At 40.2% G+C, this 144,179-nt stretch overlaps 3 protein-coding genes across 4 annotated transcripts in view; 2 read left to right on the top strand and 1 right to left on the bottom strand.

Annotated features, from left to right (window-relative positions):
- LOC307249805 (uncharacterized protein) overlaps nucleotides 1-13,055 on the bottom strand; it is a 14,169-nt gene extending 1,114 nt beyond the window's left edge. The window contains exons 1-6 of one of the 2 annotated variants that reach the window (XR_013844848.1): nucleotides 13,022-13,055; nucleotides 8,732-9,319; nucleotides 8,265-8,379; nucleotides 467-633; nucleotides 219-333; nucleotides 30-101 (exon numbers count right to left, since the gene is read on the bottom strand). Coding sequence is in view for 1 of the 2 variants with exons in the window: in XM_080026656.1 (XP_079882782.1) it covers nucleotides 1,454-8,188 (6,735 nt within the window). In the remaining variant the exon portion in view is untranslated. Of the gene's footprint in view, nucleotides 1-29; nucleotides 102-218; nucleotides 334-466; nucleotides 8,239-8,264; nucleotides 8,380-8,731; nucleotides 9,320-13,021 lie in introns of those variants that run through there. The other variant, XM_080026656.1, reaches the window with a different exon arrangement.
- A 22,710-nt stretch (nucleotides 13,056-35,765) lies between these two features.
- LOC307248825 (A-type voltage-gated potassium channel KCND3-like) lies at nucleotides 35,766-104,397 on the top strand (the record flags this gene model as incomplete). The annotated part of the gene is made up of 6 exons (XM_080025340.1): nucleotides 35,766-36,868; nucleotides 92,324-92,486; nucleotides 97,232-97,333; nucleotides 102,185-102,277; nucleotides 103,446-103,708; nucleotides 104,130-104,397. The coding sequence occupies 6 exons, from the start codon at nucleotides 35,766-35,768 to the stop codon at nucleotides 104,395-104,397; spliced, it is 1,992 nt and encodes a 663-aa protein (XP_079881466.1).
- A 7,467-nt stretch (nucleotides 104,398-111,864) lies between these two features.
- On the top strand, nucleotides 111,865-124,915 carry inka2 (inka box actin regulator 2). The gene is made up of 2 exons (XM_080025453.1): nucleotides 111,865-112,234; nucleotides 122,054-124,915. The coding sequence occupies exons 1-2, from the start codon at nucleotides 112,163-112,165 to the stop codon at nucleotides 123,311-123,313; spliced, it is 1,332 nt and encodes a 443-aa protein (XP_079881579.1). The 5' UTR covers nucleotides 111,865-112,162; the 3' UTR covers nucleotides 123,314-124,915.
- The last annotated feature ends 19,264 nt before the right edge of the window (nucleotides 124,916-144,179 follow it).

The raw sequence follows: 144,179 nt of genomic DNA, 5'->3' as shown, positions 1-144,179 counted from the left end.
TAAAAAAGCATTAAATATAATCTACTTACGTTTTTGAAGCAGAGAGTTGAAGTGTCTTTTACTGCCTTGAGTTGACCTCTCCATGGTGCTGACGACTCAGCCTGGCACAGATCAAGTGAGAAAAAATCAGAAGCAATTGATCATTTCATGTTTTTCACATTGTGAGTGTCACTGATGGTTTGAGGTACAGGTACATTAGATAAAGAAAGTTTACTTACAAAATGCTTTGTTCCAGGTCAAGATGACCACTCGGGTTGATTGCCACTAGATTTTCCTGTTGCCCCAGTCTCACCATGTTTCCTCGATGCAGATCCATCACAACCGCCTCTCAGCCTGAAACCAAACCCAAATGTGCATTCTATGTTACTTACAATGAATACTGCGGACAGTGACAACAACCAAATCAGCATAGACATGCAGAGGATTTTAATACAACACTAATATAAAAAAATATGTAGTCACATACATGGCACTGTTCCAGAGAACTATGAAGGGCTTTGCAGACATCTGTGGTTGGTCTCTCTGCCTTGAGTAGATGTCTGTCAGGTCTGCTGTGAAGCCCAATGTTGGTGTTTCTAGAACTCTGGTGTAACTTCTGAGCTGAGGGGCCTCCCGAGTGACAACTGTGGGGCACTTATGTAGACAAATATACAGACAAAAAAGAAATGTATTAAATAGCAGTAATGTAGAGTGCAGCAGGAGCAATAATGAATCATTACAACTTCCCGCAATTACTGATAATGATCAAAGTTATGCCTTAGTTACCAGCACTTACTTGTAGTTTCCTGTCCACTTCTCAGGACTGCCATTATATTTTATATGTATAAATATATATGTATATATATATATATATATTGGGAGAATTGTTTATTCACAATTTAAAAGGGTCGACCATTTTTCAATACGTAGTAGTTGGATTATTTAAGCTTTGCCACCCACAATATAATTGAATATTTAGTCATCGGTTGCAAATGACGCTGGTTGGATATTGGTTGAATGAAGTTTAGGGGAAGAAGTATGAGTGAGAAGAAGCGATTTTAAATGTTGCATCATTTTTAATGAAATGTTGACGAATTTTGAAGTTAGGATTTATTTTGAAAATGTTGAATAAAAGCAGACGTGGTGAAGTTGTTGAAGATCTTAAAGTTTGAATGAAGTTTCTAGAATGAAGCATGTTGATATTTATCTTGAGTGAGATTGTCCCTCCATCCCACCCTCCCTCCCAGCCTGTAAAAGGCTGGAACAGCCGAAGCAGATTTTACAGCTTGGCTGACAAGGACAATCCCACCCACAAATGTATTAGTTTTTTTTTTATTTAGTATTTTTCTGGATTAAGTTTTGTTCAAGTAATATGTTATGTTAAGTAATAAGTCGATTTACAATCATCAATGCATTACACAATACTTAGTTTTGTTAAACTTAGCAATGGTTACCCAGGTTATATACTCTCAATTTACATTTCCAATATTTCTGAGGTAATCGTACAGTACACAGGATTGTGGTAACTGTAGTAAGTTTGGAGCAAGCCAGAATGCAGACAGCACTGTGGTCGAGAGATGTAAATGTGGTCCAAGAGTGTATTTTTGTCGGTGGTAGCGGCTGTGATAAGTTGCTCGTAACCTTTTGACTGAAACAGTTCAAGGATCGGCTTGCTTGCTCCGGACAACAGATTTTCATTAAAATCTCCGCAGACTATGATTGGATGATGATCCATAATTTCTAGCGAATCCAAGAGGCTTTGCAAGTTGGAAAGGAATGAGTGTATGCTGTAGCTTGGAGGCTTGTAAACAGCAGCGATCAGCGCATTGAATGGGGCTTCAAGCTTGACAACTGTAAACTCAATGTCAGTAGCATTGTGTACGTACTGCTTTTCACGGACTTGTATATGGTCTTTTACATAGATAGCGACTCCGCCACCATTTTTGCGAACCATGTCAGGAAAGTTTGTGTACGAGACATTTCGGTTGCGATTGAACATCTTGTACCCTTGTAAATGGAGACTTTGAGCGACAAATGATCCTTGTAAGTGAGTTTCTGTTAGACACAGGACATCAGCAAGGTGAAGTTCATGGTGACTCTTGATATCAGCGATGTGAGACGGAAGTCCTTCTGTGTTGTGGTGGATGACGGTGAGAATATCTGGCCTGTTTAATGTCGCTGTGACATTCAGTAGAGGCATTAAATGTTCAAATGAAGCTTCTGCCATGGCTGCAAGACCTATTTTGACTTGTGGATTAGCATATATTTTTGTCTCATCAAAATCTAGAATATGAAGTCCACTGAGGGAAGTAACTCTGCTGAGAGCAACATAGGCCATGCCTGGCTCAAAGATGCTTTTTAGTGAGACTGCGGCGGAGGACCTTGTCATGCCTTGAACCTTGTGTATTGTACAAGCAAACGCAAGTTTTAAAGGAAACTGCCTGCGGACCACTCCCTTTTGCTTCAGTTTTTCTTCATCTCTATCAATGTACACAATATTATCAGCTGCACTGATATTGCTGGGATTTCTTGCCACATCTAGTTCTAGTCCAAGTTTGTTGACGTGTGAAGCACTACCGCCATCACTGGTCACTATTTTCGCAATACATGCAAATGTTCCATTGCAGAGACCAGACTGCACGTTGATATTTCTTGTAAGCATGACACGAGCGCCTAAAGCAACTTTAATTGAGTCAGGTAACTCTTTATTGTCCCCTTTAAAAGGTGTAGCTTCTCTCGCCATTCTACCAGTTCTGGGATCTTTTCGATAGTCGTCTGCATCTATCTTTATGATGTCAGAGTGAAACCGCTCTAGTGATGTCGAATTATGTGCATCAACCTGTTTATTTGTAGCGAAGACGTGGAGTATGTCTTTTGGACAGTGTGCCGGATCAGCGACAGCCTGTGAAAGCAAAGCTTTGTCTTGGTTGGATAATGCCTCTTCCTTCTCTTTAACGCGGATGCGGTTCAGCATCTCAGCAAATGGGACGTCGTCTTTCTGACGCATAATCTCAGTCAACGTGATAATCTGAAATTGGTCGCGCCAGAGGTCGATCTGAGTTGGATCATAGACGCACAACGGTTTAGACTGTCGAACAGGAGGGAGCTGATTGAAATCACCCACGGCGAGGACACACATCCCACCGAAAGGTCTGTGATTTCCTTTGATTTGTTTCAATCTGGCATCGACATAGGCAAAGAGAGACTTTGAAACCATACTGATTTCATCAATTATGAGTATCTCTGCATTTGAAAGCTCTGCCCTGACTTCATCTAGTTTATTACCAAGACCATTGAACGGAGGCTTTAAACTTCTCGGCAGCTTTAGGAGACAATGCAATGTTGTGCCTGAAATGTTGAAAGCGGCGGTGCCAGTAAACGCGGTTAACAGGACGGTAGGTTTTGACATGTCCGATTCCTCTGCATTACGTGGAAGCCTAGACAATATTTTGGATGCTTCTGCGTGGATGCATTTGATAAGATGAGACTTGCCTGTTCCAGCACCACCGTTAATGAAATAGAAGAACGGTTCCACATTTAAACCACAGACGCGTTTTATGCTCCAGTCTCTGATGGCGTAGAAAACGGACGCTTGCTTTTGGTTTAAATTTTGATACATTTGCCGCAACATTGCGGGATCTATCTCAGGGGCTTCTCTCATGATGGCAACTTCTGGTCTGTTTTCTGTCCTCAGATTATAGTCCGGCACGTTCTCTTGCACGTTATCCTCATCAGCTGGTCTTGCTTCAAGTTCCTCAATGCATTCTAACCTTTGTAGTTCACATTCGGGAGCCAGATTACACCATTCGTTTATTATAACACCATTCTGTTCAAACTCTGCGATGGCACTATCAATGTCTTCCCTGTGTTTTTCATATTTTTCTCGGTTTCGTTTCACGACACAAGACACCATCTCAGGGCGCTCTGTACCTCGTATCCAAATGCCAGCACGTTCGTGGAAGGACTGGTTGGTGGGGTAGTGTATGGATTTTAGCTCCGTCTGTGCGCGATACGGGACGTAAAGCTTTAGTAATGTGCCGTGAAATTCCTCAGGATTCTTCTCCTGTGAGAAACAACGATATTTAATAACAGCGGGTTTACCGTTTGTTCTTCTCTGAACAAATCCCATCTCATTCAGTAGGGGCACTACGTTGGGACCTTTTGCCTGTTTGCCATAGACAATTCTACAAGTGGAAGCAAAATCGGCCAAGCACATTGCCTCAAAGTCTGGAGTTTCTGGTCTGCATTGGTACTTGTCAGGTAATCCGTTCATCCACAAATTAACAGAGTCTGGCGTTCTGTTCTCTAGGAAGGACATGGGGTAACTCATTTTTAGCGCGTTGTCATCAGTCTGTACAAATATGACCTGGCGTGAACACTGTTTCATGCGTAGACCACATGCACGGGCCACACACTCTTGAGCACTGACCTCTCTTTTCTTAGAGTACGCCTGCATTACCAGTTTCATCTCATCGCTCTCATTTACATTTTCATGACTTGAATTTTGAATCATTGATTTGAGGTATTCACTTAAACCGTGTTCAGCTTTGCTGATGTAGCTGCAGATGTACATGATACACGAGTAAGGGTTGAGAATGAACTGTATATCTAAATTAGCATCCCAGGCTTCAAGGAGGGCAGGATTGTATCCATTTACCCACGAGTCTTTTGGATCACGCTTTAGAACCACCTCACTTGCTTTGGCTTTAATACACAGGCATTCTATGTATTCCTCAACCGTGAGGTCACATGACGCCAACATCTGTTCTAAAGTCAGAGATGCGCTCTCAGCTACATCGTTTAACCGCTTTAGTGCGTTGAGCTTTCTTATTGCCACCAACTCTCTCTCATCTTCATCTTCCAATACTTTAGATCGTATTATCATGGTTTCTGGGGCTGGGATTTTAGGAAATCCAAAACGGCAGTTGGCATTGGAATATTTAACACATGTCTTTGAATGTGTTTTGCTGTGCATCTGAACTTCTGTAACTTTTTTGTGCAGTTCAGGTTGTGTGTTTGGATCAGGCAACTGAGCTGTGATGTATTTGGAAACGAAATCACAAACCGTCTGATCAGAGTCTTCTTCAAACACAGGAGCTCCTTCTACCCATACGAGACAGTGTATGTGTGGGCTTCCACGGTGCTGAAATTCCAATCTCAAAAACCAGTCCACCACTTTACCGATGGGTTGAGCGGGTGACAGTATCAAATCTCTGAACAGAGCCTCAACACGTTTGTCAAAAAGTCGCATAGAGGTCACCGGGTTTGATCTTAAGATGGACGCTTTCGCCTGCCAATCGAGTGCATCAAAATTCACTTGTTCGCCTTGTTGAGCTTTAATGGCTGTAATAACCTCTTTCCAGCGCATTTCAGCAGCAGAAAATGTAAGAAAGAATGTTGGCGTCCCCATCTGACGAATCATCGAGAATAAATCTTTGGTCGTCTTCTCCCAAAACGCGGGGGAGCCTCTGAGTGGTGTCATGAATCGGATTGCATCTTTGTTACGCACAAGTTTTTCAACCTCATGCTTGTTCTGCAACATTGCATTGGTTATTTTGCGACCATCTCGTGTAAAAGGTTTTGCTTTACGCAGCTGTATTGACATGCTGGAAGTGGCCTGATGTATTTCGCTTACAAACTGAGCGAAAAAGAGATAGTTTGTATCCCTAGCAAAACGGTTGTCTGCACAGCAAAGTCTAGTTTTGAAATAACTGCAGGGTGTTATTGTTTTGCGACGGTTTTCGTCTAGAGTGTTTTTACCAGTGGGAAACTGAACGGGAAAAGCCATTGCCTCTAGGTTAGGAGTTTTGAAAAAGCTTACTGGTTTGTTTCCCTCAGCGGGTGCAACCGAGTAGATTCCCTCACTAAAACTTAATATTTCATCTGTCAAATCAGTTGGTTGTAGACATGACTCGAGAGCAACGGCGCCATTAGGTTCATCACTCTCCTGTTCAATATTTTCAGACTGCTGCTGTGGTTGCTGACCATCAGACAACTGACTATTTGTATCCTGTTCATCGTTCTCAGAATCCATTTCTGCCTCAAAGAGTGCATCGTTCTCAAAGCTGTCAATTTCCATCATATCTTCAACATTATAGTCCGTATCATCCATGTTTTCCTCATCCGAGTCATTTGCTTCCTCATCAATTAATGGGTCACAAAGCTCTTCCTCATCTCGGATTGTTATGTCAGTATACTGCGGATGGACCTCTTTTAGTTTAAGCAAAGCCCTCACTAGTTTAGTCCATGTTACACTTTGGTAAAGTTGATGGCCGGTATAGCACAATTTCCTCTTAAGTTTAACTCTCATGACCTGAGACTCACTTCTTAGTCTCGGTAAGGCATTTACCGTTTCTTGTACTTCTGATGGGACGCAGACCAAGTTTCCACAAATCTGGCGCTGACCTCCCTTCGGGAGTGGGATAATTTTGGCGAATGTTATGCATTTGGAAATGAGATGCCTCTCCAAAATGTTTAAATCACAGAGTTCAGTGGGAATATCTGCTAGTTCTAGATTGTTAGCTATGGCAAGTGGTGGCATACTTCCAGTTTTAAGGTGCTCATGGCAAGTGTGACAGATCCACTCTTTTTTTCTTTCAGCTGGTACTGTGCATTGTTGAGCATTTTGACACTCATCAGTACAGACATGAACAAACTTCCCTGTCAGGCAGGTTTGAGCAACAAGTGGATTTGTATTGTACTTTGATCTATTGCAACATTTCACTTGATTTGGAAACAAAGATCGATGGCAGCACGTGCAGCCATGTATTGGGGCCTTTTTGATATTGGATCGAAAAACTTCTATAGCATCTCGCATCTGCATGTCTTCCATCGCATCTCTAATGAGACTGTCATCCATAGAATCTCTAATAGGACTGTCATCCCTTTGGTTTTGCCTTCTTTGCATGCGTCTGTATTTTTGTCTTATTCTCATCGCACAGTTCATGCGATGAGTCATTCCAAATGCACGATTGCTTTGGTATTTGTTTCTCATGCGTTGTCTCATTGTTTCTTTCTGTCTGGCTCTAAATGCAGGGTCCTTTGCATAACGAGTGGTTACATTAGACTTTTTAGTTTGTCTGAAACGAGCATCTAAGCGATAGCGGGTGCATGTGTATGACCTCTGCTTCTGCTTGAAGCTTTCACTTTGCCTGTAACGGTTGGTTATATACGACCTTTGCTTGTCCTTAAAGCTTTCGCTTTGCCTGTAACGGTTGGTTATATACGACCTTTGCTTCTGCTTAAAGCTTTCGCTTTGCCTGTAACGGTTGGTTATATACGACCTCTGCTTCTGCTTAAAGCTTTCGCTTTGCCTGTAACGATTGGTTATATACGACCTTCGCTTGTCCTTAAATCTTTCGTCTTGCCTGTAACGATTTGTTAAGTTATGCTTCTGCCTCTGCCGGAAGTCGGAGTCGTGTTGATAGCGAGAAGTTGTGTAGGACTTCTTTCTTTTTCTGTAAGAATTGTCATGGGATTTGCTCACTTCTTTAGCGTACCTTTCCCTCTCTTTCCTCTTTTTCTTTTGGAGGGGAGTTTCAGTGTTTTTGTCATGTTTTGCCTTTGCCTTCTCTGCAGCCATCATTCTTCTTTTATACTTTATCCTTGCATGTTTGGGAAGTTTAGATAGATTTGGTATAGCTCTGTGGTCCTTTTCTGGATTATCTAATGTATAACATTCTGAACCTGCATTGCTACACACATGTATTAATTCACTTGAATCTGATGTAACGTCTGCATAGGGGGTATAGGCTGTATCTGAGCATGATGGCAACAACATCTCAGTTTCAGGCTGTGTTACACTGGAAATAGTGTGAACGTTCTGCTCCCTCATGTGTGAAACTTCTGCATTTGCATCGACATGAGCCACATTTTCTTCTACAGAGATTTCCTCTACACTTTGAACAACCACATCTGATTGCATGTCAGCACAGGGTGTAGACTCTGTAACTGAGCTTGACGGCAAAGACATTTCAATGTCAGGCTGTGTAACACTGACCGTAGTGTTATCGATATGCCCCCTCGTGTGTAAAACAGCAGTGTCTGCATTAGAGTTTACGTGAACAACATTTTCATTCACAGAGGCTTCATCTACACTCTGAAAAAGCACAGGGATTAGTTCATAAGGAGCCTCTGGGCTGGTGCCTAACAAGGTAAAGATTGTGCAAAGTTTGGTTTGCAGATCTCTTAAATGGTTGAAAGTGAACATGACAGCTGTTCCAGTACTGTCTGGGCCAATGGGAAGGCCATCAGGTCGTCTTGTGTGTGGGTCAAAAAATCCATACCTTGCTTGCTGGTCTCGGAAAACAGCAATGAAGACATGGCTCATTACCAACAGAGCGAAGTTCACTCCAGATGTCAAGCACTGAAGTCCGTCTGAAAGGTTTAAGAAGTCGCCTTCTGCAGGAGTAGATGTAAACATTCCATACATTGAGTTACATTTTGTCATTATGTGATGCAGTCTGTAGCCACGTACAACCTCAGGAATTTCATCTCTATTCAAATGTCCATGAACTATCCTTCCATCTTTTATCAACTGTTCCACTGTTTCCACATACATTGAATAGCCACGATCTAAAACAAGATCAAGGTCTGCGCTTTTAAGGTGACTTAACTCGTGCAGGAAAGCTAAAAATGTTGCAGAGTTACAGGAGCACTGACTGTTGTTGGCATCATGATATGTATAATGGTTCTGGCTGCGGGATGCTAACTCACATGTCACATTAGCATTAGAAGGCTCAGAAACATTTACCTCTCTGTTGCTGTAAGGATCAGAATGTTCCACAGGTTCAGCTTGTTTTGAGGATAGAAACTCACTTAACTTCAGCCAGCGTACTTTTGAAGCTTGAGATTTCTTTCCTTTTTTTGGCATGGTCTCTGATTTCTCAAAGGTTCAAAGTTCTCAAAAGGTTTGCTTATCAAAGGTTTTTTCTGAAAACGTTTGAGAAAGGTTTTTTCTCAAAAGGTTTGAGAAAGGTTTGCGTCAAAAAGTTTTGCTTCAAAAAAGGTTTGCGTCAAAAAGATTTGCTTCAAAGGTTTTTTTCTGCAAACTGACTAGTCTCAGACTCAGTCAGAGGTGAATAAAAGAAGAGAGAAATCTGGATTTTGATACAAGGGTAGAGAGAGCAAGCAAGCTTTGGGGAGGTAGATCTGAATGTCCCCGGGAATACTGACTAGTACTTCTCAGTCAGAGCGTGACACAGGGAGAGAGAAGACAGATTTAGCAGAGAGTACAGACAGAGCAGAAAGCGACCGCTTGCCCAGACTGTGAATCTGCAACAAGAAGCGGTCAAAGGGGTTGGGGGTTGGGATGGTAGAGTCAGGGTACAAGACCAGGCGTCTGGAAAACAGAGAGTGGAAAACAATTATTAATTTGAAATACATTCTTCCTAGCAATTGCAGAAATAGTTGCCTAATTGCATGTAGGGCTGGCCATAATAGATCAAATATTCTATATTGTTTTGTTTTTACAATACAATTAGTCAGCAAATTATCTTTATTTCATTGAGCAGTAACAGTCTTTTCCCTATGTTAAGGAACGGTGCTGCGCCACTGTTAAACAGCATTTAGTTAATGAATAGAGCGGGTGGGTGCCACCACATAAACTGCTGAACAACAGGTGTTGGACTGAATACCTAGTAGGTCTATATGGCTGCCTATCATCCACGTCGCTCTCGGTTTCTCTGTTTGACAGCAGGGAGCGTATGTGAGAGAGACACACATACATTATCTGCAAACACACAGCCCGCTGCCAGTGACTTAACTCATTACACTCTTATCAAAAAGCTGTTCATGAAGAACAGGTACAAATCAAGTGTAAATTGGTCCTGCTTTTCACTGTGGTGGGACGTCTTGGTAACTTCCTACTATCAGTACACTAGCGTGTTAAATTAAATAATAAGCTAATACACATGGCTGGCTCAGCGCTGTCATTGCACTGCCAGCCCCTGTAGCAGTAGTGGACAGGTGGTGGGACACTGAAGCAGTGATGCAGACATCATGCTTTGTTTGTGTATTATCTATCTCCACTCTTATCATGCGACACAATGAATCAATAATGAAACTTTTATAAATTGATGTTTATGGATTTGTTGATACAGTCCTAATTTTGTCCATGAAGGAGCTTAGGTTAATAATACCCAGGGGGCAAAACACCCTTTTTTCAGAAAACAGACATGGATTGTTGTAAAAGGTTGTTCTCTATAAATAATATCTAGGACCCTCAAGGATTACAATCTGGTGAGCTACGTACTGGAAAGCAAGAGGGTTTATCTTAAACCATGAAATGTTGCCAGTTGATTACTGACAGAACAATTATTTTCTGTATTTTTTTCAGAAAGGTTCGAATAAATATGCACATTTGCAATATCCAACTCATTATGTGTATATTTGCATCTCTTTAAAAATCAATTATCTAGATGTTGGGTAAAGCCAGAGTATATTATGTGTAGTATATAAATTATAATAGCCATATGCATGCGCTCGTTGGATGCAATGAGGCCCAGTGTGAGGATGGAGTGTGAAGTAGCAGCAGGTAATACGTCCACAAACCCCCACATATATATGTGTGTGAGTGTGTGTGTGTGTGTGTGTGTGTGTGTACACCCCTCACATTTCTTTGCCCCTGATGAACTCCTCTGTTGTTTTTGCAGTTTTTTTTGGATCATTATCTTGCTGCATGATGAAGGATCTTCCAATCAGTTTGGTTGCATCTTTCTTTAAATTGGCAGACAAAATGTTCCTGTATACTTCTGAGTTCATTTTGCTGTTGCCATCATGTGTTACTGTGTTGTTGTCAAGATGCACCTTTACCAAAGTGATGGAAAGGCTAAAGTTTAGAGAAAGAAAGAATCTGCTCATAATCCCAAACATACAAGCTCATCTGTGAAACACGGTGGAGGCAATGTCATGGCTTGGGCTTGCATGGCTTCTTCTCGGATGGGCTCATTAATCTTCATTGATGATGTAACACATGATGGCAACAGCAAAATGAACTCTATGGTTGCGTTCCGAATCGCATACTTTCTACTATATAGTATGTAGAAAAAAGATTTAGGATGTCCCGATTCTTGTGGCCAGATTTAGGATGGTTAGAATACCCGGATGGTCTACTTCATGCGGCCAAGATTGTTAGTGTTGAAAAGTGCATCCTATTTGGGCGATTCTGACCCACAATCCAGTGCGCACGTGAAGTGACGTAACATCGACGAAGCCTATAGGTCCATGTTATGAAAACAAACGGGGATGCGACGGATATAAAAGCAAGAGGCAAGATCAAGGCGCAATGTTATGATGAAATAAGAGAGAAAAGTATGTCCCAATAGTATGTCTACTGCATCCTAACTAGATTCTTTTTATCGTCGGATGTAGTATGTAGAATAGAAAAAAGAAAGAGTATGCGATTCGGAACGCAACCTAAGTCTACAGAAACATTTTGTCTGCCAATTTAAGGAAAGATGCAACCAAACTGATTGGAAGATCCTCCATCATGCATCAAGATAATGATCCAAAACACAACAAAGGAGTTAATCAGGGGCAAGAAGTGGAAGGTTATAGACTGGCCATGTCAATCTCCAGACTTAAACCCTATAGAGCATGCATTTTACCTGCCAAAGAGGAGACTTAAGAGAGTAACCCCCTAACACAAACAGCAACTGAATGAGGCTGCATTGAAAGCCTGGAAAAGCATCACAAAAGAAGAATGTAAAAGTTTGGTGATGTCACTGGGTCACAGGCTTGATGCAGTTATTGCAAGCAATGGATTTGCGACAACATATTACGTTTTATTCACTTTAATTTATTTAAAGTCTATCTGTTCCTATACTTCTGCTCGCCTAAAAATGTGGTGTTCCTTTTCAAAAAATGCTATCTTCTAAGTTGTGTATCGGATCCAGATGTGAATACCTGGAAATGAAACCTGAAATGTTGATCTAGTCTCATATTCATCGTTTGGTGTCAAACCCAAATGTTTCCAGTCTACAGCAAAAATAAAGTAATTGGCCTCACCGTTCCAATACTATTGGAGGGGACTGTATGTGTATATTTGCATCTCTTTAAAAATCCATTATCTGGATGTTGGGTAAAGCCAGAGGTCAAATTTATATTATTTCGTTTTTACAATATGTCCAAAGTCATTACAGAACAGATTTTGGATACAGCCTTTTTTATATATAAATAGAGAAACACTATATACAGGTCATAACAATGCATTTTGATCATGTTTTTAAGAAGAAAATGTTTCATAAATAAGACAATGAACAACATATGAGCAAATCCTTCTGCAATAACCTTTGGTATAGTGCAAAGAATGATTATTGAAAGTTTAGTTGGATATCACAAAAAGCTATTTGCCTCAGTAACAATGAAAGGGATGCCTCTCCTATGATGGACAGACAGACAATGGGAGTCAGGACATTATCTCAACATTTTTTTTTCCAGTATTCCCAACTTCTAAAGAAGTTAACTAAACTTTCAATAATCATTCTTACTCTGATTTGTCAGACATTCTGTTCTTAAAAACACAAAAATAGATTTTAAGACCTAGTATAGTATTATTCAGTTTTTTAGAATAAAAAAGGCTGTATCCAAAATCTGTTCTGTATTGCCAGATTTTCATATTTATTCAAACATTTCTTAAAAAACAAAAATACAAAAAGTAATTGTTCTAATGTCAGTAATCCACTGGTAAAGTTTTGTGATATCTATACATTAAATATGTTACCCCATTCACCTGCAGTCTCTCGCCTTAAACCATGGCCCTGATTTGCTATTACCAGGTTGTCCACCCAGGTTGTGATCCTTGAATGCCCTACATATACTTTCTGGTGAAAAAACTTTTACAACATTCCATGTCTACAAACCTACTTTGCCCCCTGGGCATAATGCAAATTAGGGGTGCAAACTATTCACTTACGATATGTGTTTTTTGTACATCAATGTGTAAATGTTTGGTGATTATACAGAAGGGACTGAATAAAAGTAAAATTATCCAGTCAATGATGTATTATGTTGTCAATACCAGCACACATTCTCCTTTACTCACCAGTTAAGCACAATTATTCTCCTTGTTCTTTTCTAAAAGGAGATAAAAAAAAGATGTTAGACATGTCTTGACTCCTCATTCTATGAGTATGTGTGTACAGCTAGCAACATGACACAAACACTATAACTATCTGCTAGCCAAAGTTATTTTAAAAATACCCTGTATATAGGCCTAAACAAACCAATTACTGAAATTATTGTATTGGTATCCAAAACAGTGTTGTGCAACTCCAGTCAGGCATCCTGGGTCATCTTACAGACAGACAGACAGACAGACACACACACACACACACACAAGGAGCTTAGGTTATAATGCAGATTAGGTGTGCGAACTATTCACTAATCAGAAGTTTATTTTGGATATCAATGTTTTTTTTATACAGAAGGGACTGAATAAAAGTAAAATTATCCAGTCAATTATGTAGGCTACTCTGTTGTCAATACCAGCTCATATTCTACATTACTCACCAACAAAGCATGACACACACACTACAACTAGCTAGTTCACACACACACAAAATACATTATTCTACATGAGTATGCACGTCAAACAGCTAGCAACATGTCTCTCTCTCTCTGGACACAGCAATTATCAGCTAGACCAAGTGACGCACACACACACACGGAGCTTAGGTTATAATGCAGATTAGGTGTGCAAACTATTCACTAATCAGAAGTTTATTTTGGATATCAATGTTTTTTTTTATACAGAAGGGACTGAATAAAAGTAAAATTATCCAGTCAATTATGTAGGCTACTCTGTTGTCAATACCAGCACACACACACACACACACACACACACACACACACACACACACACACACACACACACACACACACAGCATTAAATCCCATTATTCTACATTACTATGCACGTTAAACAGCTAGCAACATGTCTCTCTCCCTCTCTCCAACACACACACACACGCGCGCAAAATACCCTCAGTTCTGTCCCGTTAAACAGCTCTGTCTCTCTCCAACTGACACACACACACACGCACACACACACACGCGCACACACGCACACACACACACACACACACACACACACACACACACACGCGACAAAGTACTATCTGCTAGAAGTTATATAAAAAATGCCCTGTGAAGGCCTACTGTACGCAAACAGAGTATTAGCATTATAGCATTAGCTTTAAAACCCACTGTCATGCTAACATATACCAAAAACAGCAAACAACATTTTTATTAGGGGGATATGAGGATTTACTGGTAGTATGCTACTCTAAACATACTGACAGCTTTAATTTTTGAATTTCCAGCTTAACTTTGGTGTCTTAGTGTTAGAGAGTGAACAAGAAGACGTTTCTTTTTTAGTTCGGGGGCTGACTTTGTTAATTTAGAAAGCTAAAGTTGACATTAGCGGCTAAATGTCCGTCGAGTGCTAACAATTATCAGGGGCTGTAAAGCCGTTGGCATGAAAACAACACAAGTTATGCTGCTGAGACGGTGTATTTCCTGCAATGTGTAACCCCCATAGTTATCAAGACAATAACTGATAAAACATTATTTTAAACAACTCAGCCTTCGTGTTTTATGGTGAAAGAGTTGGACGTTAATCACTCACCTCAGACCGAGCGAAGAACTCTAGCTTGGCAGCTGCACGTGCAGGATACTGATACGGGACGCATTCAAGGACCGTTGTCATTCCGAACATTAAACACAAGATTGTTTCTCAAGCCCAGTTCAGGCCAAAGATTAGCAGCTAACTCCATCCAGTAATGTACTGAACTGCATGGATAGGCTACAATAACGTTTTCACGCACATATCAATATGTATATATAGGTTAGATGCATTTATATGATTATTATAAACAGCTGTACAGTTTGTTTGGATCGCGCTCTCTCATCTCTCTCTCTCTCTCTCTCTCTCTCTCTCTAGGTGCGCGTGTGACAGCTCTCTGCACAGAGCCACATACTGCACTAAAAACAGACTGTAACTCGCTCAATTCTGAACCGATTTTCATGAAATTTTGTTTGTTATGAAGATAGAACAATGAATCATGATACTGATTACGTGTTGGAATTAAATTCAGTTACGGGGCCGCTGACCCACAGACTTTGTGTGTGTGTGTGCTCACGGGGAACTTTAGGAGGGGGCGGGGGTGAGGACGCTGACGTGCGTTGCCTAGGCGACTGCGGGCTTTCCAAGATGGCGGCCGTTTAACAAGAAACGTTTTGATACTCACACTAGCACAATGATAAGGCCATGATATAGTATTATTGTATTGATCACATTTGGTTTACGTTTATGTTCTGTTTCAGACACATTTTTATTTCAACTGCAACTCATGCAACCATTGAAAACACTGACATAAAAGTGTATATAATAGTATAAAGTGTTTTCAAAAGTATTTTATTAAAACATTTTCATACGAGACAAGTTAAATGTAAAACTCCACTTACCGGCAGTTGAAGTTGAAGTTCTTAGTTTGTAGACATCCAAAATTATTATCTCTCTTGTTGACTGTTTGCCTGCAGCATCCTTAGTTACTGCAGCAAATTAACAGAGATTGGCCCATCATTTCTAGCTAAAAATATTTGGGCTGTCAAACGATTGACATTTTTAATCAGATTAATCACAGGGTAGCAATGAAACGGCCCGTTTCATTGCGGACTGTTGGGTAAAAGAAAGGGCGATGTCCAACCCGAAAATAGCCTACTGGCAGCGCGACGCAACATTCAGCTCAGTAGTCCCCTCGGGAGACGTGTATGGTGCTGTCGGAGCTCACCAGCGCGCAGGGACTTATTTTCTCCCAATGTGAGATTCTCAGTTTGCATAACTTTTGCCAGCACTTCAAGATCGGATCATCAGTGCAGTTTTCATAGGCTTAGGTGGCGATTGATTCACCCCGTCAACTCATGCACTGAGTAACATGAAAGAAAACCAGAGCTAACCAGAACTAAGCATGCAGTTGCCTAGTGTTTGATATTAACATCATATTATGCAAATGTAATGTATCATACAGAAAAATGTGGAATACAATGTGTTGGTTGGTCTAGATAATAACCTAATGATTTAATCAGTTCATCTGGGAGGTAATCCGAAGTTAATTGATCACGTCACGTTCATGTCCATGCACAGTGTGTATTGAGTTTATTTATTTTTTTAAATGGGGCTGCCCTCAGTTGCCCATGCACTGTGTATAGTCTATACAGCCTTTTTCAGCCTTGTCTGTGGAAAAAAAAATAGCTGGACAACAGAGTTCTTCTGCTTCGTTCCTCTCACTGCATTTAGATGCATTCACTCTATTACAGAGAAATATGTCCCATAAAAGAAAAAGAGCACCAAGCCCAACCCAGAGGACCCTGCATAATATTTTATTTAAATTAATATTTTCATGGAAAATCCAAGTGTCTTTGTTCAATAGCTTCTAATTCACCCGACCTAGTGTCTCCAAATTATTTGTTCACACAATTCTTCAGATTGAGCCTCTTAATTTTCCTCTCAAAGTGCACCAGATTCATGCATTTCACTTAAAAAAGGTAAAAAAAATCTCCCGGGGGGGCATACAACGGGACCCTCCTAGAAGGGCCGCGATCTAGAACATACAAGTGTTTTTCTATTGTAGAGTCACCAGAAAGTGGGTAACAATGTATTTTACTATAAAAAAAATCCCCCCCAATTTCATCTGGGAATAGAAATCCTAAACTCTGTGTTTCTAAAGGCAGGCTAAGGTGTAAAATGTTTTTGCCTTTGCTGCACCTAATGCAGAAACAACAAAATTGTAAGCTAATCACGGTGTAAGCCATATGTTTAATGTACAAATGCTATGCTGCATATTCAAGAAGAGGCTAGGAGGGAATCATCACAGTATACCCACTACAAAAAGATAGACTACACCACTGGATGTAGGCTATATAGAATGGCATTTATTTGGTTAATCCATAGGTTTCACATTCCTGAATACAACTTGATTGCAGTCCGTTGTGTGTGTGTGTGTGTGTGTGTGTGTGTGTGTGTGTGTGTGTGTGTGTGTGTGTGTGTGTGTGTGTGTGTGTGTGTGTGTGTGTTCAGCAGTTGTTCTCTTGAAAGAGCACCATGTTGGTTCAAACACACGACGCATCTACAGATGATTGTGCTGTCAATCAACAGACAGGAAGTGATGTCACTCACACACACACACATACACACACACACACACACACACACTTCCATTTTCCGTTCACCACACACTATCACCTGACCCTAAATTGGAACCCTATCTCTTTTCCATATTTCAATGACGTCTTCTTTTATTTTGAGGGGTTGGGGAAACCAAATTTTATCATTAACTGGAGCAACATTAAAAAAATGTGTACGTAGCTGTCCAAGACACGGGAACGTTGCAGTACAATCGCTGATGCAGATAGTGAAGTGACATGTATATTTGTGCACAACAAAATCCCCAAAAGCGTTCACGAGATAATGCGTTCATAATAATCAAGGTCACAGTGACTTTGACATTTGACCTTTGACCTCTACAATCGTATGAGGTCATCAATGAGTCAGAATCAACATTTGTGCAAAATTTGAAGAAAAACCGTGGAAGCGTTCATGAGAATGCAGTCACAAAAGGCAACGTCACAGTGACCTTGAAATTTGACCTTTGACCTCTAAACTCTTGTGATGTCATCTCTGAGTCATAATCAACATCTGTGCAAAATTTTAAGAAAATCCGGTGAAGTCTAAAATTTGGTGTTGGAGCGGGGAATTGAACCCCCAACCCTGTGTTCAGCTCAATCAGGATACTACCATGTAATGCCCTGAAGGAGCTGAACATGTAGAATGTGGTATGAAGTTTATTGGATGAAAACTGACTGAGTAACTGCTACTTGAATTTTGTGTGTGTGTGTGTGTGTGTGTGTGTGTGTGTGTGTGTGTGTGTGTGTGTGTGTGTGTGTGTGTGTGTGTGTGTGTGTGTGTGTGTGTGTGTGTGTGTGTGTGTGTGTGTGTGTGTGTCTGTGTGGTGTGTGTGTCTCTGTGGTATGTGTAGGGTGTGTGTGTGTGTGTGTGTGTGCGCGTGCGTGCGTGCGTGTGTGTGTGTGTGTGTGTGTGTGAGTGTGTGTGTGCGTGTGTGTGCATGTGTGTGCGTGTGTGTGTGTGTGTGTGTGTGTATGTGTGTGTGTGTGTGTCTCTCCCTCCCTCTCTCTCTCTCTATGGATCCTAATGATTGGAGTTTGACCTACATATTAGCCAATGATGTCACAGACAGGTGCAGAGGTCTCTATAGTGATTGACAGCTAATCAGTGTCTCAATTGCAAACAGCTGTTATGCATGCAGTTAGTGATCTCTCCCCCTCAGGGATGAAACAGAGAGGCGTTTTCAAATGAACGCTAAGCCCGAACTTCTGCCTCTCACACGCAAACCGTTTGTCTGACAGAAAAAATGATCGCACCGTGAGAATGAAAAGATTCCAATTAATATTCACTGTGAAATTTGGGTCTGTATTGTAAACAATTTGGTTAGGCCAGCAAGTTGAAAATGGAGTTCATTTGACATCCGATCATGGAGTGTAGCTCCATCCACTCACTGTTTGATTTTGAGTTTGCGTGCCTTCAAACAAGGCTGTCTCATGAGAAAACTAAACATTTGTTGAAAAAATTGTTCATGAGCTATGAAAGAGGGAAGTCAGCTGAATATTTATATGTTAGAATCATGTTTCTAGGATGACGTATGAATGAGCAGATAGGTTTGGCGTCATGTCCAAACTCTTCGAGTTTGGATCCTTCCCCATTCATTTGCATGGAGAGACTTTTATGTTTAATAAACCTTTAATATCTCTGAAGTTATACATTTTATGAAAAAATATTGAATTATGAAAGTCTGCTGCTGTGCAAGACGAACAGGAAGAACTTTGAATGGAGTTTCTACGATGAAGTATGAATGAGTAGGAACGATCATAATTCTGCATGAAATATTAAAATTCATAAAAGTTGAATTTATTTGAAATTTTGCAGTGTAGCAAAAAATTCTGAATCATACAGATTAATGTCCTGAAATAGCTGAACAATTGAAGGTGTATATGAAGTTTGTGGGAATAAGTATGAATGAGTGGCTGGGATCTGAATATTTTTCATAAAACGTTGAATAAATATGAAATTATGAATTTTTTTGAAAATGTTGAAATGGTCCCAAGAAGCCCTTGAAAAGCTGAAAATGTTGATATGTGGAAGTTGTATGAAGGTTGAAGTATGTTGAAGTTATTGAACAACAAAGAAGTGGCGGAATAAAAATAATAATAATAAGAATAAATACGCAGAATATTAAAGCTGTGAATGCTTTCAGCATTCACACCAAATATCATCTGCAAAGGTCAACTGTGCTTGACCTTTGCGGGTTTCAGCGAAACATCCCAAACTGTTGGGTAACCTTGAATCTTCTTACACACATTCATGTTCTATTGTTCTTCACAAGATTGTCATCATTGTTGGTGGTCTAATGATTTTCATTTAGTGCTAACATTCAGTCAAAGTATACATTTTTCCAGTCAATGAGTTAACACAAACGGAAAAGCTAAGTTAGGATTCTGAATATTTTCACCATTATACTTGCTAAACATCAGTATTTTAGCATGCTAATGTTTAGCATTTAGCTTAAAACACAGCTGTATCCTCACAAAGCATGCTAGCGTGGCTGTAGACTATAGTCATGTTGCTTATTAAATATCTTATATCGATCATTATAATTGATGCAAATACAACATTTTGGAAAGTATGAGTTTTTTATTTGAATATTTCTTCCCTGTACCAAATCAATACTTTATTAATGTTTGTATGTTTCTTATAATGGCCCTAATATGTCATCATAGCTCACAACCTGTTTCCTGACTATATCATTCATTGAAAATATATAGGGGATTTCCTAAAACAGCCTGCCTCCCTCCCTGGATAATTTCACTGGCTGTCATGTCTCTGCTTAATTCTTTGATGTCTCTGAATGAATGAGTTGCAAATAATGATGCAAACCATTTTACAGCAAGTAGGTCAAGACAGGAGAGACCCAGTTGGGCTTTTACATCCTCTCGTTGTCACTATTCCAACTGTCAGTACAGCATTGTGTGCATGTGTAGCTGAGGGCGGTTGCCTTTACATTTATGAGGACATACATCTTACTCAAAGCAATGTAAATATTTATAAAAAGAAAACACTCCAACATAAGCTCCCATCAAAGCTGTTACAGGATGAAGTGTGTCCCATCTGAAACCATCCAGGCTGATGGTTTTGTCAGCCAGGAGTTCTATAATTGAAAATGTTCATTACTCTAAGTAATTTATTACTTTGTCATAAATCAGCATTGGAGTCCTTGGAACATTCACCGTGCTCATTAGAGTTTTAATTAAAACAATGAACTATGATAACGCTGCTATTTTTCTGAAGGGTGATATAATGGGGAAAGCTATCCCTTTCTATTTTGTACAGCACAAGGTATCCCCACACATTTGACAATAAACTACAATGAACACTGCGTCAGAATGCTGTCATACTCCATCACACATTTAATCCCTTAATTTTTTAGATGGCATATTTGACTTTGTCCTTCAAGTGGTGTGATAGAATCAATTAGAGCCCTTGTTGGTGATATGACAGCTTCATTGCATGTATTTATATTCAGTGAAGGCCACTGTGGTGAACATTCAGATCATTAGGGCCCGAGCACCGACCGGTGCGAAGCCCTATTGAAACCGCTAGGATTTTTATTCTTTTTATTATTATTATTCCGGAGTTTTTGGCACTTTTCACCCCCTTCCCGTCATGCATAACTTGAAAAACTTTGCGTACCCATCAGACCTGCAAACAATTGCAATGTATCAGTGGTTCAGGATTTGATCTCAAAAACGGCGCCCCCTATGGCCAAAAACTGTTTTTCAGGAAATGCATGCTCAAAAATTGGGCTAGAAGCCTGAAATTTTAGGACAACATGTAATGGCCCAAGGCACACATGAATGCAATTGTATGTCATTAGCCAAAATCAACAGGAAGTCGGCCATGTTGGATTTAGTGCCTAAAATTGCCCAAACCATAATTTCGCATTTCGACGAACTGGTCCCAGAGTTTTTACACCAGGAACGTCGAACCACTTCTCAAATACTCAAAACGCTTGCCCGATGGTAAATTGCGAAAAGATTTCTACAATTCCATAGTACCAGTGATCTATTGGGGGTCAAAGTTCGCGTAAATACGCACCTCACGAAACTTTAATTCATCATAACTCAGGCTGTGTTATACCTAGCTGCACCAAATTAATAACCCAAATGTATCTTTGCAGGCTCCACAAAAAAGCCTCTTGAAGCCCCGCCCCAAAATCAACAGGAATTTTTTTAAAGTGAAATATGTGAATTTCTGACTCAAAAATCCTCAAAAAGTTCAAAATTTTTTAACTCCTAGCAGGAACATATTTAGCAAAACGAAAACTCTAGGGACACTCACAAGACATGGAATATACACCAATAATTTTTTTGTTTGATTCCGAATAACTATGACGAGGTGGGAGCCGATATTCGCCAACATGGCGGCAAAAGTCAGAACTCCACATTACTCTGCAGGATTGCAGAGTAAAGTGCACACATAACAACTTTTTGTGCAAAAGAAAATATGATAGGGTATGTCCTCCGACATGGAAGATGATATACCCGAAAGCTTGTTTTAATCGGAACCACCGTCTTGCAGCACCGGCTCCACATTCGCCAACAAACATCAAAAACGAACCTCATGAACCCTTTGCTTGATCATAACTCAGGCTGTGTTATACTTAGAACCACACAATTTTATACAGCAATGTACAATCCCAGTACGAACAAAAAAGCCTCTTGATGCCCCGCCCCAAAATCAACAGGAAGACTTTTATCTTGAAGTATTCGCCAAAAAACATCAAAAACAGACCTCATGAAAACCCTTTCATTGATCATAACTCATGCTGTGTTACACCTAGATGCACAATATTTCATACAGAAATGTATAATCCCAGGACAAACAAAAAATCCTCTTGAAGCCCCGCCCCAAAATCAACAGGAAGACTTTTAAATTAAAATATTCGCCATTTTTTCAACTTTTCTCTACATGGACCTATAAAGAAAGGGCTGCACACTAGATGACAGTATTACATTAAGTAGGAAGAGATTGCCACCTGCTGGACAATATAAATACTGCATGTTGCTGCATTTACCTACACATCCTACAAACTTGGATCAAATCAAACTCAAAGCAGCTCAGGGAGGTCTAGAGACAGCCACCATGATAGCACTGGAAGCTGGTTCCATTGGCTGAAACGCCTTCGCCGTAGCTTGGCGTCTTCGCCACTAAACAGGAAGTCGCTGTAACTTCACTATTCTCCGTCTGATCATCTCAAAATTGTATATAGTTAATGAGACCCAAGGCCTGAGGATGCCCACACGCTAATATTCATATAAAGTGAGAGCGCCACCCGCTGGGCAAAGTAAATATTGCATGTTGGTTATTTAGCTATATGTCTGTCAAACTTTTATCAAATCAACCTCAAAGCAGCTCAGGGAGGTCTACAGACATCCACCATGATAAAAATGGAAGCTGGTTTCATTGGCTGAAAGGCCTTCGCCATAGCTTGGCGTCTTTTTCACTAAACAGGAAGTCGCTGTAACTTCACTATACTTTGTCTGATCATCTCACATTTCTTATGGTTAATGAGACCCAAGGCCTGAGGATGCCTGCACGCTAATATTCATACAAAGTGAGAGTGCCACCTGTCAAAACGCCTTCGCCGTAGCTTGGCGTCTTCGCCAGTAAACAGGAAGTAGCTGTAACTCCACTATACTCAGTCTGATCTTCTCAACATTTGATATACTTAATGAGACCCAAGGTCTGAGTAAGCCCACACAATAATATTAAGAAAAAGTGAGAGCGCCAACTGCTGGGCAAAGTAAATATTGCATGATAGTTATTTACCTTCAAGTCCTACACACTTGATCAAATCAACCTCAAAGCAGCTCAGGGAGGTCTAGAGACAACGATAACACGGGAAGCCGGTTCAATCGGCTCCATGGCCTTAGTAGTTTCTCGGCGTCGTCGTCATGAAGCAGGAAGTCGCTGTAATTTCGCTATGCACTGTCCCACGCGCTCCAAACTTCACCCGCCTGGTAAGAGCCCAGGCCCGAGGACTTCCTCACATCCGCATCGAGTGCGTAGCGGCAACTTCCACGCTTCCGGTGACAGGTATTACTGTGCCGCGCACTCCGAAGAAGAGGAGACCGTGGCGCGTTCTCTCACGCGGTCGCCCGGAGCGCCGAGGACGGCCGGGACGGCGAGCAGCACGGAGGTGCGAGGGCCCGGTCATCACTGCTTGCAGTTTTAATTTATTTATTGTTTCTCTTTGCTATATTGAATGCACGCTAACAAAAAATTCAGCAATAATCACATTAATGTGCAGTGATGTCACTGCTTTAATGTTGACTTTGGGCTACGTTAAACACCCTGTCACTTTGCACCTGCAGCTCACACTTTGTTTTTTTAACTGCCATAACGCTTCCCCTCTTATCATTTGGGTTTGTGTGTGTGTACATGCTAATTCCTCATTCTACCCCTCCCCCCTCCCCACCTGATTTGAAAGTGCTTTGTGTGTGCTGTTTATTTGCTCTGCTGCTTCACACGTAAGAGGTTCTCAGAGTCAAATTAATTTCTCTTTTAGTGGTTCAGGCCCGGTTCTAGACAGTCAGATTAGGGTGGGCCTTTAGAAGTTTTAGGTGGGCACACTGGGCAGAGAGACCGAAGATGCGAGCAGATGCGCAGAGCGCGCGCAGAGCAAAACGATTTTTTTTTGCAGAGCAAGCCGATTTTTTTTACCCTTGTAAGATCTCTGCGTCTGCTTTTTGGCACATTTACTGTGAATTGTGTAGAACACAATATGCAAATAAACTTTGAGTGTTGCTGTGTGGGAGATTTGATTCTTGCATGTTTTTTTTTTCAAAATGTTTATGAATAACGTACAATATTATATATAAAAAATATACATTATATACAACATAATGTATTTTTTTTTTAATCGCAGTATTTACTGTAGGCAGCCTGAGCTGATTGAAGAGAAAGCTTTGGGACTGGGCAACCTGGATGGTGGTAGTCCAGAGCTATATACTATACACACTATATAGATATATAGTCTTTCCACTATTGGCTCCGATGTCCAGCTGGGTGAAAATAGTAGCCAGCCGAGGTCACGTCCCTGCTAGGGGGGTCCGGGGGTATGCCCCCCCGGGAGATTTTTTTTACCTTTTTAAAGTGAAATGCATGAATCTAGTGCAGAGGAAAATTAAGAGGCTAAATCTGAGGAATTTTGTGTGAACAAATAATTTGGAGACACTGGGTCAGATGAATTAGAAGCTATTGAAGAAAGACACATGGATTTTCCATAAATGCAGGGTCCTCTGGTATGGGCTTGGTGCTCTTTTTCTTTTACGGGACATATTTTTCTGTAATATAATGAATTCATTTAAATGCAGTGGGAGGAACGAAGCAGAAGAACTCTGTTGTCCAGTTATCTTTTTTTCCACAGATGAGGCTGAAATAGGCTATAGACCAGGGGTGTCCAAACTACTGCCCGCGGGCCAACTGCGGACCGCGGCCCGCTTTTTATTGGCCCGCGGCCGATTTTAAAAATATAATGCAATATGGCCCTTTGAAAAAAAAAAAAAGTTAGTTAACCCACTTGTGCAGGGGTGTCAAAACTGATTGATTGGCCCTTGGCACATTTTAAAAATATAATGTAATATGGCCCTTTTAATTTTTAAATAATCTAAATGCACTCATTATATTACAGAGAAATATGTCCCATAAAAGAAAAAGAGCACCAAGGCCATCCCAGAGGACCCTGCATAATATTTTAATTTAAATTAATATTATTATGGAAAATCCATGTGTCCTTCTCCAATAGCTTCTAATTCATCTGACACAGTGTTTAAATTTTTTTTCATACAAAATTCTTCAGCTTTAGCCTCTTAATTTCCCTCTCAAAGTGCACCAGATTCATGCATTTCACTTTAAAAACTTAAAAAAATCTCCCGGGGGGGCATACCCCCGGACCCCCCTTGGAGGGGCGAGATCTCGGCTGGCTACTATTTTCACCAAGCTGGACATTTGACGTAAAAGCAGAAAACACTGGGTGTATTAATGGCATTTAACAAAAGGGGGGATGTATCTTTTTAATGTACAAGCAAAGTGTTGCCGTGAAGAAGGATTACAATTTACGAAGACACTATGAAACTAAACATCAGAGCAGCTACATGTCCTGATAAATGTGTTATTTTTGCAAAGTGGCCCGGCCCTTCGTAGATTTATCTGTATGTGGCCCTCAGTGAAAAAAGTTTGGACACCCCTGCTATAGACTATACACAGTGCATGGGCAACTGAGTGCAGCCCCATTTTCAAATATTTTTAAATAAACTCAATACACACTGTGCATGCCATGGACTTGAACGTGACATGATCAGTTAACCTCGGATTACCTCCCAAATGATCTGATTAAATTATTAAGCTATTAACTATCTACCAAAACATTGTATTCCTTTTATTGTATGATAATTTACATTTTCATAATATGATGTTGATATCAAACACACAAACTAAAAAAAAAATGGTGGGGCCCCCCTGGCAGTCGGGACCCTAAGCAACCGCTCATTTCGCTTATGCCTCGGGCTGGCTCTGCTGACCAGTGACCACTATAAGCGGGTGGGTAACTTGGAGGCAGGCTGTTCTGCCCACCCAATAATACGATTAGAAGCAATGCATGGTAATGGTATATTCTTTAGTATGAATTAATTGTCTGAATTTTATTTGACATTTTCTTGGACAGCAAATGAACAGGTCCGTCCGATAGTGGGTCTGGACTTCCACCTAAAAAAATAAATAAAAAATAAAAAATATATAGGGGAAGGTGGGGTGATTTGTGCATTTTGGAAGTTGCAAAACCCCTTGTTTCTAGAAAACCGTGGAAGAAATTGGAAATGTGACCACATATTTAAGAAGAGCTATCCATTTGACTCATCCTGTAAAGAAGGGAGACACAAGGAATAAGATATAAGCACATTTAAGCTCAAAAAACTGTGTTTTGCCTTTCAAAGTAACATTTCCATGATCAAGGTTTTTTGATTATTGTGTCTGAACAATTATAGACACGTTTGAAAACATTTGACACATGTGTTAGTGCTTTGGTATGCTACACTTTGAGTCTATATAGTTAGCACAATGTCAACCCTAAATTGCTGCATCATGCCTATTATCCAAAATTCTGGGGATGGGGTGATTTGTGCGCAAGGGCCTGGGTGAGTTATAAGTAAGTAAGTAAGTAAAATGTATTTATAAAAGCACATTTATGACAGTTTGCACTGTCCAAAGTGCTGTACATAGTGCATTCAGTAGGTAAACAATGAAGGTACAATAACAATAACCAAAATAAAAGACGTAAAGCCCATACATCCACATAAACACAGATAGTAGTGCAGAGGTAAGTAAGTAGTGCAGAGGTTAATGGGGAGGAAACACCAGGGTGTACATATGGGTTTTGAGCCTTGATTTAAAGGCAGAAATGTAGGGGGAATCACATTTGTCAGGTGGCAGTTGGTTCCACAAGCACGGAGCAACTAGTGCAAAGTACATTTCTGAGAGTTGTGCCAGTGGCATGGCTGTATACGCTGGTCACCAAAAGAAAGTGATTGTCTACAGTAGCTCAGAAGAGAGTGACATCTCAATTCCACTTAACGACACCACTGATGAGAGTTCAGATGGCCAGAAAGATGATGATGGTGACTTTGTCATTGTGACACAATGACGCACAAATCACCCCACGTAGTGGGGTGATTTGTGCGTCAAGACAACTTTTTTTCCGAAAGCTATATTTCTTAAACAGTTTATTCCAGATCCAAAGTTTTTATTGCCAGGGATGCACAACATCCTGAAATATATGTACATATTTGAGTTGGAGACATAACTGTCAAGGCCTCACTTTAAAATCACTTTGAGTAAAAAGTTGCACAAATCACCCCACCTTCCCCTATATATTTTTTATTTTTTATTTTTTGGATTGGGTGGGCTTAGTTTTAGTGGAGTCATAAGATGATGACTCAAACACAATCAATGCTGCTGGCAAGACTGATATGTTCCCCTTCTAAAGGTAGAGTCAGCTATTCTGGAGAACGTGTGTTGTCAAATCACTTTTTGTCAAAATCAGTGAATGTCTCCTCATGATCCGCGAATTGTCCGTACTGTGTGCGATGAAAAAATGTGTGTTGATAGACAACCTTCTCTGTAAGATTAAGGGCTGAGCGAGGTCTGTTGAGTCTAAAGCCTTAGTTTTCAGTATCACGAAAGGTGGCTCTCTTTCTACCTGGCTAGATCACCGTGGTAACAGAGGCTGCACGGCTAACCTGCCCAGACCAGTTTTTGTTCCAGAGTTTGAGCTTAAATTCGGCTCTTAGAGCGCGGCCCTTTAAGGAAACTACACATTTTGAAATCCTGCGGACCTGACTATATTGTCTGAGCGATACTTTTCACTGAGTAAACTAGTTTGATCAGTAAACTTATTGATCAGCAAGTTATTGATGCAGAAAATGTAAAATAGCCTAGACCTACTGTATGCAGCGCCACTCTATGCTCTCACCTCAAATGATTTTACCTGGCGATCTACACACACTGGCTCTTAATGAAGCGTTCTATAAAATCACAGGTTGCAACATTATTTCACTGTAGGCTTCTTTCTTTTCATCAATAGCGATTACAGTTGGGACGTGACAGGTGACAGCTGTCACAGTTCGGACATCGCTGCAGACTTGCAGATTAAGCTTCTCACAGTAGATTCATATTTGTCCGGAAAATACAGACTACAGGTTTTGTATCTAGGCTAATTATTTTAATGGTATTTATAAGATGAAAATAAAGGGCTATTAGCCTAAATCTAAATCAAAATTGTATTAATTTTGATGTGGACAGTGGCCCAAAACTAAAGTGATTTTCCACATAGGCTATGCTATTCATAAGGGGACAGTGTCAGACTTAAATCAGATTCTTAAGTGTAGGATTATCAACTAGGCTAAATGGTGTACTGTTTAAATCCGAGTTCAACCTTTAATTGCTTTATAATGTCACGTTACGCACTGCAAGAACAATCTGTAAAATAAATTAATCAATTCAGTAGCCCAATTTTCTGACAACATTCCACTCTTTCAAACTCTTCCTCTTGAGTGAAGTTAGCGACGCACTTTTTTTTTTTACTCAGCTGCTCGCAATCAGTCCGTTTGTGTAAAGTTAGCGGCACTATGGTTGCGTTCCGAATCGCATACTCTTTCTTTTTTCTATTCTACATACTACATCCGACGATAAAAATAATCTAGTTAGGATGCAGTAGGCATACTATTGGGACATACTTTACTCTCTTATTTCATCATAACATTGCGCCTTGATCTTGCCTCTTGCTTTTATATCCGTCGCATCCCCGTTTTTTTTTTTTTTTGCATCCCCGTTTGTTTTCATATGGAGGCTTCGTCGATGTTACGTCACTTCACGTGCGCACTGGATTGTGGGTCAGAATCGCCCAAATAGGATGCACTTTTCAACACTAACAGTCTTGGCCGCATGAAGTAGGACATCCGGGTACTTCCAACCATCCTAAATCTGGCCATAAGAATCGGGACATCCTAAATCTTTTTTCTACATACTATATAGTAGAAAGTATGCGATTCGGAACGCAACCAAGATCAGTCCAGTCTGTGCGGAAGCAGAGTCAAATGACGGGTCAAACGCCCCCTTTCATGGGGACGCGCACAGAGCCTGAAGCCGAAACCCTCGTTCAACATAAGAGGTTGATAACTTCCTTCGTGATACCGGTTAGTTCTGAGCGAGGGTATGTGTTATGTTGAACAAGATCAGAAAAAGAGAGCCGGGCTCTGTTGAGTTTGTTTCGTAGTATACCCCTCTGGTATGTTAACAAACGGTACGTATAAAAAGAAGAAAAAAGGAGGCCCACCGTAGCTAGCGACATGCCAGTTTACAGAGCTTAGGCTGTGTATTAACAGTTTTTTTTTTCAGAGCACATACAGTGGGGACAGGTAGTGGAGACACTGATTTTGACAAAAAGTTATTTGACAACAAGCATTCTCCATAATCGCTGACTCCACCTTTTAAGATACAAACTTGGGATTTTTCATAGGTTGCCCCTTGCTTTGTTATTGTCTTTTCGCCTTACAGACCCATCGCATCATCAGAGGAACCCTGCGGCTCATGTCCATCTCATTACCTTTACTTCCTTTTCATGATCCTCCAATGTGTCTTTTCTTCTTTAGATATCATTCTACCCATGATTGTGTAAGGAATTCTATGATTTAACAAAAAAAGGTTATCTGCCGCCATTGCCCATTGAAACTCTTCTGTATCTATCTTGAACTACAGTATTAAAGCATGAATGGGTAACAGATAGAGCCTGTAGAGTGATTCATAGCAGATAAAGAACATCAAACCCTCTATATTCACAGCATTAACGCTCATGTCATGAAAAAGATAAAATAGCCCGGGGCTCTGCAGAAATAATACAGTATTCTGAAGCCATTTGTAATCATTATGGGTCTCATTGTGGTCTCATAGAATGAAGTGTGAGATGATGCAGAGTAAATGATCAAACTATATTATTTTGGTTTTCATCTGAGCGTTACTCTAAAGGATTTTGAATATTGTTAAAATCGACTTTACATCCCCCCCCCCCATATGTTGCATTGCCTCTAACATTGTTGGACTCACAGAGTTTAAATGGAAAAACTAAATAAAAAATGGTAGATATCAATGCAGCAGAACCAGAGATGGTGTGGTATATTATGGTAATGGAGGCTAATGTTTCCTCAAGCCGCTGTAGCCTGAAGCAGAGAAGGGAATTAGGCTACGGAGGTCTTGTAAGCTTTATCATTCATTTTAATAAATATAAATAACTGGACGGGGGAAACATTTACACAGATATTGACATAAACAATCAGTGTTTAAATTATTTAAAGCCAGGGTAACACTATACAATAAGGGTACATTAATTAACTTTTATTTAATGCTAAGTTAATGCTATTATTGGTTACATAATGCATATTAAGCATTTACTTACTGTTAATACACAGTTATTAATGGTTACGTTTCTGCATATTAAGCACTAACTAAGCAGTAATTAACATGTAGTTAATGCTTTGTTAATGGTTATTTAGCATAAACTAATAATTAGCTAACCGTTAATTAATGTAGGTTATTTTAATGTGTTACCAAAGCGGGTTATACAAGTGTCTATCTATCATTCACAGTGGAAATAAACATGAATTGATCTAGCGACTTGAAACTTCAAAGCTGCACTTTGTCTGTGCACTGCTGCTTGAACTGATACCAATGAAAGTGGTCAGAGTGAAAGTGACAGATGTGTGTGAAATGCAAAATGTGTTACCTTATCCATTGTTAATAAACAAAATACATATAGATTAGTGCAATCAATTTAAAATGTTCCGTTTTGTTTTGAGTCAAACACAACATTAGCCTGCCGCTGTACACTCACAAAATGTTTTTTTCCCTCTGAAGATTATGCAGCACTCAATTGTAAACATAATTTATTAAGGTACTAATCATAAAATGTCAGTGCAGGCTACTGATGAAAGATGGCAATTCACAGCTGGAGTAGAGGTCTTGTTGTATTCAGCTTGACCAAGAGGAGTGAACAACTCATTCTTTAAAGAGCTTATTGTCAGCTCTGAAGGTGAAGCGCCTTGTTGAAGGTGAAGAAGAACCTTTATAAACCATCGACCTCATGGTTTGAAAAGGTTTTGAGCATGAATATGGTGCATTCAATGTACTCTTCTCAATCATTTCCACCTCCACACCTTAGACTCTCTGTGTATACTTTTAAATATCTGCAGATATTTTATTATCCCTGTGGACTGAATTCCACAGCTGAAGTGTACAGGGGAAAAAAAGTGTGTTCACAAGAGACCATGAAAATCACCAAGGCTAGAAATCCAGAAATATGCATGAATAAAATAACAGTTTCTGAAATGGCAACGGTGATCAAATATCTATAAAAGATCTTTGTTTAAAGATCTAATCCAACTCAAATGCCAAAATCAAAATGAGAAATGCGCCCACACATAAATGGGAGGAGTTGAATCTTGCATCGGTTTCTCATAGAGTTGGTCTGTGTTTTACGGGGCTATAATTCATCTAATTTGGCTTTCATCCAATCGGCAAGAGGCAGCCGCAGGTGTACGACAGCCAGATGAAGGACACCTTCAAATGTCAGCTGTTTCTTTAGCTCTGGTCCACAGAAATTGGAACTACTGGATGACCAACTATTACAGAAATGATACCAATTACTGTGTAGTATCGAAATAAATGTTTTACACAGATGCGTTATTATACATGTGTTTGTAAAGGTCAAGGCCAACTATGAAATGTAGCCTTACTAGTGCATATTAAGATGATGCAATATAAACCTTTGTTATTTTTACTATTTCCTTGCTTTATCAGTGCAAGCTAGAGCTAAATAAGTTAAAACAATTGGAACGACTGGAAAATCTATATCCACACAAGAATTGATTGAGAAGTGAGCACCAGCTGACATTTAGTTTTTCCTCCCTTGCTACTTGAGATAAAGCTGTGAAAAGCCCCTGATGCATTAGCAAGGATTTGAGAAAATATTCCTGAAAATAATTGCATTACTTCAAAAGAAGTGAAAAAATGGTGGCGTTATGTTTTGGTAGCAAAGCTAAACTAGCAAGCAACTCGCATATCAGTTTCCCCTCTGTTGAAGGCATGTTATTGTCTTTCTTGCATTTATTCTCCTAGGCTATCCTTTCTTTTTGAATATTTGAAAGCCTCTTCTGTCACCATCTTATGCAGAATACTGTGAAACATTGTGCTTAAGTGTTCTCTAAAGTTCAACTGTCTGCCACCCCCAGAGGTTTGAACATGTCACAAAAAAAGGAGTATGAGTGGGGAAAAAGGAATCCTCAGCACAGACAATGCAATATTGACATTTGGGAGACTGTTGATACATCAAAGAAAAAAATATAAATCTGCAGAAGACAGTGGTGCCAATGTCAGAAATTCAAGCTTTCATATTACTTTTAGATGTATGCGCTAGTATTTATTTTGTACGCTGGGAATGCAGTCATGTCGCTGAAGTATTTGAAATGATGTCTTCTGTTATTATTATTTTTAAAGATGTGGTGTGTGAGTGCTTTTATGCATCAGGTATATTCAGTGCTTAATGAAAATAAACTACTTTGAATAGAGAAAAACTAACCTCCAAAAGTTCTTTCACAGACAGTGATATAAAACCGCTGATGAAACAGCCTCATGGTGTGCGAAACCCTGCAACTTTAAACATGCTCCAACAAGACTCAATTCATGAATGTTTTACACAAAGTGCCAGAACTTCATCTGAACATCTACTGAAGTCCATCAATAGCCTGTCTGTCTTATTACCCATGCCACACAGTGTTACTCTCTCTCTCTCTGTCTCTCTCTCTCTGTCACTGTCTCTCTCTCTCTCCTCTAACGGCCACACACAAGGCCATCCATTCAAAGGCCCTTCTCATCCAGCCACAGCGGTCCCCTGAGGTGGCTATGTTCAGACATGCTGCCTCGGATTATAGTGTGAGATTGGAGGGAGAGCCAGCGGGCATAGTAACTTCATCCTCTCTGATGGCGTGGATGGCGAGGCTCTTTGAGTGCTTCCTTTGACGCCCACTTTTTGCTTTGCTCTGACATAGTTTTGATGGAGGACTTGTTTGAGAAAAATTATGGATGGAGCTTTTAGTCCGTTTTTTCTTGTCTGATAGCGATACACACGGACTTCGTGGCCAGTGGTTCGTATTATTATCACACATTATAAAATGTTATCTTACCCACTGCAAGCCTGCCTTGCTGCAGTTTAGCTCATACTGTGGAGAACATTTTGTTCCCAATACCGCTGTGTGGTAAAGTAATGGATTCCTTTGCAAGAAAAACAAACACATTAAAACTGAAAGACTGACACAGCTTTGAATTATTTTACTTCGTTATAAGTGGTGTCATGCACTTTTCAAAAGCATAGCCATCACTCCACTTTTCTGAGAAATCAATAATGAGAGCCCATGGATTCCCAACCATGCAAAGCAGCTGACTTCCTCAAAGCACTGAAAGCTCCTCTATATTTGAAGTGATTTGTACAGGTTTTTATTAAATTTTTCGTCAATATTTCACAGATTTCTTTTAGGAGGTTTTCCTTCTACTAATCTAGACTCTGAGGTTAATGGGTGCTGCATACTGTATATTGTAAAGATTTCTTTAGGATTATGCATCAACCAAGTTTGACATATACAATGGGCCTATGTCTTGCTTTATTATTACGCTTGATGGTGTTTTGTCCTCCCAAAGGAACCTTGGAGGCAACGCTGCCTGGAGCTGCCTGGAAGGCTCTAGTCTAACCCTAACGCTTATGTTGTCCCCCCAACAGTGTCTTCCAGGCAGCTGCCTTGAAGCCTCCTGAGGGAGGACAAAACAACAAACACCCTTTATTACCTTATCTTGACAGGGACTTACTGCTCTGAAATTGTGTTTTAAGACCAGATATCCTTCCGTTTTCTTCTTGTTGATTATTCTTAAATGAATGTGATCGAATGACAACACCTTTCTCCTCGGGGTGAGATTGTACTATTGTGGCTGCATATAAGACCATATTTTTTTCTGGATATTGCATTTGAGACGTCACAGTGCAGACGTTATTGGATTCACTGGTGCCTGCATTGTGGAGCGAGCCTGACACATTGAACATTGAGTATTGCTTTGCACTGAATCCCACCTCCATCAACAGCAAACAGTGCAACAGGTTAACAGCTTCAGTCTTAACCAACACACAGCACTATTATATTTGATGCCAGTAAAGACCTTCATGTTACCTATGGAGTAACAGACCTGTCTGACGGACTAGATAGGGGGTTAATGGGGGCCCAGCAAAACATTTTGCCCATGGGCCCCTCAAGAAGTTGGATCCGGTTATGTTAAATCCCTTCTGGAAAATAATGTATATGAGCCATAACTGTTTTACTATCATCTTGCAAGAAAAGGCATCTCCAAAGACAGCCATGCTGCAGCCTTCTGGTAATGAACATTATTTAAGTGTTTAATAGTGAGATTACGACATTGCAGTGACTGGGTTTTAAATCTTTCGTATCACTGTCTCTACCATATAGAGGTAGGCTATAGACTTACACAAGTCATTTTTGCATGAGTAAGCAATAATACTGCACCAAAATATTGAATGTGACAGTGTGTGAGTCCTTCACATTTGATTGTAAGGTGAGGCAGAGGGAAGGAGGGCTGATGAGAGACAGAGCTGCTGGCACAGTGAGAAAGACGCGCATTGTACTTTGCGCTGGAGCAAAGGAAGCGCGCTGCTCCCTCTCCATCACGTTTCACTTTCCGAACACAGACGGGGAGAAATCAAAGGAAAAGCCAGGATGTAAAATATATTCGGAGGACGTGCACAAATCCCCGCTACAGCCCGTTTCATTCTGAATCCCGTGGTCCCATAGTTCGGCTGAATAATCCCGCTTCGTCGGCGGTGCAGGCGGTTTGCAAACCCCACGCGGAGGAGGAGAGGTGCCGCTCGCTGCTTCATCCCGCCGGATGGACCCGAGCAATTCTTTGACTCACCTGTAACTAAGGATTCGCTCTCCACTAAACTCTTTTTCTCTTTGGAAGAGTTGGGATTTTGTTCCCCTCCTCCACTTTTATGGGTGAGTGTGTTTTCTTTTATGGGTTATTCATTTCACCCAATTTCTGAGGAAATGTTGAGATGCGTTTAATAAACAAATGGCTTATGTTAGTTGAACTACTGTTGAGGTAAGTCAGCTTAATGCATAAAAAAGTATCTTCCCACGTTGTGATTTATTCATTTATTTTCAGACAGAGGTAATGTAGCCTAGGCTACTTGTGATGATAAATTAACTGAGCAGGTGATGTGGTTTATTTCTTAAACATTTCAGTAATTGGTAATTTACCATTTAAAAAAAAAGGTGTAGTCCTTTTTATTTTTCCACTCGTAAATTTGGAGCAGTGGACTTTTATTTCCGATTCAACAGGTTTGAATCAATCTCTGGCGGTTAACGCTTCTCCCTCTGGGTCAGTTAATGATGCTGCTCAGGACAAATCGGTTTAATAAAGCTGTTGATGTTGGTAATTCAGATGATTAACTGCATGGTATTCGCTGTAGATCTAAATTGAGTTATATGTGGCTAATGAGTGTTGAAGTGCAAAACGGAAGGCACTTGATTCACAACTGCAACTCAACATATTTGTATCTGTTAAAAAGTATGCAACTTGTTACAGGCTTCAGAAATGACTATCACATACTCAATTTCATTCAAACCGGGTTTAAAATCTGAACAGAGCTGGACTGAGACCAGACATCACCTTCATTTGTGTGCTGCTTGTCTGATTGCCCTGGCACTTGAGCTGTAGTTGTTGCCATACATCAGCCCTTCCCTCGAAATTGGATGACATTTTGGGCAGGTTGTGCTGGATTTAGACTGAAAGCACAGGCGAGTGACTGGAAATCTAATTGAGGAAAACTCATTTAAAACTCAAAATATCACAAGCTTCTTGCTGCTTTCTTGAGTGCTTTCAGCTTTGTCTCTTTTTTTTGTTGGCATATATCCCTCAGATGTCGGTCTATTTTGAGAAAAGTGGACTGTGAAGGTGAGGAGGACCACACTGAAGACTCTGCTTCACGATGGCGACTGGAGTAGCAGCATGGCTCCCTTTTGCCAGGGCAGCAGCCATTGGCTGGATGCCCGTGGCCAACTGCCCCATGCCTGTTTCACCAGGAGACAACAGTAAGAGGCAGGACGAGCTGATTATCTTGAATGTCAGCGGCCGTCGTTTTCAGACCTGGAGAACTACTCTGGACCGCTACCCTGACACTCTGCTGGGCAGCTCTGAGAAAGACTTCTTTTACAACGAGGAAATCAAGGAATACTTCTTTGACCGGGACCCCGACGCCTTCAGGAGCATCCTCAACTTCTACCGGACGGGGAAGCTCCACTACCCGCGCCACGAGTGTATCTCGGCCTATGACGAGGAGCTGACCTTCTTCGGCATCATCCCCGAGATCATCGGGGACTGCTGCTACGAAGAGTACAAGGACCGGAAGAGGGAGAACCAGGAGCGTCTGCAGGACGACCAGGAGGAGAACAAGGACACCAAACCGCCCAACATGACCTGCAGGGAGGAGATGTGGCGGGCCTTTGAGAACCCTCACACCTCCACCATGGCGCTGGTCTTCTACTACGTCACCGGCTTCTTCATCGCCATCTCCGTCCTCACCAACGTGGTGGAGACGGTGCCCTGCGGCACCACGGCCAACCAGAAGGACATGCCGTGCGGCGAGCGCTACACGGTGGCCTTCTTCTGCATGGACACGGCCTGCGTCATGATCTTCACCGTGGAGTACCTGATGCGCCTGTTCGCCGCGCCCAGCCGCTACCTCTTCATGAGGTCGGTGATGAGCATCATCGACGTGGTGGCCATCTTGCCGTACTACATCAGCCTGGTGATGACGGACAACGACGACGTGAGCGGCGCCTTCGTCACGCTGCGGGTGTTCCGGGTGTTTCGCATCTTCAAGTTCTCCCGTCACTCCCAGGGCCTGAGGATCCTGGGCTACACGCTGAAGAGCTGTGCCTCGGAGCTGGGCTTCCTGCTCTTCTCCCTCACCATGGCCATCATCATCTTCGCCACGGTCATGTTCTACGCCGAGAAGGGATCCAGCTCCACCAAGTTCACCAGCATCCCCGCCTCCTTCTGGTACACTATTGTCACCATGACGACGCTGGGGTGAGTAACAAACATTATGCAGCACACACACCCACGTACGCAAACGGATACGAGTAAATACATTCGTTCACACCAAGCCCCAACCTCAGCGATTTTTACCAGCATCCAATAAGGAAGTGACCACAACTGTAGTAACCGGAAGTGCCACTGGGGGGTGGTGCCAAGACCGAGCAGTTTTTCTTTGACTCACTTGTTAGACAGGCCGTTTTCAAAGTCTTATTAAACCTATTTACAGCCTGGGCCACGAAACCATTTTAGTCTGTATGTTTAGGTCATATCTCCATGACAACACTGAGGGGGCTGAATTTTTTTGGACTGTTACGTGCAGATCTGTTCTCTGTTGCAGAGCTCCTGAAGCCTCTCCTTCAGCCCCTCCCTCACCTCGTTAACAGTCACCGAGGGGGCTAGTTTTTATTCTTTTGGAGGTTAAAATGTATTGGCGCGATCTCTTGAGTGACAGCTCTCCGCCCGTTGTCCCTCACTTTGCCTCGGAGGTATACGTCAGCTATCTCCCTCCCCCTCACAAAATGGCGACGCGCACAAACCAGGATTATTGGATGCCGTGTGAATAACTGAGGTCAGCCCGGATGCTACATCCATATTATTTACTATCTATGGTTCACACGTGCACAATGTAAGCCGCCATTATCTTGTTCACTGTACGATATTGTGTTTATAATTGTTACAAAAGTAAAACAATCATCATAGATACACATACAAATGCACTGGTGTGTATTTTCTTTTTTTTAAATAATTGAATAATTTATGGAAATCCCTTTGCCTTTCAAATGTGCAGTAGGAGCACTACAGCTTATTTGAAGCTGCCAGTTAGAGTGAGAGTGGGCAGTGTAACGTTTGTCTATCAACAAAAACACTCATGGCATTTTGTTTGCCTCACTGGGAGCTCACCAAAAAAGAATACAGCCGTTGATCGCATACCACTTGTCTGAGTTTTTGAAAGATCCCCAAGATGGTTTGCATGCTTCAGAGATAAATGTTTCCCTTTTGAATTTGAGCTTTTTGAGAAAATGTTGCACAACCTGTTGGTTAACCCAAAAAACAGGGCTGAAATATTATGTTTAAAAGGATACTGATGAACAGTTATGAGTGGTAATCAAAATAATAATAATATTTATGTCTTCCCAATTTTTCCATCGCTGCACCCTCGTGAAATTTCCACGGCATGGCTTAGGTTGTTTCACAGTGGAGAAAATATTTTTTTCTGTTCCCAAATTTCTGTATTTCTTTTCCGCTAAATAGGGCAGCACCAGCAACTCCATGTGTATGGTCTGGGCGTTCAGTGTGAGGAATTCATTTACACGCATTATAAAGCCAGATCTATCAGCTGCGTGCCTGCAGGCGAGGTGTCCCATGAGAGATCCTCTGTCACCCTTTATTATGATTCCGCTCTGCTCTTAATCTTTCACACAAGCTCACTGAGATTCTGCGCAGGGTGAACTTGAGAGTGTTCCTGATAGTTTGGCTGGGTGGACTACTCTATTATGTAGGCACAGTACAATAAAGAAAGAATATTTATGAGTTCCTAAAAAAATTGGCTTTTCTTCTCCGGTTCATATTGTACAAGACACTGTATTAGTGAATGCAGATGAAATCCTGTTTTATGAGTGGTACTAAATCAGATTTGACTTTGCTTCACCATCTTCATATTACCATTATCAATCTAACATAGTCACATATAAATACATTACCTCATCATGACTACGCATCTGCGCTCTCACTTCATGGACATATTCACTCGCTTCCTAAACAAATGTGCGAGCCACTGGCACTTGATTGGTCACTGGTTTAGTAAAAACACTACGGCTTTCAGTCAACAGGTGCCACAGGAATCAATAAAAACGGAAAGTTCCTCGTAGCTAAGATTTAAATGAAATCAAGCCTTGTTTCACTATAATTGGTTTTCGATTGTCTGTGCGATAAGTTGCAATCACAGGTAGAGAGCTAGCTGCAGTACTGAGTGATCTGCTCAGACTAAGAATACTGGACAGGGGAACATGTAGGCTGTCATACTGCACTTCATTTGACCTTTAACAAGAAACATAATGATGTCACCTTGATGAACTTACACTTACACTTTTACAAAATACATAGATGGAGAACAAATGAAATGTCAAGCGTGGCTCTACCACATATAAGGAATAAAAAGACCACCTGACCTTGCCCGTGCTACGTTGTGTGTGTGTGTGTGTGTGTGTGTGTGTGTGTGTGTGTGTGTGTGTGTGTGTGTGTGTGTGTGTGTGTGTGTGTGTGTGTGTGTGTGTGTGTGTGTGTGTGTGTGTGTGTGTCTGTGTGTCTGTCTGTGTGTGTCTGTGTGTCTGTGTGTGTGTGTGTGTGTGTTTAATGAGTGTTATAAGAGGATGCAAATCGTGATCCCTGAACAATGTCTTTGAGTGCAGAGCCATTATATTTGACACACAATAGGCGGCAGCAGGCTTTCTGCAGTTCTTACAATAGCAATCTTCTGCCTTTGCCAAGCACAGCCATTTACAATAAGAACAAATATCAGTTGAAGAATGTTGAAAGCTCTCCCAATCCTTTTTTTCTTTTTCAAATGTAAGATGTTTTTGTCTATACAGCCACAGAACTCTACTATTTGATTCTAGGCTTTGTTTTTTCTGCTGTCCAACATAAATATAATAAAAATATAACCTGCACAGTATGTAACCTTCTTTGATCAAAACAACCTTATAGGCTTAAAATAAATATGTAGCAGAAAATCAAACTCACGTACTGTACAGTTTCTGTCATGTACAACTCCACCAACGTACAAATAAGACAACTGTAAGTGGGTGAAAAGAGAATGTTTTAAAATGCCAGCCCTATTTCTGTATATTCCCCCTCATCCTCCAGTTTCTTTATTGTGCAGTTAGACAGGCTAAATTGTTCATAAATACATACAACTTCAAATAAACTGCAAGCAGCCTTTCACAAGGATCTGTCTTTGTCCTGCCTTGATGCTTGTCAATCTGTTTGCCTACTGAAGGGACATACTCAGTGTGTCAATGCACATCAAAAGCTATGTATCTTTGGTTGTATCTTTGTTGTCAGTTGAGCTCTTATTGGCTTTTCTGGTCCAATTTCTGAAAGTGAGCTCTTTCAGAAAATGTGGCACCAATCTTTTGCTGCCACTATTTCACTGTACAAAACTATGCATTGTCCATCCGTCACTCTAACCCCAACCCCCACTGATTCATCAACACATTTTAACATTACTTTAACGATTGCCTAAACCTTCTGAAAGGAGTATGCTACTATCGAAGTATTGTACTTTCATAGAGGCAGTAAGGTGGACTTTAAGTCCCCAGGCTTAGTTGAGATTCATTTCATTTCATTAATGCAATTCAATAAATAGCATTTTTGTTAGACCATCCCTAGAGTGTCCCAGCCTAAACCAACATAACTGGTGGCATCACTGGAGTAGTAATCTCAGCTGTTGAAAGGTTCCCTCCAGCGCCACAAAAGTAATTAATAATAATCAATGCTATTTATGGTAAGCTTTTTTTTCAGAAACAGCCATTCAATGCATTTACATTCAGTCATTTCTGCTTGTAGTGTTATTGTTTGTGGCGGAGTCTGCCATTTAAACGTGCTGAATATAAATTGCTTTCACACTCAAGGGATTCACAGTAAAATATGCAGCCTGTAATGCAGTGTTACAGTTTGTTATTTTATGTCATGAAAAACAGCCAGACTTTCCTTCAGCTGTAGCAGAGCGGTTTTTTGTTACTGCTAATGCAAACCAAAAATGTACTATTGCATGCTGCTTGGCATTGAAGCAATAAAGCTATAGTGCGTAACTTCTGTCACCCCCATTCTGAGTCAGTGCATCTAGACCGACAGTGTTGGTGAGGTAAGCCTTCGGTGATTGCACTTGGATTTTATACCTTATGCTGTAGGTCCAAGTTTTTCTTAGCGGTAGAATGAACAACTGAACCCTTTTAGCTAACTTCCTGTCAGTGACTGCAGTTAGCAGTCCCCTCCCTCGTCCCTACGTCACCACATTAATGCACTGCAGTCTTCAAGCAGCGAGTTCTCTTGCATCATCTCAGATCCGTAAGTGCGATAAAACATGATAAAAACCATCAAAACAGACATTGGGAAGGATTTTTACCTGCTCCGCCATTGTAGGTGTATAAACATTCACCCATCTGTCGCTCTGCACATGCACCGGCAGTAAGATGTGCTGGTTTGTAGCGGTCTCTCTTCTGATTGGATATTAGTTGTGGGAACCCAGAAAAGTGTATTTGCCTATTACATGCAGAGCTATATAAGTGATCACTGTATGAATATAGAGCGATTTAACACGTAAATTAACACAAATATATCGCTCACTTCACCTTTTAAATGGGCTCTTTTGAGGATTTTCAGCCATTTTATAACACCAGTTTGTAAACGCTGCCATACTGAAAAAGACAGAGAGAGATTTGTGGAGCTGATAGGCTAAATCAACTTTGGGTCAACTCGTTAAGCAATGGCTTGAATGTAACCGTCATCCATTTACATGAAAAAGTTACACATTATAGCTTTAAACTGGCCAAACATGGGTTGGCTTTTATGCATTCCCAAGAAATGCAATATATGTGTGAGTGTATTCGTCAACATGACCGATTATGAAAAATGAGACCTGGCTTTTGGGGCATTTTTTGATAGTCGACCAGGTTTCATTATAGCAGGTGGTAATGGAACAGGAAGGAGCAGCCTTAGTAAGGTGTTCCATTAAGAGTTACAGCTGACACGCTGCACTCCAAAAAGGAAGGTAGTTTGGCAAGCCGCCTCCATACAATGGGTGTGCTGTCCATAATTTGTGTCCAACTGCGGCCTCTGGAAACACAAAAACGTGACACATTACCTCTGGCTGAGCAATTTGTAAGCCTGAAATTTGAGGATTTTGATCAAATTTGGACACAATTCAGGAGACATGCTGCGTCAAGGAGAAAAGTTCTGAAGTTGGGAGCTTACTTTCATGCCTGCCCATATTTCAGAACGAATATATATATTCCTATGCACACATTCATATGCTGATTCACACACACACACACACACACACACACACACACACACACACACACACACACACACACACACACACACACACACACACACACACACACACACACACACACACACACACACCTAGTCATTGCCTTTGATCTTGTCTCGCCTCTTTAACTTGCCTCTACGTCTGCCTGAGCCTAGACAGTGCATTACAGTAGTTCTGGGTAATAGGCCGGAGTTGAGGGAGTAGAGGAGGGGGGAGAGAGACTGACTGGCTGTATGATCAGCTGCTTTCACTGGAATAAGGGGTGTTAAATCAAGCTCAGGTGGCTGATACAGGGATCTGGATTGATCTCAGCAAGGTCCGCTCCCTGCCGCTGCCTTCCGGCGATTGCCGCTGTTGGAAACGTCCGGATACTCTGCCACTGGTGACAGTGGGACGGCTTCAGAGAGATTGATGAGGAAGTGAGAAAGCCCTGCTTTCCGTTCTCTCTTTCTCTTCCAAATTATTTCTCTCTCTCACCCCTTTCCTCACCTCATCCCATTTGAGTCTCCCAGGGGAGCAGCTATTTTGGGAACCCAGGCCCTGTGTGTGTGTGTGTGTGTGTGTGTGTGTGTGTGTGTGTGTGTGTGTGTGTGTGTGTGTGTGTGTGTGTGTGTGTGTGTGTGTGTGTGTGTGTGTGTGTGTGTGTGTGTGTGTGTGTGTGTGTGTGTGTGTGTGTGTGTGTGTGTGTGTGTGTGTGTGTGTGTGTGTGTGTGTGTGTGTGTGTGAAAGGGAGTTATCTGTTGTAAGTATAATCTAATACACGGCACCATACAAACACAATGGATGAGAGCTGTCATTTCTACCTGACAGGTGCGCTGCAGGCAAAAGTTTTTTTTCGCTGGCACTCCACCAGCTCTCCCACACCTCTGGAAACATATTATTAACCCAATAATGAGAGAAATATTAATGAGGTGTGCATTGGAATGTGACTCCGGTGTTATAATTAGAGTGATTCTCCCAGTTGTGGAGTCCTGGTCCTGGACGGAGGCTTGTTCCGCGGCAGAAAGTGAGAGAAAGTGTTGTTATGCATGTAGGTCATGTTCCCATCTCTGCCTTAATCAGTGGCTATATATAATCGGCTTCTTTCTTCAGAGAGACTTTTAGCTCGCCTCCCCTCTGCGTCTCTCTTTTCAACATCTCTATTAGACCATGTGGACCGGGCCTAAGGGCCAGAGGCAGGAGGAGAGAGGTCGGAGGAGGCGTGATTTGGGTTTCTAAAGACACGTTGTGGTGCAGGGTTGGTTGAAACCAGACGGAGGAAAACTACAGAAAGCCAAACAAAACACATACTTTATTTGGCTGTTGCTTGAGTTGAGTTGAGTCCCACACTCAGAAACCACACTGTCATACATAAGCATGTGCAAAGCCGCCATTAATGATTATTGATGGGCCTTGCGATGACATTTTCAGTGAGTCCATTAAAGTCAGATTATACTTCCAATGTCTGTGTAGCCACATTATGTTAATTCTGTCATCTGGAATCTTATATTTGGACAACAGTTATAAAGAAGTGTTTCATTTTATTTGTAGGACCTCTTGAAATGAACCCTGTCGCAATCTGTTTTGGATTAATGTGGCCTATTTTAATTGTTAAATAATTTTTCAACAAAATGGCTGAAAGAAGTGAAAAATGCCCATTACAAGTTCCCTGAGCCTAAGGTGATGTAACATCAAATTGCTGGTTGTATTCAAAAAGCAGTCCAGAACCCAAAGGCATTTGGTTTAAAATAATAAGATACAGACAAAGCAACAAATAAAACTATTTCAGACCAACATGTACTGACATGAATTCAAATGCATATCTAAAGTCGGTGTACTCACTCACACACACACACACACACACACACACACACACACACACACACACACACACACACACACACACACACACACACACACACACACACACACACACTTACACACACACACTTTTTTCATCTTGTGCCGCAACATTGCAGTTGTTCAGTTGTATCTTTTGGAGACTGGCATCTTGCAACAGCTGATAAGGTGTGTTCGTCTGTTCTTTTCGATTTGACGTTTGCGCTCCTCATGAATATTTGAGAAGATGGAAATCGGGTTAATTGTCTAACTTGACCGCTGATCCCCACTGGCACTGGGGAAACAACAATAAGCAAGACTGGAGCAGTGAGTTTGGTGGCAATAAAGAAATCAATAATCTCCGGCCCTGGTTTTGATGAAAGGCATTCTTTAGTTAGTGCATTCTTAGCTCGGCATCCGGCTCCTTGTGTATGGATTAATTAACTCTGGCTAAAAAAACAAAGCCTCTGATGTCAGGATTTCATTAGTAGTCTGTTTGAGAATTTTCAAATTGTGCTACATATCTCGTGTGGTTTGTTGACTTGTTGATTTGCTTGATATGTAAATACCTCGATATTGTCCCAGTATTTGTGTGCTGGATGTATTTTGTTTACAGCAATGGAAACAGTGGGTAATTGCGAAAAGAGAAGTGAGGAGTTTGGATGGCCAATTATTTCTGAAATGGGCATACATTGTTTAGTTAATAATTCAGGATCTATGGTGCCATGCCGAAATGGTCCTGGGATGTAGAGCTGTGCCGTTTGTCAGTGGGAATGTTTTTTCACACAAATCATCAGAGGTTACATATTGTGGTGCTTTGTCTACGGCAGCCTGTTTTTCAGATAGAATTAATGAGCTATTTTGCTGCCTTGCTGAACCCCTGGGGTCAAAACGAGTGCAGCTTGTAGGAAATTAGAAATATTCATGCCTTTATCGGGCCAAGATGCTCTTGGAGCCAATTTCCCAACTCAAGGCTCCTTAATAGAAACCTTTTCTAATGATAGCTGTGGAATTTAATTTAGCTCCGACGCTGGTTCATATAACACCTAAACTCATTTGAAAAGAATGAAACTCGCAAAGGATAGTGGTGTCCGGAAAGCTTAATGCCCTTAATTGTCTCTTGCATTTCTCTCTCTCACTCACTTACTGGTTAGGTAAAATGACCAAAGCTATACCTTTTATGTATTGCGTGCTCACACAAACACACACATTACCCCTTCCATACACATATGTACACAACATATACTGTATGTTGACCTCTAGTTTCATGGCAGTCAAGCAGTGAAATTGGCTGATAAGACTGCTGCGTCGTTTGTTCATTCACACTGCATTTATCATAGCCTGCATAAGTAATGTTGTCAGCTTTGGGGTCAAGCAGCACGACATCTGCACTAAAATCCCTCGTCAAATCATCAAATCAGTTCCTTTCTCTGCATGAACCATAATGTAGACACAGGAGGAGCAATCACACAGACACAACACAGCCGTAGCTATGATCTGAGTATTACAATTATAATACAGTTTAGCTTCTTAGGCTGATACATTTTGTCAAATGAAATCAGTCTCCCCAATAGAGCAAATGTGGTATCATTCCCTTTGTATAGTCATCAAGAAGGTGTGTAGCAGAGGTGTTGACTTGCAATGATTAATTAAATACCACAAATGCATATAATGAGAGGAATACAAAAGAGTTTTCCAACATGAAGTCAAATCCCAAAGCATCTTAAGGAGGCGTTTTCTGTTATACAAAGTCCGCATGTGGACATATCGACGCCTGAAGGTTCCATCGTAACTGCTTGTCAGGTGGCCAAATGGCTTTGTACTGTTTTCTCAAAATCAAGCAATATACACAGAGCCTTATTATTGGCAGGTGTGCAGTAGTATCATTACATTTAGTTCCAGCAGAACGGGCTCTAAACACCATTACTGCTTCTGCAACATGCGTTTTGCACTAACTCATTTTCCAGTAGATCCTCTCCGAATGTTTTTCCTCACCCTCTAAAACAGTCCACACACCAACAGTTTAATAGCTAATGAAGTCTTGTTTTTTAATGGATTAATTATTCAATGCATTCATCTGAAAAATAAGCTATTTTGGCATCGCTGTACAATCCTTTATCTATCTTCAGAGTAATCCAGCTTCAAAAGACTGAACAGTATATCCTCTCATTCTCTGCCTTTATTTGATTTGGTCTTTTGTCTTTAATATTCTATTCTTTTCATCTTGTGAGATATGATGCATGTTTTTCATACTTAACTTGCGAGGATAATGAAGCACTGAGCAAACTACACACGGCGGAGTTAAAACACCAGCAGCGGTTCTCTCAACGTAGTCCGAACAATAAACACAACAGTCTTCAAATACTGGGGATAGTATTGAAAAACATGTATCTTTTCTTATTTTAGCCTATGAAATAACTTAATGGTCCTTATTAATTGTCATAATGTCATATTTATGTATTTTTTGCTGCCGGGTTGGATTTTGTCTAATGGCTCGCTTGCAGAAGTCGATAAATCTGGAGCTTTCACCGACTCTGATCTCTGTTCTTGCGTTCCACATCAAACACATACATAAGGCTGCCGGTTGTGTGTTTGACAGGGGATGCCACTTTATATGTAAGGAAGAATCAGTGAATTGATTTGAGGGGACCAAAAATTTACAAATGTTGCTCCATTTAAACATGTTGCTTTTTATATTGTTTAGTAACATAATGATAAGAACTGTTTGGTTTCATGCTTTACAAAAACCAGAATTTTTTTCTGAAATCGCCTGTTTGACCCTTTGAAATAGAGGTGGACGGCTGTTTGTGCTTGTGAGCAGATCGGCCTTGGAGCGGTGTATTTGTGTGTTTGTCTTTGTGTGTGTGTGCGTGCGTGTGCGTGTGTGTGTGTGTGTGTGTGTGCGTGGTTGAAAGTGGAACACTAAGGTCAAAGTTAAGTTAGATGATTTGGAAAAAAAGGTCAAAAAAACACTAATCATACAAGATCGGCTTAATTTTCTGATACGAAATACCTTGACAATGTTACAAAAAGATGAAATGGGAAGAGTGAGAGGAGACAATGCAAGAATAAAGAAAGGCAAGTGAGGAGCAATAGGTCGGCGACTAGGAAAAAGCACTTCATCAAATTAAAACTGAAAAGGGAAGCCAACAAGGAGGCAAGAAGTCACGATGCTATCTAGTACAGTGTCCAACGTGCTATCTCAAGATTTGTTTATCGGGGCATTAAGGACCACCTTGAATGACATGGCATGCTACTTACCTCGAATGAGCAGGGTATTTTTAGAGTCTTGGCCCCTTATCTCAATACACAGCTGGTAGGTTTGGCTCAAGAAGAACGGTAAAGAAAATGTTCAGGTAACCTTCAGTGTGCTGTGAATGAGGTAATGGGGATGGAAGTGTTACAGTTATCAACATGGGGAGGAGTTCAGCTTTACTTACAGTACAGTTTTAGAATATAGGAAGTGCTGTTTTTTGTCTAATCCAATAGCAAATTAAATGTAAGCGTATGTTTCACTGCCTGTGTGAAAGTGCGTGTTTCATCCATCTGCTGTAGCCTGAGGTGCATATGCTCCCCTGACATTATGAACAACACCTGCAAGTTTATTTAGCTTTTCCATTACAGTCTCAAATGCAGCTCTAGGGGAAATATATTCTCATGCCTCCCTTTTCACCTCGTGTTTAAAAATCAATTTCTATGCAGCCAGAGTTCAGCAAGTGTTAAAAAGAAATATATGTAAAGGTTTTTTCTCTCCCCCCCCCCCCATATCAGATGATATGGCTGTGTCTCATTCCAACGCTTCCGAAGCAGGAGATGTGTTCATCAACCGAATTGTTGTTGTTGTTGTTGTTGTTATAACAGTCATTATGAATATTAACTATGCATTAGAGTGGCATCATACAACAAATATGACTCTAATACCATTTATACCTCCGCTTGTTTTTCATTACGTCCGTGGTTTGATGAATGTGGAAAATGCTTTGTTGGGTCCAGCTGTGAACCAAAGAGCTTTCATTCTCATACCATCCACTCTGTTTTTTTAATGCACTTACACACCTCACCATTGGAGAAAATGAAATATATGACACGTCATTGGACTACAGAAAGCAGTATCTTTCTCTTCCCCAGGCTTGTAAAGAGAGTGATTTATATTCAAAATAGTATAGGAATAGTTAGATATAGAACGATATTATATACTGTATATCATTCACAAGAGGGACCTGGCTTCATTTATTGTTTAGCCCTTTTAATTTCAAGATCTTCAATGTTAAAATGGCATGATACTCTCCCATGTCTCTGTTGGAAAAGGATCCATATAATTTACTTATTATGTACATATTCAAATTATTTACATAAAGAGATAGGCTAGGCTACTCATCATGAAATATAGGCTACATTAAAAAAAGCATGGCGATATAATACCATCAAGTCCAAAACATGAAAATATGTTATTTTACATTTTAGGTCATATTGCCCACACAATACTCACATCACACAAACTGCACTCATTCTCAGGGTGAGTGTCTGTGAATGAAAACTGTGCTTTGAAAAGTTTGTGTGATGGAATTAAAACATTTAATGTGAGCTATTTGTTTGCTTCAGAGGAGTGTTTCATCTTGAGTGGCAAAGAACCTTCATGTTTTTTTGTTTTTTTTCTGACTGCAATCCCTTGAAACACGCCCTCAATGGAGCACCCAGAACACAGACCACACAGCATTGTTTAAAAGTAATTTTTTATAACTAATTCTTAAAAGTACAACCATTTAGATTTCATTTGAAAGAAACCAGCAGCAGTGCAAATACGTTTAATTTGTTTTACAATCAGCGGCTCATTTGTATTTTATCTCAATTGTCATTATCATTATCAAGAGGACCTAGCTTACTGTTAATGGCACTGGACAGGATATTTTAACAAATGGAAATCACTTTTAAATTCATTGGAGTATAAACTTCGGATAAAAAATATATAAATCCATGGTTTCCTACAAAAATTCTGTTATTACGGCTTTGTTAATCAGGCTCCATGTCTTTTTGTCGCCATTTCTGAAGCACTTTATAAACAAACGTATTAATTGCATTTGATTTGTATAGTGCAGACCTTGATGCGTGAATGCATAATGCCGGTAATTTAATTATTCTAACACTCTTATAATATTCGTTTAGTTTAGGCATTCGCTTACTGTTCTGGTCTAAGGGTTTGCTTAGACTGAGAGTGCAAAAAAATTCAAAGGATTCTGCCATTCTAACAGAGTCAAGGTCTCAATCAAAAGGCTCCATTCAGAGTTGTTATCCTCCATGGAAAAGGAAAGGCATGCAGCTCCGTTCCTGACCACTCCATGGTGACGTGACGTGAATCAACAGCTCTGGATGCCAATTATGTTGACATGTCAAGGCTATGCTGACCTCTGTGTCCTCGCAGCATACGAAGCCTCTGCTAGGGTTGCTATACTCACATGGTTACTTTCTACACCACTGCTTTTTCTGTTTGGAGCTCACTTGCCTGTGAAACGTGCTGAAAAAAGAAAAACAGCAGGAGAAGCAATCGCTCGTGAATAATTTTTTCAGTCAAGCCAACATTAGACTTAAAGTTTTTGTTCCTTTTTTTTCTTTTTTTTTAATTATTTCAATCAGCATAAATATGTAGAATTTCAGAGGACATCACGTTTTTCATAATACATTTTCCCCAGAATTGAATTTCTAAAAATGTGTTCTCCATACACAAATCAAACAAACCTCACAGGACTTCACAAATATCCCTTTAACAAAAAAAATCATTATATTTTCTCTTAGTCCATTTATTGTTTGCGTCACGTTTAGTCAGTGTTACCGCAAACATAAAATGTGGAAATATATGGAAATGCTATTTTCACAGAATGTACTAATTACTGTGCAAAACACATTGTTATTATTATCCTTCAACTTGAAATATGAATCACGGGTATTCACTGCCACTCAACATAATGGAAGTCTTTTACTGGATTTATTTTGTAAATTGCTCACGTCCAAGGATTTTGAATGCTGATTTTAAGAGTGGAATTCATTTCGGCTGAGCAGCCTGGTCAAGAAAAACTGTTTCTTTATAGTAAATAGCAATACTCCCCCTGTTGTAAGAGTTATTGATGAAATATATTCAAAATATTCATTGCACTTTTCACTATACTCTGCACAAACTGTTGACAGAGATGGATATTTATGAATCCAGTTTTGGTTCCTTATTGAAGGATGACCTGTGAGATTAATCTTAAAACATACCATATTAATGCTTAGTTGCCCAATTGTTGTTCAGCCCTTATCAAAAGAACCACAATCTATATTTCAATTACTTTTTATGGTTCCTTTGTTTTACGTTCACTGGTAATAAGGATTTGACTTGGTGTGTTGCCCCTACCTAGTGTTTACCTTTTCCTTTATGCACTAGCTCTGTACCATTGTCTAATTGGTCATATTATAAAATATAATATATTATAAAGAATATGTGTGTTGAAGCTTGAGCTATTCGTCATCCGACAAGAACTTCTGAAGAAGCACAGCGGCTGAGGTAAAACTGTCATGGTATGTGTGATGTAGGCTCCTTTTACTCATCCATCAGGTAATGACGTGAGTTTGTTGTTGGCCTTTTGGGTTTCCAGGGATATTAGAAAAGATTAATAAAGCTCCTCAGGGTGGGATGGATAGTTGTGACCAAATTCATCTGATGATCCAACTTTTGACAAGTATCGAATTGCATCTATGGAATCTACAGCCTTGCAACTTTATTATAACCATTCAGATAGTTTAAAGTGTCAAGCTGAAGAAAATGCAACCAGTGGGATATTAAATCTTCCAAAGCACGGACCACAGATGGACCCAAAGGCAAATCGTTACAGTAGCGTCGGGGGACTTCAGCACACATCAGAAATATTGTGTTTCGTCCTGAGCCACCTTCAGTTTTTGTGCTGTGCTGAATTCTCACGCTGGGTAACACTTGTTTATCAATGCCAAAAGCCAGGTTTAAAAAAAGGGAGGAATGAAATAGAGAACACAGAAAGCGGATGTGTTTGCACACCATTGTTGTTACACAGCACCATGGCGCTACCAGGCCTTTCAATAAGATTCAGCCCAGCTTACAGTTGAAATCTAAAAAATACTTTTCCAATGACAGCTGTTCACTTCGACATTCTTGTGGATTTTTTGTTGTTGTCCCTTAACCACAGCTAATGTTGTTGTTTTACATTCAAGTTGCCTATATCAGGGAGACATTTTTTGTGATCTACTGGGGGTTAACCTTTTTTCCCCAAAATTCTTCTCCGGTATTAACATAATGTAAGTGATGGTAATAGAAAATACAACGAAAATAAGAATTTTCACAGAAATTGAGACAGTCCTGTCAAAGCCATTAGAATATATAGCCGACAGGAGCTAATGACAAAAGCAAAACTGACAGAGTGTAGTGCTAATCAATTTCAGCCTTCACCCTCCATCTCTTTAGCAGTTCATAATAACTAACAGGTTGGGCGGGCAGCTTTGTTCTCCTATGAGCACCAGAAGAATCATGTACCATGACTGTCCAGTAATTGCAATATCAGAAGCCAACGATTTAAATACAAAAAGGTGTTCACACGTCACATGCCACTGATGGACTTCTGTTTGGCTGCAGAATGTGTGAAACGCTGCATGATAGCAATGAATTATTATACAATAAGAAGAAAACGATGTTAATCTCTGATAAATGAATGTTATATTTACTTTATATTATTGATATTTTATCATTTTTGCATGTTCTCTTTTAACTCAAGAAAAACAACACACATTATTCTAACAGAAAGTGTTGTCATTCTTTTTTATTCTTCGTTTTGCTTTTGTTTATATTATGCTCAAACAGAATTAAATACCACAGCAAGCCATTGATTTCATCAAGATAGTTGACATCTAATTACTTACATGTTCATTTTCCAGTATTTAGTATACCTCATCGATATTTACATCTTCGTATAAAGGCTGTGACCGAGGTTGTTTGGTTCAGGGTGCAGACAAAAAATAATGCCCTTTGGAAAGCTATTAACATTTCAATATTGAGGCAACTCACCTATGGAGCCTGATAATAATCCACTGATTCATAGCATTCCGACAAAAACAGTCTGGTTGCATTGGAAAAGATTCAAAATATCCAAACCAGAAAAATCTTTAGAACGAAAAAACATTAATAAAAATGATCACATCAATAAATACTCACAGGCTGCAAATACTTCAGAATGTTACCTTTTTAAAACCATTCATCTACTCTTACGGGTCCATGAAAGAATGCTTTCAATTTACTTTGGCCTTGGATTCCAGGTGACCCGGTTGAAATTACAAAGCATTCTCTTGCTTTTATCCTACCCCTCAAATAGACATTTTTCTCTTCTTCTGTCATCAGAAGTTCTGTTATTCTTCTTTTATTTACACATTGCGACTGTTAATTTAGGTTCACCACCGGTTTCTTTTCCCACACCCTATAGTCACATAAAACTTCATACATAGATTTAATTTTTTGCTTTCCCAATGATTTAGCTGTCTTTCAAAAGTTAAAACCTATCAATGAAAACAGGCTACACTATTAAGGTCACAGAATTATTTATTCCTGTGACGATTCATACTCATATTTAACAGGTATACAATTTAAACCTTGTATACCTGTGTCCCATCACAACATCTTTCAATATATCCCATGATGCATCGCTGCATAACGCATCATAGCAGTGAAACATACGTTTATTCATAAGTTTCATCAGAATGCATGAATGCGGCGTTGAATTAAGCGTTGAATTCAAAATCAGAGGAGAGATGTTATGATACCATATTAGTGTGAGGCTTTTTATTCTCAAGGCCATTCAATTATTACTGTAGGAAAGAACGGGGGAATCTGAGGCATCGGGTAATGTGAGCCACCCCCTGTATCTAGGCAACGGAAAACATTTGTGGTCATGTGAGATATATGTTTTCAAGCCCCTCTCATTTCCACTTGGCCCTGAAAGAGAGGACCTCATGGTGCTGTGGTAAGCATGTTTTGTTCACCAAAATAGGTATTTTGCATGTAAAAGTAAATTTTCTTGCTGTCAACTTAATCAACTGTTGTGCCAAAGCAAATGTATTCACGTAGAAAAACTTCTATGATACGTGTTGATGAACTACCAACATATGAAACCATGTGATGCTGATAACTGAAGATTAGCCTGAAATGCTAAGAGAGGTAGTTTTTCTCAAATTGTGGTGGTGGGGGAAAGTGAGCCACTGTCTCACTTTACCCCACCATAAGGCACAAGTTAAGTTTAGTCTTAAACATATTTTAATGTAATATTACATGACATATGTTTTATTTTAATGTCATACACATTGTAGAAAAGCCATCATGCCAAGGAAATACACCAGGAAGACGACTTGGGGCAACCACACAGAAAGAGCACCTTCTCATCTTTCCCTGTAACCTTCAGGGCTGGAATTTAGAGTAGGCCTAGTTATAGAGTATGACAGGCTGATGTTATAATCCAGTTGGGTCTTCTCCTGTGTTCTGAGTCCCAGGCTGTTCTCGCTGGTTCTGATTTTCCTATGCTTTGACCCCCAGACACTAGCTGGCTCTAAGGGTCCTGTGTTCTGACCCCCAGACTGTGTTCTAATCTAACTGGTTCTATTTTTCATTTGAATCTTATTAAAACCTTTTGAATTATAATATGTTGTATTTGATTTTGTATTTTGTTCAGAGTTACTTTCAAGTGTTTAGAAAATTAGCTTTGCTTAATTGACCAAACCCCATCATTCTTTTACTAGTCCGACATTAGTTCTGAAATGTGTGGCTAGCTTTCAGGATTCTTACTGTTACAATATGTGTTGTTATGGTAGTTTCAAAGTGGAAAAAGTAAGTGGATCAGTTTACCCCACAGCTGGGGTAAAGTGAGCCACATGACAACTTTTTTTAAAACAATCATATTTTCACTGCCCTTTGTCTTGAAAAAATTCTGCTAATGCCAATTTCTAGGAAACATCCTGAATTAATGGGAAATGTGTAAATTTGAGTGATAAATAATTTTAGCTCGCTTAGAGGGGAGCAAATGTAAAAAGTGGCTCAGATTACCCCATTCTCCCCTACTCATTATTTTAATTTAATTTTTTTTCATTTAACTTTTATTTATCCTCGAGAGACCAATTGAGGGGTGACCCTCATTTACAATGACGTCGAGTTCAAACAAATTCAAAGGAAAAACAACAATACATAAACGATATTCAATGCAAATTCATCAAATACACAACAACAGGTGAAGAGAAAAACAATTAAAACATGTACACAGTGGTGAGAGTGGCAGCAATTATAGTTCTGTGTACTCTTGATTTGCCTGTTTGCAAACCACTGTTGTTTCTGCGTTTCTCTAAGTGGCCCATAGCAAGGCACCAATGTCAGCAGCACTTTTGGCTTAATTAAATGGCACTTTTTTTCCTTAGAGGGTCAGAAATAAAGAGTGCACAGAGTCCCCTGCTGCTGTTCGTGACATGTTGTGTGTGCAAGCCAATTTTATGTCAATGTATTCCGAACATGCTAATTACGGTTTGTCCATTCTTTATATTACTCTGCATGAGATAGGATGGATTTCTTTTTCCACACAGCTGTAACCTCTACGACGCCTTACAATGATTAGAGAGGGCAGCAACTTAGTCATTCTTCCACATGAATAGGCCAAGTTATGCCATGAAGTCATGTGAACAACCTGTCTCAATATCATTTGCAGTGTATAAGCCCCACTGTTCACATATTGTAGCAGGAAGTCTGGGTGTCAAGCATCATTTAAAGAGCCCCACCTGTTGAGAAACGGTGACCTGTGAAGATTTCTTTTTCACGTTTCTGGAAATATCTCTCTCCTGCTCGTCCTGTTCTCCTCAGTGGCTTTGCTCCATCATCCTGGAACTCCTTGACATCCTTTTTATGAGGTTACATGAGAGCTTTCATTTACCTCTATATTTAGCTGATGCTATAATGACGAATCTGTCGGGCTGACAGAATTCCATTACACAAACACAGCGTTTTCGGCTGCACTAAAAAGGCTTCTGCAGCTGTGGTAAAGCTTAGATTGGGCCTCAAAAAAAAATCCCACCAGACCCTATCAGAGCCAACGTTCTGTCCAAGCCATGACCCATTAACTATATTCAGCTCGATTCAGACCCCAGGGTAAGGTTCCAGATAATCTGACCTCTAAACTGTGGGGACATTAAGTTCCTAATACTGATAAATAGGGAAACACTGGTTTGAGTAGCAATCTTTAAAGTATATTTAAAGGATATTTTGGTCCACAATCACTTCTTTATATTATAATAAAAGATTAAACTAATATAGCTCCTTTCATTTGTTAATTAATTTAAATCACTCCCCAGCTTATAAATCATTCCAGTTTTAAACAATGTTAAATCAACTTGGATGAAGCTATACAGTAGTACAAACTTATTTAACACATGACTTTGATTTTTTCTTCTTCATTATTTTTATTTTTTTGTAAGGCACTGGCACGGCACTGATATGTACCAGTGAAATGTTCTCACTGAGCCTGCAGCCTCACTCAATGGACCGCAAACTGAAGGTTATTAGAGATCTCGCAGGAAAGATATATATCGATACTAGGGCTGGGCGATATATCGAATATATGCGATGTTCTCCACGGGATGTATAAAATGACCCTATCGCGACCATCAAATGCAAATTGGCAGGTAATGTTTTTTTTTTAGCCGCCGCCGCCACCACCGGCAAACTCGCTGGTGTTCGCTTCTCTCGCTCTTTCCTGTGGCTCTCTGCCTCACAGACTCACATGCATTAGCAACTCACTCACTCCCCCCTCCCAACCAGAGTCTCCTGGGCGCGCACCTGTGACGTAGTCTGCAGTGCGCCCTGTGTGTGTTTACTTTTATCGCCATGTGAAAACAACGAGAGGGGGAGAAAAAAAGACGAGGGCTCTTGTGCTCTTATGACAGCCGAACGAGCGGGTGGAGGGGGGCGCGCATGATGGCGATGGTGGCAGTCGTTCATAGCATGGACCTTTTTTGTAGGTCTATGCGTATGAGAAGAAGGCTACACAGGCGAACGACCGGGGGAGGCGGGCGCACATGACAGCATTAGCGGCCGCTGTACAGAGCACAGCCTGCCCTGGTCCTTATGAGAGGAAGGCTAGTGGCTACACAGGCGAAAGAACGGGGGAGGTGGGCGCTTGACAGCATAAGTGGCCGCTGTACAGAGCCTGGTCCTTATGAGAGGAAGGCGAACGAGCGCCGGGGGGCGGATTACTCCGACTTCACGGAGGGTTTTTGGTCCAACGTCACACAGCCACAGCATCACATTTATTACGGGCAGCCTCTTATAATAGGTCCATGTCAGCACCAAGGGAGGTGCACACCGTTTATTAACTAAAAGTCTATGTAAAGTAGGCTACATTTGCGAGTATTTTTTATAAAATAAAACAGACTACTATTATGGAGCAAAACCTGTTCCGCATTTAAAGTGTGGCTGCTATCTTCAGGGGGTTAGTGGTGATAAACAATTAGTAAGTGGTTGTAATGAGTCATAATTAGTGTTCTCAGTTTACAGATTAACAGAAGATGGAAAAAACTATTTCCAAATAAAATAATGCTGGATCCATTGTATGGGAGTGGAAGGATGTGGAATAATCAATACAATGTGCGAACTCTTTGCCATGTGCAAGTTTCAAATTGTTCCAATAGAAAGCACTAAAGAATACAAACAATATGTTGTTTCATGTAGCCTAATGCATCGTTAGTGCAGACACATTTTACAGGGACTATTTAAATCATATTACTGGTGTGATGTTATGCAAAAAATTAATTAAATTGAGCATTTAGGATGTGCTCTAGAGGAAATTTGAAATATATCGAGATATATATCGTGTATCGAGATATAGTAAAAAAATATCGAGATATTGATTTTAGCCCATATCGCCCAGCCCTAATCGATACCAAACAGTCTTCCAATATCTAAAGGGCAGGAAATACTTCATTGAGGACAGAAGCGTAAACATTTTGGACAAAGGATATAAAGTGGGGGAAAGAGGCAAAAGAACTATAGAACAAGTGAGAAAACGAACCACACATGAACAAAGAACAGCCGTGCAGTAAAGGTGTTCACATGCACAGGATACATGTATGGCCTTCCTCTTCCTCTTAGTTAAAGCGGCTACGAGTAACATTTAAATATCTTTTAAACAGCCTCATGTTTTCTCTGATAATCATAAATTATCAAACAGCAAACGAGACCATCAGTGCAAAGAAAGACGTTTTTATATAGTTTTTATTACTGCTTTTGGTCTGGTCGCACACCCAGTCCGATTTTCGGTTCGCTCGTGCAGGCTCTATGGTCACATATCCGTATTGGTCGCAGATTTCAGTGTGGCGCTGCAACGCGATTTGAGAAGCCTATCCCTCCAGGTGAGGGAAGGAGAGCGGGAGCCTGGTTTGAGACAGTTATTTGTCATCATAATGACTGATAACGGGGCTGAACCATCAAAGAAAAAAAAGAGAATGCAATGAAGAAAAGCTAAAAGGGAGAGTGATAGGCTACGGGCGGGACGAGGGCGTTGCCAAGCAACGTGTATACAATTTCACGAGAGCGAAACTAGACTGCAGTGTTTACTCCAAATGAATGAGCGGTTGGTACTAACACAAAGTTTGCTTTGCTTCACCATCATCAGATAACCATTATCTGAAATAGTCATTATTTACATCAACAACACAAACACATTACCTCATCGTGATCCATACTAACTGCCGTCTCTCGTTCATTTGCTTTCTGTGAGGACACGTAATCTTTCAGCTCCGTGAGAGAGAGAGTAGTTAGGTGACGCTGCTGCATCAACTCATTGCAATCAGGTGTGTGTAGCACTGACTGGCATTAGTTGATGCAGTGTCAAAACCACTCTCACGGAGCCGAAAAGAGTCCTCACACTTTCAACACACGGACATGCACTATATTGCGCCCTTCTCAGTTCACACTCGCACGCCTGGCACGAGCTAGAAAACAGCTTTGCGACAGCGGGCGTCGTAAAAATACTACCGCTTTTGTCCAAAGGGGACGCCAACGTGCCATGTTACTCGTAGTGGCTTTAAACCGTCTCTGTTGTCTGCTCCTCTGTCTCTTTGGCCTTAGTTAACCATTCATGTTGTAGGTAATGACACTTATAGTAGCGAGGTAACAAGGTAAGCTAAGGCTAAATTTGCCATTCCCCCCAAGGTACTTTCATTCAGGGTATTGTACTTGCACCAAAGAGCAATGTTGCAAGGACATTGGTTTCATCTTGGTAGAACTCAGTAATTGCACTGCTTTCAAAGAGAAGAATGCTCTTGCTCTGATAATTTATTCTTTTCATTTGCATTTGTACAAATGCATCCATTACCAATGCCCTTCTGTTGAATCATGTAAACGGCTCTATGAACACTTTATTTTCCTTCGGTACTTTGACAAACTGTAAAGAAGCTGAGGGTGTTGCATATGTTAAGAAGTACCATAACTGTAGAGTAAGAACGAGTAAAGATCAATAGTGAATAACTATGCGACTTGACTTTATGTGCACATGCATATAATATCATGATGCAACTCTCTTCTGTGATTTCAATGCTGGCAGCAAAGACAGAATCTGTAATGCTGTTTCTGCCTTCAGTATGCAAACCATCTAAAAGGAAACATTGTTACGGTGACGACAGGCAGACAGGCAAGCAGGACCCAAATGCAGAAAGTTTCAAGTGAGGGTAATTTATTGTCCAAAAAACACAAAAACTCCAGAAACGCAAAAAGGCACAAAGGCAAGGCACATGGAGCACATGGAGCACATGGAGCACATGGAGCACATGGAACACATGGAACACATGGAACACATGGAACACATGGAACACATGGAACACATGGAACACATGGAACACATGGAACACACAGGGACAGACTCACCAACAGGCACAATGCTCGGACAGGGAGCAAAGAAACACTGGGAGTATATATACACACAAGACAGGGTAGACAACAAGGGACAGGTGAAACACATTAGGGAAGGGAGCAGTAATCAAACAAGAGGGAAGCTTGACAGGACATGGGGAGGAACAAGACAGATGTACCAAAATAAAACAGGAAACCCAGGTAACACCAAAACAAGACAAGACAAAGACAGACCATGACAAACATACTGTCATAGATGGATAATAGCATATTACTCGTAGAGCCGAGACTTTTTATATAATTTGATAACTAACGGAAAGGGGAAAATATCAATTAGAAATGCAAAGCATCAGACTTTTGTGTTGTTTATCCAAGTCATTTCTCACAATTGATTGGCGATATACAGTAACATGTTAATACGCCTGATAGCTATAGCTCTAATAAGGCTGTCGATATCAATGGTCGACAGTCTGAAATCAACAACCTATTGTTTCAAAGATTTGTAAAAAATTTTGAGTTGTTATTTCCCACCACTATCAGAGGCCATGTGCAGTGCTGGATTGGAACGTGTAAGGCATGGTAGCAGCAAGGAAGTGGGCAACAATGGTAAACCATACGAGCACAACAGACTAAGGGTGTATTCACACATGCCGTGTTTAGTTCGGTTGAAACGAACTCAGGTGCACTTCTGCCTTCGGTGCGCATCTTTCAGGCAGGTGTGAATACAGCAATCGCACTCGGGGGCGGACCAAACAAGCGGACCGAGACCTAGCTGAAGAGGTGGTCTCGATGCGCTTCAAAACGAACTCTGCTGCAGTTCGTTTGTGGTGTGAATTTGGCCGGACTCGATCCGACCCAATTGCAGGAAGCACTGCGCCTTTGATTTCTTTTCTTTTCTTTTTTTTCTTTAATCGCCATCAGCTTCACATTATGGGAAAGTGTTGTTGTCGCCGTTGTTAGGAAGATAAGTTGTGGTTTGACCGGGAGCCCCGAGCGAAAATATTACAGTTGATAATGACGCGTACACATGCTGATATCATATGTTCAGCGATCAGATGGAGAGGGGAGCGTCTCCCGCACAGTGCCAACAGGTTCACGCTGCGCTTTGCATGAAGTGTGTGTTTTTATTTTTCTTCCCAACGTGACCGTCAATACTGTCCCTGTGTCAGTTTGGAACTGAACTGCGCCGAACTGACACCCAGCTGATACACTGCTTAATCAGCTGAGTGTCAGCTTGAGCCTATTCTTCTCTCGAGCCGCGCGTCCAACAGCAAAAATACAGTAGGCTATACATTATGTTTCACATCGTAGGCTACAAGCCACATAACGTGGCATTGACATAGGGCTACATATTATAACCATATGAAACAACAATAATTAGATTTTCTTCTTCTTTATTTATAGGCTAGATGTAGGCCTTTTTATTATTTTTAACCCCGTATTATATATCAATGATATATTTCGCAGTTTTTACTTCGTTCTTCCTGCTTCTCTCCACCCCAGAATGTCTGTCCAATGAATGAATGACCTCAGATCACGTGTGGTTTTGCTTCGTAATGCTGGTTCACTTGCAAAAGGGGCAATATGAAAGTGGACCACACCAAACAAAAAAAATCTAAACTCTATTTGGTCTGGACCAAAGCAAGTGAACTAACGGACTTTCCATGTGTGAATACACCCTAAATGAAAAAGGACTAGTTGAAATAGCAAATGGTGATCCCAATAAGACCTCATCATTTGGGGTGTTATCTATGTTAACACTGTGTTAAAAAAAATATTTTGTTAGCAGCGAGTCGGACTAGAAGAACCAGGGCAGCTTCTCGAAAGTCAGAAATCACCATGGAGACAAACCGATTCAGTTTAAATTGTCTGCAGTGGCCTTTCCTCTTCTGTCATTGTCCCTTCAGTCGAAGCGACAGCACAATGCTTCATTCCCTTGAGCTGTCTCCAATGTGTTTCTCTGTCTTCAACACAATAGACAGGCTGTCTTGTTTGGTGCTCATCCTGGAAAACCTTGTGGCTGTGGGAGCTTGGCCTGAGACACAACACAATAAAATGCTCTTCATGATCCAATTCTTATCCAAAAAAATTGCACTTATCTAGTAAATCTCGCATCAAATTATTAATACAATCTTATGAGGTCTATATTTTGCTATATAAATATGGTCTGCTTCAGGGATAATCATTTTACCTTCTACTTGTTGTGGTTCCCGACTTGATCCTGTAAATGTATCAAGCCAATTATTTTGACAGCACCTCACCAAGCATGATCAGGTAAAACCAGGCTTCCTATCTCTGCACACCAGTTCACTGTTAATGACACCAGGAGGATACATTAAATGCTCCCCTCTGGGCAGTTTCCTCCTGTTGATAGACGTCCATTAGATATTTAGTTGGGATTTCTAGTAGGCCTGTTGCAAATTACTGTCAAGGGTGCAAAGTTTTGCCAACACAATTGTGCCGCCTGGAAGTTTTTACTAAGGCTGTAGATGTAAGTGAGCCCAGCAGCAGTTCATCCGGAGTGTAAAAAATAAATATGTATCTGCTACCGAACTGAAAAAGTGCTTGTTAAAACACTTTCCGTTTTGGAATAAATGCATGTATTTTTCGTGTAGGGAAAGTGGCAGTAAAGCCTAGTGTCAGCTCCACAAAAGGTAAGTGATCAATGTGGGAAATTAATAGGACAACATTATTGAATAGTTTCATTTAACTATATTTAAAATGTTTTCACATAACAAACCTAGTTGACCAGTTATACTAGATGCCTTAACCATATTGCGCTAGACCCAAATTATAGTCCAGGCCATTAAAGTCAGGAGAAACACAAGCAGGAGGACACTTATTGAAACAGAACACTGTTCAAGCTGCTCTCTAGTTGTGGGGTGCAAAACAAAGAGCTACTGTAAAGTACTTTTATTTTGCATCATTTCATTTGATGAAATATCCTTTTTGGCTGTTAGGAAAGTCTTTTTACTGTCTGATGTTATCTCACTATTTCTCGCTCTGTCTGCCTCTCTCATTTAATGTTTCCACCTGGCTGCTTAAACGACCGGCCATTGGTCAGGATAGATGAGTCCAGTGCAGCATAGTTGTATGATTTTTCATTCCCTCCTCCCATATCCCCCCCCCCCCTAAACAAGAACACCTTACAGTAAAGTACATGAGCCGTAAAATGAAAATTGAGCAGACGCTTTCATCCAAAATGACTCACAATAAGTGCACTCCACCATATGGGTGCATGGAACTCAAAGAATTGCAAGAATAATCCCGCTAAATGAGGTAAAGTGCATTTTACCTCATTTTAGTAAATGAAGACTATGTGGCCGTTAGTGCCTGAAGAAGGGATCAAAAATCCCTAATAAATACACATTTAGTTGTACTACTAAGATTCTTCTTGGTTGGGGTTTGCACCATCCAGGCAACTGCAGTACGGCCGCAGCATCTCTATTAACTTACAACCCGTAAGTTAATAGAGATGCTGCGGATGCTTTATGTCCCTCATTGTAGCGTCTCATTTGGCACAATAGAACCCACCTCTATTGTCTGCTGATTAAGTGGCCTTAACAAACCTCCAAGTGTTGGTAGATGGACCCATCTTGAATCTATGTTTCTAAAGACACCTCATTCACACACTGTTGAGTGTCAGCAACCGTAAATGAGAAACAGGTGGACTCCATTGTTAGAATGGTTGAGTGGTTGATGATAATGGCTCGGCCCTTTTTAGAGGTGAGCTACAGAATGACCACCACTCAAGCAAAATGAATGTTCCAGGCTTTTCAAATGAAGTCATTGAGCCCAACAACTCCAAATCTGCATAGCTCTTAGTTTGTCTGTCCCACTCCTTTCACTCCTAATTCTACCAAATACACCTCATGTATGCACTCCAACGGGTCATCTCTTAGAAAATATGCTTGAAGTGATGTTTCAGTTGTGCAACAGGCTCCCATAACAAACCGGTGAAGAGATGAAGCAGCTGATGTTCACACATTAACCCTGGAAAACTAACCTCGGGTAAATTTAACCCGCCCGCTTATGTTTTCATTGTGTTGCTCTTGTCTGAGTGGCCTGGGTCCTTCAGTACCTTCAAGCTGCTCAATGATGTGATAGATAGATAGATAGATAGATAGATAGATAGATAGATAGATAGATAGATAGATAGATAGATAGATAGATAGATAGATAGATAGATAGATAGATAGATAGATAGATAGATAGATAGATAGATAGATAGATAGATAGATAGATAGATAGATAGATAGATAGTGTGCTAGGGTAAAAGCAGACCTTTAGTCGTGCATGAAACGACAGACTACCAGTTTCACACCTCAGGCAAACAGCAGTGACGTTAAACTCCCAGGACTCCCATAGTCACAGCTGGAGATCACAGAGATCGTGGCAGGATATGTTTCCACACCGGACCATTGAGTATGTTTGTGCAGCGATCGGGCCGAGAGCCAGTACTCCCTTGAGCCTGAATATTTAACCTATGTCACGATACGCTTTTGTGATTCTTCTCGAGGGAAAACTTCAACTTAACAATGCCTGATGTCACTGTGTTAAAAAACAGCAATTTGGAGAAGGAGGAGGACTTTAATGATAATGATTATTTATGTCAACAACAGTGATGGATGTCCTCCCACATCCAGACAGGTGGCATCCTGCAGGCAGCTAGCAAAACCTCATCAATAACAAGTCCGCTCGCTAATATTCTGTTTTTCAGCCCAGGATGTCCACAGGGTGTTTAGAAAAAGGCGTCTCTATATAATGGATCGATGGATAGACGGATATAAACAACAGTCCTGCAATATATGAGTGTTTGTTATTCAAACCAACTTTTAAAATCATTTTAGAGGCTACAGTTGTCGATGTTGTTGCATTTTACTACCAAGTGATTCTGTTGTGTTTTGCATTTTTTCAATAAGAGAAACACCTGGCAATATATTCCAATACAAAGTTGAATTAGCACCTGTGTTGAACAAAAACATCAAGCATTGCATTACCCACGAACATTACGACCTTCATGAAGGCAGGTTTGCTGCAGGAAGTATTTAGTTTTAGCTAGGTGTAAATTGCCACCTCAGTATGTATAGTCACACACACTGTTTTATAATTAATAAATTAATTGCAAAGCCATCGAAGTAAGGTTCTTACAACACAACATAAACACAAACTAGGACCTCATCAACCCTTTTTAAAGTATCAACACTTTCAAGAAGCTCATGCCGAGATCACGCTGGGATCCTAAAGAGCACCAACACTGTTAATGGCAAAGGGGGAAATGAACTATGTGACCTTTATAGCAGGTCTGTTGTGTTGCATTTAAAGACAAACTATATGAGCTGAGACATTCAGGGCTAAGAGTGTGTCGGTGTGGTTGGTTGGTTGGGTGGTTTTATTTTGGAGTGAATTTGCTTTGATAAACTGTAGGTTTAAGTTCAAAATTGATTGAGGTTCTTTTAAGTTATGGTGTATATCAGTGTGTTTAGCATCGTGGTTCACAGTTTTGCATAGTCATCCCGTTCCAAACATAGGCCAACTTAAAAACCTGCTCAATTTAATTTCAAAAAGTGCAACGGGGGCTTTTAAACGTAATTATATCAAACAGGTTAAAATAAAGTGCAATCAAGGCTTACAACTAATTGCTGTAAAAGCACAACACCAGCAATCTGAACTAATTCAATCTTATTCAGGCCAAAACACTTTTTTTATTTCAGTCCGACAAGTTAATAGGCCACAAAATGACAACAACAGGGCAAAGACAACAGTTACTTTTTTAATAAGGTCTACCACTTTGACTGAATTGTTTATCCTGATGATCCATGTACAGTAGATTTAAGAAAAACCATTGAAATTATACAGAAACCAAATCTCTTTGTAGAGTGGGGAATTCAACAGGAGCTATATTGAGCAGTCCATAGCACCTGAACTTTACAGCGTGTGAGATAAAATGTATGCTGATTTAAATTTTAAGGGAGCTTGAAATAGAGTGGACAAGGTAGATACTGCATTTCTAAAATTAACTGTATGTTGTTGTGGTTATATTATAGGCTTAAATAATTTCTTCCTTATAAAAATATACAACCAGTGGGAAATTGCACTAATTGTGTCACCTGCATGTTGAGAACCAATGTGTTCTTTTTATGTGCAGTTGCTATGATGAAAATTATTTTGATACACAATGGATAGTGTAAATGGCATGAGTACTGCAGTGATATACTTCTCTTCCAAAAGTAAGATATCAAATAATAATACAAAATCCAATTTTGCCCCAAATATTATTCTAACATGGCTGTGCAGTTGCAGCTCATTAAAGCGCATCTTGAATTCCATATTTGGAATCTGCTAGATGCAGTTTTAAACAAACGTCCGCACTACAACAAAAGACACAAAAATAAGGTTCCATGCAGTGTTGGTAGAATAATAAACTAAGAGCCTCATTGGTATTAATTTAAGTGAAGCAGCAAGATGAGCCATCTGTTAAAGTGAATGTGAGGTTGACTTTGTGGTGGTGGAGTGTACATGCGCTATCATGGCGATAGCACAAGGCTTGGGGTCCCCTGGGCTGCAGGCAGAGGCTGAGCCAGATGAGAGCCTGATCACACTGTTCATTGGTCCTCATTGGACATCAATGAACTAGGAGCTCAATGTGGTCTGAGTTACAATGTGTAGTTGTTCGTGACTACTGAGACCAAATGCATCTACTCCTCATGTACCACACTTTATTCTATAACAGTCACACCAAACTTGACATTACATTAAAAATAAATTAGGTTTACAATCCTGTTTTTCTCATTCTTGTGGTTGATATAACAGAACAGCTGCACACGCTCCAGACAATAAAGGCAAGTGTAACCAATCCTTTGAAATAGGTTCACAAGGTTTGTGACTAAATTGAAAGTGCTTCTCGGTTTCAGATATGCGGTCTAATCTGATACAGAATATACTGTTCGCTGCATGCTGGTAGAAGTTATGAATGCCCAGTTTATGAATAATGAATAAGCCAAGCTGAGCTGCAAACTTAAAATAAGTGGTTTTTACCCCATGTGTGAGCAAACAGCAGGCTGCTCTGTAAATTGCCCAGCTTCTAAAGTCAAGTTCAAGTGAAAACTCTGCAATTATTATTCAAAAACAACCTTCTGCTTGACCCCTGAACAGTTTGGTCAACTGGGTTATGTTTTTATTTATCATAGAATAGAAATGCAGCAGCTGAATGATAAAGATGTAGTATAAATATTTGTAACAATTGAATCTGGACTACGGGGTCGAGTAAGGAATTGTTTAAATTAGGGCTTTCAGCGTTAACATGTTAATTGTGATTAATTGAAGTCAGAGCGTTAATAAATTTTTTTAATTGCACGCTGCTATTTGGTCCCTTCCACAAACCCCTTAATGTATTAAACACAGGGAAAATAAAGATATTGGAGAAAATGTCTGAAAGTTATCATTTTGACCACCAATCCCAAAGGAGCATGTCTTGAATTAAAAAAATAGAATGAATTATATTATACAAAAAGATGGGCAGGTGAAAAATATTATTTCCTTTATTCTGCCTCATCAGTACAGTGTGTCCGGAACATCATTTCTGTTTCACTGTGTATGCAGCAAAAAGATAAGCAATTTTTTTCTCTCTGACTGTGCATTCACAAGAGCCTTGACCTCAGTGCAACTCGTTGTAGCGTTGTTCACCTGCCCAATGGACAGAGAGGTGCAGCTAAGTGGCTGGATGCAATTTGTAGAATCTGCAGTGCTCCTGCGCGATCTGTGTGATTGCAGTAAACAAACGTCTCTGACGCATGGAAACCAAATACGCCCCCAGACAGCAAAACAAAGGTGATTTGTAAATTACAGGGCCTTGTTTTACCTGATTTGCACTCAGTAACCATGAGTGGTGTCAGAGGTTGTGTTATTCGATTTCGCAGCTAACAGCTTGTCTCTCTCAAAAGAGCGCAAGAGAACAAACCATAGGTTCAATTACAGTAGTTTTTCTTTGTATGGCATTGCCTTTGTTGAAACAACTCTAAGCCCTTTGTATTGTGTCTTGAGTCATTAAGAATCAATCTTAATGACTTTTTTTTTATTTTTGAGGGGGAAATATCTCACGAATTAAAGATCTGGACTGTTTTGTGGATTAATTCTAATTGGGGATCCAAATGCATTACATCTATAGCCCCATCATCAGGTCAAAACAGTTGAGTTGTACTACGCCCTTCCTTTTATTGACTGTACTGAAAAATATTTTTTTATTTGTGGAAATGGCAGAGAAACAGGTAGCTGGTCTCATTGTGCTTTTCTGCCGACTGTTAAAGGTGAAGGTCAGATATAAAGGGCACGGGGGCGAGGCCTCAAAGTCTTACTGGGACTAGGGGGAAGTTGGGCTGGACACTCCCCTGCTGAGGACCACAGCAGGTGGACAGCTCTGAATAGCACGGGACTCGCAGCCTCTATGAGATGAAAGCAGGGCAATGACGAAGACATGTGGAGTGAGGGGAGAGTATCAGACAAATTCAGACAAATTGATAATAATATATTTCTGACGATTGTGCTGCAATGTGCGCGATTTTTGTGATTTAGTTTTCAGATTTTTATTTCTCTGGCTATCGGGCAGGGCCATTCATACGCATGTGCAACCTTTTCCCATTTTACACTGCAATGCGTAGACATTTCAACTTGGTTTTTTCCTGGCAGTCATATCATATTGCTTGTTATTTTGCAATACCTCATCTCCTTATGCCTCCAGCTATGGTGAAGTGTATTTGATCAAATCTGGTCTTATACTGGATACTATACTATTTATTTTAGAGCTCTCTCTCTCTCTCTCTCTCTCTCTCTCCCCCTCCTGAAAGTGTCACTGTCTCAACTTGTCAGAGAGTTAGAACTGATCTCAAGAGATGAGAATCGACAACTTGTTCCCTGTCACATTTCAAACCTGGAGACTGGCAGTATGCCAACCAAAAAAAAAGCTTTTTTTCCCTTCTCCACAATAGTACTTCAGAACTACAGAGTGAGCCTGCAGGCTGTCTCCTAGAGGTGTGCACTATACAGAGTTGAAAGATTCACACTATAAAGCGTGTGGGTTTTCACTCTGTAATCTCAGCCCTGGTATGAGTACAGACGAGAGCATCAAGAGAGTGGCCAGCACTGCTATTCTTATGAGTGCTGTGACTATAAAAGGTGAGGTCAACAGTTGGAGCATTTCAAAGGCTCGGACATGAAAAGAGTGCCATTGCAGATGTCAGCATCAGATCTGTTAGAAAACATTTAGAATACAATGCAAAGCTTGCATTCAGTCGGTTTACATGTAAATTAAAAATTAATTTTGGAGCCATTTTGGAGCAACATGTAAACAACTGTATTAATATTAAAGTGCAATATTTAGCACTTTAGCATACATACCATGCATGTTAACATGGTAATGCTTTGTTTGTTAACAAGGGCGACTGTGACGGCGACAGTGGCTCAGGTGGTAGAGCGCGTTGGCCAATGATCGAAGGATTGGCGGTTCGATCCACCTGTGTCATGGTTGGTGTGTCCTTGGGCAAGACACTTCACCCACCTTGCCTCGTGCGAATGTCGATAGTTAGCCTGCTATCGGTGTATGAATGTGTCTGTGAATGGTAACGTGTAAATGGGAACAGGTCTTGCTTGCAAAATAATCTCCGGTCTCAATGGGATTTACCTGTATAAATGAAGGCTATAAGAACATAACAAATATTTAGCGCATTAGCAGTAAGAGGATATTAGAAAGATTGTAAATTGCGTGCACTTGGAGGAACTCCTAAAAGTAAAGTGATCAGGATGCAAAAAAAAACTAAGTGAAATAAAATATAAAGAGAGAGACCAGGTTGAGATTTTGTACGAATCACAAGAACACCAAAAGAAACCCAGAAGACTCAATTTACATTTTTGTTTTTCATTCACAATTGAGTCTTACGCATATGTCACGCATTGCTGAGTGAAAAGTAAAATAACTCAACAAAATAAACAGTGTTTTCCCACCAGAACACAATTCCTACATTATTACCCCTTTGGAAAATGTCACATGTAATCTATTCGTGGGCTGCCAGGTGGCTTGGGGAAGCTTTGCTGCCTAATTTTGAAAACCTATCACGGCTGAGCAGATGTTTGCCCTGGGAGACGGCTGAGTAAATATTGTTTGTTTAAAGGCCTTGTACATGGAGAGACATGCGCAAACAGAAAGCAATAGTCTTGGAATTACTGAAACATACGCCTTAAACTGACATTGTGACATTATCTTTGTCTGAGGTGCAGTTGTTGTGCTTCACATAAAGCTTACTAATGCCTTTATTACTGATGTTAAATGTCTGCTGCGAGCACTGCCAACTGGCCTCATCTGACAGCACAGGTTCAACTGAGTAAGTCAAGCTGCTGCTATTCAAATAGGCAACATGCCCTTTGTTATCCAGATGTACAAGACCGTCCATACTTCTCGCATACTGTATATCTATCGTTCCATCAATGTATTTTGGCCTTAATAGACACCATATCTAGAACAGAAATAATTAGTAATGGACAAGAGGTGTTTTTATTCTATCATTAAAATATAAGACCATTCAAACTGCCATCATGAAAACCATATCTTATAGTGTTAAGTTACAGATATTGATTTTTTGTTAATCAATTTGTAACCTGATATTCACTATAGTTAATGATTATGGCTCATGCTTCTGGAAAATCCAATTTGTGTTTTTCTTAGTTGCAGACCAAACCTATTCCAGTTATCAAACCTAATAAAGCTACACTACATGGATTGCAGGGTTAACATTACAAAGGAGAAGGGTTCAGTTTAAAGCAATCTTCTGTGGTGGAAACAAATATTAAAACACAATACTATTTAGCACCAAACCAAAGTCTCCAAATGTATCGCAATTTTGAATGAATACATTCCTTAAACTTTTTCAACAAAAACTGACCGTGAAAACCTTCATCAACGTAAGATACATTGCAGGGTTTTCATACCAGACTGCATTAATTTTTTGCATAATGGACCGGCAAATGAGTGTGTGCACAGCTCTCAATTAGGGAACACCCTTCCCTTTAAGCTAAAGGGCTGACACCCTTGGGTGTCATAGCAAACACCAATTAAAAGTATTAAAATCCTGTGTGGGCCAAGAGAACATCCTACACCCCGACGTGGGTATGGATGGTCCAGATATTTCCTGCATCTCATTTTCTTTTATCCTCACTAGCAAGCATAAGAATCACTTAAAGCTCCCATATTATACACTTTTCGGTTCTATTATACACCATATTATATGGTCTTAGTGGTCCCTAATACGTTTTTCTTCAATTGTTTGCTGAAAAAAACTTTCAGATCATTTATTTTACTATGCTGGTGTTCAGCTAATCTCACAATGGCCTATTTTTTTAAAAGAGCTGCAGCTCCCCTCGTAAATATACAGTCTTTGAGCTCCCCCCGCCCCCTGTCCGGAAGCGAAGCCAGATACGCCTTGTTTGTAAACAATGATGACGTATAGCCTGTTAGCACAGTTAGGTTTAGCCTACCCATGAGAAGAACCAAGTCTAGTGCTAGTAACGCACTTTGAACAGTTTGACATGACCTATCCTTGTCTACATGAAAGACTATGTTCATACAGATGCACTGACAGCCACATGTTAATGGAAACGGCATGTTCACAATAAAAATGCTGCAAAAGATGGTGGCTACTGCGAAGCTAGCTCGGGAGCTAGCTGCTAACAATACCACTAAAATCAGTGAAAAAAGTATCTTCAAAGCCAGACTTCTTCAGTATACATTCCAATCCTTTGTCCTATTAAAAACGAGGCATTTCCAGACTCGTGTGGGGAATAGAAATATGTTTTTATGAGCAAAAGCTGAATGCTTGTCCCAAAGCTAATAGCTATACACCAGTCAGGCAAAAATACCAATAAAAACATTTATTTCAGTTTCACTGTTTGAAAAAAAGCACAAGTAGCTTCCTATCCGTTGTGTTATTAAAAACGAGGCTGCTGTGGTTAAGATAAATTAGTGGATTATGCAACATTCATCATGTTTTGCCGTACTACAGGCATCTTGTCGCTTAGCAACAAGCAAACAACATGGGGGTGAAGGAATATTTTTCGAGAGGATCTCGGGGCCGTGGACCAATAAGAAATAAGGGGGTGGACTGCACAGTGGAAGCTTCTGGCTTTCCAGTTTTTGACGTCAGAAACGGGGAGAATTCTGACTGGAGTATATTGGGTGGAGAGGTGGAGGGTTTCAGAAAAGGGGAGAGTGAGAAAAGGAGAGAGCTTTATTTTTTTTGATACTTTGGCAGTCTGTAGGCACACCGTAGACCCATAATTATGTTCAAAAACATCGGAAAAGTGCATTTGCACAATATGGGAGCTTTAACTTGTTGGCTACGTGTCAATACCATCCATATGATTTAAACTATGGAAATGATAAACATAGTTCAAGCAGTGTGTCACAGCCCGGTTCAAGGGAATGACAATGAGGAAACCACACAAGAGATTAAGTTTAACCAGATAATAATTTATTTAAACAAAGTTTAACGCAAGTTACTGCGTTAAACTGTGCGTGAATGTCAGTAATCAGTAATGGGTGCTGTGTCTGTGTGAGTGAAGATTGTAATGTATGTGCAAAGCAAAACTAACTAACTAAGCAAAACCAAACCAAAACAAACCAAAGCAAAGCATACATCAAGGAAGGGAGAGACAAGTGGCTGATTCCTGCAGCTTATATAGCTGAGGAGATCAGCCAGCATGGGTGTTGGTGATTAGCAATCATCTCCTGGAAGCCTTCCAGTCAGGAGGTGCCAGGAGCTGTCACAAGTTGAAAAGCGAACGGTGCGAGTATGTATTATCCATGTATGTACTGTATGTATAGAGAAGCTAAATATTCATAGACATGAGTATACACAGAAAAATGTATGCAGACTATGAATATAATGAGGAGAGACATGGATACATTACTTCTTTATTTGGTTCTTAGGATTGAAGCTATGCAAATGATGGCTTTTTGACGCTATGTTTCTTATAGAATATGTTACTTTTATCAGACGACAAAAGGCTCTCAAAAGAGTGTCAGAATTGCAATGCCTTTATTTTGTTGGTACTGAATTTGCTACTGTAGCTTTTTTGTGTTCAGAAAGGATTATGCAAGGCGGGGGAGACTGTGTTCTTTTTTCTTCTTTTTGATTTTGGTTTGAGTTCTATCAGCCCGGAGGCACGGTTTACTGAACCAACAAGGGAAAACAAAGATGCTTAATTAGGAACATTGGAGGAGAAAAAGTCATCGCTGCTGTGAATGGGCTCTATGGATGTCTGTGGGCGAGGTATATATCTTTATTAAGCCCCAGTGATGAAAATAAAAGAATTTGTTCAACACTCATCAGACACAATTGTGTTATTATTCTGGCTAATGACATACATGCATTTGCCAGAATATATCATCCTCATTAAGCAGTCAAAGATACTGGTATCTTTGAACAACTTCTGCTTCTTTCTAATTCATTCATGGCCCCTGTGTTTATGACTCGTACTGTAGAAATTAATTGGACAGTCCTTTTATGTGCTGTTTGAAATGAATCCGTTTTCTATTATAAAAATGAGAAAGCAATGAAGTTCCCCTATTTCTTGAAAAGTTTGCTCAAGGCTGATGATGAAATTTCCAGCAACATTTTGTGATGTATTTCTGACCCCTGTGGATGAAATTTGCTTTGGATATATTTTGAATTTGTGCTCAATAAAAAGAGTTTGCCTTTTCTTCCCTTTTTTCTCATTACCTTTGTGGACCCAGAGGCCAGATGTTTTCTGTCGCCTTTTGGTTTCATTACATTTCGTTGGAACCGTTTTATAAATAAGAAATTTAAAAAGCAGGATTCTTTTCATAAAGCCACCATTGTTTGTGCTGTTCAAGCGTGATGTTCCTTTATCTTTGCGGACACATAGTTCTGTTCTCTCATTAGTGTTGTTCCTCATAAAGAAATAAACAACTTGTACTGGTAATTAGATGCTATCTTCTAGATTTTAATTAAGATACCTAAAGGGCCTTTTTTCTTTTATTTGCTGTTTTTTTTCTTTCGTTTTTGATAGAAGACGTAAAAAGATAAGTAAAGGCTGTTAGCACGTATTTCTTATCTGGATTCATGTGTTTCTCTTAAATCCTAACGTGTCCCTCTATCGTGTAATGATACATTCATTAAGGCTTAAAGGTCACTATGTAACTTTAGAAGTGCAAAAAGCTAAGATATATTCACATAACTGAATAAACAAACTCTCCTCACAGCAAAATTCGATCCCTTGAACACTGTTTTAAAGTTAGAAAGCTACTCGAAAAGTGACAGTTACAGCAGGGCCCACAGTTTTGTTTACAAACATATTCTAGTCTTACGTTTCATTCCAGGTGCCTCAAAATAATTTAGATTTGGTTTATGATGACATAATTATTCAATAGTAAGAATTACATGTATAGAAATATATGTTTTGTAAACTAACTGCAGGCTCTGCATTTGCAAAACAAAGCTGCATAGTGCCCCCTAATTTCAGCTCGGTCAGTCTAACCGCTGAAAAGTTGTCTCACAACAGAAGATGTTGTTTCATACCTTGCACATTTGCTTATTTTCTTTTAAGATACCCTCAAAAATCAATGATACAAACGTTTCTGGGAAACGGCCTCTCCCACTTGTTGGAAGAACAGTATCTGTTAGCCATGAAGGCTAAAAATTTTACAAATGTAAAGACGTTGCTTTTGCCAACAGTTGCCACTGTGAATGATACCCATGCTCCAGGATAAGTAGGAGGTCAATGACGCTCTACCTATTGCTTCACAAGTACATTTGCATCTATCTCTCTTCATGTGGACTCCTGAACTGGGATGTCACTCCACTGGAGTGATACAGCAGTAGCTCCTTGGGTCTCCTGAGCTTTTCTGGCAGCCTACTTTCTCCTGTAACCTATTTAAGAGGCTTTTTAAAAAGATCCCAAAGAAGGCATTTTCATTTCAGTACGCATGCCATGCTCCTATAATGAAGCCAGATTGAGAGACAGCTGATTGGAGGTTGGCGGTGAGGAGGGATACTCCGTTATGGAGAGCTGGGTTGGTAGTAGCTTTCTTCTATATATTAGGTAAAGCATTGGGCAGATGCTGCCTGGTTTTCGTAAAAGTGATCAATACAAGTACCATTATATAACCCTCTGAAACAAGCCTTCAACTAACACTGCTCACTGAACCAGATGTCTCATCTTCTGTAAAGCCCATTTCTATCACTTATTGTAATCTTGGCAGTTTAACAAGTTTTCCTATTGCAGCAAAGTGGATTTTAATCAGCCAACAATCTTCCTTGCCTTTCAATGGATAATGAAGGTTTTAGCTCCATTTTGGTTTGCTGTAAACATCACTTGATGTCCTTGGTTGTGCCAAGAATCCTGTCTTTCAGAGATGAAATGTATTTGAGCAGCTGTTTGGAGAGTCTTGTCCAGAAGGTTGGCTTTAATCCAGTAGACCAATCGGCACGCTTTTTATTCGCTTGTGATCAATCGCCTCCGGTTGACCATCTGTAGTGGATAACAGGTCCCTGTTCTCCGACTCACATCATTTTGTTTCCCGTTATAATGTTGACTGGAAAAAGAACGTTTCACTGGAAGTGTTGGTACAATTTTATTTTGTATTTTGTGCATTCCCTATCTGAGATTGGCGCTGAGTGGCGGCTGCAACCGGAGAAGCCTGAGAAGCTTGATAACTGGAAAAATGAAATTGCGGAAGAATCATCACAAAGTTGAGACCTTGACCTTGAGACAAAAAGGTGGTAAGGAATGGATGTTTTTCTGAAGATTTCATTTGCAGCCAGTGCTTATTGGAATGTTGTTGGTTTCAATCGTAGAGCGAAGATAATCAGTAACCCAGGGTTAGGGTTATAAGTCATTGAGCCCACATATGTTCTCCTAGAGTTATAAAGGATAACCCGACTGTACAGGAGCACATGCACAAAAAATCACTTGTGTGGAAGACAGACTCTTATACCAGCATAAATAAATTGGATAAATGCTTACTAACTATGACATAGAAACATCCGTTACTAAGGATAGCAATAGATGCCTCTGTTGTTTAATATTGTTGGCTTCTTGTAAATGCATGCTCAATCCTTCCACAAGTTTGGTCCCGACAAAAATGTCTCAAGATTATTATAAGGAATACAATGAAGTTTGGTGAAAATAACAATGATAATCACAAAAAAAATATGTCGATTGTTTGATTCTGCTGCCTACAGCCTCTCAGTCGTTTTCTTTTGTTAATTTAATTATATTCTCTGACCACCAGAGTAGGACAGTGTAGCAAATGTTTTCTCAATCATCCAGTCCCCATGCTTCTAATTAGGGGCAGTGGTGAACAAGTCAACATCGCTGAAGCCGTGCTTTGAAGCGTTTTACTTTCAACTTCCAAGCCTCACTAACTGGTTTGGGATGTCCCTTAATGGAGTCATCCATGCAAAAAAAACACATACTGTAAACAGACAGAGTTGACTGAGCCTCTGACACACTATATTTCTGGACCAGCACTAAACATTGTTTTGCACATTTGTTCCGTATTAATGTTTCTGGTTGTCATTAGCTTTCCCCTATAAAATGCAATTGCTGATGCAAATTCCTCAAAGTAATGTGTTAGACAGCTGGTTGGCATGATGTATCCAGCCGCCCTATGATGTCAATTCAATCTGGTTCCTGGGCAGTACAGTGTGAGAGTTTGTTATTGCCGGCTCAGTGACGAAGCTCAATCACAAAACTATCAGATTGGCCCATTAGTGAGGGAGCGACAGGACAGTACTTCCTGCTTATTAATCGCCACATTTTAATTTCCTTGTACCTGATGCAACGGGGGAGGCTAGTTCAACTGATCTATCTCTAATTGGTCGGCATTTCATCACGTCGTGGCGGAGGGAAAAAATTGAGTGCCATTGATCACCAGCTACAGCTCCTTCCACACCCCAGACAGGCTAAACTTAAGCCCAGAAGAGACATTAATTGGTTGTGGGGTTAAATCATTGGCCATGGCCCCCTCTTGTCCAACATTACTCTCACCAGATGTCACACATCCTTGTGTTCGAAAGTTCACAGTGAACATCAATTAGCTGGGGGAATATTTCTAGCCTGTAAAGGTGGAAGGGTTGTCGGTCAGTATGCAGCACTGTATATGCGAGAATGATAACCGTGAGGCCGATTTCATTTTTGATATGTTCTTTTCTTTAGTTTCATGATGTTTGATTGAAGAAAAATGTGCCAGACCACAACAATTAATGGCACAAGGGTGATTGAACTAAGGCCAAATCATATCCTTTACACTAACTACTCACAAATACATCATGAATGTAGGCTATCAAGTCCCCATTGGGCCAAATAAGCTGGGTCATACTTATGATGTGGAAACTAAGGATTAAAACAATGAGTCTTTGCAAACATTCGGTCAGTTTTTACTCTGCATTTCATCACTTTGAAATACTCGATAGAAATACAAAAGCTAATTATTTAGCCCAGATAAGTTGTTTTGCCATTCAATTCCCATATACAGTAATTAAACACTGTACATTCAAAGTGAGGAACAAAGCTTATGGTGTTCCTAATTGAAGCTGGAAATAATAAACGTATTGTCTGCATCCATTGAAATGCAAGGCTGAGCAGGCTAAAAGTTTAATTGTGGCATTTTTATCACAATGAAAAAAAGGTCAATACCAATCCTGTTGCCTTGCTCAGCACTGATACACAATTGTTTCTGAGTGTGCTGCTGCCCCAGCACTTCTCTGTGCTTGCGAACGATGCTAGAGTGAAACACAGAAGACAAATATGAATTTCCTGTCACATCCTCGGGACACCATGCTTCATTACTTCAGATGATTGTCTAGCTGGAATTGTCAATGGAACCTGTCTGGCAGCAGAGAGAGAAACTCCATGAAGAAGCCCGGACAGCATTGACAAACAGAAAACAAAGAACAGTGAGCAATGATTTGAGAAGGGGTTTACTGGAGGGTGGAGATGGATATACGTGCGGCTTGGTACTGATTCTCAGTTGAAGGACTTACATTGTGATCAATAGATTAACAGACCTTTTGCCTTTCTGCAAGAACATTTTGTATGCAAATTCTAAATCTGTCATTTATGCTGTGAGGTTTGATCGTACATCAGATTCAGTAAACCATGACAATGACTGCACAGATAAGTATATCTGTATACTTATTTGACAGATATAGTTCATTTGAAGAGTGAGATGTAACATGAAAAACATATGATAAGCTTCTAAAATACAGGACTTTGTATAAGAGATAAAGCAGCCCTCTTTGGCTTGTTTTACCCTTTCACTAAAATCGGATCTAGTTTAGTCCCACCAAAGGAAAATTGAACCTCTTAATTTCTCAACCTCTTTCAACAAAAGAAGTTGAAATATCCAATGTGTCACAAAAAAGTTTTAGTACAATGTAAGTATCAGCAGGCGTTAAGCAAAATATCCTTTTTTCACAGCTTTGACTTTCTCTTTTAGTGCAGCTGCAGGCCCCCTTTGTGGTGATATAGTTTGCCCTTGATGTTGAGTTAGGTCAACCTCTATTCTACACAGGAGCTCACATAGGTCATGATGGATGGTGTTTTTTTTTCAGTGGCAGCAGGTCACACAAACTAATATCCCACATCCCTCACGTGCCTTTGAGTGTAATAACAGACAGTAAAAAAAATAAAAAGTGACATTGTGTGTAAATATGAATACAGCAGAAGGTGTACCCTGGCAGGTCCGCAAGGAAAGATGGTCAAGCCTAGCCATTGATGCTCATAGAGCAGATTGGTTTCTGTGTTGGAAAGAGGAAAAGAGAGTCAGAAATGTGTCCTGAAGTGTGAACGAGAACAACAGCCCACATTGCTTTACACTGCAGTAGGGCTGGCCCGAATTATTCGAATATTCGAATACTCGTTCGGAAAATTAGTATTCGGAGCTTAAATTAGTATTCGGAGCTTCGTTTTTTTTTTTTTAATAATAATTTTTTTATAATTTTTTTTTTTTTTTTTTTTTTTTAATAATTTTTTTTTTTTTCAACATTTCTTTTTGCAAGAAGCTAGTACTGCAATATAATGTCATCAAATAATTTTATATTTGGATATAAAAGTTAGTAATATTGTAGTAGTAGTAGTAGTATTGCTCATTTAGGAGGATATTACATCACTAAGTGTCATAGCGCATCCATTACTTCACCTCCGAGCGCGTAAATCTTCAACAAAATATGCAGATACTGTCAAAATCGGTTCCAGGGAGTATATAGGGATTATTAACGTTTAAAAAATAAAAAATAAATAAAAATTATTTTAGATTTTTTTTTTTTTTTTTTTTTTAATGTTGTTTTTGATGGTGTGTTTTTCTGGAACGAATATTCGAATATTCGTTCGGAAAAACCAACGAATATTCGAAGCCTGAAAAATGGTATTCGGGCCAGCCCTACACTGCAGTGGAGGGAAGTTTTATGAAATGGTGAGAACTTTAAAACTCAGTGTGTGACCTTGCACTCTGATAAAAAGCAGCCATTGCTGTTACACAAAAAGGCTGATTTCAAAATGTGTACATCCCAATGGTATGAAAAAATTATAATAATTCATTAAACAAACTCCCAGATTAGCCAAATGTATTTGGAAGAGGAATTAAGTCATCATCTGTATCAAATATCCATCACAGTTTACAGCTGGATCAATTTTGTTTGTTTGATAAAAGTTATGTGGGTGCACTAGTTCACAGTTCAAGAATTATTACCCATATTACAGATCATATACATTTGTGTTAAATGATGTGTCACAAGAATGACGGTAACACTTTAGTTCGATAGTCCACAGTTGACACTCAACAAGCCATCAGTTGATACGCAGTTGCATGTCAACAGTGAATGAGTTTACATATCTCAACAGATACGTAACATGAATTCAACTAACTGTAAGTTAACTATAAGTTGCACTATTAGTAGATGATTAGTTGATATTCAACAGAGCTTGTTCAACAGATAAAAAAACAAGGATTCAACTAACTGTCTGTTAACTATAGGTTTCACTATTAGTAGATGTTTAGTTGATATTCAACAGTGAGTAAGTTGATACATATTTAGAATGCATTCAACTGTCAGTTAACTATAAGTTGCATGTTTAGTAGATGTTGTTTTGTACACGTAGCATGCATTCAACTAACTGTCAGTTAACTATTAGTTGCATTATTAGTAGATGGTTAGTTGATATTAAACAGTGAGTTAGTTGATACTTAACAAAGCTTGTCATCAAATATGTAACATGCATTCAACCAAGTGTTAGTTAACTATACGATCATTTTATTTTGTTAATTTATTTTTACAAATACAGTCTGCAACAGACATTGTACTTTTTATTACATGTTCTTTACAAATATTCAACTATCAGTTGAGTGTCAACTTCTAGTAAGTTGACTATCAACTGCTGTTATCAACCAATTCTCAACTTACGTTTCATATGGATCAACTTTCCCCCACTCACAAGGAACACATCTAATGAATGAACATTCAACCCTCTGTTGATCATATATGTTCATTGTAAAATAAAGATGAGAATGTTTTATCAATCAATAGGCACCCTGTGTAGGTGACTACCTGTTGATTGTCATATGACTGTCGACAAACTATCAGTCAATATTCAACTTAGCATAAGTAGACGGGTCTTGGGACTGTCAAATTAAAGTGAAAACAGTTTAGTGTCTACACACTATTAACAGAGCAAAACAGAGAAAATAGTTGATTCTCAACAAACTATCAGTCGACGTTCAACTAAGCATTAGTAGAGAGGTCTTAGGACTGTCAAATTAAAGTGAAAACAGTTTAGTGTCTGTAGACACTCTACAAACTAGTAACAGTAGAAAATAGAGACAAGTTTTGCTCAACTGATGAGTAACACTGGATGACCCCAAAGTAAAGTTAAAAAATATATAGGCAGCATATCTGAACAGGAAAGAACATTTATTTGAAGTAAATTTAACTTTTTTCAGTAGTTACACAACATGTAGGTACACAGCAAGTACCATCAATACCTCTAAAAAAGACAATAAAACTAATGCATGTATTTATTTAGGTGTCACTTAGGCAATTGTTTAACGACAGATCGTCCAAAAATTGACATTCAAAAAGCTCAGTAAAGTGTACCATAACACCCAGTACCACTAGTTATGATACTGAGCAAACATATGTAATATATAACATCAGTTCTCATGAAACGCTTTGTTATGGTAAGAAAAAGATATATAATTTTGTTATGGACCAGAATATCTGAAGCTCCTAGTAGCTCGGGAGAAAATGGATTAACAGCAATGGTGAAACAAGACACACTGATTCAGCAGTTAGGTTGGACAAGTAAATGTAAAATACTTATTTTCTACTCTCTCTTCCTTGAAGTGTATGTCATTGTTGATTCTCAGTAAAACATAAAAAAAACACAACAGTGCCATTTTTTTCATTATGGACTCAAGATAAAACAACTTAATTATCACTCTCCTGTGACCAACCACTAGTTTAACCTGGTCCTGCCACTGTTATTTGAATGAGCACATTTGAATAATTTTTTCGCTCTCTTTAGATCCAGAGTTGTTGGGTTACTAGCCACTCCAGGCCTGCTGTACTCCTCTTCAAATGAAGCAGTCGGGCTGAAGAATCCAGGAATCTTGTCCTATCACCCAGTTGATGAACATAGAAAGAAATGATCTGAGAATTACCACAAAATAGTTCAAATGCATTTTGATTTCCTTTATCTAAATCATTATAGCATTGTGGTTCCACATTAAAACACATAATGCTTTATATTGCTTTAATAAAATATATTTGGTACCCTAATCAAATAAAATTCTCACTGAACCTTGTACAGATTGAAATTATTTTTTAATTAAAGAAACATGTAATCTCTATGACCATTCTACACAACACCACATGCATAGACTCAGTTTTTGCTCACTTTAGACTGAAATAGCAATGTGCACTTTGAATGTGGAACATGCAAACATTTATTCAAATACAGTTTAGTGTCTATAAACACACTTTATTTAGACAGATACTTGTGAAGCTAGGCAGCGCTAGGCTCATGCTAACGTTGCTAATATAGCTAGCGCGCTAGGCGCGGCGCTAATGCTAACGTGGCTATGCTAGCGGGAGGCCGCGTCGCTAATATATATGACATTATTCTTACATACACAAAACGATATCTCACAAATACCTCAGTTAACTCACCAATTATTCCCTTTGGCCAATGGCAACATACTTGTGACCACCACGGGTCTTTAGTGTGAAATGGATGGGTTGGTCAAGCTGGCTTTTAGCACATAGCTTTACTGTCCAGGCACACATCCATTTTTTAGCTGCCCAGGTCAGTAAAACGAGCCCTCTCTGTCTCGAAAAAGCCCTAACCACGCTGGGGCAGTTCAAGTGCTTGAAAAAGGTGGGTAATCGTAATGTCGATAATATTCGAAAATCCAGACTCCAAACATATTATCACCTTCCCAAAGTTTAAATACATATTTATAGATGTATCTATGTTTTTTTATATAATTGTTAATATCAGCAATGGCTGTATAAACCTCTCAAGATTAGAGGACCTAAATAGGCCTACATAGAGTGGTGTGCAATACAATGAGAACGTATAGTGGTTACTGATAAATAACAACTATAAGGCGAGGCGCGGCGCTAATGCTAACGTGGCTATGCTAGCGGGAGGCCGCGTCGCTAATATATATGACATTATTCTTACATACACAAAACGATATCTCACAAATACCTCAGTTAACTCACCAAGTATTCCCTTTGGCTAATGGCAGCATACTTGTGACCACCACGGGTCTTCAGTGTGAGATGGATTGGTTGGTCAAGCGGTCTTTAGCACATAGCTGCTGCTTTTACTGACCAGACACACAACCTTCTCTTTAGCTGCCAGTAAAGAACGAGACCTCTCGCTTAAACAGCCCTTACCAACCAAGCTGGGGGAGTTCAAGTGCTTGAAAAAAGTGTCGATACAGTTAGAAATGACATATGTTTCCTAAATAAAGTCTCTCCAAACATATTTTCACCTTCCCAAAGTTTAAAATACACATTAATAGATCAATATATATTTTTTTCATATAATTTCTGCTCACAATATTATCAATAATGTCCTACAGGTTATAGTTGTTATTTATCAGTAACCACTATACGTTCTCATTGTATTGCACACCACTCTATGTAGGCCTATTTAGGTCCTCTAATCTTGAGAGGTTTATACAGCCATTGCTGATATTAACAATTATATAAAAAAACATAGATACATCTATAAATATGTATTTAAACTTTGGGAAGGTGATAATATGTTTGGAGTCTGGATTTTCGAATATTATCGACATTACGATTACCCACCTTTTTCAAGCACTTGAACTGCCCCAGCGTGGTTAGGGCTTTTTCGAGACAGAGAGGGCTCGTTTTACTGACCTGGGCAGCTAAAAAATGGATGTGTGCCTGGACAGTAAAGCTATGTGCTAAAAGCCAGCTTGACCAACCCATCCATTTCACACTAAAGACCCGTGGTGGTCACAAGTATGTTGCCATTGGCCAAAGGGAATAATTGGTGAGTTAACTGAGGTATTTGTGAGATATCGTTTTGTGTATGTAAGAATAATGTCATATATATTAGCGACGCGGCCTCCCGCTAGCATAGCCACGTTAGCATTAGCGCCGCGCCTAGCGCGCTAGCTATATTAGCAACGTTAGCATGAGCCTAGCGCTGCCTAGCTTCACAAGTATCTGTCTAAATAAAGTGTGTTTATAGACACTAAACTGTATTTGAATAAATGTTTGCATGTTCCACATTCAAAGTGCACATTGCTATTTCAGTCTAAAGTGAGCAAAAACTGAGTCTATGCATGTGGTGTTGTGTAGAATGGTCATAGAGATTACATGTTTCTTTAATTAAAAAATAATTTCAATCTGTACAAGGTTCAGTGAGAATTTTATTTGATTAGGGTACCAAATATATTTTATTAAAGCAATATAAAGCATTATGTGTTTTAATGTGGAACCACAATGCTATAATGATTTAGATAAAGGAAATCAAAATGCATTTGAACTATTTTGTGGTAATTCTCAGATCATTTCTTTCTATGTTCATCAACTGGGTGATAGGACAAGATTCCTGGATTCTTCAGCCCGACTGCTTCATTTGAAGAGGAGTACAGCAGGCCTGGAGTGGCTAGTAACCCAACAACTCTGGATCTAAAGAGAGCGAAAAAATTATTCAAATGTGCTCATTCAAATAACAGTGGCAGGACCAGGTTAAACTAGTGGTTGGTCACAGGAGAGTGATAATTAAGTTGTTTTATCTTGAGTCCATAATGAAAAAAATGGCACTGTTGTGTTTTTTTTATGTTTTACTGAGAATCAACAATGACATACACTTCAAGGAAGAGAGAGTAGAAAATAAGTATTTTACATTTACTTGTCCAACCTAACTGCTGAATCAGTGTGTCTTGTTTCACCATTGCTGTTAATCCATTTTCTCCCGAGCTACTAGGAGCTTCAGATATTCTGGTCCATAACAAAATTATATATCTTTTTCTTACCATAACAAAGCGTTTCATGAGAACTGATGTTATATATTACATATGTTTGCTCAGTATCATAACTAGTGGTACTGGGTGTTATGGTACACTTTACTGAGCTTTTTGAATGTCAATTTTTGGACGATCTGTCGTTAAACAATTGCCTAAGTGACACCTAAATAAATACATGCATTAGTTTTATTGTCTTTTTTAGAGGTATTGATGGTACTTGCTGTGTACCTACATGTTGTGTAACTACTGAAAAAAGTTAAATTTACTTCAAATAAATGTTCTTTCCTGTTCAGATATGCTGCCTATATATTTTTTAACTTTACTTTGGGGTCATCCAGTGTTACTCATCAGTTGAGCAAAACTTGTCTCTATTTTCTACTGTTACTAGTTTGTAGAGTGTCTACAGACACTAAACTGTTTTCACTTTAATTTGACAGTCCTAAGACCTCTCTACTAATGCTTAGTTGAACGTCGACTGATAGTTTGTTGAGAATCAACTATTTTCTCTGTTTTGCTCTGTTAATAGTGTGTAGACACTAAACTGTTTTCACTTTAATTTGACAGTCCCAAGACCCGTCTACTTATGCTAAGTTGAATATTGACTGATAGTTTGTCGACAGTCATATGACAATCAACAGGTAGTCACCTACACAGGGTGCCTATTGATTGATAAAACATTCTCATCTTTATTTTACAATGAACATATATGATCAACAGAGGGTTGAATGTTCATTCATTAGATGTGTTCCTTGTGAGTGGGGGAAAGTTGATCCATATGAAACGTAAGTTGAGAATTGGTTGATAACAGCAGTTGATAGTCAACTTACTAGAAGTTGACACTCAACTGATAGTTGAATATTTGTAAAGAACATGTAATAAAAAGTACAATGTCTGTTGCAGACTGTATTTGTAAAAATAAATTAACAAAATAAAATGATCGTATAGTTAACTAACACTTGGTTGAATGCATGTTACATATTTGATGACAAGCTTTGTTAAGTATCAACTAACTCACTGTTTAATATCAACTAACCATCTACTAATAATGCAACTAATAGTTAACTGACAGTTAGTTGAATGCATGCTACGTGTACAAAACAACATCTACTAAACATGCAACTTATAGTTAACTGACAGTTGAATGCATTCTAAATATGTATCAACTTACTCACTGTTGAATATCAACTAAACATCTACTAATAGTGAAACCTATAGTTAACAGACAGTTAGTTGAATCCTTGTTTTTTTATCTGTTGAACAAGCTCTGTTGAATATCAACTAATCATCTACTAATAGTGCAACTTATAGTTAACTTACAGTTAGTTGAATTCATGTTACGTATCTGTTGAGATATGTAAACTCATTCACTGTTGACATGCAACTGCGTATCAACTGATGGCTTGTTGAGTGTCAACTGTGGACTATCGAACTAAAGTGTTACCAGAATGACTTAAGAAGGTATTAAAATGGAACCATAATTAATAGTAATAAGGTGAAGTAGAGGGACTGCACTCACTTCACAAATCGTTCCTTTTAGAGTGAATAACAGAATTTAACATGCATTAAATTCATCTTTAAAAAGGGAGAATGACAGCTGATAATTTAATTCAGTCTCAATTTTGAAAGTTGCTTCAAAGTTCTTGACTGGGAACAGTGACCTCAGAACTTCATACAACCACACATTGAGTTTTTTAGGAAAATTAGATTTAACTAAACTTAATTTAACTAATAACATAATAATAAAAACATAAACAGGGATGAATAAATGAATGTAATTGTGAAGCAAAACACAAGTAACACGCAGTACTAATTAAATAATGATCACTGTGCACAAGCAACCACGTGGATTAAAAACCTTAATGTTAAACAGACAAGTAATGAATTGTGCTTTAGCAGCTATGTTTAGCAGCTGAGAGGTTGTGGGAAGTCGAGAGAATAAATAGCTTAACCAATACACACACTGTTCCTTGGTTATTAATTCTAACCTGTCTTATTACCCTATCTCAATTGCAACGCGGCAGTAGATTTTGTCCGATCTAGATTTCAGAGCCAACTCTAACCTTTATTTATACAGGTAAATCCCATTGAGTCCGAAGACTCTTTTGCAAGGGAGACCTGTTCCCATTTACACGTTACCATTCACACACACATTCATAGCAGGCTAACTATCGACATTCACACAAGGCAAGGTGGGTGAAGTGTCTTGCCCAAGGACACAACAACTATGACACAGGTGGCAGGGCGGGGATCGAACCCTTTGATCATCAGCCGACCCACTCTACCACCTGAGCCACAGTCGCCCAACAGCGGAACCAGAGGTTGCAGTAGACTGGCACAGGCTTCTAAACCAGAGACAGCAATTTTGGAGTGCTAGCCAGATTTGCAAGATACCAGCCTTGAACCCTAACCCCTCATCCTTCTGTCTGGCTCAGGGATCCAACTGAGTTCTGACGGCGCAGGCAGCATGGAGCTGGTCTCGCGTGCCTTACAAGCTGCAGACTTGATAAAGTAGGAGAAGGAGCAAGTAAGCCCAGAGGCAATGATTGATAGAAAATATCAACAGCATAGTGAAGAAACAGAAAAAGTGAAGAAACAGAAAAAGTGGAGAAAAAAAGCGGCCTTTGGATTTTTCTGTTATTATAGTTTTTTTTTTAAGTCAGTCTTATTGTCTTCAGGAGTGTCGTAACCACTTTAAATAAACATTTCCTGGATTCTTTACTAGGCGTATTATACCAAATTGTTTACATTCAACTCTTGATTACAAAATCCAGCCCCTTGCTCTCAGTTTCTTGAGTTCTAAGTGCTATGGGTTGTGACTTTGCATGTCCCCACCAGGAATGTGGGAACATTAGTGGTTGTCAGTTCAGTGCCCTCCCTGTCCCGTCGTCAAATCGGCCATTTGTTTCTAAATCTTCCATTTGTGTATTTTATGAATCCTTGCAGAGCCTTATCGTGACCCAAGGGGCCTGTCAACAGCCTGGGTCAGAGGGAGTTCACCAAGTCATCCCTGAAAGAGAAATATTCTGATCTCAACACTACATTTAGTTTTGATAATCTGCCTAAATTATTGAATTACATATTGCCCTGTCAAAATTGTGTTGTTGCAATGATGTTCCCAGCACCTTATTTTAAACTGATTTCAAAAACTACAAAAGTCAAACTTTTCTTATGTTTTACGCCAACTCTCCTCAACAACTGTTTTTTTGCAAAGTAAATAGTAAATTAAACAACAAATTGGTCAAAATCAAGAACAGTAATATATTTGTTTGTTGACTATGAAACGTGAGTAATTGATTGATGATGTGTTCCGTGTATTTAAAAACACAAATGTCTGCTCAGTGCTTCTTTGTTCGAGTGACTGTTTGAGTGGCTATAGCAAAGTGGATTGACATTCTCCGAACTCTGTACTTGTATCGCCGATGGCATTTTTCAACACTGACTCTAGAGCCATTGAGATTCAAGGCAGATTATGTAAACATCACACAAAGAGATCTCCAATTAAGCAGCACTGTCAAACAGCAAATGGGTGGTTGTCACAAAAATGCAATCAGGATTCGGCAGCTTATCGCATATTCAGGAGATTTATAGAAATGTGTCATTGTTAATCCGTTTGAAACTCAAAGGATCATTCATTGTTCAGCAAATGGCTTTTTTCATCTCTTTAACTTCAAATGTGCAAATAATTATTCTATTAGTTTTGATATGATAAATAAGATTTTTGGGATAATTCTAAGTTTATTATGGCAAAAATATCTCAGTTCAAATATCCTTTGTCGTACTAGTGTTGTAAGAGCTAAGATGGCTTTCTTCAGTCAATATAAGCCGCCCAAGAAACAATACATGAATTTTTAGAATCCTTGGTGACTTCAAGCAATAAATCCATCATTTTCCGTCAGCTTCAAATATATTGCACCAGATGGACACCAGAGGAAATTTATTTGCCATTTACAAAGTTTAATGATGCATTTGTTAAATCGAAATGATCAAAAAGTTTGTTCAAAGTGAACATGACGTGTTTCCCCCCTAACATTGTTCCTTTAAAGGCCTTTTTTGACATCCTTTCGACCACTATCATAATGTCTGTGTCTGCTTGTTTATTTGTTGTGATCTCTAAATGCTTCAAATGAAGAATGGATTAAATCAGTTCTGGGACCAACTAACATTACCATATATCAGCATCAATTTGAAGGTAGCATTAGCATCTGGCATCTTCAATCACAGCACAGCAGGCTTTCTCACTCTCTTCATATGTTACCTCTTGATGTTATCCAGCTGTTTGGTGTTTAACGGAAAAGCCATTTATTAGTGTGTGTGTGTGTGTGTGTTTCATGGATTTATGGATAAATAACATTTTAGCACTTTAATATAGAATTTTATTTTATTCTATTTTATCTTATTGTGGGCCGCATTCACTATATGGGCCGCTCTAAATAACTGTAATGTGGTTTGACTGTCTAATTTGTACATCTAATACATTTATGCACAAAACTATGATGGAAGGGGTTTAAATCTAAGAACCATTCATGTTGAGACACCTACCACTGCTGCCAAGGGAAGACATGTAACCCACAATTATATATTTTTACTCAAGGAGACAGTTTGATCATTTTCTTTGCAACTGAAAGTTTCCTCTGTCATTTCAGTTTATGATTAATACCGTGGGTAGCAGTTTGTCCTACCAGCTCTTGATACATTGTTGTTGTGTATGCGTTGATTAATGACTTGTATATGTCCAGTCTCTGGTCATATACAGATTTTCTGAACATTTTCAGATCTCATACAGGTGATCAATCTTTAAGGGAAAAAAAAGAAAAAATTATAAATTACAGTTTAAGTTCTGTAATACATATCAAAGCAATATGCAGGTTCACTAGTATCTAAAAATGCTTTGTCATTTAGCTGCTGTTGTGATAACAGTGTTTAATGTTCTTCATCATCACAGCTTTAACAAGATTTTACTTTGTTAGACTGCTGCTTTCAGTTCTGCCTCCCGTAAGCAGAAATCATTCAGCCAGATTGATTTGCTTTGGTTTCATAGGGCCGTTTTCAATGCAGGACGTCCAATCTAATTCTGTTTTATTTTATGCCCAACACAGATCTATCAGGAGCACGCTGTTACTTCCACATGTCCTGAACGAAAAAACAGAACTTCTTCTAATGAAGTCAGAGATTAGAGGGATAAAACACATGACTTAATAAATTCCTTCAAAATAGATTTTCCCACCTGCTTGGGTCTGTTTTAAAATGTGGCAGATGGTAAAATGCAGAGGATTGAAAGCCTGTGCTGTGAAGAAGACAACTTCACCAGAGAAATGGTCCTACTCCTGCGGTTCATATATTGTTGCTTTGTTAAACTACTTTTCTTCCTAACCGACAGTCTTTCGCATTATTTATGCACAAATATTTGTATTTCTGTCTTAGACTCTCTGGGACTCGTTGACTCCCTACTTAATCATAATTATTTAAAGGAGAGGAATTGTGTTACTCTTGACATTTCATACTGCACCTGTCCATTGCTGTGCGAAACTGATGCATAAATCTGTTTATGCAAAATACAGCCATGGGATTATCAAATTGTTTTACAAATGTGCTGTATAAAAAGTGTGTGTTTGTGTTTGTGTGGGTGTAGGTGTGTGTGTGTGTGTGTGTGTGTGTGTGTGTGTGTGTGTGTGTGTGTGTGTGTGTGTGTGTGTGTGTGTGTGTGTGTGTGTGTGTGTGTGTGTGTGTGTGTGTGTGTGTGTGTGTGTGTGTGTGTGTGTGTGTGTGTGTGCATGTGCACCTAATTAATAGAGCACCAGTAGCTCTGATACTTTGGTACCCTTAAAGGCGATTCATTTGTCTGTTCATGGACACCCTGTTGTGAACTAACTCGTGCAAAGATTAAAGCTTTTACCATTCCACCATATCGCAGTTGTAACCACAAGCCCTTTGGTCAAATCTCCATGCCATGTTAATAATCCTTCATAATTCTTTGTTGCCAATAGTCGCCAATACAGATCAGCTATCATGCTATGAGTTTTCAAACATTATGAGAGAATGTTTTACTAAGGGGAAAAAACATTTAGTCATATCTCAGAATTGGCAGTTTGCTATGCTGTCCCTTCTGTTTCTGTTGCTGCGTGTTGATTTTTCTGTTCTTAACTGTGGATTATAAAGAAAATTCATTGTAATCTTTTATACAATGGCACCTGGATTTCACACAGAAGTAGTATATGGTTTTGAAACGAACATGCTTTGCATAGATACAGCTGCCTCTCCAGTTTCATCATGTTGATGCCAGTGGCGTGGCGTGGGGATTTTTTTTGAGGAAGCCAAGTGAGACAAGACCTTTAATCTACATGTTTATTGGAAGGTGGGGGACAGAAAAGAGTAGGCGTCGCAGCTTGTATTTAATGTAACTACAAGAGCTATTATAGCGCCTGGTCACTTTACCAGGACTTGCACACGCCTGTAATCTGTCCGACACCGCTCGTTCGCTCTCTCTCACTCACTCACTCACTCACTCACTCACTCACTCACACACCTCCTAATCGTTTTATTAAATTATACATTGTATTATAAATGCACCCCCCACCCCGACCGGAATGCACAACTAGCCGCTTAATGCCCAATACAGATTCGAATTCATTCACAATATAATTAGGGGGCGTTTTATAGGCTATTTTAAGTTTCACGTTCACGTGAGACACGACTCACACAATCAGTTATGTGCTTGACATACACACATACTTTCTATACATCCTTTTCGTTTAAGAACTAGGCCAAATGTTCATTATATAACACTACTTAAGACAACCCAGAACAACTTCAGTGGATACCAATGCAACTTAATCAAGGCACAATTAGCAATAAAATAACACAAAACATAACATATAGCTAAACGGACAGTAAAGGGAACAGTTAACCCGCGCCGGGAGAAGGTGTGTATTTTACTCACTATTTGTAGAGGAAGCCCATTAGCTGAAGATTGCCGCTACCAGCTAGCCACTCGGTGCGGACATAGTTCTCCTCCCTGAAAGTGCGATAAACTTCTTTCTCTCCACACGCATTGGCCTGTCGTCAGATTAGATTTTTAATGGCTCCTCAATTGGCAGTTTGGTAAAATAATTTTTTACTAAATACTCAAAATCTCCACCCTCCATAACTGTTCTTGCTAATATGATAACAATGCAAACATGCTAATCTCCCGCTATTGTTATTGTTGTTAAATTTCAGTGACGTTGATAATGATGCTTTGATTTGATTGGTGTGAAGCCAAGGGCTGAGTGGCTTCCCTTGGCACCCTGATGACACCCTCCTGACCAATCACAGGAGGGCAGTGTCAAGACAATAGCCTCACCTGATTGGTCAATCCTTCTTTCTTTTTTTCACTAAGGGATGCCAACTCGGGCTGGCTTCCTCGCGGACATACAGTGTGCAGTACCGCGTCTTCAGAATTTAAATGTAAAGGGGCGCTGTTTCGCGCATTGTGAAATGCTCAATGAGAGGAGAAAAATGGGGAAGAAATGACAGCAACACAGCACCAAAGAATTACCGAAACTGTTAATAAAAATGTTTTTATTGGATGACAACTACAGCCTAAAAAACAGAGAAGCCTGGCTTCCCTTGGCCTCCGGGAGAAAACGCCACTGGTTGATGCCATAATCAAAGAAAGTCATCCACCTCACCACACAGCACATCACACACACACACACAATGACGATGATCAGATGAGAAAGTTGGTGATCTTGGCGTTGTTCGATATCTTTACAGCGCCAAATGCAATTAGGCTATTTTACGACTTATTTGATATAGGCTACTCCCCGGAAAAACATTTGAGGTCCGGACCTTGATGATCTCAATGCTGGTTACAGCAATGTTTGCAACTGATTTGTGTCATTCATTGCAGGCTGCATCATCCATGTTGTAGGATAGAACATTTCATTATGGATTTGAGCAACATTACGTCCTCCGCTCTCATACGTATTTGTTCAGGCAGAGCAGAAGGCTGGTTTTGTGATAATCCCCCAGCTCCTCAGTTTGTGGGTAGGCCTAGTATAAACAGGAGGTAAGTCTAGCGATTATACAGCTTTTCAGCATGGAGAATGGGACCTATGTGCCAAAAAAATACATTCAGAATGATTGGAAAGCCAGCAGCACCCACACACGTCTGGGCAGAGAGCAGCCCTCAAATGACACAATGGTCAACAGTGCAGAATATTCACTTGTATTTACTCATTCTTGTTATCAAGTTTGATGCCAGCAGCCTCTGCAGCCTACGAGCTTGTCTGACAAGTCTGTGTTTTTGTTCCACACGCCTTCGTGGGCCACAGCTTTCGGCCAACCTTGGCCCCTCTCTGGCCCAGGATCCCACTGGCATGGCTTCTTCATGCAAATTCTGAGCTGAATAGATATAGCTATGGTGCTATTTCTTGACCTCTGTCCACATGTTTGATCAAATTAATTATTAGTAGCCCAGAGGAAGCAAGAGAACAATAGGATTGTTAAAAGGGGAGAAAGGAAAACAGAACATAAATCCCACTATAACACTCGAGATTTCATAATTAATTGCGCACTAGATCATGAGCTCAATTAATTTGTCTCCTCTGATCTATATTAACCTTTTGATTTATTTTTTTATCAACCACTAGAGTCATATGCAGCAAAAAGCCTTTTCAGGGCTTGAAATGGAGGGGAGGGACACTATTTTTAATGCTGCTCTTTTTATTCTTCATTTGTGGACCTTTGTGATTAGCGGCAGGCATGCATGAAATGAATTATTTTTCTACAGTAACAGAAGCAAGCAACAGAACATCAAGGTCTCTTCAAAAGCTCTGTTCACTCCCTCCAAATAAAGGTTGGCCTCAGTGCCTCATCCAAAGTGCAAAGACCTTATTTGCAATATATAGCCTATAGAATACAGTATATATTTGAGGGCTATTTCAACTCCGCTTTCGTCACACACATTGCGCAAATGGGCTCAAAGACAAGTGAATTAAACACACAGTATCTAGTGTATTTTTAGCCACGTGTCATACCAACGTAATGTATCCATTTCAATACTTGTCACATCCGTTTCATTTTTAGGTACGGGGACATGGTGCCAAAGACGATTGCCGGGAAGATCTTCGGCTCCATCTGCTCGCTGAGCGGCGTGCTGGTCATCGCTCTGCCCGTCCCCGTCATCGTCTCCAACTTTAGCCGCATCTACCACCAGAACCAGAGGGCCGACAAACGCCGCGCACAGAAGGTAAAGCAATCCCATCTGCATCGACAGTGTGTGCACGTGTTACCTGACCATCAGAGGATGCACACACTCCCGAGCACCACAGGATTATTAGGTGTTATTAAGGTTATGAGAATGAATGGGAAGTTGAAGTGTGGAGTGAAAACCTTCTGGCCGAGTGGAGACTAATGGTTATGCCGGAAAATGTGTCTAAAAACCTAAAAAAGTACGAGTTAGTACCTTCACGGTTGAATGCCTTTATTTGAAGATTTTGGTAAAAGCGTCAGCTAAATTAAATGTAATATTATGGAATGTAAAACAAATCTTTTGAAGGTGTTTCTTTATTAAAATGAATATAGAGGGATAATAGATTTGGATGACTAATAAGTTTCTTTTTCATGAAAAAGGTAGTCATTTGCCCTTCAATCAACACCATCATTATTTTTTTTTTAAAGAGACGCTGTTAATGTGTTTGCCCTTGAAACCCACATTATTCCTCCTCCTAACACATGCACATACACTTCTTATCTCTCCCTTTCTCTCACTCAAGCACACTTGAAAGCCAAGTACCAAATGCTAGATATGCACTCACTACACTCACCCTGTGGTCTTGACCTTTCTCGGGTTTAGATAAGAGTGCTACTAAGTAAGTGAGCAGCTGTTAATAGCTAATTAAGTAGGGCACAAGTCTGATTTGAATCCAAATTGATATATGAATCCTAGGCGGCTGATTTTCTTACATGTATTTTGCCATTATTAATCAGAAGTTAAATGTTTGCAAGTATAAAATGGTTACCAAGTCAATAGAACATTTACCTTCACCAAGGCCCCCAAAGTAAAAATGTGCTCTTAGTTTTCCCTGTATGATATGTATTTGTTTTTACCTCCATATACAGTATTACCACGTCTCTATAGCCATACCTTTATCTCTCATTCATCTTCATTCTTCTCTAACAACAGGTAGCACTAGGCTCCCATTACAACTATGTTGTCATCTGGGGATTTGACTATACAAAGAGGTCCTCTCATGTAGTTTCAGTTTCCACCGTCAGAAAATAGAAGGTAGAGAATCTAAATTGGATTTAATGATGGCCGTTACCTACTAACTACTGTAGTGTGTGTGGAATGGATGGGTAGAGTCAGGGCCGCCTTAATGCACGGGCTTACCTGGGCTGAAGCCCCAGGGCCTACAAGGATCAGGGGCCTCTAAAAAAAAAATTAAAAAAAAAATTTTTTTTTTTTTTTTTTTTTTTACTGTCTCAATATAGGCCCCTGATCTAAGAAGGCCCCGCACATTGTCATTTAAATAAATTATTGACTGGCTCATGATAGGCCCCTGATCTTAGGGGGGCGTAGAGAGATCAGGGGCCCATCATGAACCAGTAAAGAAAAAGGAAAAAAAATCACATTATTTTTGGCCTACGAAGATCAAGGGGCCTATCATTCACCAGTACATTTTTGTTATTTTTGTTTAAATAACATTGTTCGGGGCAACGCAGATCAAGGGCCTATATTGAGATGAGCCATTAAAAACAAAACGAAGAATTCAAAGAGAGAAGTAGCTTTGGGATAAGGGATTATAAAAAAAAAATTGGAATGCTGACTGACTGGATTTTTTAAACCTGTATATTTTTGTTTCTGCTTTTTGGTATTTCTGTGTCTCCAAATGATTTCAGAAAATAGCTCACATAGGACACAGTTGATTTAGCCTTAGTTTTCTTCTCAAAGTGCACCAGATTGATGCATTTTACTTTAAAAGGTTCACATTTTTCTTCCGGGGGGGCATGCCCCCGGACCCCCCTAGAAGGTCCTGGGTCCCCACCGCTGTCTCTTCAATAACTTGGAAAAACACAGTAACCAACCATGTGTGTTTGGTTATTAAAAGTCACTAGACCAGGAGGGGGTTTAAGTACATGTTACCTTAAGTGATTTTGTATTTCATCAATAGAGATATTGTGGTGTAGACTAACATGACTTTAACGCATCTGTATTGTAAGACCGCCGCCCGGGGGGGCCTACAAAACCTCTCAGCCCCAGGGCCTAGTGGCAGGTAAAAGCAGCCCTGGGTAGAGTACAGTGTCTCCAATGCAAAAGGAGGAACCGTTGGAAATGGCAAGTTGTCAAGGAAGAAAAAAAACAGTAGAAAAAAAGCCCAGGATATGTGAGGACAAAACGAGTTGACAGGGGCAAAAGAGAGGGAAAGAGAGAAGGAGGTCGAACAAGATGAAAAGAACAGAAAAGAGAGGAAAAGCAGAGCGAGAAAGCGTGAAGTATAGAGAGGGGCATTGGTGTGAATGAAAGAAGAAAAAACAGAGGAGAAAGTCTCTGTATGTACATGTTTAAAGGCTCACTTGTCTGAGAGGTGAGCATACTGTGCCCTTTCCCCCTGGACTGCTGCAGTCTGCCTGTCAGACTGTGGTTGTAATGCTGGAACATATATAGGCTTGAATTACTCGGTCAACCGAAGACCACGTGTGAAAAAGAAGGAAAAAAAGTTAAAAGTTAAATCACAAGAATCCCTCATCACCAGGCTTTGGACAAAATCTTGAGGGTTTCCATTAGCGAAGGACATTATTAGTTATTTTACTTGTTTTCTAAATTACTTCAAATAATTTTTCAAGCCATGAAATACTTCTCCATCCTTCTTCAATATTGCCCAAAATCTTTGAAAAAAAACACCAGTCAGAGACACGGTGACATTCGGGCTTCAACACAAGAACATTCAAATTATTCCACGGCTGAAAATAGTCCTTGAAAAACTGCACTTTACCCCCGCCTGAGTAAAAACTTTAGTGCCCAGTTGTTTGAAAAAACATATACTTTGACTGCGTAGTAATCCCTGTGAACAAAGTTGCATAATGTCTGTGGGCGATGAGGGGAGTTTTTTCAATTAAAATAATTCTGAGCAAGTCAGAGTTAAGTATGTATTATCAAACTGAAATCCAGAGGTAAGTTGATTATCACAAAGCAAGGTTCTTAAGAATACAAAATTAAGCCAATCCAGAAACGGAAAACCACAAAACAAGCATGTTTAAAAGTGAACCCGATCCAAAACAGAGCAACTCCTGACTCGCAATCAACAAAGAAACACCAAAAAACTAAATAGGCCTAAACCATGACAGTAAGCCTACACACTTTGTACAAAGCACACACTGCACATGCAGCTAAACAGTGAACAAACCAACTCCATCTCCTCTCCTGCCCTTTGTTCTCCGATGTTGATTGGCCACAGTAGACAGATGCACTTAATCAGCCTTTGCAGGAGAGGGAGGGAGAGAGAGAGAGAGAGAGGGAGAGAAAGAACCAGAGAGAGAGCATCAACAACCATTCAAAAATATAAACTAGTCCTTTCTACCATACCAAATCAAAGCTTTTGTGGCATGTGATTCCAAACTTTTGAACGGGAGTGTAGATCTAGACTTCGCTTGGTGTTAGACGTCAGAACTACTAGACAAACCTACCCCCCTTTTATCTTTGATAAGCATTTGGACTCAATTAGGGGAGATGAAATAGCCTTCTCTACATCCTTGTAACCAATTGCAGTGGTGTTGCACTTAAATCCGGATCAGAGCTTGCTACTCTCATATTTTCTCTTTCCTTATGTCAAGTTGAGCTTTTGATCAATAAGTAAAGAAGCCAGCCAACATGACAGCGCCTTCTCACACAGATTTCATTCACTCTTTAACTGACGCTACCTCGACAAAAGCAGTCAACTGTTGCCTTCTTCCCCCCCCCACTCTCTTTCTGTACATTTCATATACTTTGCACGTACATACGAAATCATTATTACATCTCAGTCTCCTGCATTCCTCACACCTTTGCAGGTTATCTGTGTGGTCTGACGGATAATTTCCGAAAGCATCCAAAACTAACTCCATTTCTTTTGATTTACGTCTGGCTAGCAGATATTGCTCGGCCTCTCTCCTCCGTCCCTGAAATGCATTTATCTGGAGACAGAGCAGCAGGACAAGGTTAAAGAAATCTCTCACTCTATGTGTCCAGAATCACTTGAGGCAGCCGAGCAGTATATCTTATAAAGTCTTTCTAATATCCTTTTCATTTAAAGAAATTCCTAAAAACGATCTTTTTCTCCCCTTCATTTCCTGTCGGTCTCTGTCTCTCTCTGTGTCTGCCGCCCTCTGTTCAGTTATATCATCTTTTGGAGAAGTTATCTCATCTGTCTGTTTTCAGCACCTCACTGCAGACAAAGAGAAGGACATAAGTTTAAAAAGTTAAACACAAGACTGAGTGTTCAATCCTGTTAACAGCGAGACAGGAATAAAGTTCTTCATACTTTATTTTGGAGGTCATACTAAAAAAAAGTTAAAACCACCTAAAAATGTCACAAATCAGGGGAGCTCATGGCTCTGGTCAAGTTTGTTCACTGGGTATAAAGCGGGTCCACATACTATTTTTCACGTATGCTGGTGAGTAGTATAATTCAAACAGCACGAGATATATAGAGTTCTATTTCCATACGTGATAAAAGAAAAGTCCTCATTAAAAAAAAAGATCTGAAACTGTGAAGTAGTAGCTGTGAAAATGACTACCGAGCTTGGGGGTGATGTGTTGGCATATTCCTGCCATTAAAACGAGGGCATTAGTCATTTTGTGTGACCTCTCTCGCCCACCCTGTCTGATACTGGGTTACCTCTTCTTCTTCTTCTTCTTCTTCTTCTTCTTCTTCTTCTTCTTCTTCTTCTTCTTCTTCTTCTTCTTCTTCTTCTTCTTCTTCTTCTTCTTCTTCTTCTTCTTCCTCCCACGTCCAGAAAGCCAGACTGGCCAGGATAAGAATATCCAAGAACGGCAGTGCCAACGCCTTCCTCCAATGCAAACGCAACGGACTGCTCGCCGACCTGCTGGAGCTGACGGTAAGAAAGAACTCTTTGCCCCTTTTGAAATGTATAGAACCCAACAGCTGCTTAGTGGGCGCGATTATTACGGGGATATGTCATTCTAAATGCGTTCATTAAAAATGTCTGTAGATTGAAATTCGGTATGAGAGATTAATCATATTGCCCCTCGTCGAACATGACTTTTGCTAATTATTTCAGTTTACAGCAACTCAATTGCTCACATCCGCAGTATACCGACACAAACATCTACACGCACACACACACACACAACGACAAACAATTACTGGCATAATCAACCAAAGGATCATTTAGAAGTCATTTGGAGGCTATTAAAGAGCAGCAGAATGTGTAGTCATTACGTTCTCATTGTTGTACAGGGCAGGGGTTATGGCTGATGAGTAGTGCCAAAAAGAACTTTTCTTAATTTATTTTCAGACTTGAATTAATCCATGTTTTTTTGTTTTTTTTAAACTGGGAAAGTCAGACAACAGAGGCTCTTTGTACTTTACTTTTGTGTTGCTCTTGGGGATAATCTGATGATTAGTGCATTAAAAAGAGGCTGCAGCAAACTTCAAGGCTGCACCAGAGAACAATGAGACAGCGGAGGACAGTTAAATCCCACACTCACCCAGACTGTTCCTGCAAAGGCATTAAATGTTTCTCTCTATTCTCCTCTATAGGGGTATGGACTAGACTGCGGCACTGTTATGTTTGTGTCTTTCAGCACCTTAAACCTGCAGTAATTGATTGACTCGGCAGCAGAACCCAGTTGTAAACCAAAGACTGATTTATATCTGATAAGGTGTACTTGTTAGAAAATTAGCAAATAGAGACACATTGGCATTTCTTTTTAAAGTCGTGTTTTTTACAAATGTAAGTTTCTCCTTTTAGCTCTGTTTTTGGTCATCTTTGTGCTTTTTAGCTGCTATATTATCAACTTTCTTCCCCAGCTGGTCGCTAACTTTGTGTCTCTGCTATATGGTGCTATAGCCCGGATCTCAAACATATGCCAGCATTTTTTTATTAGTTCAAGAATTAAAAATATAAAATCATATGTTTAATTCGTACACAAATGTAAAAAGACGTGGTTTTATTTGGAGTTACTTTAAATTAACGATGATGCTGTCAAGCTAAAAGCGTAGAAGCCCATGGAAAGTCACAACTTGTCATATTTTTTCTAAAATGGCTAACCTTTACATTAATGTCACATAGCTTTGTCTTTATGTATACTTGCAGACAGCATTTAAACTTTTAAAAGCATTCACAACCATGTACTCCTCAACTTTCTTTTTTAAATTTGTCATCACCGCTATGAAAAAATAATATGTTCGGTAATGCATGAGCAAATTGCGTATATTCTTCCCATCCGGTCCATCACTTATGCTTTCAGTGACACACTCTGCTCCATGCAGATGGTTACCGAAATACATTTGGATCTAATCGAGTCCAGTACTCACGGGTGTCTGGAGGTGGTTAGAATTATCATATAAATGCCATCTGTGAGTGCTAAGCGACCCCCATCCCTCTGTGCTTTTGTGATGAGGCTGCTGCATCAAATTACGCCGGTGTCACTGCTGTCAGTCAGTCAGTCAGTATCTGCATGAGTCTGGGGTGGGAGAGAGTGGGGAGATATATGACAAAATGACTGTTTTTTCTGATAACTTCTGGTTAGATTTAAGTTCTGGTCTGAAGCTGGTCTCATTATCTTAGAAGGTGAATTATTGTTAAACCTTACGATAACCTAATTCCCTACTTCCTACTTTTTAATTCAGATGGACAGGATTTCTTCTGACTTGCCCTCATGGTTAACATTTTATGAGCCTGGTGTCAGATCTCCACATCATTCCCAACAGTGCAGATTTTGCCAGAACTTTAAGCAGATCATGCATTGTGCTAATTGACAACCAAACCAATTCGATCTTTGTAGGGATTGATCAAGGGATTCACAATCACGTCATGTTCTCCAAAATGGCAACAATCAGCACGGCTAGATGGGCTTGAGGAATCCACAATCATGCTGTGTGTGTCATATTATATTATTGAAACATCAATGTAACATGAAACATTAAATGTTCTGAGAACTCAATTGAGAAACTGATGATGGATTTTTTTTTTAAATGGCCATTTGAATATGTCTGCTTGTGAATTATCACATTATTGCCGAAATCGTATACAAATCCAATGTAACCTTAAGGCAGTTTTTTTCTTCTTTGTTTTGCAACATTTCCACAACGGTAGAGAGATGTACTTTCCAGTAACACAGTCAAGACCACGTGTCTCAAGAACAAGACATGACTGCAATTTTAAAGGGGTTTAGACCGGGCCAAGAAAAAGACCGAGGCAGGTCGAGACAAAGTCAAGAAGCAGGACTACACCAGTGCGAGTCTCACACTGCGTGAAATCCACTATGTTAAAATGTGGAGCATGAAAATCTATAGGCACTCCTCAAAATGATCTGTAAGATTCCCTCTCCAATAAAAACATCCCCAGAAAACACATTAAGATTTGAAGACTTGCATTGCCATATGCTGTTTATATGTGCAAATGTATTGAGTGATATCCCCAGAGATGTGGTCTTGACTGGTATTGATAAAAAAAATCCATGTCCAAGAAAAAATTCATAAGTTTTTCACAACCAGTCCATCACTCTTGCTTTCAGTGACACACTCCCCTCCATGCAGATGGTTACCAGAATGCAATTGGATCTTATCAAGTCCAGTGTGAAAGCTCATGGGTGTCTGGAATTGGTTACATTATCATATATATATGATAGTATATCTTGAAACTACATCCAAGACCCCTTTGTTTGAGTCCGAGACAAGGCGTGTAAAAATGCAGAGACAAGGCCTTCAAAAAGTGATTTCAAGTTCAACAACACTGCCAAGCACACAGCATTGTATGACACATTTCTATCATCTCACTGTATACTGTATATGGCATCACATCACCCAGCCCTAATGGATTTTTGGAAGTTGACTTACGGAAATAATACCTTTTTGAATGCAATGAATGCATTGAAATGAATGCATGAATTCAATGGCATTCAAACAAACCTGCTCATTACTAGAGTTGGACCATATACAGTGTTCTGATGTCTGTCAAGAGACAATAGAAATATGCCAACCATAAAGGATTCTTCAATTTCAGTTCTTCCAAAGTTTATATTGTTCCTCATTGTGTGTATTGTAATGCTACAAATGACTGAACAGGAAGGATTTATGGAAACATTGGATTTTACATTGCACATTTACATTAACAACACATCTATCTGATCGAGTTTGTATCCTACATGACACTGTCCTGTATGAATATTGAAAGTACAAAAATCATGGAATGGTAAGAAATATTTTGAAAGCTAAAAAATAAAAATGACGTCAGACAGACGGCTATAAAGTAACGAGAAAAACATGATTTATCACAACAAAAAACAGGTCACCTACTTTAAGTCAATACAAGCCACGTAAAACAAACGACGATGGATCGTGTTACACTCCTGCATACAGGCTATTCGATAAAATACCTGGTTTTGTAAGGCATTTAATTCACTGGGGAGCCCAACAAAAATGGTCCCTTCAGAAAGTATGGACATTTTAGAAAAGTTATTATAAAATAATTTGTATTCATAATGATACAGTAGAAAATTACATTCAACATGATAGATTTGTAGCCATATCTACCACTTGAAGATGTATAACTTCCTCTCTTCACTTATTATACTGTCATTAGAATAATAAGGTAAGAAAAACACCATCTTGGTCACCTTCATATAGGAGTATCAAATCAGATTTTTTTATTTGCTTGAAAACAACTGTACATTGCTACATGTCTCTTTCTCTATCTATACGATGTCTTTGATAAGAACTCTCCTGCGTGTCACATCCGCACACATTGAGACATCAGAAGGCGCGGTTCTCTCGTGCCCACATCTCAGTGTTGTTCATGTGTCTGGAATCTGAACGAGAGTCCTCGGGCTGAATCGCCACCCACACAACTCCTTTGAGTAACAACAATGTGCGCTGCGCTGTGAGGAGGGGAATTCATTTGTTTTCAGTTTTTCATGTTTTTTTGGCAATTGTGATGACAATGAGACTACACTATATTGGAGCCTGAGCTTTGAAACCAAGTCCCGTTTGGAGAAATGCCAAAAGAAAAAAGTCTGTTCCATAAGTTTCCTTTTTCTGTTTTTGTCATCTCTTCTGTTCCTCTTTCCGGGGCTTCAAACATCAATAACGGTTCAGCCTGGGGCTTCATATAGAGCTCAGTGGAATGTACTTAGTTAATTAAGTAAGAGAGCTGGCCACAACACAGCTTTAGAATTCATTTAATTTTCACTAATAGTTCAATAGACATAACATGTGAGTCTCCAGCTTGCTTACACACAGAGCCAAACCAAAGGCAATGACATTATTAATGGAATGAAGATGCACATTAGGGAAAACAAATCTCTTGCCAAGTCAGGCCCAAAGCGGAGGGATTAGTTCACATCACATGAGATAACGTGGTGAAACGGCTAGGTAAATTATTTCAAAGCAAACAGCTGGAGTTGTTGGCTACCTGCTAATTAGAAGTGGGAAAAACATCAAACACAAACCAAGATAGTTCAGTTTTAAAAAATTGTTCGAGATGGCATGTCACTGACAATTCATTACTGATGACCAAGTTTGTATCAAACCAATTTCAATCAAATTTCACCACGTTGCTCACTGAGCACAGTGTGAGGTTATTTAATGAGTGAGGAGGATACGGCAACAATGTAATTTGTCAACATTCATCCACTTTCTGTTTGTGTCTGCGTGTATGTCTGTGTGTGCGTGTGTGTGTGGGTGTGTGTCTGTGTCTGTGTGTGTGTGTGGGGGGCTTACTAAGGGCACAGAAGAGGATGAGCAGAAGCTGACTAAGTCCATCCCTCTGTTAGAGAGCCAACACCACCACCTACTGAACTGTCTGGAGAAAACCACTGTGGGTACACCTGAACATTTCTCTATCTTTGATTAAAACACGTTTAGCTTATTCACCCAATTCATCAACGAGGTTGTTGTTCTCATTGTCATTTAAGTGTGTGACGCATGTACTTCAGGTTGGAGGTCATCGGGAAGTGTCTTCATACAAACTGCACAGAAACTGCACTCAATTAACCAAATTTGTATTATTATGCATTTAATATAATTTTTTTGTTTTACCATTCAATGCTTACATTTCTTTGTATTTTGCTATTTGCTATTTGCTATTGTGTGCATATTTCTTGTGTGAGCTGAACCTTTATTGATTGTCAGAGGTGGCCCAGCTTACTTTACAGACCTGCATGTTCATCTTTATTAATCATTACCCAAACAGTGGAGGTGAATATTTGAACATCCAGGGAGTTTTAAATTCTGTCTTATTGTGTCCTCCGCTGTGACAGTGATGGTCTCCCTCTCCTCAAAATCATTTGGAACAAAGAAACAGAGTCTGTGTAAAAATGCTTGAATATCTTTACATGCCAGCTGGACACTTTGACTAGATATAATGTGTTATGAGGTCAATCCCGAGTCTGAACAAAGGGATTTGGATGTTCTCTAGAGCTACTGATTTGCAGAAAAGTTTGTGTAAAACAGTGACACTGTATCTGCTCTTCTAGTAAGCAACTAGGGGAGACCAGGGGCAATTATAACATCTCAAATTACTTATGAACTTACTGTGCACATGGAATGTGACTTTCTGCAGAAAGGTGTTGTCACAGATTGTAACATTTGACTTCCAATTTTTAGATCAATATTTTAAATCTAATATTGCTTGTAAAATAAATAAAAAAGTATGTTTACAATACAGATATAAATTACGTACATAAAATAAATTATTGTAATTGTTCAAGATGTTTTTGAGTAATGACACCAAAACCAAAAAAGTGTTACAATTTACCCTGGTCTCCCCTACTGTATACTAAACGGGCCACATGCATGAGTTTGTGGCAGATCATTTTACTAGAAGTTTACTACAATGATCAGTGTCTTTGTGTGATGTGTAATTTATCACTCAAGGCATCAAGTCCCACAAATCTGTCTTTTGTTTCCTTCTCATTGTGATTTCCTCTCACTGCACTAATCCTATCCCTGTGTTTATAAACCGTCATCCCGTTTCTTCTGTCCAGGCTCATGAGTTTGTGGACGAGCAGTTGTACGAGCAGAACTGTTTAGAGACGTCTCTGCAGACGTACCAGTCACGCAGCCCCTCTGTGTCCAGCCCTGAAAGCCCCGTAAGCACCTGCTGTGGCCACAGGCTAAAAAAGAGAAACATCCCTTTGCCCAACGCCAGCCTGCCCTCCAACCACCCCATCCCAACACACCAGGGCCCACTGCAGGAGCTCAGTGCATTCCACATCCAGTGTGTGGAGCCGCCCACATACACTGTCAGGTAAAACTAAAGGACAGAAAGAGACTGACAAATCCAAGTTTTCAGTTGAATTCTGAAAATTTCTTCATGGGGAAAATTGTTAAAAATTTAAAACAATATTTTTATTTCAAGGTCACCTATAATGCAAAATGCACTTTTTCATCGTTTTTCTACAGATTCCCAAACGTCACCTTTCTGTAAACGTGTTCAAAAACCCTTGCCATATTTCTCTTTCCTAATTACGTCATAAGGGGAGAAGCTGCAAAGTTGTGTTTTTCTCCCAGTAAATTTAGGAGTTGTGTGCCTGTGTGTGTCATTTCAGTATATCATCTCTCTCTCTCTCTCTCTCTCTCTCTCTCTCTCTCTCTCTCTCTCTCTCTCTCTCTCTCTCTCTCTCTCTCTCTCTCTCTCTCTCTCTCTCTCTCTCTCGGTCTGTCTGTAGTCGTTCGAACCTCAACCTGAAAACCGACAACAGCGGCAGAATCAACTGCAAAGGTGGCCGGATCACCACGGCGATCATCAGCCTCCCGACGCCCCCCGCTCTGACCCCTGACGGAGACGGTCTCCATGGGCCCCCGCAGAGGAGACCGCCCCCACATCCACTCCTACTCCCTCCCCCTCCCCCGGCCCCCAGTCACCCTGCTACTCCCAGTGTCCACTCCACAACCAGCTCAGCTGACTGCAACATCTACAAAGTCTCTGCTCTGTGACTCTTTATAGCTGACAGATAAAGCACAGCTCTGCAGGGTGAAAGAAAGAAGAAGAGGCAGAAGAAGAGGAGGAGAAGGAGGTTACACCACCTTTATGGAGGCACCATGTCCCGGGCTTACAGGGTTTAACAGGAAAAAGAGTTATTCTCCATAGTCAGACAGATTATGTGGAGACATTACAGAGCTATAGAGGATTGTAGATATGTGAACAGAGGATCACACGTCCTGTCCCCTTTGCACTGTAGATACAGAGAGAATCGCTGGATTTCGTACAGTTTCTAACAGCACTACAGAGGTTTTACAGCAAGTACTGTGGAAAAGATTGAGAGACATCGTGCAATTGACATATCCCCACATCAGCAGATGTGCCGTGGACATGCTGCGAATTCACAGTAAATTTAAAGTGAAATAGTGAAAAGGATATTTTGTTGACTTATAATGTGAAGGAACTTGAAGAAAATTGTTGACTGTGTTTTACTTGAATCTTGGTTGGTCTTGTTTGTGTTATGTGTTGTTTGTCTTTAGTATTTTACGGAGGGGAAAATAAAATAAAAAAATTAACCGTTTTAGATTTCTTTAAAGCATCATTTGTTAAGTCTCGGTACCCGATGCTGCCGATATCATATGGCCAAAATGTGAATTTGTTGTGTCTCAGGCCATGTTGGTAAATTGTATCTATTCATTGTGTCTCAAACAAATCTGTGCTTTTTAGTTGCTTCATGTTAAATCTTCTGACTAGAGATCGACCTGGCACTGTCTTCAGTAATAAGTGGGTTTTCGTACTGAGGTAAGAGAAAGCAGTGAGAAAGCAGTGATGCGTCAGGTTAAAATCCTCAAATGGATTTTTTGTTCCATTTAAAGACACAACTTTTCCAATAAAATACAAAAAAGACTTAGTAATTTCCTCAAAACCTTGTGTCTGCAGTTTTTTAACAAAAAGAGGTGCATTTGTTTGGGACTACGCCATGGATTAATACATATTTGAAGTGCAAGTAACAGCAACCGGATGGTTATATGAGAAAATAGACTCCAGCACTCATATTCATTGTAATATAAGAACACCTCATCCAGAGCAGCTTGTTGATGTGTTTTTGATGAAGCTCTATGGTAGAGAGGAATACGTTGATTAAGGTTTTGGCTACACAATCAGTACTTGATGTTTCTTTTAATGGGATTTCTAGACAATAAGAAAAATATTAAATATGTCCATCAAAGTAATGAAATCCATGCAGTATGTTCTACTGTACAACTAAGCAGTATGCTCCTGTTTATGTAAATGTGATTGGTGCTTTTTGTCCCGTGGAATAATACAAAAAAGCTGCCTCCACTCGCAGAGTGTCGTAGGCTGAGGAGGAAAATAACAGATAATAGGAAATTATGCATGAGTGGGCATCTGAGCACCTCAGCCACATCAAAACAACCACCTAGAACATTACAGGAATAGGCTAATTTCATATTCAGTGCAGTGCCAGCCCTTTTAAACTAACATTGGAACCAAAGGGCTGAATTTGAACCTGACTATCTTTCATAAAATGGAGAGAACAAGTACTGTATAATATATGCAAATGTAAAAATGTTTTTGGGGCAACCAGCCGCTCTAATTTCAGCTTGAAAATCTTATTTTGTTTAGTTTTTTTCAAAGCAGAAACAACAAATCTTCAAATTGGTTGCCTTTAATTGTACCATGTTGTGTCTTGGGTCAAATTAAAATACATTATTTCACAGCTGATTACAGTTTGTTCATGTGCTGTAAAAATGTTTTCCCTTTTTCTTCATAATTCTGACAGTCTATAAAGGCTAAACACAAGTCTTAAATAATTTGACGTTTTTAAATGTATATTTCTAACAAATGTTAAACGTGTAAGGAATATCCTGGTTCGACTGAATAAACCCAACTCAAGGTTCCCTTACTTTTCAACTGTATCCCACAGTCATGGACACTGTTCTGTTGATATAATAAAGAAGTATTTTTAGGTTAAAACTGCAACTCCATCTACTGATGAAGACAAACCTCCAAAGGCATTACATGGACTGTGCTAGAGATTGTGCTGTCTCATCATGTCCTTGGTCGATAAAGACCCTTGAAGTGTAAGAAAAGGCTCCTAATGAGCAGATCAACTGTGAAAACGTCCATCAAATAGTCTCAAAGATGGTCACAAGATGGCAGCAAAGACACATGCTGACATTGACACAAAAAAATGGAGAGAATTGAATGATACATGATTGGTCTGGGTGTATGGCCTTACTCCTGCATTATGATATTATTTACTATGTACCTACTTGCTGCAAATTGATGCTCATTTGACATTGATAGATGCCTGATGTTTGGAATAGTTTGTGACTACCTGCCAAGTGTGTTATGGTTTTATCTGTATGAAATGAACTGTGTTTATTTGTCTTTTGTTTTGTTTGTTCTGCTGAAGTATTGTTTAATTTCATGTGTAATTCTATCAATCACAAAGTACCAAATGGAATAGTTATTTGCTGTATCGGTATACTTTGTGTTGGCATTTTCTGTATTTTTGTCATGTTCTTTATGCTGCTATATAAAAGAGTACAAAACCCTTTAGATAACTTTTCGTCTCACTGTTAATTCTAAAAAAAATGATGAAGAACATCAGCTTAGTCGTGGTGTTCATATCTTGGTTACCACCGATCCAGTGTCTACACACGATTAGGGCGTTTTGCAGGATCATATATCAACCATCATGCTTCAACCACAGACAGCACTTCCCTCCCATACGTGTGACTGATTACGTGTTGACATTATATGATGGACTTGACTTCAAACAGGCATTGTGTGGGAGTCACTTTTTTAAAAAGTCTTGGCATTGCTGTTTGTGTTGTTTCTTATCTTTTATTCCTTTGAACTGAGCTTTTCTATCTGTTTGCCGTGTTTACAGTATTCTGTCAGTTCATTTGTTATAACAACTATGTGTCGGATAAAAGTTTAAATCTGCCACAACAATCGAGTGATATATTTCTTCTGTGTCTATATGCACATGTCTCACTAGATGGCAGCATAATTCACATTTCATCTTTTCTTGGCCGACCAGGGCATTTTACACACAGGTATTGAAGACTAATTTACCAACATTGAATTGAAAGATTGATCACATCAAATATGTTGTTCAATGAGACAGTAATTCAGTGATAACACCCTAAACCAATATTCCTAAATAATGTTATAGTACTTTCTCAAGACAACATGTGAAACTTTAGTATCATTCATCAGGGTGTTAATGATTGTTATTGAGGAAAAATAATAATTAATTTCAGTATTGTTTAACAATCTAGTTATACATTCCATGTTCATAATGTTTCCACTTTAAGTTTGTCATTCTGTTGATAGCCCATACAATTTTGAGTTAATTCTCACTGCATTGAACAGTTTATCATATTTCAACAGTTAATGACAAATGTGGTGTATTCATAACATTTACCACTACGCCTATACAGAGGCAAAACAATTTTTTTTAAAGGCATCTTTATTCTTACTCAGAACACAATCCTAAAATTTTAGTATTATCAATAATGATACATAAAAAAATGAAAATTCGAGCCAAAATTCTATGAAAGAAAAAAGATGTAAATGCTCTACACCTAATGATGTAATGCAGAGAGTCAAATGAAAGTCATGGTTCTGACACACCTCTTAAAAAGCACTTTCATGTTTTCTAAACCAGGTGTTTCTCTCCCGGACACGAGTGACACAGATTATAACCTATCATTAGTGGTCTGTCTGGCTCATGTCATGACACAGTAGTACTGGATGACTCAAGCTGACGATGACTTACTCAGTTTGAAGATGAAACCCCACATGTCCAACTGCTTTACAAATCAGCCTCATACTTAGAGGGATTATTCAAATAGAGCATTAAATACAGTTAGAACGCTTTGAACTTTTTTGTCAAATGGTAAATGCTATCCAGCCTGGATAATCCAGGCATTATGCAGCAATCTTTTAAATGAAGACACTGTGTTTATTTAGCAATGCAGTTAAAAGGAAAATAAAATATAATAAGACTTTTGTGTGATGGTAGGAACTGTTAGTCAAAACTGTCTTTGTAGAACTGCTCACGATAATGTTTTACAGTGTCAACCAAACTGCCGATACACTCGATCACAATGGAAAAGTGACTTTTTTATGCTTTGATTTTAGTTGTGAATTGCAACTGAGGTCCCTGTGGACTAAAGAGTTTACAGTAACACTAATTACTGTACATTATGTGGTGACACATCCAGACCTCTAGGTGGCAATGTACTAACATCTTTGGTAAACAAAGTGACACTGTAAAAAAAATACCTGTTTGTCAATAAGCATCAGTTTTGGCTGTGTACACAATACACATTGCAATCAGTGCAGTATACATGTTACATTCATAGATGGTATATAAAAGTTTAGTACATAATAATAAAAGTATGTAAACTCTTACTATGAAGAAAGAAAAAACTGCAAGAACCTGTATTGGCAACCAATTGCCACCTCGTAAACTAACCTTATAAATGTCACTGATGATGTAATAATAAGCACAGAGTAATGAAGTAATATATCAAGTTGTTATGAGATTCCTCTTATTCTGTTTAATATCATATCTGCTATCATTCTCCTTTGAAGCAACATTTGCTGGTTTGTGTAATAGTATATTATAAAGACGTTACCTCACTTTAGAACACTGATGTGGTTTTAGTACATATTTCACCGCTTACGAATGACAGTTTCAACATTAACTGGCAGACATTACATCATCACAATGCCTGATCATGTTTTTTTTTATATAAAATATGAAAGCATGGCATCTCATTCTATTACTCTCCCTTTGCTGACATAACGCAAAGCGATAACTTCTCTACCATGTACAGTCAGTAACATCATAATATAGCTGACTTAACCAGGGTTTACTAGTCCTCAAGGCACCATTACATCTCAGCTGATTTACATGAATTCACATCAAATGTGTATGTGGGTGTGTGTGGGGCGAGGTGTGGGGGTAAAAAATGAGCAGGTTAAGGATCATGGAATGACTGGCGTGCACGAAGGGGCAAGGAAAGATCGGAGAACAACCAAAACACTGTCAATGTGTATGTTCGAACGACATCTTAAAATAAAATAAAAATTTATAAAATAAAGCATGAGCAATAGTTTCACACAAAGTGAAGGTTGACTATGTTGTGTCTTTTCTTTGGTGGTTTGATTTCATTTTTGGCCTGGACACAAGAAAGTGAGGGTAACCAAAACAAGTCATAACACTCAGAGTCCCAGAGTGCATGATAACACTTTCTGTCTGCAGTTATGTATAGATTGACAGTTGCTGTTGCTCTACGTGCTGCATGTGTTGCAGTATCGAATGATCTGAGGAGACGCTTCCTGTTCCAGTGTGTGTGTGTGTGTGTGTGTGTGTGTGTGTGTGTGTGTGTGTGTGTGTGTGTGTGTGTGTGCGTGCACGCTGACAACTGTGAGGAAGTGGACACACATGCAGGAGAAGCAGCTGCAGGTCGAGGTCACATTTAGGATAAAATTGTTTCAATTCAGCCGACTGAAGGGTTGAGAACCACGTGTCATCGTTTCAACTCTTGACTGTTGAAGATTGAAAGCATCTTACTGTCAAATGGGCTGATGGAAACCAAGAATTATATGTTATATCTCATTTCTTCTGTGGGTTTTTGAACTACTGGTTTAAGCTATTTGAAGACGTCATCTTGGGCTCTGCGTATTTGTGATGGGCATTGTTTACCTACTTTCTTTGACAAAAAAAGTAATTAAAAAAAACAATTAATTGATGTTGAAAACAACTTTGAGCTAATCAAAGCAACAACATTAAATTACATTTTGTTAGTTATCTACATTCTATATTATTATCTTCATTTGTGTAAATAAACCCCCTTTAGGCAGCGCAGGAGAGAAGTTCTTAAGATGCTGCCAACAATGAAAGAGAAACAGACACATCTGCTCTATGAGAATCTTTTGAATAGTCAAAGTGCTGAAGCTTTTCCGCTCTACCAGTAGTTAAGTTATATAAGGCGATGCATGATTCATTTTCCCAGTTTCATTGCTTTTTGGGATGTGAGTTAGTTCTGCTTCTCTCCATCCATCTGGGATGCATCATTCACCAGCATCAGGCCTGATATTAAACCATCCAGATGACAGAAGCAGCTCAGAGGCCACAGAGTTCCCTGACAGGCAGGAAGTGGATGGACTGGATTTCATCTTGTCTCTGATGCTTTACATGCAACCCCACCATGCAACTGTGCACTGTAAGGTCTCTGCATCCATCGTTCTGCAACTTCAGAACTGGATATCTTTTTGAGACATTAAAAAGCACTCTTTGTTTTCTAAAGAATCATTGGTCTCAAAAACCAAATGTTGTCTAAACATGAGCAGACATCAAATGTGCAAAAGTGTTGAATCAAATCTGATAATAGAATGAAACGAAATGACAAATATGACAAGACATTCAATGCTCGGCCAAATAAAATTTCCAGGTGCATAGAGATTTTTACACCCAGCACTATAGTTGGCAACCTGTTGGGCTTTTCTGTACGTTCACATTAAGGCACACATAGAAAACAGAAAAGGAGGGATTCCATGTTCTCCTATGTACATTTTGTGATTGTTTTGATTATTTTAAACGGTCTTCCCCCCTTGAATTTCCTTTCTTCCTTTTCCTCTCAGCAACACAATCATGTGTATAGGTGAAACACACCTCGTGTAGTTTTTTGAGATCTCAGGATCTTCAAAGTGGAGGGGGCTGTAGTAAATACAGATGCACACAGCAGCATGTGCAACCTTTCAGAAATGTCAAATCTATACTGCGAGGCAAGGAGGGAGCGCTAAACAACTTCCAGATTCTGTTCCTTGTATGTGCAAAGCTTCCTTCCCTTTTGCTAATAAATGACCACGTCCGGGTCACGAAACAACAGCCTGCTGTGGCTCAGGTGCTTCCTCTCTGACCACAGTGACGGTGGCCAGGAAACTGTTCCAACGGCTACTTTCACGACACACATGGTTTCTTCAAGGCACATCCTCCTAAAACTTCCTCTTTCGGCACTGAAAACAGTGGATGCACAATCTTTTCTACTAGTTTGGCATTGTTATGGGGTATAGATTTATTCGATTTCTGTTTGTGTTCTGTTTCAGTCAACCAGAACTATCTGATCCTTCAGTCTTGATTGAAATGGTTCCAGATGTTTGAATCTCTCGTCGGATCTCTGTGAAATGATTACAAGCTGCTGTGGACAAAATCTACTGCGTCCACCAGAAATGACGGATCCTCGTTTGATCCTAGTTTGAATGAGACTTAAGTCCGTCCTGAGAGGCTCGCTCATTGGAGGAAATTGGATGGCCAACGTAAGCGCTCCTCTTGAATGGGAAAATAGCAGAGGGAGAGAGAAAAAAACGGGCGTCTGAGCAACACGCGCGCACACAGCAGGCTGACAGTAGCCAAACGGTGGCCACTGAGCGCACACACACGCAGACTGAGTGAATTGATGCAGCCACAATAAGGAACCCATTACCATTTTATTTTGGAGTAAACGCGTTTCAGGAGTTTCATTTTTTAATTGAAGAAGTCGCGTCATCACGAGCAGTGCCGTGCGCGCATTCCTCAGCAGGATTTGCGCACCACCAAATTTCAAATTGTTTTCTGTTCACCCACGAGACCGTTGTTTTCAAATTTCCTGCCCAGGAGAAAGGGCTTTTCATAGTCATGCTCGAGCGGCGGTTGGCGAAGCGTTTCATCTGATATCCTGTGTGTTTCTAAATAAAATGGAACAACAGCTCTCCAAACCAGAATGCAAGAACATGGACGCGTGTCTGAGACGGCTGAAGCAAGAACTGGTATGTTATGTTATGTTGCTACTTCTACTAATGCAATCAGAACCGGGGGATGCTGTCCTACTTTATTTATGTACATAAAAACGCAGCATTTTTATCGGCAATTAAATGTATTTCTCATAAAAATATACAGTATATACAAACTGATTTCTCCCATACTCTAGTTTATATCATCAGTCGGGGTGTGCGTGTGTATTTTTTTAATCGCATCATTCTGTGTCTAGGCTTAAGGCTTTGAGCACCACAGACATGTGTACACATCCTGCTCTCTGTCCACACATCTGGGACAGATGTTTTAAGCTTAATGAGATCAAGACAGTTTTTTTTACTCTTCTCCAAAGGAGCACTGTTCCCCTTCTGATGGTTTCCAAAATAAATAATTGTAAGATTCACAATATATTGATCTGTTGTTGTGAATTGAATTATGTGTTGCAATATAACTGAAACGAAAGGTCTGTTAATGATAAGAAGATAAACAGAAGATGTGTTTGTCGCAACTAGTTTGATAGCTGAATAATTGTTCGATTGTGCTTTCTGAGGCAGAAATGTCAATCATTTGCTGGTTCTTGCTCCTTAAATGTGAGGATTTCCTGTTTTTACTCTGTTTCATATCATTGTCAAATTAGAATCTTAAGGGTTATGGATTGTTGATCAAAACAAGACATTGGAGGATGTCACTGCTCTAGGAACCTGAGACAAACATTCCATAGATGCAATTAATAAAATCTGATTAAATTGAAAAAGGAAGTCATCAATAGCTTCAGTCCAACGAAAGACTGCTGTGAGGTTTTGCTTTCATAAGCGAGTGAGCGGAATTGGCAGTCACAGTGAGTTTCATCACATTATGCCCTAAATTAATTTGTCATTGCCTCCTCATGTATATGTTCTGCATCTCCGCTCCTCTAATAAACAAATATGTTTGATGGCGGCATGCTGGGGCTGATATCTTTTTCCCCTGGTCTTTGAAATGTAAAAACAAAAATGTCCAAGCTGCACCCTCGCACCCAAATCACTTGGCAGCGACACACTGTGGACCCATTTTCAAAGGAGCCTTAACTGGCACACATTTCATTTGGAATCATCTTCAAAGCAGACTTTCTATCGAGGCACTGGCCCACAGCAAAGCCTCGCATGGCTGCGCGCTTTTGCAACATGATCTGCTCTGTGACTCCTTGATTCGCTCCTCCAAAGTAGCCACACGTCTGTGAAGTGACACTTGAGATTTCAGGGGAGGAGGCGTCAATGCCAGGAGGACATGTTGCCTTATAGCTATAGCCATATCTCATTTTGGTAACATAATAGAAAGAGTGAAATATCGTTGTGCCATGCTGGGGGATCAAACAAGAGAACACAGAGCAGATGCCGGTTAGGAAGGCCAGGCAGTCTCCTCTTGCACCCGGACCATGTGGGCTGCAATCTGTTGTTTCAGAAGGCAAGCGGAGCCTATGCCAAAGTTGTCACTTTTCGTCCAACTGTGGCGGATTTACTTCCAGTGCTCAGTGGAGAGTGGTAAACCAGCTCCATCTGCAACACAGTGATAATATTAAGTACCCACCTCAGACTGTGTTGCCGTTTTTATTGGACTATGCCAGTTGTTTAAAATGTTTGTACACAGACAACTGTTTTGTGTTTCAGGGAGCCATTGATTGCCACTCATGTCTGTGTTGTTTGAAACCACTTAGCAGAGTGTTGAGTCCTGCATGAATTGTGTAAAGCATCACAGTAAGTATAAAGTCTTACTTTAGTCAAACTTACATTATCATCATCATTAATGCAACAGATCGGTGTGACTGCACTACATATTTCCCTCGCAGACTTGATGTTCTGTGAAATAATGGAGCTCTCTTCGCCCTGAAAAGAAGTGGGTTGATTTTTCATATCGTATTGACACCAACAGCTGCCAGCAACACATGGGAAATTACCCCCATGGAAGCAATGAGCGCATGTGAAAATGATTTATCAACCTAAGTATCCCATATATTGAAATAATGGCAAACTGTAATTTGCTGAAGCTTCATTAAATCGTCACCTTGATACATGTTAAAATAGTGAATTTACTTTGCAGGGTCAGTAGTGTTATATCAAATGTGTAAGCAGGACAGTAAAAGCCACATGTGTGAAAGTGAAATTACAATGGTGAACTTAATGCTCTCCACAATAGACACCCTTGAAACCCGATGACACTGTCTGCTCCCAGAGAAGACGAGTGTGTGAACACTGTGTCAGGGATGGCGGGGGGTCAGACTGTGTGTGGGGTAGTGTCGGGTCGTAGTGTCACGCACCAACATTTGACCTTTCACCCGACTCATTACATGGGAGGCGAAGGTGACACCTAAACTCAAACTTTAGGCAGATTAGTTTTCAAGTCAGGAGTGTATTATTATCGTTTTTTCATCTCTCCACTTGTCAACAGGCTTTTAGTTTCTATTGTTTCACTGCTAGCCTCCATAGAGATCCTGAGGATATTATGGTCACAATGACTTTTTTTTTTCTTTTTTTTCTACGTACAAGCATGACTCATTATTCGCGCAACAGACAAAGAGTCATGAAAAACACAACATAGGCCCCTTCGTGCAGACTTAAAGAGCCGAAGATACAAACGCTGACATGCCTTTGAGTCATGGTGTGTAAACGCAGGCTTCCCACCTGTTTAACACCAGCGTTTCTAGACACTAAAGCAGAAGTCAATCCTTTTGATGTCATCATCGCAGCTGAAGCTCATTTCATATGCATCATATAACTCCTTCATCCCCGCGAAACGCCTGAGGTGCATCTCAAACATGATTGTCACCTTGGAATTCAACACCAAAGCCAGAAAGTATGAGCTCATGAAATCACACAAGTGCCAAACCTGTGGTGTATTTTCTGGGTAGTGTAGTGCCTCAAAGTAAAGTTGCACGTTCTTTGTTACCTTATGGGTGTGGGTTCAGAAAACTCTATAGAAACACACTCACAGCTGCGTAGTGGTTTAACTTTAAGCTCGTTTGTTCAGTGCCTCCCTATTCTCCAAACTTGCCCTTCCTTCCCCTGGGCTAAAATTGGCCCAGCTCTTTGTGGCAGCTGTGGGGTTTTGCGTGGGTGAGCAGCATTGTGTTTGAGATGGAACCGCTAACCCTTTTTTACAAAGTATGTTTATCATTACTGTTACACGTAACCTGCTTTATCATGGTTCACAGAACGGAGATCACAGCTGAAGACATTGAGGATTTATTGTTTGGAAAGAGAGACAGTTGATTGGTCAATTATGCTGCTGCTGTAACCACACACGTAACCCGGCAGGTCTAAGATCGACTTGAGACTCTCCTATACTGTTTGCTTTGATTTGAAGATAAATATCTGGATTATTTCTCATGGGTATATTGCTCTCACTGAGGTTTAGTTCAATATTGTGCTCTTGTGTGTTGTTGTGTCTTGAGTCAAATTACATTTCGTCTTCCATTATTGCTTTCTCACTGGCCAAATAGAAATAGGGTCGTTCGATTGTTCCGATACAAGATTAAAGTAGCAATAATTGATTTTTTTGGCCACTTGGGGGCAGTGGTCTAAGCAGTAAACAGAACATTGACAAATTATCACTGCACAAAGTCATGTTTTTTCACGTCATCATATGGACGCCTATTACAGCTCAGTTTTTGCTCTCCACCAATTCCCTGAGAATAATACCTGTCTTGTTGCTGGTCACAAGTTGCAGCCCATAAAACCCAAACAATGAGCTTAAAGATGCGAGAAATATGAAGTAAATCTGTGGGGGACAATTATCTATGGTTTCATAAAGCCATTCAATCCACTGTTAATGTTACATTTGAATCAAGTCTTTGGAGACCCATAGACTTTCATTTGATTTATAACTAAATAATCAAATGTTCTTGAGTCCACACTAAACTGACCATGCCATGCACTCTCTATATATGAAAAATTACTATAAGTTTTATAATAGAATACATTAAAGACCCATTTGCTCGCAATAACTCAGTGAACTAAATGAGCTTTCAAATGCTGCTGATGCATGAAAGCATACTGCAATCACGATGTCCCTGCTTTTGATGTTAGACTAAGTCGGGGGAAGGATCTGGAGTCTCTGCAAAATTAACGTCACACTTGATGTCCAATGTGGGCTGAGGAATTGGCCGTGCACTTTCACTGCCCACACACACACACACACACACACACACACACACAAGGTACTGACGTCAACTGCAGAGTTATCAGGCATCTATTTAATGATCACATTGCTTACAGTGAAACATTTTTCAGCCAGGAAGACAACGGAGTGGGTCCCAGACTGTCTCCAAATATCATCTGCAAAAACATTACGCTGGTTTCTAATCACCCTGGGTCTCCCACAGCGGCATTGCTTTTGTGGATGGCACAAATGAGCTCTAGCAGGAAACAAGCCATTAAACCACCTCCCATCTCTGAAAAGGTCGTCAGGGACTTCAGGGTGGCACTTCAGAAAAGCAGCAATACATTCGGTTTTTAAAAAGGGTCAGTTCTGCATTTCATCACCTGCTGATAGTTTGAGTTTTATTGGCCAAACATTTGGGATGTCTGTCTTTCAGATCCACTATAATGGAGGTGAATGCTATGTCTTTCATGAGCAGCATCTCTATCTCCAGAAACAGTGTTCCCATTGCTCTGGACAACCCACAGAAATGACCATCTGGTCCTCCAAATCTGACACTTTGGAGGACCAGATGACACTTTGGATGGTTAGCTTTAGGCACTGAAAATAAATCAAAACTCAACCCTATAGTTTGTTCTGAATGGTGTTTAAGGTTAAGCCTTATAGATACTAAGTTAAGATGAAGAAATGATCATGGATCATGGCTTCTTTCTTATGGGAGTAGCAGCTCCCTATTCCACATCTGACATGTTCTTGTCATTTAGTTATCCACATAGCCTTTAAGTTCAAGACTGGCATACCTGTATATCAAAGGCATATTACAATATTCGAAGTAGAAAACGTGTGGCTGAAAATGCAGATGTCTACACTGAATCATCAATTTGTCATGACATCATAGGAAGGGGGTATTTGTGTCCCACACAGTCTTGTTGAACATTATTCACACTTCGTCTTTCCCTGAACATGACCCCGAGGACATCCCAACCAAACAGAGTCACCATATAACCTTTTTCGTCAAAGAGGCATTCATTGCCGTGAGCACAGTAATGTATTTCCCTCAGCGAAATGCTCCACAGTTTTATTGCCCTCTTGATAGCGACCTCGGGGCTGTCCAAAGCGGTCTATGGCGTGTCCAGTGGTTTAGTCACAGAGACCCTCTCTGTATCGCCCCGGACAGAGACCCCATTCCCTGCCCTTGACCCGCACAGCCCACTATTCATTTTTAATTATGGGTTGAGGTGGAGGGAGGGTGGAGTTAACTTAACTGCCTCCGCTGGCCAGCTCCTTCTAAACAGGAAGACCTTTTGGGCCTGATAACCTTGGCCTCACTGTTTCCTCCCCCTCCAGCCTATTAACACATAAACAACAACAGTGTATGACCTGGATTTTAACAGCCTGAATATAGCGGTATGATTGTATTTTTGGATTTCTTGTTTGCGTGTTTATTTCGAACCCTCTAACACTCCAGCCAATGTATGTCAGTGAACACAACATGCGAGCGTACACATGCGTGCCTTTAAAAAAATAAGACACTGACTCCATTCAAGCGTGGCATGTTTGGACATGTTAGTATGTGTGAGCTCAGTGCGTTTGCACAGTGAATTTATTTTTCCCTCTATAGCTTAAGGTGGTAGTGTCTCGGCTACAGTGAAGGCAGATATAGCTCAAAAGACAGTACAGGAGGAGCACTGGTTTATGCTTTATTTTTTGTTTAATTAATTGACTTGTATTGGTATTGAGTGGTTTGTGGACGCATCCACACAGTAGATGAAATCATGATGTAAGAATATGAAATAAAAATTCACCAATCAACAGATTTTTTATTTTTTTTATTTTTTTATGGTCAGAACTTTTTTTAATAAGCCTCCATTCAACATTAATTCAAGACAGCCAGCCATTGTTCTTAAACTTTGAAGCATTCATCCTTTAATTGGCTATTACGTCTGGTTGGCCGGCATCACCGCAGCAGAGAGGGAGCAGTGGAGGATGAAGGGGGAGAATCAGGACAGCCCCTGTTTGTCTTTCACTTATTCATTCAGCACATTTTCACTTGGCTTGCTTCTTTTAGAGTGATCTTTTTATGGAAACACTCGCTTGATGGATTAAATGGCCGAAATAGTTTGAAGGCTTAAGTTCAAAAGGAAGATTTCGACCAAACTTCACAAGACTGGGTTAACGACACACACACAGCACACAGCACAGAGCACAGCAATTCCCCCGCAGCCCCAATTACATCCCAGTTGTCTTGTTAAATTTGATTAGACAGATTGTTTTTTTCATCTTCATTTTTTCTGGATAAGACCTTAAGGTGCTTGAGATGGTTGTCAGGTTTGTGTCTGCGTATTTGTCCCAATGAGGCCCTGAGCAGATTCTCACATTGTAAAAAAAAATGAGACTTCACACAGCATGAACAACATCTGTGTTTAAATTAGAAACTGCCACGAGACATTATTGTAAAGTCCTTTTTTTAGCATCCGGAGTAGACGCCTGAATAAAGGTTGGGAAGGCTGACATATTTGGGCCACAAAGTCCAGCATCCAAACAGCAGTGGTGGAGTGCCTTGGGTTAGTTGGCATGGCAAAGGTGGAATAATAGGGGTTTACTACTGTTCCTTTGTGTGGTCCCCCAGGGCACAATATGAATTATTAATACGGCCTCAGAATAGAAAATGTCAGTAAACAACTCTGTGTGTTTTTAAAATAGCCTTCAGGAACGCCTGCGTTTTTTGTGGCGGATAATGGAAAAGTTGCATGTGAGTGTAAAATTAGAGTAGTTTTTGTAGAGCGTGTGCAAACAGGTGTGGCCCTTTTGAGACCACATGATAATGGTTTGTGTTTAGGATATAACATTTCAAAAAAACAGATTTAATACATTTAAGTGGTCCAGATTTCACTAGCAGCTCAGGGTGCAGGACGGTAATCCCTCCGCTGACCCCTGCATACACTTTCTAAAGCCACATGTCTGCCTCCAAAGATGTAAGGACAATACATAACTTACTGCACACATCAACTTGTTAAGCTTTGATGTGGAGGAAAGTAAACAGTAATTATGCAGTCTTTCCCAGCGTCTCCTGGGACACACAACTCCAGCTAATGCAGTCAGCCATATGTGGAAAGGCAAAAAAAAGGACAAGAGGCAACCTGATGGTGCTAATTACACGTACCTTCGCTGCCTAATTTAGCGAGCCAAAGGGGAAGCTCTGAGGCTTTTGTTCCCAGCATGTGCGTTGATAGGCTTATTATCTGATCGTACAGGCTGTAGACTCTCCCTGTGCACCTATTCAGCCATATGTTAGCAATGAGGGGCAATGTTTAACCTAGTGGTTTAACGTTAATGATGCAGGGTATTGGATAAGTCTTAAAGAAGGTGAAATGGCCCTTGAGAATATAGTGCTGAATTGATTAACCGACTGGTTAACAGGATGATCAATGATGTGCTTTATCAAAGGAGGAATGCCAAACATTCTCTGGTACAAGCGTCTCAATTTTAAATATTTTCTTAATTTCTCTTGTTTTATGTAATTATAAATGGAATGTCTTTAGTTATAGACTGCTAATTGATTTTAAAGACATCCCCTCGGGTTCTGAGAACAATAATTACAAACTATTCTGGCAACTCCTCCAATAGTTGTAGCGCTAAAGGATAATTCAGGGGATCACCAAAAGTCAGTATAGGCCTAATCATCAGGGGACCATGAATGTCTGTGGTTGTTGATATTTCAGACTTGAGAAAAGTGTAAGACTGGCAGAATTAAATACAAAATAAACACACGGTTTTGGGGCGCTAACCCTTTTCTTGAATATTTGCCAGATTTTTTTCATGACTAGAATTTTCTTTTTTAATCTAAATGTTTTTTTTATAACATTTGTGTGTTTTCCCATAAAACCTACACATCTTGCAACATTTCTTTCTCTCACGGTGATTATAGCAATGGCTTTATGATGCTGTACGTCAGTTGTCCTGCACTGCTACTTTTCCCACCCGGGGGGCAATGCAATCAATGCTCCCCCCAGATTAAGTATCACACACACCTCAAACTAACCCCCCATTCTCCCAACCATGACCTCTTGTGTGATTATGGTGTCATCTATAATTAAACCCATCAACAGTTTTCTCTTCGACATCTAAACATATGGCGAGGGATCCCTCCCCATCACACACACATACACAGCCCCCCTCCCCTCTTTCCATCCCCGCTCATCCGGCTGACTCTCCCCATCCCTCTCACTCGCCCTCTCCCCCCTCATTGTCAGTCCCTGTTCGCCTCAGTAACCCCACTCCCCCCACCGTTTTTGGGGGGGTTCTAGTCTAGACGGGCAGCGTTGATTGGCTGTTACACACAGCAGTGGGGTGCCCCCATTGGCGAGAGATACATATAGAGGGCCGTCACGCTGATCTGTTTGAAAGGTGAGAGACAGGGACAGGCTGGCAGAGGTGCATCATAAGGACAACAGAGACAGACAGGGATATCTATAGCTCCTGCTTTGTGGAAGGTGAAAGGAGGTAAGGTGTGGGGTTTCTAATGATTCTTGATATTTGTTTGATAGAATTGAGCTGCGGGTCCTGCAAGTTCTAATATTTCGGTATGTGTTTGTTCGCATAATAGAGGCCTGTTTTAAATGCAATAAAGTGCACCTGTGTTTAGTTAAAAGGGTTGTTGCGTTTTAACTGACAGACAGCTCGGTTTATGGTCAATCAGTGTTGTCTGCTAGGGGGGGCCCAAGAAGTTTTAACCCACATTTTCCCAAAGACTGTTACATCTTTTCAAAATTCCTTGCAGGCTTTCTCTCATTTTCCTTAGATCTTTTTTTTGTATTATTATTAAGGGAGGGTTCTGAAGCAGGTTATCAATCAGTTGCTAGAGTTTGCCTATGTCAGCATAACCCGTTGTTATATCAAAAGAATGAATCAGTGTCTGGGTCAAGGTGTGAAATGATTCAAGCCTACAAGTTAAGACAAAGGTCAAGATGCTGCCTCCGGGCTTTCCGTCTGCCTTGAACGGAAGAGTGTAAGGTCAGATCACTGATGAGAGCGGAAAGAGAGAGGAGGAGGAGGAGGAGTAGGAGGATAAAAGCCAAGTGTATGATAACTGCTACACATAGAGAAGTAAGAGTGAAGACAAAGAGCTCCGAGGAGGAGGAGGTAAATATTGGGTGAAGTAAATGGATGGATGTAAAAAAGAAAGATAAAAAATTTAGAAAGAGTAAAAGATTTGGGGGTGGGGGGTTGGCAAGCTAGTCAGTTTTACAGCTGTCACGGGTTGGCTCCTGTGTAGTACGAAGGCCATATGGGATCCTGGCCTGTCATCTAAAACTAGGTCACATGACTCATAATTAAACAAAGTGTGCACTCTGAAACGCACAAGAGAAGAGTCTAACCGACACAGAGACAAAAAGCAGGACTAGTACTGTGGGTTTTTATTCATTAAATACATGTATTAAATGCCTTTGATGCTGCCAGCTGAGAGTGTGTGTAATTGGATTTGTGCTGGTGCTGAGATAAATGATGAACATGTAGGGGGGGTATTGAAGAAATCAGTGTTTGATGGATGAGATGGGTCAACAGGAGTCTGAAGAGTAACATTTTTGAATTGATGATCTCTTACAAGGGCTTGAGCTGTGAAGTCCTACTGGAGGTTTTTAGTTTTTTGTCTCTCATCATCGTCTCTCTTATATTTTGCTCTTTCTGTCTCCCTGCAGGCGTCTATGAAAGAGGCTGGAGATGGCCTCCACGCTCAGATGAACTCCATGATGGGAGCCCTCCAGGAACTCAAGCTTCTCCAGGTTCAGACAGCGCTACAAAACCTCGACGTTTCGGGTCGGCCCATTAACCGAGGACTTCCACATACTGTTCCGCAAGCTGAAGCATCGGCTACAGTGGCTTCCAGCTCGAACGAAGATCAAGACATGCCCGAGGTGGCCAGCCCTAGTCCAATGGCAAGTCCTAGGCCGTCTCTGGTGAGCGGAAACACCTTTAGCCTGAATAGCAGGGGCCCCTCTCGAAACAGAAGCAGCCTGGGAACCTCGTCTTCCTCGGCATCTAGCCTTGAGACTGAGAGTGAGAGCAGTGGGAGCAGTGGGAGCAGTGGGAGCAGTGAGAGCAGTGAGAACAGCGCAAGAAGCAAGAACGACCTTGAGTCCATACCCAAGAGATGGTCAGGATACACCGCCCCGCAGGTGGATTTCTATGGACCAACAGTTGGAAACCCTCCACCAGAGCCCTACCCTCAACCACAGGTTCCCCGTCGCGCCCAGACCCTGGACCTACCCGGGATCCTGTACAGCCTCTCCAGAGAGGGCCCCTCACTGGACAGCGACTACTCCAAGGACAGCACAGAAGACGCCGGCGACTGGACCTCGTCGCTCATGAGTCGCAGCCGCAACCGTCAACCGTTGGTGCTGGGTGACAACGTCTTTGCAGACCTGGTGGGAAACTGGCTGGACCTGCCCGAGGTGGACAGGGAAGAGGGGGAAGAGGAGGAGGAGAGGGGGAAGAGGAGAGAGGAGAGGATACCTTTCAGTGGGGCGGACAGACCGGACTCCCCGGCTCACCCTCTACGCCTCAGCCGCTCTCAGGAGATCTGCAAGAAGTTCTCCTTGACCACGAACATCTTCAAGAAGTTCCTGCGCAGCGTCCGGCCAGACAGGGACAAGCTGCTCAAGGAGAGGCCCGGCTGGATGGCTCCCGAACTGACAGACGACGATCTCTTCAAAAGGCCAAAGAAAATGGTTCCCAAAAGTACAAAAGGCAGCTTCTACCTGCCGTTCTGGGCAAATGGACAGCAGGGCAAAGGCAGGCCGTGTCCGCATCCAGCTGAAGCCGAGAGAAACCACCAACACCAGTTCCCCCAGGACCACCAGCAGCCATTTCCTGGGATTTATTTAGACAGGAGACAGCCAGAGACTGTTCTGGAGAAAATGCAGCCCTTGTTTGACTACAACACAGCTGTGTGGGTCTGACAGTGAATCCATGGCCAACAGACTATAGGCCAGTGATGCCAGATTGAATAAGTGACAGGTGCTGGGGGGATTCTGGCCGCGGTGGAGGGAAATGAATGAATGAAGTGTATGAGAGGCTTGGACACAGTTATCTTCCAAAAATGAACCGATGAACTTCACACTCACAATGAGATTATCAGGGCAACATTTTCTCTGACAATCCTAAAACCTAAACCTCGTTTTCAGTGTGCATCTTGGTGTGTCAGTGTGTGTCTTTGACATTTTTATGAGGACGTTCGCTGCAAGTTTTTGTATCATCAAAATGTCTTCTTATGTGTTTTTGCATCTCTGGATGTCTTAAAAGACGGTACTTTGAAATGGGCATCTTTCTCAGAATGTCATCATCTCCACAAATCTTTATGAAAACATCCACAGACTTTTTTTTCACTTCTATGTTAAAGGGCAAACTCTCACTTATCTGCATCTATGTATAGCAACACCAACTGTTGGATTGCATGGTTACTGTTTTTGATATGCGATGCTATGAACAGCTGTTAGTGAATGCACTGCCACTAAACAAAAGTCACATGATCCCTTTTTGTTTCCAACTGGCATTGACGCCTTAGAAACTCAGATATAACTTCACCAGATGGTCTCATTCACCTTGCTCAGGGAACGAATGTTACACAGGAGTAAACTACGAGACGCTGAACACTTGGATTCAAATACACTTAGAGAGTCCTGGCCTCATCTCAAACAGTGCAGTCAGGCAGTGAATAACTCGTTCAAAGATTGCACATTAAACTTTGAGATTTTTCCCTTGTAATCAGCAATGTTGGGCGTGCTGTCATGTTAGAAATATCATTTTTCCTTCTCTGCCACATACACGTGGCACATGTTGAGTCAACTGTCAGTCCTCCTGGGTTGTTAGTGCAGAGTGAGGAGGGGGTAAAGATGGCACAGCCAGTACTGACTGACTGACTAACTGCCATCTGGTACCACGTCGTTATGTAAAGCCCATTCAACACAGGCTTGAAGAAAATGCAAAACGGCCTCATATAATCCCAAAGCTTTGTGAATGGACTGAATTATGATGATGGTGTTATACTGTATATACAGACAGAGGTGAATACATTACAGGGCTGCAACAGTTGATGACACAGTTGGGTGAGGAGGTAAAGACCAGTAATCTCTATCAGACAGTATGAAGTGAAATGTACAGAGCATTGTACATAATTTGTCATCAACCTTACAGCAGCAATAACAAACATTTACTGTAATATCCCATCGCATGGTTTTCATTATTCTGCACAGATAATTATGTCAAAGTAATATTACGGTTATCACAATAACATGTAAGCATAAACGCCACACTTGTATTTAAACCACAAACTGATGGGTTAATCGTTCATGAGTCGACTTAAAGAATCTATTCTCTTGTATCATACTAAACTGTTTCATTGTTTTTAATTTCAAACAGCATCATAGCAGTTAAAAAGAAATACATAAATAATGCTTCTTTGACCAATTCACATACATATCAGGATTCCCTCAGGATTACAGACAATACTGCCCGCTCTGACTAAAAAAAATAAAATTTTATAGAGGACCACTGCTATGCAAGGACAATTTGTTACTCTAACTTATTGGTGTGAATGCTGAAAGCATTCACAGCTTTAATATTCTGCGTATTTGGTGTGAATGCTGAAAGCATTCACAGCTTTAATATTCTGCGTATTTATTCTTATTATTTTTATTCCGCCACTTTTTTGGCGTTCAATAACTTCAACATACTTCAACCTTCATACATGTTCCACATATCATTATTTTCAGCTCTTCAAGGGCTTTCTAGGACCATTTCAACATTTTCAAAAAATTTCATAATTTCATACTTCTTCAACGTTTTATGAAAAATATTCAGATCCCAGCCACTCATTCATACTTATTCCCACAAACTTCATATACACCTTCAATTGTTCAGCTATTTCAGGACATTAATCTGTATGATTCAGAATTTTTTGCTACACTGCAAAATTTCAAATAAATTCAACTTTTATGAATTTTAATATTTCATGCAAAATTATGATGGTCCCTACTCATTCATACTTCATCGTAGAAACTCCATTCAAAGTTTGTCCTGTTCGTCTTGCACAGGAGCATACTTTCATAATTCACAATTTTTTCATAAAATGTATAACTTCAGAGATATTAAAGGTTTAATAAACAAACAATCTCTCCATGCAAATGAATAGGGAAGGATCCAAACTCGAAGAGTTTGGACATGACGCCAAACCTATCTGCTCATTCATACGTCATCCTAGAAACATAATTCTAACATATAAATATTCAGCTGACTTCCCTCTTTCATAGCTCATGAACAATTTTTTCAACAAATGTATAGTTTTCTCATGAGACAGCCTTGTTTGAAGGCACGCATTATCAAAATCAAACAGTGAGTGGATTGAGCAAGATCCCTAGAAAAGAGGCCACATGTACTCCATTTTCAACTTGCTGGCCTAGCCAAATTGTTTACACTACAGACCCAAATGTCACACTGAATATTAATTGGAATCTTCCTGTTCTCACGGTGTCATTATTTTTTCTGTCAGACAAACGGTTTGCGAGATAGGGGGAGCAGTTTGGGCTTATGCGTTCATTTAAAACCTCTGTCAGTGTCATCCTTTGGGGAGACAAGTGTCTGCACGTGTGTAGATTAGCAGCTGTTTACAATTGACACTGATTAGCTCTCTGTAACCATGGTAACACCATTGGCACGTGCACCTGTCTATGACTCAACGATGACATCATTGGCTAATGTAGGTCAAACTCCATAGAGAGCACAGAGAGAGAGACACACACAAACACACACACACACACACACACAGAGACACACAAACACACACACACACACACACACACAGAGACACACACACACACATAGACACCCACACCCACACACACACACACACACACACACACACACACACACACACACACACACACACACACACACACACACAGAGACACACACAAACACACACAGAGACACACACACACACACACAGAGACACACACACACACACACACAGACACCCACACACACACAGACACACACACACACAGACACACACACAGAGACACACACAAACACACACAGAGACACACACACACACACACATAGACACCCACACCCACACCCACACCCACACACACACACACACACACACACACACACACAGAGACACACACAAACACACACAGAGACACACACACACACACAGAGACACACACACACACACACACACACACACACACACACACACACACACACAGAGACACACACAAACACACACAGAGACACACACACACACACACACACAGAGACACCCACACACACACAGACACACAGACACCCACACACACACAGACACACACACACACACAGACACACACACAGAGACACACACAAACACACACAGAGACACACACAAACACACACACACACACACACAGAGACACACACACACACATAGACACACACACACACACACACACACACAGACACACACACACACACACACACACACACACACACACACAGACACACACACACACAGACACACAGACACACACACACACACACACACACACACACACACACACACACACACACACACACACACACACACACACACACACACACACACACACACACACACACACACACACACACACACACAAAATTCAAGTTGCCTTTACTCAGTCAGTTTTCATCCGATAAACTTCATACCACATTCTACATGTTCAGCTCCTTCAGGACATTACATGGTAGTATTCTGATTGAGCTGAACACAGGGTTGGGGGTTCAATTCCCCATTCCAACACCAAATTTTAGACTTCACCGGATTTTCTTAAAATTTTGCACAGATGTTGATTATGACTCAGAGATGACATCACAAGAGTTTAGAGGTCAAAGGTCAAATTTCAAGGTCACTGTGACGTTGCCTTTTGTGACTGCATTCTCATGAACGCTTCCACGGTTTTTCTTCAAATTTTTCACAAATGTTGATTCTGACTCAAAGATGAACTGATTAAATTTTGGAGGTCATACTTCAAGGTCATAATTCATTCCTCAATTCAGCTAGAAAGTCCATTCAAACTTCCAAATATTCCACATTTTTCAAACATTCTATTATTCAACCATTCTGTTGATTCAGATATATTCATCCTTCGTTCTTCATCAACATTCAGCAGTGAAGCGTCAGCTTCTTCAACATTAGCGTCAGCATTCACACCGCAATTTCTTCAAGGAATTGCAATTCTAGTTGGTGTGAATGCTGAAAGCATTCACAGCTTTAATATTCTGCGTATTTATTCTTATTATTCCGTACGTTCTTTGGCGTTCAATAACTTCAACATACTTCAACCTTCATACATGTTCCACATATCATTATTTTCAGCTCTTCAAGGGCTTTCTAGGACCATTTCAACATTTTCAAAAAAAGTCATAATTTCATACTTATTCAACGTTTTATGAAAAATATTCAGATCCCAGCCACTCATTAATACTTATTCCCACAAACTTCATATACACCTTCAATTGTTCAGCTATTTCAGGACATTAATCTGTATGATTCAGAATTTTTTGCTACACTGCAAAATTTCAAATAAATTCAACTTTTATGAATTTTAATATTTCATGCAAAATTATGATGGTCCCTACTCGTTCATACTTCATCGTAGAAACTCGATTTCAAGCTCTTCCTGTTCGTCTTGCACAGTTGCACACTTTCATAATTCACTATTTCTTCATAAAATGTATGACTTCAGAGATATTAAAGGTTTATTAAACATAAAAGTCTCTCCATGCAAATGAATAGGGAAGGATCCAAACTCGAAGAGTTTGGACATGACGCCAAACCTATCTGCTCATTCATACGTCATCCTAGAAACATAATTCTAACATATAAATATTCAGCTGACTTCCCTCTTTCATAGCTCATGAACAATTTTTTCAACAAATGTATAGTTTTCTCATGAGACAGCCTTGTTTGAAGGCACGCATTATCAAAATCAAACAGTGAGTGGATTGAGCAAGATCCCTAGAAAAGAGGCCACATGTACTCCATTTTCAACTTGCTGGCCTAGCCAAATTGTTTACACTACAGACCCAAATGTCACACTGAATATTAATTGGAATCTTCCTGTTCTCACGGTGTCATTATTTTTTCTGTCAGACAAACGGTTTGCGAGATAGGGGGAGCAGTTTGGGCTTATGCGTTCATTTAAAACCTCTGTCAGTGTCATCCTTTGGGGAGACAAGTGTCTGCACGTGTGTAGATTAGCAGCTGTTTACAATTGACACTGATTAGCTCTCTGTAACCATGGTAACACCATTGGCACGTGCACCTGTCTATGACTCAACGATGACATCATTGGCTAATGTAGGTCAAACTCCATAGAGAGCACAGAGAGAGAGACACACACAAACACACACACACACACACACACAGAGACACACACACACACACACACACACAGAGACACACACACACACATAGACACCCACACCCACACACACACACACACACACACACACACACACACACACAGAGACACACACAAACACACACAGAGACACACACACACACACACACACACACAGACACCCACACACACACAGACACACACACACACAGACACACACACAGAGACACACACAAACACACACAGAGACACACACACACACACACATAGACACCCACACCCACACCCACACACACACACACACACACACAGAGACACACACAAACACACACAGAGACACACACACACACACAGAGACACACACACACACACACACACACACACACACACACACACACACACACACACACACACACACACAGAGACACACACAAACACACACAGAGACACACACACACACACAGAGACACACACACACACACACACAGACACCCACACACACACAGACACACACACACACACAGACACACACACAGAGACACACACAAACACACACAGAGACACACACAAACACACACAGAGACACACACACACACACACACACACACAGACACACACACACACATAGACACACACACACACACACACACACACACACAGACACACAGACACACACACACACACACACAGACACACACACACACACACACACACACACACACACACACACACACACACACACACACACACACACACACACACACACACACACACACACACACACACACACACACACACACACACACACACACACACACACAAAATTCAAGTTGCCTTTACTCAGTCAGTTTTCATCCGATAAACTTCATACCACATTCTACATGTTCAGCTCCTTCAGGACATTACATGGTAGTATTCTGATTGAGCTGAACACAGGGTTGGGGGTTCAATTCCCCATTCCAACACCAAATTTTAGACTTCACCGGATTTTCTTAAAATTTTGCACAGATGTTGATTATGACTCAGAGATGACATCACAAGAGTTTAGAGGTCAAAGGTCAAATTTCAAGGTCACTGTGACGTTGCCTTTTGTGACTGCATTCTCATGAACGCTTCCACGGTTTTTCTTCAAATTTTTCACAAATGTTGATTCTGACTCAAAGATGAACTGATTAAATTTTGGAGGTCATACTTCAAGGTCATAATTCATTCCTCAATTCAGCTAGAAAGTCCATTCAAACTTCCAAATATTCCACATTTTTCAAACATTCTATTATTCAACCATTCTGTTGATTCAGATATATTCATCCTTCGTTCTTCATCAACATTCAGCAGTGAAGCGTCAGCTTCTTCAACATTAGCGTCAGCATTCACACCGCAATTTCTTCAAGGAATTGCAATTCTAGTTATTCTTATTATTTTTATTCCGCCACTTTTTTGGCGTTCAATAACTTCAACATACTTCAACCTTCATACATGTTCCACATATCATTATTTTCAGCTCTTCAAGGGCTTTCTAGGACCATTTCAACATTTTCAAAAAATTTCATAATTTCATACTTCTTCAACGTTTTATGAAAAATATTCAGATCCCAGCCACTCATTCATACTTATTCCCACAAACTTCATATACACCTTCAATTGTTCAGCTATTTCAGGACATTAATCTGTATGATTCAGAATTTTTTGCTACACTGCAAAATTTCAAATAAATTCAACTTTTATGAATTTTAATATTTCATGCAAAATTATGATGGTCCCTACTCATTCATACTTCATTGTAGAAACTCGATTTCAAGTTCTTCCTGTTCGTCTTGCACAGGAGCATACTTTCATAATTCACAATTTTTTCATAAAATGTATAACTTCAGAGATATTAAAGGTTTATTAAACATAAAAGTCTCTCCATGCAAATGAATAGGGAAGGATCCAAACTCGAAGAGTTTGGACATGACGCCAAACCTATCTGCTCATTCATACGTCATCCTAGAAACATAATTCTAACATATAAATATTCAGCTGACTTCCCTCTTTCATAGCTCATGAACAATTTTTTCAACAAATGTATAGTTTTCTCATGAGACAGCCTTGTTTGAAGGCACGCATTATCAAAATCAAACAGTGAGTGGATTGAGCAAGATCCCTAGAAAAGAGGCCACATGTACTCCATTTTCAACTTGCTGGCCTAGCCAAATTGTTTACACTACAGACCCAAATGTCACACTGAATATTAATTGGAATCTTCCTGTTCTCACGGTGTCATTATTTTTTCTGTCAGACAAACGGTTTGCGAGATAGGGGGAGCAGTTTGGGCTTATGCGTTCATTTAAAACCTCTGTCAGTGTCATCCTTTGGGGAGACAAGTGTCTGCACGTGTGTAGATTAGCAGCTGTTTACAATTGACACTGATTAGCTCTCTGTAACCATGGTAACACCATTGGCACGTGCACCTGTCTATGACTCAACGATGACATCATTGGCTAATGTAGGTCAAACTCCATAGAGAGCACAGAGAGAGAGACACACACAAACACACACACACACACACACACACAGAGACACACACACACACACACACACACAGAGACACACACACACACATAGACACCCACACACACACACACACACACACACACACACACACACACACACACACACACACACACACACACACAGAGACACACACAAACACACACAGAGACACACACACACACACACAGAGACACACACACACACACACACAGACACCCACACACACACAGACACACACACACACAGACACACACACAGAGACACACACAAAAACACACAGAGACACACACACACACACACATAGACACCCACACCCACACACACACACACACACACACACACACACACACACACACACACACAGAGACACACACAAACACACACAGAGACACACACACACACACAGAGACACACACACACACACACACACACACACACACACACACACACACACACACACAGAGACACACACAAACACACACAGAGACACACACACACACACAGAGACACACACACACACACACACACACAGACACCCACACACACACAGACACACACACACACACAGACACACACACAGAGACACACACAAACACACACAGAGACACACACACAGAGACACACACACACACATAGACACACACACACACACACACACACACACACACACACACACACACAGACACACACACACACACACACACACACACACACACACACACACACACACACACACACACACACACACACACACACACACACACACACACACACACACACACACACACACACAAAATTCAAGTTGCCTTTACTCAGTCAGTTTTCATCCGATAAACTTCATACCACATTCTACATGTTCAGCTCCTTCAGGACATTACATGGTAGTATTCTGATTGAGCTGAACACAGGGTTGGGGGTTCAATTCCCCATTCCAACACCAAATTTTAGACTTCACCGGATTTTCTTAAAATTTTGCACAGATGTTGATTATGACTCAGAGATGACATCACAAGAGTTTAGAGGTCAAAGGTCAAATTTCAAGGTCACTGTGACGTTGCCTTTTGTGACTGCATTCTCATGAACGCTTCCACGGTTTTTCTTCAAATTTTTCACAAATGTTGATTCTGACTCAAAGATGAACTGATTAAATTTTGGAGGTCATACTTCAAGGTCATAATTCATTCCTCAATTCAGCTAGAAAGTCCATTCAAACTTCCAAATATTCCACATTTTTCAAACATTCTATTATTCAACCATTCTGTTGATTCAGATATATTCATCCTTCGTTCTTCATCAACATTCAGCAGTGAAGCGTCAGCTTCTTCAACATTAGCGTCAGCATTCACACCGCAATTTCTTCAAGGAATTGCAATTCTAGTTATAATTATGAATAACTGTTAATTTCACTCAGTTTTTAAAGGGAGCCCAGACCAATCAACTAAACCAGCAGGGATTAGGCCTCAGGTCTTTTGGATGTCTTGGCCAGTCGATCCATATGGTGTTGTCTTAGTATTCAGGTCAATATATACAGCACATCCAGAGGGTCCAACACACACAGACACACACACAGACGGTTTCTGCTGAGCAGTTGCGCTGTGAGGCTTATGTCATATCACACAGTATGTGTATGTAAATGCAACATTTATTTACTCCTATTTACAGTTGTCTAAGTGTTATTTTCTGCACTGTTGTTGATATTTTTCATCAGGGTTCTGCGAACCTTCAGTAGTAATTCTGTGTCATGTGGACTGTAAAACTGTCACTGACTCTTTGTAAATTAAATCTGTTTTCAGAATGAAATGCTACTCTGTGTCTTCACTTTATTTTTCCTTATCAAACTGGGAATCTGTTATTGTGTTGGTGTTTCTGTGATGATGCTGGTTGTTCTACTTTTTAAGCCGTACAAATACTAAATATAACTGTCTTGATATCTAGGTATCACATATTGTGATATAGCTAAATTTTACAAAATTCAATTTATATGAATCCCTTATTGATTTGAATGATGATATTACAGTTATCTGGGTTTATTTTCCACTCATATTAGTTTTTAATTAAATTGGCTTCAAATCTTCCACACTTAGTTGTTTCTATTATTCATCAGCGGCGCCATAAACTGAACTTTCATTTTCCACTGGGTGCCTGATTCACGGAGGTCTGTCAGTACGTGTTTATTAGTGAGCTTAAGAGGTTCTGTGATACGGATTTGTTACCTTATGACAAAGCTAAGTTAGCTGTTTCCACCTGTTTCCAGTCTTTAGGCTTAGCTAAGTGGTTGCTGGCTGTACACTTACGTGTCACCATTTGAGTAGAAAAAAATCTTAAATATACATATTCCCAAAACTATTCCTTTACTGTTAAAGCTATCGGTCCAGGATATCATACAATCATATTTCATATCAACATGATGTTCAGGTTAGGATGTTTTATATGCACTGCTTTCACATTCCTGCTAAGAAATATCTAAAACAGCAGCACATTTACTCTTTCAAATCCAGCACAGAAACGTAATAAAACATTTCCCAAAAATCCAAAGAAGAACATCCCTTCAGTCCCTTGAGCTGCAGCTCTCTGTCCAGTTTGCTGCTTGCTCTGCCTCCTCAGCACAGTAAAGTGCTGCGGCATGACTAACAGGTTCATTGAGGGCAGAGCCGGCACTCACTGCCTGTGCATCAACTGTGCACTAAATTGATTCTAAATCTGTGCAACAACCTCCATCAGCGTCTTTAATAAATAAACAAAAAGCAACAGAGAAAACTGAGTCGCAGCCCTGCAGTTCGTCACATCATCAGGCTCCTCACGACACTCAATGCCTGAGATGCTTTTTATGAGATGCACATCAGAACACATCAGTCAGTTCATATTTCTGTCCCCGAGCACATTGTCAAGAGAAGCAATTTATAATTGCTGCAGAGGTTCTGGGCTCTTGTCAAACATTTCTACTCTATAGTGTAGAAACCTCTCTCCAACAAGATAGTACTTAATGTGGCTCGCCTCTTGTAGAGATGAAATGATTCATCTAAGATTGACAGAAAATTCGACAAATATTTTCTAAGTAAATGAATCGTTCAAGTTTCTGGCAAAAAAAAAGCCAGATATGCATGTGTACGCCCATTTGAAGCATTTTATATCATCGTTAACTCGATATTTCTTGATTACATAAAAGATGTCATTTGAAAACATAATCTTGGACTTTATTATTCAATTATCCTAGACTATTTCCTGTTTTTGGGCTGCTGTTGCTATTTTATACTATCTTACATTATTTGATCATGAGCTTGTTATTTTGACATTACAGTAATAGGTTTCTTTTTGGGTTAAACAATTTGCAAAATAATTAGTAGTGAGTAGAGAGAGAGAAAATAAATAAAGGAACTTGAACTTGAAATAGGGAGGCGAAAAAACAAAGATGGTATAATAGAAATGTTTTTGAAAAAGTCACAGTTGTAGCCCAAATCAAGGCCAGATAGCTACAACATTTCCTCTCATGATAATGTGTCAAAGTTGGAAGACTAAGAAAGTTCAGTCTATCATTTTCCTTTCTCCTCAGAGTAAAATATCAAATGTGCTTTGATCAATATTCTTTCAGCTCTAACACCATTTCAAATAAAGGGCAGTGAGGATTTCACATTACTGTAAAAAGACGGCATGGTTCATTTACTGATGGCCTAAGAATAATCTTGTGTGTGTGTGTGTGTGTGTGTGTGTGTGTGTGTGTGTGTGTGTGTGTGTGTGTGTGTGTGTGTGTGTGTGTGTGTGTGTGTGTGTGTGTGTGTGTGTGTGTGTGTGTGTGTGTGTGTGTGTGTGTGTGTGTGTGTGTGTGTGTGAGCAACAACAGCTGCAACTGTAGTCCCTTCCCTTTTGGCTTAGCCTCCCCTGGGATCCCAGCAGTGGACGCGCTGACTGTCCGACCACCACTAAGACCACCTCCCCTCCCCCCTTTCTCTCCCTCTCCCTGCCCTCGTCTCCGGTCCCAGCTAGTCAGCTGTCGCTCTCTCACATCCTCACAACACTTCTCCCATCCCAAATCTGGGGCATGCAATGCCTGAGTGCAGCACAGTTGCACAACTTTTACAACTTAGAGAGCCTGCAGAGCTTTGACAAAAAGTGGGTTAGGTTATGATTCAGCCAATTCAGCAGTAGACTTTGGCTTCTGCCTGAACATAATGATGGGACTTGTGTGATGATCATATAAAACAAGGGATCAACTCCAGCATTGGGGGAGAGGTGAATTGGGAATGTGGTGTGCGAGCATGCATTTATGTGGGTGCATGTGTTTCTGTGACCCCTCCAGGTCCGACCGTGGGCTACTTTCCTGCCAAAGCGCTCATCTTTCAATAAGCCCTCAGCTGTGTAGCCACACAGCTCAACCTTGGCCCTGAGGAATGCGCTCACGTTTCACTTTTTCTAATCGTCAGCAACTAAAAGTCCAGAATCGTCGCTCAGTGCGGCTTTCTGCGAGAAGTTCCCACAAGAAACACGAGACACTCTCACACACACTAAAGCTAGCGAAACCATAGGTCATTTGTAGTAGCACTTAAACACCCCCCACTTTTGGAAATTAAAGACTACATTCTAAAGCCACAAAGCACAGCCAGATTTGGCAGAGAGATATATGCAAGAGTTAAATCTAGGGCGAGTTATTTGGGATTTAACATCTGGCCGTTTTTGCAGTGCAATGCGTATGGTACAAGATAAGTCTCACACTCGCTTGTTCTGCTAATGGATGCAAAGTGGAAATTCACAGACTTAAAACATGTTGTATTAAACATTGTTGACCCAGACTTTGATATGGTGAAGTGAGCACGGATTTACACAAATAAAATGTGTTAATGTTTCAAAACTTCACAGCATGAATATTGTATATGCTTGTGGGGTTGAACATGTAAAATGTGTAAAACACATGTAGGATTTGGGGGCGTTGTATACGCCTGAGGTTAATACAGATATGCAATTTAAGATACAACATGAAATATCACAGAAAACAGCTGCATGTCCAGATTTTGATTTTAAATGTCTGCTTGCTAAGTGAGCTTTACAAACTTGATGTTAATGGCACATCATTTACAGGAAATAAGTCAACATTTAAACAAGAGCGGAGTGCAGAGTGCAGACTGATGTCAACACGGTTTTGCCAATTAAGAAGTGTGCATTGTTCTACAGTAGCAGATCTACAGTCCGTACCTATTTATTAGTAACTAAATAAAATGTTTAATCATGTAGTAGGTAATTCATAACTATGTAGTAGTTACTACTATACCATTTTCTGTACCTTGTTGTAAAGTGTTACCATGTTTCCAAACACTTTAAAGATGAATCCAAGAAGTGCTGGATATTGGAATCCGACAGAACACACATATTTTTGGTCAGACTGCAACATGAGGCTCCCAGCAGACCACCCTCCTCCTCCTCTTCTGAAGCTGTGATTGATGTCTGTGGGTCTCAGACAGGTGAAGCTTATACACAGGAATGTTTCTGCACTTTGATCTCCCTCCTGTCTGCCGCTTCATTCTCAATCTGAGGAATTCCACGATGCATTTGCACAAAATGTGGTCTGACGTTGCTCAAAACCCACCACAGAGACCAGCAGAAGTGCTGTCGTTGCTGTTGTTTCAGGGGGGGGGGGGGGGGGGGGGGGGGCTGTCGGCTCTCTCACTCCCGCCTGTGGAATCTTCTTGGGGGGTTGAAATCAGAAACAGCGATGGTTCGATCCTGGTGCTTAATCTGCAGTTTGGGATTTTCCCTCCAGCTTGAAAAAATTTGTCGATTATGAATTGACAACAAATTATGCGATCTGCATCATCTCATTAAAGTAAGTTATTAAGAAATACTGAAGAACCATGGTAACAACTTGTCAAATTTCAGGGTTCTCTGCTTTTCTTTGTTTTATATCATTGATAATTGAATATGTTGGCACTATTGTCGGACAAAACAAGCTAACTGAATACGGCATCATTTTTTTTGATTATCAATGACTCTTATATTGTAGTTTCATCCTCAAATATGCAGATTTCCTGCTTGTTTCTTTGTCTCGTGTGATGGTGTATCTTCGGGTTACCCAGTTTTCCGACATTTTACACAAAACAATTACAGAATAATCAAATGAACTAACATTGAACAGCTGTTGTTATAGCTGCCCAATTAAGAGACAAAAAAAAATTGCACGTTTACGAAATCAGCAATGTGGGAAAAAGACTGCAACTAATTTGTGTCTGTTTTCTCTCTCCTTGTCAACACATGCAGCGGGAGGCCTGCTGCTTCCCACACTGACACCATCACAACCCATCATTAGGTGCCATTCCTCGTTCACTGCTTCTCAGCGATAATTTGGGAGCTTGTGTCATTGCCGGGGCTTCAGATCTGAGCACATGCAGAGCCTCAGCATGCAGCTTTCCCCACTCCTTCAAGAGCGTCACATCGTTCGTCATCAATAAACAGTGCCTGGTTTCTTGCTGCCAGTCATGCCAGCCTTAGCAGTCACAGGGAAACGATGCCAGCATGACCAACATGCCCTCGGATAAGAGGTGACCCTTGCTAATGGCTCAGCGGCACGGGCGCCATTTAAACTTTACCACCCCCATCGACAACAGCATCAATTTTCATAAAGCCCCTTTTAATTCTCATAAACCCCTCGAACAGTAAATAATTGAGCTTTGTGCTCAGCCGGTCTTATCTCTGCAGGGTGTTGCTCTCGTCAAATAGCTGTTTGCACACACACTCTTTAAAACATCAATAGTTAAACCACACACACACACACACACACATACACACACACACACACACACACACACACACACACACACACACACGTATTCCCTCCTTCATCCCCGTTTGCTCTATTAATTTTCCCCTCTATTTCTGTCATTCCTGCACACAAACACTAACACATACACACAGACACAAACACACACACACACACACACACACACACACACACACACACACACACACACACACACGTCACCCCAGGGGGTCCTGCATCTTCCCTGCTTTCATTAAATCATGAACTGTGGGCCAATGGGGGCTCTTCTCCATCATTAATCTCCAGATTTAACATAAATCGCCACTTCTGCCTCACACCAACAGTCAGTTATTTAATGCTACATTCTGTCACTCAACTGAAGTCATCATCAACATTCATTTTACACATCAGCTACTTGGACATCTTATATAAAAACTGTTTTTTCCACGGTTTTGAAATTCAGTTTTTTTTTCAGCTATGTGCTCATAACTTGATCTCTGCTATCTGTCATGTAAAACAGCCGCTCCGAACTCAACTAACCGCACTGCCCCCGCTGTCTCCCCACATTTTCCTCCACGTCCATCTCAGTGCCAGAAGATATTTTTTTATAAAGAGGGGAATGTATAGTGTGGGAGAGAGAGAGAGAGAGAGAGAGAGAGAGAGAGAGAGAGAGAGAGAGAGAGAGATCCTTGTTGTTTAATACTGAGCCCCAAGTTAATGCATTTCCAGGCTGAGGCAGAGAGCTGCGGGAGGAAGAGGAAGTGCCGTCTCCACGGGTGTAATAGCAATCTGATCCACAGATCTTTTGTGAGGTTGTAATGTTGGCGTTTTTCACTTTTCACAGGAAACTGGAAAAGTCATAGCGGTCAGAGAGAGATAGACCTCATCATTCCCCTGTGTGGCCATTAGACAACAAAACACTTCCAAGCATTGCAAAGAAAATAGTATTTGGGTAGGACTCTTTAGACCCAGAACTCTACCTGATATATACAGTGCATGCAGCAGACAATCATGAACATTAAGGTAAAAGGTAGAAGTTATTGTTATTCCCCCTTCATAAGCAGTTTTACAGTACCGATGTACAGTTTATAGAGTGCAGTATTCCACGAGTCAGCAGTGGAGGTTCAACTGTGGGCCGATTTCTTGCAGCCTTGTTCAATTTGCGGGACCAGCATAGTTTTACAGGCCCGGGGGAGATGCAGCCAAATACATTTTCAATGGAGTATTTTATTTTTCCAGAAGCTTGTGACTTACAACAGCTAGGTCTTATCTGGAGATGTGGAACAAGTAGTGGTCCACAGCTGGCAACAGAACAAACTCCAATTTCATGTTGAAATGGCAAGAGCTGAAGAACAAATAAGTAGATAACTGGCAGAAAACACAATGATTCCTGCACAACCTAGTCCTGAAGCAACATGTTAGCAATTTTCTGAAGATTATTGTTGCCTTTGAACTTTATTTGTGTCCGGTTAAAGGTGAAGTGAGCAATTCATTTATGTTAATATAAGTGTTAAATCGCTCTTTATTCATACAGTGATCACTTATATAGTGTGTGTTTCATAAAGCCGATCTCTCAGTCACTCGCTCTGCATGTAATCGGCAAATAAACTTTTCGGGGACCCCGAAACTGGTATCCAATCAGAAGAGAGAACGCTACAAACCGGCACCCGTCTCAGTGCCGGTGCACGTGCAGAGCGACAGATTGGTGAATGTGTATGCGCCTACAATGGCGGTGCAGGTAAAAATCCTTCCCAATGTCTGTTTTGATGGTTTTTATCATGGTTTATCACACTTATGGATCTGAGATGATGCTAAATAACTCGCTGCTTGAAGACCGCAGTGCATTAATGTGGCGACGTGGGGACGAGGGAGGGGACTGCTAACTACAGTCACTGACAGGAAGTTAGCTAAACTGACCATTCCGCTTACTGAACCTTTAAGTTGATAAATACAGTCTATGAGTTTAACCAAGAAAACCTACTTTTTTTTTCTGCCTAGCTTTTTTCTATCCATCCTCTCTTCCTTTCCCAGAATATGGAAGGACTCACTAATCACAAGCCCCAATTCTGTCTGGTGTCAGACAACCGCATCCTATTACCCAGGATGTAATGTCCCACAAAAAACCCCAATGCAATCCTCATCGCGCATGCTGGAACATTGGTTTCTGCATCACTGGATCTCCTCAGAGAGAGAGAGAGAGAGAGAGAGAGAGAGAGAGAGAGAGAGAGAGAGAGAGAGAGAGAGGGGGAGAGGGATGAGGAACGGGAAGGAAGACATACGTATGTGAGTGAAAAGGTTTTGGGTTTGACTCCTGGCGATTCCAGGTATCATATGAAGTGAGTATGAAAAAAGAGATTAGCATCGCAAGCACAAGACATCCAGAATGTTACAGCACAGTCAAACTTTTAGTTGTTTGTTTTGTTTAAGAAGGACACAACTTGCTGAGCAGCTTTCAAAGTGTGTTCCATAGTTAATCTCCTAAAACTCTATTTCCTACCGTTGTTGTGACTCAGCAGTTTGGTTCCCGGTGACCCAGATCCAAACTGCCTGAATCAGGTTCATTTTCTTCTCTCTTACTAGTCCAGGGCACAATGTGGGGTTAATTATTCATAGAAGTGGAAGACTGAATCAGAGTTTAAAAGTTGCATTTCTTTCCTGGCTAAATAATGAACGGGTGGCACGATTTTGAAAGTATCTTACTTTTCTTTAGCTTCTTTTTCAACATGCCTCTCCCTGTTCTTATGCCCTGCAGCTGACCCACCTACAATATGCATGACCCCCCCGACCCCATTTCTTCCATCACCCATCTTTTTCTATAGTACCCCTCTTTCAATTCATCCTCTTTTTCTTTATCTCCACTCTCTTCATCACCATTTCTCCCTCCTAATCTGCATCCTTTCTTTTCTCCTCTCCTTCAGTACCTCAGTTCTTCACATCAGTGACAGACCATAGTGCTCTGTAACACAGCTGCCTGGAGTCAAAACAACACACACAAAATGTCTCCATTGCAGTCTGATGAACACTGGTAGTCACAGCTGAAATGTCGTAGATAGCCCGTTGCTAACTCTCAGCATATCTATCCTCAAGAGCATCAACCTTTCATGCTGCACAGTGAAGTGTGAGCATTGCCGTGTCTAAGCTTTGGGTCTATTACTGTTAATCCTATAGTATTTTCATGCAAATGGTGATGGACCAAATTAGAACGGCTAAGCCTGAAGTGTATAGTTTGATAAAAAAAAAATTCTTCTATATTCTCAGGAAGTATTTTCACGTGCTTAAAGCTGAGTTCCTGATGTCGTTTGTCAAGGGATCTGCTCTAAATAAACCATAAGCATATCAAAATACTGATAATGGAGAAAGAACTTTTACGCATTTCTATGTGTTTTTATTCGTCAGCCGGATATACTTTTTGTGGGCGAAATGAGACCTGAAGGCTTGTCGTGGCACCATTAACCTGTGTTTTCTGGTCTCACTCCATCTCAATTCTACCCTAGAAAAGGATTGAAGAAGGATCATCTTTAAAAGTTGCGGAGAACAAGGGAGAAAGACGAGAGCAGGATGATGATTTTGTTGATTTCTACAGTAAAGACACACATTCATTTTGTTGAGTAAGACAGTGCAAGGGTTTTAGAGATACTCATTTATTTACTGACAAGAAGCTCTAAATGTTTATGTTAAGACTTCTCTGGAACAATCGTGTGTGGGGGGGGGGGCAATTAATTTTCTCTTGTTATTGTGTTTTTGTGTTACCATGGCTATTGACTATTCTAGATTCTGAATGAATGAAACTTGGGAATTAACTTTCAGTATCACACAAATTTCAAACATGATGATAAAAATTATAATCATTGATGGATGGATGGATGGATGGATGGATGGATGGATGGATGGATGGATGGATGGATGGATGGATGGATGGATGGATGGATGGATGGATGGATGGATGGATGGATGGATGGATGGATGGATGGATGGATGGATGGATGGATGGATGGACGGATGGATGGATGGACGGATCGTGGACATAATACAGGAGGAGGAAAAAGAACAGCTGATAGCCTGCGGGTCTGAGTGGACAGCTGCAGGGAAAGGAAAAAGGAAATGTGGCAATAAAATACTTGGCTTAAAAGAAGTCACATTGAAATACACTGTATCTGAAATGATCTGCCTATAAAATACCACCATGTGTTCATTTTTTTTCAGAAACAGCTAAACAAAAACACATTTCTTTGAAAAAAATCATATGCTATTATGAAATATAGACAATTGGTTTGCATGCAGCTGGGACCACACATTAGTTTTTACTTTCAACTCCTTTTATACTCCAAAGAAACAGATCTTCTAAAAATAACAATCACTGCTTCCATTTGGTCTTAGTATGATTTCCTTATTGCGAACACAACTGATTAGTGCATCAGTTCGGAAGGTGATGAATCATTTGCTTTACAGAAATGTTTTGACCTTTAAATTTGACTATTAATTAACATATGTCATTATCATCATTGTCAGGTTGTATGACCATCTCTTCTAGCATGCTAAAGTCTATAGCTATGAGTGTGAGCAGAAGCAAGTAGGAGTAGAAGGAAAAGGAGGAGAAGAATCTCGGCCATTTATTTTAGCCTGAATATGAGGAGAGAGAGAGAGAGACATAGAGAGAGAGAGAGAGAGAGAGCGAGAGAGAGAGAGAGAGGAGGGTGATGGGATGAGATGAGACATTCACTGCTGCCCCTAAGGAGTAACAGCAGTATACTAGGGAAGCATGATGTGAAGTGGTGGGCATATAGTATTTAAGTGTGTGTGTGTGTGTGTGTGTGTGTGTGTGTGTGTGTGTGTGTGTGTGTGTGTGTGTGTGTGTGTGTGTGTGTGTGTGTGTGTGTGTGTGTGTGTGTGTGTGTGTGTGTGTGTGTGTGTGTGTGTGGGTGTGTGTGTGTGTGTGTGTGTTTGTGTGTTTGTGCGTGTGTGCGTGCGTGCGTGCGTGCGTGCGTGTGTGTGTGTGTGTGCGTGTGTGTGTCATTTTAAGTGTGTACAAAGACTTACCCTGTTCTAAATTACATGCACGCTAATGGAATTAATGTGTTTCAATTAAACATTTAAAATTTCAATAAGTGTGCGTTTGTGTTTTTCCACATACGTTAGCACCAATGCGTGTGTGCAAAATGAAGGAAAATCTGTATATGCTTGTGTGTGTGTGTGTGTGTGTGTGTGTGTGTGTGTGTGTGTGTGTGTGCGGGGAGAGCAGGGTAATGAATGGCCCTCCATTCACCTCACCTCAACTTCCCTCTGCTCTGTGATTAACTACCCATGCATATCCCAAATTAAATGATGTTGGTTTCAAGTTGAACCCCTGTAACGCAGCATGGCACGGCCCTGCCCACAGCCAGGGCAGATGTTGCGGCCTGGCGATTAGAGGGCACATCAATTTTGATCCACAACAAACACAGTTTTGGTGAGGCTGAGAGTAAAGTAAGAGAGGCAGCTGGTCAAGACCCCCAAAATACCACTGTACAGCGGTGGTGTGACCCTCCCTGCCAAGAGGATTTGCAATCCCGACATGCGAATTCTAGTTTGTGATGTTCTAAGCAGAGTTGTGGTATCATGTGGTGAAAATGTTTTTCGCTGACTTAAATACCATCCAAAACTCTTGCATCAACAGTTGTAATACATTTGAAAGGATTGCAATGCATTTCACATACTCCTGTATTTACTTCAGAGGCTGTATCTAAGTGTCTTTCCCAATGTTTTGTACAAATGTTTGAGAAAGATTCAAAAATATTTTGATTAGATAAGCCGAATGGAACACAAAATAAATTAATGGTGACAGATATGGGAATTCTGCCATTGGATGATTTTAGGGGTTTGGGAACATAACTATTGCTCTGCATTCATGTCCTCAGGGTGAAGTCCAATATGATGGCTTTCCATGTTGGCTGTTCATCATTATATTAGTCCTTATGACCCCAAGTCAATCCTTCACAAGAAATTATAGAGAACTGTAACAGACTGTTTGTGGAGGTTTGCAGTGTAATAATGGCTTCTTGGATTTCAGTTGCAAACGTATTTTGTCAAACTGCAGAGAGGAGATTCTAGTTTGTGCTGTTTGGTGCAGAGCTGTGGCACATTATGGAA

Source organism: Ammodytes marinus (assembly GCF_949987685.1).
Source record: "Ammodytes marinus genome assembly, chromosome: 4".
NCBI classification, from domain to species: domain Eukaryota; kingdom Metazoa; phylum Chordata; class Actinopteri; order Uranoscopiformes; family Ammodytidae; genus Ammodytes; species Ammodytes marinus.
Note: the sequence above shows the minus strand (reverse complement) of the source record. Positions and strands in the feature narration are given on the sequence as shown.

What these genes read in the sequence shown, in the direction of transcription:
- inka2 (XM_080025453.1), top strand. Translation starts at nt 112,163, where the DNA reads ATGGAACAACAGCTCTCCAAACCAGAATGCAAGAACATGGACGCGTGT. An exon ending in GACGGCTGAAGCAAGAACTG is followed by an intron (nt 112,235 to 122,053) that starts GTATGTTATGTT and finishes GTCTCCCTGCAG; the next exon opens with GCGTCTATGAAAGAGGCTGG.